This window comes from Equus caballus, chromosome 4 (genome assembly GCF_041296265.1).
Source record: "Equus caballus isolate H_3958 breed thoroughbred chromosome 4, TB-T2T, whole genome shotgun sequence".
NCBI lineage: Eukaryota > Metazoa > Chordata > Mammalia > Perissodactyla > Equidae > Equus > Equus caballus.
In genome coordinates this window covers 88,809,642-88,942,502 of record NC_091687.1, presented here as the reverse complement: position 1 = coordinate 88,942,502, position 132,861 = coordinate 88,809,642, and the positions used below count along the sequence as shown (strand labels likewise).

Sequence of the window (132,861 nt, the reverse complement as noted above, 5' to 3'; positions counted from 1 at the left end):
TTCAGTGCGGGCATCCTCACAGGTCAGGCTGTGGTCCCCTGTGTCACTGTCTGTGCTTTTCCTCACAGATCCCCTTCATTCCGCGGTTTCAGTCATCACCACTCTGCGTTTGATCCCCAAGTTCATCACCAACCGTAATGTCTCTCCTGTGCTCTAGTGTTACATTTACTGTGACCTGTCAGACATTGCCGCTTGGATGTCCTGCAGACTCTCTGTGCCTGGAACTGAATTCCCATTTGCTGAAACCAGCTCCCTCTTCTAACATCCCTTTTTCTGTTCATTGTGCTACCGGTTGCCCACGCTCAAAACTCCGGTGTCATCTTTGATTCCTTGAGCTCCCTGGGTCCCCAATCCAATCAGGCAGCAAACCTCATCCATTCTTTCTTAACAATGTCTCTTGCAGCTGTCCCTTTCCAATTCTGCTGCCACCGTGCTCATTTACACCCTTATCAGCTCACACAGGACTACTACCACAGCCTGATTAATCTCACAGCTTCCTGATGGTTGCGGTGCTTCCAGATTTTCCCGTTCATCCTGCACATTCTCTCCAAATTCATCTTCCTAAAACACCTGTTTGATCATTTCATTGCCCTGATAAATTCCTTAGCCTGACATTTAAAGTCCTCCACAATCTGGCCGCAAGCTAGCCTCTCCACCCAGAGCCCAGCCTCCAGTCGGTGCAGGCTGCTCCTTGCTGGGCTCTCTGCACGCTACCTCCTGCTCACCCTGCTCACACTCTGGGGACGCCCCTCCCCCTCTACAGTCTACCCCTGCCTTAAGACTTCACTCTAATTAAACCTGCTATTTTTTGGAGCTGATCCTGACCACTCCAGCTGGGGTTCTCCCCCAGGGACATTAGCTCGGTGCCCCGTTTTTGGCACTCAGCAACCATATGAATGGATTCAGAAGTGACATTTAGTCTCTCTGACAGTGTGTCCTCATATCTTGTCTCGTCTCATATAAGAACTGTGGTTTCTACTAGTCTGAACTGTGCTGCTGTTGAGGAAGACTTGATGATGGCTACAGCTACCTTTTGGGAAAGGCTTGCATTCTGCTCTTTGAGTGATACCTTTTGAGCAGCCAAGCACCCTGGCTTTCCTTTTGTGGCTAGGCCCAAGGAGGAGGAAGCACTCCCAGAACTGGACAGCCACAGCAGGGGGACTGCCTGAAAAGTCAAGGGGTTAGGAAAATGCTGCAGCCAATTCCATGTGCTCTTGGTCCTGGGGGTCTTAGTGAGCTGGGGTAAGGCTGTTGCACCTGGCGGTACATCGGCCCAGCTGCTCCAGGGTCCACTATGACAGACCAGGAGAGGCCCTGGTCCACCCATCCCTCCAGGTGGCTTCAGTCACAGCTGCCCCCTGGCTGTGGGTAGGAGCAAAAGTGCATGAGGACAAGCAGCAGAGGACTGGGCTCTCTGGCAGGAATGCTTTGGGGGAGGATCTGGGTGGGGTGGGGGCCTTTTCTGCCCAGTTAGAATGAGAGGGGTTTGCACAATCAGCACCTGTGCTTTCTTGGGCCCCAGTGACATTGCCACACCTCACTGGGTACGCCAGTAGCTTTCTGCTCGGTCTTCAGGATCATTAGGCAGTAGCTCTGAGCCACATCTCTAATTTGATCCCTGGACAGTCATCAGTAATTCCATTTCTACACTGAATGAACTGCACTGACCTGGGGGGCAGCTTATGGATTCTACAGAGGGTGCCCCTCAGGCAGGGTTAGGAAGGTCCAGTACAGCAGCTGCGGATGGAGAACAGCCTCCCGTGCACCCAGCACCCTGTCCCCCTCGCACAGCTTAGACCCCAAAGATATTTCGTAGCAAAGCCACATGCAAGCACTCCTAGGCACTGCTGTCGATGAAATTTAAAGCTGTAAGTAAATGCTTTCATGCCCCCATACAAAGTGAATTTTCCAAAGTCAACCTGGCTGGAAGAGCCACTGGCCTGAATGGGCCGAGACTTGGGAGGACTGAGCTCTGTCGCTGATTGGGGCAGGGCAATTAACCTTTTACACTGTGATTTTTGATTATAAGATAAAGATACTCTTCATACCTCAGAGATCATTGAGAAGCTAAAACTGAAAATAACGGGTGACAGTGCTCTTAGGTAAGGAAAATATGGCTTTAAAAAGTCTTTTCAAAATAACATGTTAGTGTAGGGCTGGCCCAGTGGCGCAGTGGTTAAGTCTACACGCTCCACTTCAGCAGCCCAGGGTTCACTGGTTCGGACCCCCAGTGCGGACCTATGCACTGGTTAGCAAGCCATGCTGTGGCAGGCGTCCCACATATAAAATAGAAGAAGATGGACACAGATGTTAGCTCAGGGCCAATCTTTCTCAAAAAAAAAAAAAAGAAAAACCGTGTTAGTGTAAAACTAAGAAATGGCCCCTTGGGCATTGTAAAGCAACTATCCCATTCTTGGATCATGCTGAGATACAGATCTTCATGGCCTTGACACACTCACACCGCACCCCAACCGTCCTAGCCCAGCTGTATCTGCCTTCTGCTCCCTCCTTCCCCAGCCCCAGACCTGGCCATCGCCCAGTCGTAGACAGTACCACCCTTGTATCCTCAAGGCTGGGCTTCCGGTCTACCAAGAAAACACTGTCTCCTTCCTTTCTCATTTCTCAACCAGAAGGAAAAAATAACAGCCCTGAATCAGACTCTGCTTTCATGAACTGTATCCCATAGGAGGAAAGTCAGAAGGTGATGATCTGCTCTGTTGGGGGCAAAACTTGTTTTTTCAGGAGCAGCAGCCAGGCGTGATTCTTCCTCAAACACACGGTGTGTAGACTGGAGTCAGGCAGCTCTGTGGTAGTTTTGGCCCAGAGTACAGGCATTGGCTTACTGGGCTCCAGCTCCAAAGAAAGGCCCCTTGTGCTCCTCAGGGGGAGGAGTGTCGTCCACGGGACACCCTGAGGGGCAGAGGAGGAGTCCAGCTGACTCGTGAAAGTGAGACTTGGCAGAAGGAAGTCTGAACTGAAGCCACCAGCCCCCAAACCTGGTGGTTTGAAAAGGTGTTATATGGCTTCTATCTCAAGTTAGTCAACCACCCTTAAAAACAAATTCAGTACAATGCTCTGCTTCCGGTTAAGTGTCCTGCACGAGTTCTTTCAGGTGTTTTTTATGCCATATTGAAAATTCCTGGAGTTAACTACTATAAAGTGGTGGTTAGACTCCACTTAGACCAAGTGCCTTGGATAGAACTTGGGGGCAAAGTGCACATCCTAGAATACAGCGTCTCTTAAATATGACACCAGATATTTTCTCTGTAGCCAGAGAAATGATCTTTCGTTTAAACTACCGTATCGTCCGAGTAAATTTCTACTTCTTCCCACCTCACACCTCTATTTCCCCACACATACCCTCTCCCCACTCACCCTCCCCCATGGTTTCTGTTGGTGAGGGATCTGCAGCTGCTGTGGGCTTACCCTCCTGACCCTGTCCTGGCAGGTGCAGTGGTGGGGCAATGCTAGAATGAATCCCCAAGGAAGGCTGCAGGTCTCTCAGGGACGGGACTCTGGTAAAGGACGGAGTTCCATTAGACTGTGCTTCCTCCAGGTCCCTGAGGGCAGGTGCATGTTAGGTGCTCAGTAGATATTTGTTGCATTAATAATTAGGGTAAGTAGACACAATTCACTTGAAAGGCAATCCTTTTCTTTTTTGGCCTGGAATTTGGGGTAGGTGTGTGTTCCATGCTGAAGACCATGGAGAGCTCCCTGGCTGGCACGTAGAGGTGTGGCAGAGGAAGAGCAGCAAGGAGCCGGCAGTTGGCAGTTGGATCTAAACTTGTAGAAGTGAAGACCAGAGAGCCCACTCTCCACTTCCATGCATTCCTCTTTGGTGGGCTCTATGAGAATTGATTCAATAGGAAAGAGTACGTATATGCCTGGGGCAGAGAAGCCCTCCAGCTACATCTTTGCCGGTAGTTTCTCAGTAGATACAAAATTGGTCGCATCTTATAAACCCTCAGAGCTGGAGCTGTATTGGGGTGGATGCAAGGTGCGAGGGCTGGGAACACCCTGATACAGTCACGGGATGCCATTATCTTCTTCCCTGAAACACTAGAGTTTTGGGGTGCTCTTCACCCAGCCATTTCTAACAGCTCCTTCCTGTCTTAAGATCTCTGCTCAAATATCACCTCCTCGGACCCGTTCTTGCCACCCTAAAATGGCGCCCCCATCACTCACTACCCCCCTTACCCTGCTCAGCTCTTCTTCTTGCCCATATCTGAGATTTTGCTTACCATCTGCTTCCCACACCAGCATCCTCTCTAGAGATGGGATACTAGTCTCCTCTTCCTGTTTGAAGAACTGAACATTAAAGGGCAACTATGTGCCAAGTGACTCTTCATAAATTTCTGTTGTAAAATGATAACAAATAGCTTGGTTTTCTGACTCCTTCAGATCTTCGTCTAAAGGTTGAAAACTTCTGCTGTGTTACAGATTAAAAATACAACTCAGAAGAAGGGACACACACCAACTGTTTCTTAGGGAAGGCTCCTGGATGGCGGCAGACACTTCCAGGTACATTCCATTAGCCAGCACTTAATCACATGGACACAGCTAGCTGCAAAGGAATCTGGGAAATGTAGTTTTTCTTGGCCATGGCCATGTCAAGCTAGCTAATAATCCTAGCACTATGGAAGAAGGGGAGGATGGGTATTAGACAACAACAGCAGTCCCCTTGAACAACTTAACTCTCACCCAGCACTTCCTTATTAATTGGCTCACTCTCTCTCCTTCCTGAGGTGCTGAAAATGAGGAAATGTTCAACATTTTTGTAGTCCAGATACCAAAATCCTATAGAGCACAATGTTGCAGACACATCCACACGGCTTCTCCTTGACCAACCTTCTAAGTATTTTTAGTCAGCACCGGCTATATAATTTGCAGGACCCAGTGCAAAATGAAAAAGCGGGGCCCCTTGTTGCAAAGTTATTAGGAATTTCAAGACAGCCACAGCGGAGCATTAAACCAAGCACAGGGCCCTTCTAAGCGCAGGCTCCTGTATGACTACCTGGGTCTCTGGCCTGTGACCGCTGTTCTGTGTTTACTCACAAAAGGAAGGAGCTGTTCATATTGTGAAACACCACATGCAAGTAGTGTTGTCTTTTCAGGCTGTTCCAGCTTTTAGGTGAGATTTTTTCCCTTGTCATGGCTCAGACAACTCACAAGTGGTCTTGGGGATCAAACGGCTTGATTGTCTCATTCTACAGACACCCAGAGAGGGCCTACGAGTACCCAGGGTCCTGCTTGGTTCTGGTGTCAGAGCCTGCTCTAGAAGTCCAGTCTCCAGACTCTGCGGCACCTGGAGCCTGGCTGCACTGCAGCCAGGATGGAAGTGATCATTTGTCTCCATCAGGCTGGCACTGTGAGGCCAGGTCAAGGGCATCGTTGACACTCCTGGGACCTCCCATTGCCTGCTTGGGCTAGACTCTTCTTCCGGCCTCTGGTCAAAGCAGAGGCAAAACCAGTAGCTGCCCAGTTCTTGTCTCCCTTTAGGACAGGTAGCACTGGTCATGGAAGGGCTGAATGGTGGCCTGAGAAGGGAGAGCTTGGCCACTACGCTCTGACACTCCCTCTCCACAGACACCTCCAGGCTGGGGGCCTGTGCCTCTCCGTGTGGAGGTGGGCAGAGAGGTTATGGGAGGACTGCTGGACACACAGCCTGCCTGCCAGGTGCCAAGGGCTCACTCTGATGGCGCTGGATGGGGTAGGGGACAGGCACTCGTCCTGGTGGAGGTTGGAGCCGGAGGCGGCAGCTGGGGAGGGCACTGTGGGGGCGCGTGGAGCAGGAGCAGCGGCAGGTTCAGATGAGTGCGTCACGGGGAGCAGGTGGGCCAAGGTGTCAGATGGGCACACTTTTCTCCAGGGAAAGGAAGGCGCTGCAAGATGCGAGGCGGAGGAGAGGAGAGTGATTAGCAAGCCTGGAGTGAGTCACGCATCCAGTCCCCTGGGCAGCCGTGTGCGCAGCGAGCTCTCCTGGGTGCTGACTTGGTGCCAGGCTGCACAGCTGGTGCCGGGAAAGGTGCCAGGTTTCCTGCGGGGGCCTCACGAGGTAGGGCCAGGAGCCTGGAATCTGATGGCCACCTGCTCCTGGCTTGAATCCAGAGTCTGCTGGCATCTCTGCCTCTGAGCCCTGCTCGCCTCAGAACGCTTCTGCGCAGGCCGGCTCCTCCCCAGGGCCCACGCCTCCTAGCCCTCAGTCCTTTGCCCCTCCCAGGCCTCTCCTTGCCTGCCCCCCACCACACTGAAGAGTACGGGGATTCTAAAGAGCTTCGAGCTGTGAGCGAAGTAGAAGCAACCAGGGTATGCCCTCTCTTCCTGTGTCCCTCGCCCTGCCCTGGCCTGGGGGCAGCCCCTAGTGGGAAGACAAAACCTGGGCCCCGGTGGGGACAGAAATCCAGGCAGTAGCACAAGGTCATGCCCCACACCCGGGAGGTGCTCTCAATCACGGCCACACCAACACGGGCTGTCCCTGCTTCTCCATCACTCCTAGGCTGGTGACCACTAGTTTTTGGGTGACATGGGGGATTGTGAGCAAAAGAAACCCAACTGGTTTTCATCCCTTACAGTAGGCTCGAGAGCTGTGAGTAGCTTGTCAAGTCACCAGGCTCCCCATCCTGCAGGCTCCTGGATCCCCCTAGCCTTGGGAATATGCACACTCTGTGGCCCATGTTTCTAGAAGACTCTTCAGTCGACTGCCTCTCTTTCTTCCTGTCCGACGTGGAACCTCAGTCGGCACCTCTCTGCTGAGCTGTGGTTCTTGGTGAAGCATCAGAGGGCCCTGAGAGGGGTGGGGTGGCACCGGGGTGGCTGTTGGCAGAGGGCAGAGGCTGTGGGTGAAAGGGAGCCGGCCTCCAGGAGGGACTGATTAGAAAACACAGGACTCAGCGGCGCTTTTCTGGAGCCCTCGGCGACCCCATTGGGGCCCTGGGAGAAGCTTCTACCTGAGTTCCTGACCTCTGCCCCCCACAGAGGCTGTTGCTGGCACCCACCTGGCCCCGAGCAGGGAGAGCGAGGGAGAGCGAGTAAGGGAAACAATGGCCTCTCCTCCCTCCTGGGCCCTGTTGTTAGCTATTCAAGCACCAGCTCCACTGGCTTTTCTGAACTTCTCTCTGGATCCAGGAGTACTCAGGGTGCCCCGTGCTGGGTGGTAGCCTTTCCACAGCTGTGCCACCGGCTCCTGGAGATGATGGAGTTTTTTACCCTGTGGTGGTCACTTGTGTTTGCCCTTCTGCCAGAAGCTTCTCTGCCTTAGCTGGGGAGGGGCGGGGAGGGGAGGACACCAGCAAGTGTCCAGGAGACTGGAGGCCACTCCTCTGCTTGGCCAGCCCGAGGAGGGGGAAGAGCCAGTCTTGCCCCAGCGTCTGTCCCCTGCCCGGCCACCACATAGGGCCTCAGAAGAAGGAATCTGGCTCCCACACATCAGCGTCATTTCCCTCCTCCTGCGTCAGGCAGTGAATTTACCAAGCAGCTAATATGCTCAGGGCCTAGCTGTTCTCACCTTTGGCTGATCACTTTCCTTCCCTGTATCCATTCTCTCCGTCTGCAAAATGAGATCCATAAATCTCAGCGCCAAGGTAAGAGGCTTTTTCACAGCAGAGCTGGTGAAGGAAGAACAGCCAGGAGGCTTCACTCTCTGCGCAGCCACAGCCAGAGGGAGGCAGTGACGCGGTTGTCTCTAATGGCAAAAACGTGCAGAGTGAGCCCCCGTCCTGAGCCCGCCCTCATCTGCTTGCTGCCTCTCTGCACGGGGGGCTGCCTCAAGTCACGGATTCCAGCCCAGGACAGGGGTGAATGCACCCTGGTATATTTGTAGGGTGCACGTGTGTGTGTGTCGTGGAATGTGTGGTATGTGCGTGTGGTGTGGAGTGCAGCATGGGTTTGTGTGGCTTGTGTGCGTGGTATGGTGTGTGGTGTGTGTGGGTGTGCACTGTGTGTATGGTGTGTGTGTGGGGAGGCACTGGGGGTGGTGGGCGCTGCCCTATACAGGAGTCTGAGACATCAGCGTCCCTCTCCAAGGCTGTAACAGGCAAGGGCCTTGGTTTGAGCTCCTAGAAGAGTGATTCTCCACACGTGGTTCACAGCGGCTCTTAGAACATGAGCATCCGTGGACCTGACTTAAAACGCAGACGGGGCCCACCCCAAGGCACTGAAGCAGAACCTCTAGGGTCTGGGCCTCATAATCTGCATTTTTTTCACAAGACCCTCAGGTAATTCTTCAGCACACTCAAGTCCGAGAGCCGCTGATCCAGCCGGGTGAGCGCATGTGAGCGCCCCACCTGTAGGAGGCAGCGTGCACAGGCGCCTTCATTCTTGCTGAGGACTCTGGATGGTGTGGCCTGTCTTTGGCTTGTTAGCAAACATGGCCACGGGTTACAGTCGTCCCCAGAGCTAGTGTTCTTGAGCTTGTGACGTCACCTCAGCCTCATCTTCTGAATGCACCATAAATATGCACTTGGTTGCTTTTGTTCTCAGGCGATTTTGTGCATAGCTTTGTGTTTCCCGACCATCTTAGAATATCCTTGAGAGCAGACACGTTTCCTGTTTCTTTTGTTTCCTTTTTGCTCCGCAGGGTCTAATGTGGGGGTTCTGTACACAGCTGGTACTGAACTGCTTGCTCAAGAAAATGGTGACAACTTGGAGAGAGACTCTGAGAGGCTGTGGGAGTCCCTGGAGCTGTGGTGGGGCCTTCTCTGCGAAGCCCACATACCTGCGGCTGCCCCCTCAGCACCCACACCTGCTGAAGTGGCCTGCCTGGCCGGACCTGCCCCCCCACCCTCTTCACTAGATGAACCTGAGGATGAGGAACTCCAGGCGGACCTAGAGCAGATGTGGGCGCAGCAAGTGGCCATCCCGTGTCCGGCATCCGCTTAATTGAGAGCTAGGTTGGGTGGGTGCGGGCCTCAGGCCCAGCAGAACTGGGAGCGCCCCACTGCTGTTGGGCCAATCGAAGCTCTTCTGCAGGGAGCAGGGCCTGAAGCTGCACCTCATCGTCAGTCCCCAAGCAGCAGGACCCAGGGCAGGACGTGGCAGTTCCTCAGCGCCCCTCCACACTCACATGCCAAGCAGCACCCGGTGAAGCAGGGGGATTTCGAAGCTTTCTGGGTCCAATGTCCTGACAGGCCTCTTAGCCTCCCCACCCCACAAGCTGAGTCAAATTCTAATTGAAGCCTGTGAAGCACAAAGTCCTACCGAAACCATTACAAGAGTCTTCTGGAAGATAGGGACTGACAACACTCTGCAGAGAAGAGGATGAAAGGTTCCTGGCTCACCAGGCCCTCTGGGCAAGGAGTCCCAGGGCACCCAGCAGACGGCTTCTCCATCTCCGTCCTCTTCAAGTCTTCTCCCACTCCTGATCTCATTAAAAGGAACCAAAAGGGCTATATGATTTGGCTTCCATCTGGCCACTTGAGATTTAAGGACTTTAATCAGTAGCACGGTAAAGAATTAAATAACTACAATAACAAGAAATCCGCCAGCAGGCCTTTCCAGTGACCTTGCCAGAGTGCGTGGGAAATGGATCACACCATCTGGGCTTGACTTCTCTCCCAGGGAAGACTGAGTGATTACACCATTTTAGGATCCAAGTTTACAAAAAATTTGCTTCCTAGATTAAGAAAAGTTGTGCCCTGAAACAGCTTATATCTAAAATATCATCTGCTTCCTGTCTCCAACTGCCCACCCCTTCCCACCCCCCAAAACCAGCCCTCCTCTGTTCCCCATTCCAGGTCAAAAATTCCAACATGGCATCTTCAGGAAGGGCTGACAGTTCAAGGCACCCCAGAGGGCTCCCCATGAAGAAATGTGGAAAAGTCTAAAAGCAGGAAATAAATTATACTGGTTGAAAAGACAAGAAAAGTGGTTGAATTCTTCCCCCATGCCCAAGTCTAGGATTTACCAGTCCTCTTCCTGGAGACATCTTGCTCTCATGGGGGAGAACCTAAACCTAAATCTGTGAAGGAAAGACAGAAGAGAAGAGAGCTGGTGGTTCACGCAGGCCTTCCCTTTGTCAAGGAGCCACTGAGAGGGAGCCTAAGTTTCTAGACCTGGGAGGCAGCCTCTGCATTCCCACACCCCCTCCTCTGGCAATGGCTGACTAGCCCTTGCCCCAACTAGTGTGTCCCTGGGAAAAAGAGGCAAGAGGAAGTGGGAAGACTCCACGGGAGGCAGGACTGAAACAAGCTGGGGCTCAGGCTCTGCTCTCTGAAGCCGTGAGGAAGGCCCTTGAGCTCTTCGTCCCCAAAAGGGAAGTGGAGGAAGAGGCAGTTTGAGGTAAATCTCCCTAGTGAAGGAGACACTCGCAGCCTTGAGCCACTTGTCTGGCTCCCCCTCTCACCTCACTGACCCTCCTCAGACTTTTCCACAGCCTGTGGAAGCCTGTAAAAGCTTCTTCCAGAGCTACGGAAGCTTCGCCCCCTTGCACTGGTCAGGCACCATAGGCAGGCCCTGGAGATAATCAGCATCTTGACCATTGGTGCCCTTTCTGAAGGAACTGGCAGTCATCCTCCTGGGGAGCACCCCAGGCTACAAAGGTTGGGAGGCCAAGCTATGGTGGGCAGAAGCAGTGGTGAGAAGAGCATCTTCCTTGAATCACAAGAGGCAGACTCTGGAGAGAGACCCTTATGAGGTCGGCAAGGGCTTGAGGTGGGAATAGAGCCAGTGGCACCTGGGTGGGTGGTGAGGCTCCCATGGCTAGGACCAGAGCTTCTCCCAGACTGTTCAATGTGGCATCCATTGCCCAGGAAGTATCTAACCAGACAACTACTGACATTCTGGCGCTTTCCAGGTCACCCTGTTTTTCTTCTTGTGCTTGATCCTCATGACCTTTTGAGGGCAGATTTTCTCATTTTTGAGAAGAGGAAGGCAAGGCCCAGAAGATTGCATTGTGAGTAGAATTGCTGAGACCCAAAGCCATGTACTGTTTAAAGGTCACGTAACTAAAGCATCCTGGCCAGCTGGGCCCAGGTGCACACGGCATCAGAAGCCCTCACCTGCAGGCCTGTTCTCTTCAGGGCAGGCTCTCCCAGGGCAGAGGCCTCACGGCCCCGCAGCTCCAGGCTCAGCCTATCCGGTCAGCAACCCCGGGAAAAAGAAGCCAACTCTCTGAAATTCTTTAAGAAAAAGCACAGAGAATCACAGAATATTCTTGTATCTACTACCCGGATTTGTCACATCTTTATACTCTGCCCTGAACTAGTGTTAAAAAAATGGATTTTTTTTTAAAAAGAAAAAAAATACAGGAAATGAATAAACTATGGGACATCCAGACAATGGAATATTATTCACTAAAAAGAAATGAGCTATCAAGCCGTGAGAAGACCTGGAGGAACCTTAAATACATATTTACTAAGTGAAGGAAGCCAGTTTGAAAGGGTGACAGTGTATGAGTCCAACCATATGACATTCTGGAAAGGGCAAAACTACGAAGACTAGAAAGATTAGTAGTGGCCAGGTGTTAGGGAGAGGGGAGGTGAACAGGCAGAGCACAGAGGACATTTAGAGCAGTGAAAATATTCTGAAAAACGCTATAATGGTGGCTACATGTCATTATCTATTTGTCCAAACCCATGGCACATACAACACCAAGAACGTAAACCATGGACTCTGCCTGATAATGACGTCAGTGCGGTTCCATCATTTGTAACAGAGGGGCCACTTCGGTGCCGGCTGTTGATATGAGGGAGCCTATGTGGGGGTAGAGGGTGTATGAGAAATCTCTGTACCTTCCTCTCAGTTTTGCTGTGAACCTTAAACTGCTCTAAAAAAGATCGACTCTTTAAAAAAAAACACAGGAACATTAAAAACAATGACACCCAAGTCTTGATGACACCCAAGTCCCCACAATGCCCCACTGAATTAGTTTCCCAGGTCAGCCATCACAGAGTATCACAAACTAGGTGACTTAAAAAACAGAAATTTGTCACACAGCTCTGGAGGCTAAAAGTTGGAGATGAAGGTGTCGGCAGGGTTGGCTCCTCCTGAGGGCCGTGAGGGAGTCTGTGGTGGTTGGCGGGCAATCTTTGGTGTTCCTTGACTTGTAAATGTATCACCCTGATCTCTGCCTTCACATCCACATGCCGGTTTTGTGTGTGTGTGCGTGTGTGCGTGCAAATTTCCCCTTCTTATAAGGGCACCAGTCATACTGGATTAGGACCCATCCTAATGACCTCATTTTTATTATCTCTGTAAAGACCCTATCTCCCAACAAGGTCACATTCTGGGGTAGCAGGGGTTAGGACTGCAACATAGCTTTGTTAGAGGGTGACAAATGCAGTCCATAACCCCCACCGAGGACACAGCCTTGCCCCGACACATGGTGGTGATTGAGTGCTCTGTTGGTACGGAAGCGTTAAGACTGCGTTTCTAACTAGCCCAGGCCAAGCTGATCTTATCCTGTCTCGGAGCTCTCACAGGTAATTTCACAAGTGGGCTGCAACTCACACCTGGCTCTCCCATCAGAGCCACCTGTCACCGTGCAGTGTGGTAAGACACATTTTCCAGGTGTCACAGGACAATTCAACAGGCAGCAGGTCAGCCTTTCTCAGCAGGTACAGACAAGCCTCCACCAGTCACATCCAAAGGGTCTCTGAGGGGACTTGGGTGCTCCCAGAGCGTTTCACTGTCTTATTCTGACATTGCCATGCCAGACATTCCACTGGGGTAACTCCAACGAGAATTCTCTCGAGATCTATTTCCCAAAACATACATACTGTCTGACACAGCCATTTTTATACCTTTTAAGAGTCCCTTTTTGCATCGCTGACTCCAAGAAAGCTAATTAATTATTTTAGACACCACTATTAAATTGACACAGTGATTAATCTGATAATCCTTTTTATGAAATTACCTCTGAAATGCTAACTTTTCATCTTTTGTAACTCACTGTGTAAATTACTCTGAAGATTACATTGTACCAGCTTTCGGCTCTGTAAATCTTAATGGCAGTTTTTTGCCAAAAGCAATAAAAGCTGTCCTGAATTTATCAGGTCAATCAGGAAAGGAGCAGGCAGGCAGGAAATTGAAGGTGACTCACGCTGCAAGTGGGGGTTTTGACTGACGGATTGTTAGAACCTGCTGTTGCCGGTTAGCTACAGGGGACTTTGTGCCAGTGAGAGGAACAATGGTAGCCTCATGAAGCAGAGGGACACGCGGAGCCCTTGGTTGCAGGTGCCAAGGCTTCCCGTCTGAGAGAAGAGCTAGTGTGGTTCTAAAAGGTGGTCCCTTGCCCTCCCTCTCCCGCTCCCCAACGCCATCCCCGCGTCCCCTTGCAACACACCAGCTGAGTCTCTCAGTGGTGGAGACCTCCCAGCGCGTCCCATGTGGGCTCAGAGCCCACAGAGAGCTGCCTCACGGCCGCCCACGCTGAGCAATCCTCACGTCCTTCACATGGAGTAGGGGCAGGGCGCACAGCTTGGCTGTCACCGTCCACCCTGCTTTACCCAGTGGGCAGGCTCCTGGAGTTCAGGGTGACCTTAGTCACTCCAGTCATGCACTCAACGCTGTTGCGCAGAAGGAAACTTAAAGCCTGCTGGAGCTACCAGGCCTGTGAGAAACAGCAGCGTCCATCTTTGTTCTTTTTTGAAGCTAGTTTGTTTTCTTTTTTTTAACAGTAAGTCCTGTGCATCCCACGTGTGCCAGAATAGCGTTAGATCGCTTTGCCAGCCTCTTCTAAGGCTGCCACACACCTTTCCATTTGTTATGAGAACAAGCAAAGGACAAAACCTGTTGAACCTGTGGCCTCATGTATCCATCCATCCACCCCTCCACCCATCCATCCATCCACGCATCTATCCCTCCAGCAGTGTATATTGAGTAGCTACTACATGCCAGGCTCTGTTCTAGGTTCTGGGTGAAAACAGAGCAAGAACTTGACATAGACGATTCCTGCCCTCAGGGCACTTCCATTCTAATAGAGGAAGTTGGACCATAAACAAGATAAACACTAAGTGAGATGGTGTCCCATCCTTTGGGAAGAGGATAGGGAGTACTTGTGGGAAGGGGCAGTCTCTGATTTGAAACAGAGGAGTCAGGGAAGGCCACATTGCCTCCCTCCCCTCACCCTGGCCCTGGCCCTGCCTCATTGAGAAGATGACACCTGACTGAAGAACCAAAGGAGGTGAGAGCCTGAGGAAGAGCCTTCCAGGCAGAGGGAACAGCTAGTGCCAAAGCCCTGACATGGGAGCGCACCTGACTGGTGAAAGAACAGCAAGGAGGAGTTGTGGCTGGAATAGAGAACAAAGGGATGGTGGTAGGAGGTAAGGTCAGAGAAGTTTGGCAACCATGGGCCATGGATAAGTTAAGTAAACTTGGCACTTCCGGGTGTTTGCAAGAGAAACATGAGTCTGTTTGCCTTGTTCCTGTCCTCCCCTGGCGTTCCCTCCCTCCCCTTGATTCTGTCCTAAGGCAGCTCTCAGGCAGACCACAGCATCTGGGGGCCCCTGCTAAAAGAAGGGTGTGAGCTGGAGAGCCCGTGGGTGAGCCTTTCCTGGGCCCTGAAGGCCCACGGCCAGGAGTCTTTCTGTGGCCTGGGGAAACTGCAGCTAGAGGGCACCTGGCTCCAGCTTCCTGCGGAGCGTTGCTGCTGCTGCTGCTGCTGCTGCTTCTCCAGGCTGAAGCCAGCCAGGTTCTTTCTGCTTTGCTGAGGCAGGAAGCTGACCACCTACAGCCTCCCCGTGTTCCGAATTTGCTCCCATCCCTGCGTACAGAGGTGAGAGTTAAAAGCAAGAAAGGCGCCTCCCAGGAGCTGCTGGGCAGATTCTTGTGGTGGAATGTGTTTCTGATGAATCTAATATGAAGCCTTGAAATGGAAGAGTTTCCTTTTTTTTTTCTTTTTCTTCTCCCCAAAGCCCCCCAGTACATAGTTGTACATTCTAGTTGTAGGTCCCTCTGGTTATGCTATGTGGGACACCGCCTCAGCATGGCCTGAGGAGCAGTGCCATGTCCGCACCCAGGATCCGAACCTGCAAAACCCTGGGCCACTGAAGCGGAGCGTGAACTTAACCACTCGGCCATGGGGCCAGCCCCCCAGTGAGGTTTCTGATGCCCTCAAGTTGCTCCTGAGAGAGGACCCCGGCATGTGAGAAGGCTCTGGTCAGGAGCTGGAGAGCAATACCGTCCTTGTCGTCCAGAGGGGGAGGAGGCCCTCTCTGTGACCCCACCCCCATAACCCCATGCAGGAGTTATTCTGTTACTCCACCAGAGTCACCCCTTTAGCAAAAGAGCCACATTTCTACAGTCATGATCCCACACTGAGGTGTCAGCCTTCCAGGGGTCTGAAGGAGGGTCAGGGGAAGCCCTGAGGCCTCTGAGGGGAGCACAGAAGGGGCAGCAGCGGCCCCCAGCTCACCCCCCAATTGGAGAGCAGCAGGCCTGCCTCTCTGCTTCACAGAACCTGTCCTTGGCCCTGGGGCTCTGGATGCAACCTCTGTGGCTGCCCCTTGGCTAAGCTGCCCCATGGAAGAACTTTTTGGAAAAAGATAGCCAGGTGTGAGTTTTGGGGGGTTCTGAGAGTTCGGGTATCAGTTTTCAGTTCCTTGGGCGTGAGGATTGAGTGACAGGTCAATAGCTGTCACAGTAGCATGTGTGGTTGCATTTCTGGTGTGTCCCCAGCCCTCCCGCTGATCTGCCACTCCACTGAGGGTACCTGACTCTTCTCCCCTCCTCCCTCCATCCAGGCCCATATCGTGTTCCAGAACAAGCCCTCCACCCCGCCATGTGCATGGTGAAGGGGCCTGCCTCCCTGTTGCTTTTCTGGTGAGCCTTTTCTTCCCTCTGAAGTCACACTCACACATCAGAGAGAGCCATATCGCCTGCCCTCTGAGTTGCCATGGAAACAGAGCATTCTTCCCTCCTCTCTCTCCTCTGTTTACTTTGGTCAGGGACTGCGGCAAAAACCAGCCTGTCGCTGAAGGAGAGGGAGGGCGGGGGAGAGGGAGGAGGGCAAGCCAACCGCTCTAAACCAGATCACTCCGGTTCAGAGTGGCTCCCGCTTCAATCCTGGGAGCCGCTCAAGCTAGGCGTGGTGGGCTGCAGTGGGGGTGGTTAATGGGGACGGGCTACTGGCTGTCTGGTCAGCCTCCCCCTTCTCTCCTGCCCTGTCTGCCTCCCCGGGTGGTAGCAAAGCCCTTGTGGCGTGGCCCCAGGTCGCTGGGCCTCTGCTCAGAGGTGGGCAGTTGTTCACTACGTAAGGGTACCCTGCCGAGGGGGGCAGTGATGGGAGCCGAAATTCAGCTCTGCTCTGTGCCCTGGCCACCGCCGTGTCCTCCTAACAAAGGGTCTTGCTTCCTGGGGCACCCTCCCCGCGGCAGCCTGGGAGTGCTGGTTCTGTGTTCTCTCAGGCTTAAAGCTTCCCACTGCTCTCAGAATAAAAGCCGAACTATGCCCAGCTTTTCATGATCTGCCGGCCTGCCTCTCCTTCCTCGCCTCCACACCTCTTCCCCGGCTTCCTCTTGCTCCTGCCACATGGCTTCTTCCCCTTCCAGAAGACACCAGGAGCTGGGTTTCGTCCCTCTCTGGACTGCTTTGGTCCCTGATGTAACAACGTTCTTCCCCGAGCTCTCTCTAGCTCCTCGGTGCACATTCATTGGGTCCTCAGACGAGGCTTTCCGTCACTTTTCTATGTAAAACAGCTCCTAGTTGCTCACATCAGCCTCCTTCGTTTCCTTCTCTGAGCATCACCTCCCCGCTCCCCACCAGGTGGAAGCTCCCTGAAGGCAGGGCCGTGCTCCCCGCCGCGTCCCCAGCACCCGGCCCCGCACTCGGCGCGCACTAAGTGTTCAGTTAGTAACTGGCCCAGGAGGGGTGGGCGCCAGCCCCCAGCTTCCCAGCCCGGCGGTTCCCACTTCTTTCCCCGGCAGGCGCAGCCGGGAACGAGGACCCGGCCGCGGCTGCCCCCTCCCGGCCGAGCTCCGCCGGCGCCCGCTACCCGCTAGGGGGAGGCAGAGAGGCCACCGAGGCGCCTCGCGGCGACGCCTGGATGCAAGCCCCAGGCCGTCTTGCTGCAGTCGTGGAACCTGGGCTCCGACCGCCCAGCCATGTGTGCAGCGGGGGTCCCGCCTCGGGGCAACGGGGCACAGGCCCGGGCGGCGGGCGTCTCACTCCCGGAGAGGAGGCGGCCTTTCGGGGACCCGGCGCCTCCGCGGCCGTCGCCCCAGCGCACCCGCCCGTGGCGGGGCCGCCCGGAGATGCTCCCTGCATGGCTCTCCCCGCCCGCTCGGAGGCCGGGGAGATGCGGTTCTCTAGACGCCCTTCAGTAAGGTCTTGTCGTTACCGACTCCCCGGCCGCAGCCAGGCCCCGCCCGGAGGATGATTTCTTACGAAACAAACCTCTGGGAACTGCATGCAGGGCCGCCCTTTCTGGGCTTTGCGGATCTGGGTAACTCCCTTGGTCAATCCCTTAACTTGGCTTGCCTTGGCCTACCAATCTGTGAAACGGAGGCAAGACCTCCAGGCTTACATTCCACCGCAGGTTTGCTGAGGAGAAAAGGAACAGAAATGCTTTCATGACTCTGCAGTTGTGGTGGGGTAAAGCAGGGCTGGAGTTCCAGTCCTGGGCCCCCTAGTGCACCCCTTGGGCACATGCCACTCAGAGCAACCCCCAAGTTCCTCATTCTTATGGATCACATCTTGGTGGGTGGCAGGTCTGGCCTCTTCCTTTCAAGGGAGTCTGGGCAGTGCGGGGGGTGGTGGGGGAGAAGGGGCAGATGCTGACATCCTGACCCATGATCTGATCCTGGCTGTGTCAGTTCACACTCCAGCTTTTCCTCCAGAGTCAGGCTTCGGTAGTAAACCAGACCCCAGATGCCTTTGCTGTGGGCAGAGCGAGGAAGTTTGCTCTCTTGTAGTGGAGTGGGGGAGATTGGAAAACACCCATGACAATCACAGTGAGAGCCGCCTCAGCTCCAGTAGCCAGACTTCTTTAGGTGAAAGGTTCAAGAAGGATGAACTGACCAGTCTGTCCCCTCTAAGGGGGGTGTTGTGTCCCCTTAGTAAGTGGCCGAAGCTCTCAGCTGTCCCTGTCCTCTCCTCCTTGCCCTGGTATGAGCTGGGCTGCTTACTGCCCTTCCCAACTGAGCAGGGCTTTGCCCCTTCCTTCCTACGTGGGCTACTGAGCCTTCCTGCTCAGCTGACTGCTGGAGAGGAGTTTGGACACACTTTTGGGTCTGAGAATCTGAGAAAAGTGTCTCTCTTTGGCATCTGAGACTTCGAGGCCACACCCTGAGGCCTGTGCAGGCCGGTGGATTTGCTGGGTCTACTTTGTACATCACTCACAAACCCTCCACTTCCTCTCCTCTCCCCATGGAGTAGGTGAAAGGAAAAAAGCCTCTGCCCTAGAATACCCTTCTTGCCTGGTTTCATGAATGGGCAAGATGCTTACGAATAGGCTCTGGGCAGCAGGATAAACCCACACTTAAACCTTGAGAGGTTGTGTACTTTTTAAAAATTCCCTCCCTCCCTTGCATTTTTTCCTTCTACTAGCTTCCAAGATTGGCTTTTAAATCAGAGATTCCCAAATACCAGTCAGGCTACATGTGAATCAATGACGAACTTAAAAATACTAATACTGCAGGCCCACCCGTTGAGTCACACAATCCTTTACAGTCGCTGACTTGGTCAGAAGGGACCCAGATTTACAGTATCCTGAAGAAGAGCTAAACTGAAAGAGCCGTGAAGGGTTCTGCTTTATAAAGGGGAAAAAAAGAAAAAACAAACAAAAACTAGGACCATACTAAAAAAAACATCCCTGCTGGAGCCCTTCTCCCTCCCAACCCGTCTGACTACTGCAGGAGCTTTGGGCTGTCTTTTTGGATACCTACCTTTACATCTCTGATGAATTAATATGCTTTCCCGGTTGTTGCTTTAATCTGAGACATTCTATATAATACCTTCCTGCTATGGCAGATGAGGATTTAGCTCCCTGACATCACCCCACCTCCCCTGCCTCAGCCTCTTATGTTTACTTTCTTTATTGGTTAACTTTGTAATTTTAAGTAAATATTTCACCTCTATTTCTTGTTCCATCAACTACAGAGCACAATAATCGCAAACACCTAATCATGCTGACTGTGTGCACCATTCTAAGCACTTTACACATATCTACTCATTTAAACCACACAAGAACATCAAGACATAGGTTACTATTATTGGTCCATTTTAGGGAGAAGGAAACGAAGGCCATTTTACTATTTTTCTAGTGGTTCTCCAGGAGGGAGAGGAGATAAAGGCGGGTGGCCAGTCTGCCATCTTTACACTGAGTTCTAACAGGGCAAGGATTGGGAAGCATTCATTTTGGCCTTTGCTCTAGTTCCCTGCTGGGCAATTAAGTATGACAGTGACAAAGTAGCGAGGTCTGTCAGTCATCTCGGCCAGCACGGAGCAGTTAGCTCAGCTGTGGGACAGGGATTCCCAAATGCCGTAAACCAGCTAAATCGGAATCAACTGAGGAGTTTGTTAAAATAACTCACCTACTAAAACAAGATCTTTGGAATTTGGGCCGAGGAATCTGTATTTTTAACAAGCACAACTCATGCCTTGGAAACCAGTGGTCACGGGGAGCCTGGCAGCTGGCCTTGTTCTATTCCATACTCCATTTTCTTCCTCTGAGTCTGCACTGTGCCAAGTGGGTATCCTTGACTGTGGCACTCACTAGAGACCACCTGGCTTTGGCAGTAGACCTCCCATCACGATAAATCAATGATCTTCATTAATACCAAGATCAAGGTGAAGAGCTAACTCAAGTCCAATCCTAGTGCCACTGCTCACCTGTGACGCTCACCATTATGCTCTGGGCCTTTGGTCATAATCACAGAATGTTAGATCTGACAGGGACCTTGAAAATTATCTAGCCAACCTCCTCATTTGACAGATAAGTAAACCCAAAAGGCCCAAAGAAAAGTGAATTGCATATAGAACTATTAGGAATTGAGGCAAGAGCCCAGCCCTGGTCTCCCAACTCTCCAGGTCATCTCTTTCTAGGACTGCACTGTCTAATAGATAGTCACTAGCCACCTGTGGCTATTTGTATTTAAATAAATTAAATCAAATTAAAAATTTAGTTTCTTCAGTCACATTAACCACATTTGAAGTGCTCAATCGCCAGTGGCCAGTGGCTACCACATATTAGACAATGCAAATATAGCACATTTCCATCATTGCAGAAAACTATTGGTCTAGTGCTGGTCTGGAACCTGGGTCTTTCATTTGAAAGTAGTATGGAAACTGGATGGTTTTATCATTGTCCTCTCCCCTCAAGCAATTACTGCAGAAGATTAACTGTAAGAAAATATGGTTATACTGTTGAGTGATCATAGCTTAGCAATAGCACTTTGACAAACTGGAATTTTATATATGTAACTGGAAGAACCAAACCACCCAAACCAACTAAGCCCCTGAAACCTCTCCCCCTAAGCTTGGACGGGCTTACCTCAGAACCGAATCAGATACAAAGAAGAGTTCAGTGCAAAGCTCTGCCTGGTCTAAAGTCTGAAAGGTATGGGATCCACTTCTTACTCCTGGTAGGTCTGAGGGGAGTGTTCTTCAGAAGTGGTAGGAGAAATAAACCAAAGGAAACAAGACTGCTCTGCAAATAAATGTAAAGTATTAACTGTAAGATGGGATGGGAAGCCTTATAAATTAATTAAGGGGTAGGAATTGTATCTTTTTTCTCCTTGTAGATTTATTTTATAATATCTTAAGATTATTTGTTCTGGGAAGGTGTATTTGTCAATGGAAAGACTGAAAGACAAGCGGCATGTACACAGTTCTGGACGGGAGACCTTAAACGTGACAGATGTGGAGTGTCCATGCCTCCTCTGGACTTGAGACTTTGGGAGAAGCATTGCTGGGAGAAGGGATCCTATTAGAGGGTGAAGTGACACAAAGCAGACGTTTTCGAGAGGGAAGCATCTGGAAGACCAAGGCCAGAACTGAGGACTGTGGTTTTATCCCCAAGGGACGCCTGTGAACAGCTCGCCTCCTGCTGGGGCTTTTCCCTTGAATCATAAAGACAGTCGTGACTCTGTATGTAAAATGTATTCACGTTTTCCCTGTGAATTCCCTGTAGCTCTTCCAGCCTTTCGGAAAAGCCTTGATCCATCCATCTAAACTTGTCTAGCGGTGGTTTGGGGAATGTATGGATGAGGCAGTAAAAGGGAGAGTGACCTGCCCCAGTCACTCCCTCGCTGATGTCCTGGAGGGAGCAGCGTTCTTTTGAGGAGACTATAGTGTGTCCAGGAGTTCCAGATGGTGAGCAGAGAGGAGCCCACAGCGAGTAGGGTGGAAGGTGGATGTCCCACAGATATTTGAGAGCAAACTGGAGCCTGGTGGGGTGGTGGAGAGGTGGGTGGCGGCGGTCGGACTGATGCTTAGGTCATACAGGTGAGCTCACATACACACGGGTACCGTCAGACAATCAAGGTGGCCTTGACCCAAATAGATCTGGATAAGATTTATTGATCAGATTGTTTTAGAAAACCAACAGCAAAACACTGACAAGGTACATAAATACAGATTGGACATTTTAGGGTAAATTCACTATACTTCCTACTTGCTGGTAGGAAACCAGGTAAGGTGGAAAAGCTGTCCTGATCATATGGCATGCACACCAGACTGCAAAAGGACTTCCACACTATTTAACAGGACTGTGGCAAATAGCTTTAAAGTAAGGCAAGCATCATGTGTGGCCTAAGCACACCCTGTACGAAGAGCCCAAGCCCAGGCTCACCCTCAAAGACTGTGCGTGACCGAGGTTTCCTTTCTTGTCTAGGTTCTTCCGGTAAAATCCTCGCTGGCAGGTGCCTTTACAGGGAGATGCCTGGTGCTGTCCCTGCTCAGACTCTGTACAAGGAAGTGGCTTTAGAGAAAGCAGATGTGTTTCTGATGCCTCCTTTGTATTCTAAATGTGCAACTAGTAAAACAGCAATTACTACAGCTTGGTGAAACTGCCTTGGACTCACCCTGTACACTGACTGAGCAGGGCCTTTAAAAAACCTCTAAAAAGTGGGAAAAAAAACCCCACAAAAATTATACTAAAAAGTGGTATCACTTTTGAAGCACAACTCAGAACTTCTTTTTGTAACACCAGATGAGGGAAGAGGTCACTTTTCACCGAATCTAACCACCTTAGAAGGGAAACACCATTGCCGGACATGATCTGGTGGCGGTGCACGTGGAGGTCACAGAACTCTACCAAGTCTATCTCAGGCCCTGCCATTGCACCTAGAGTCCCGAGGTATTTGGGGAACCAAAGCAATTTAAGCTAATGGTGACCAATTTTTGGAGCTTATGATCATGGGACCATAAACCCTCATCCATCGTGGAGCTTAGAACAATGAAGAATAAGGAAAATGGCTTTTTGTGCTGCATCAGAGTGCTGGCAGGTAGACAATTCAGAAACTGGTGCCACTTTCTAAACATCGGTAAGACCATATGAAAACAAACTGTAAGACCAACATAGTCTTACAGGATAATTCAACCTTTCCTACATGCCAAGCTATATGGCTGGAAAAGGTACTTCCAAAGGAAAAAGTAAGGCTCCTGCAAGAATAGGCAAAAAGCAAGTATTTGTCAAGAGCCAAAGAAATGCGTTCAAATGATGGGACTTCCTCTGCATCATACGCAGCTTTTTGCTCCCATAGGTGCTAAGAGCTCTTTGGTGGTTATAGGAGAGAGAGTCTAGAACTCAGGGCAGGAGACTAGGCCAAGCAGAGGAGTGAAGAGTAACATCTACACTCAGGATTACCACCCGTGGGTCCTAATTTCAGCCTTCAACAATTGTCATCAAATCGACCAATTACAGCTCATCAGGCTGCTTATACGCTTGCTGGTTTCTAGCCCCTCCGTGATTCTTCCTTTCCCATTTCTAACTACTCATTAGTCCCACTCCATTGAAAATGAGGTGCTTGTGGGAAAGGGGTAGGGAGGAAGAAGAAATAGAAATCAATCATTTGATAGAAAAGTTGAAACACTGATTATCTATGGATTTCAATGATCTGTGCTTTACTCTTGCTACGCCTGGTAACCAAAGGTCACTGTTAATATACCTTTTGCTTAGAAATGCTAACGTTTATTATATTTTTAAATCTAGCTATGTAAGGGACATGAATATTTTAGAGCAAATTTCTACATCACGTCATTAGGGCCCTGAAAAAAGATTCTGCCAGTGGAAAGGGTTTCAGTTTGGCCACTGAAGAATAATTAAAATTTCAATCTATTCTATATTGGCTTATAGATTTTTCCAGGAAGTGGAAAATACTTTATTAAATGAAGAAAGCATCATTTTCTTCATTTAATAAAGTATTACATTCACAGATAAATTAGTATATACATAAGAGAAGTGACAGTATTAAATATTAGGTTTTAATTCTCCATTTAGGAAACTCCTTACAGGTAGACTTCCTTGTTCCTGGGCAAGGAAATGTAGGAAGATATGCAAACATGAGATAGTACAAAGATGCCTGGGGGAAGGTCTCCATCCGACAAACCCAAGGAACGAAAGTCTCTAAGAATCCGAGTAAGAAAATATGGACTTGAAAATCCAGCTTTACCAAGAGTTGGCTTAAGCCAGCCGATAACATCTCAAGTTCTTGGTATAATTTAACTCAATTAATGAGCTGGCTTCCCCAAGAGAAATTTAAAAAGTAGTCTACCTGCTTTATAGTCACATCGTATATATAATCTGTATATATTCATATGTGTTTCTACATATTGCACTTAAATTTACAGGACTGCAGTAAAATGGCTGGGAGTACCTCAAAGAGGCAGAGAAGCAGCAGGCATAAACCTTCCTAAATCAAGTAACAGTGTCACGAATTCAGAGTGCTGGGTACAGGTACGAAAAGGCCTGGGGACCCTTATATAAAAATCTAGTCATCTACATTTAGTCATACACCCAGTCTCGTTTGGCATCCAGATCATGTGCATATGTGTGGTTCTACAGCACTCAGAGCTGGTTATACTAGATCATTTTCACTAGTGTTATATTAAAAGAAGACATTTTAGACCAAGGATATGTACTTTTATGAAAACATCACACATAAGGTCTTGGATGTGAGGCCTCCAAAGTCCATCTCAAAGAAGATTGCTCTCAGAAGGCTTAAAAAAGGATGCTGGCAAGTGTGGATTGAACCAGACTCTCTTTCTAGCTCTCTGGTATAGCAGAGCTAGAGACCTGCTTATATCCCAAGGACCATGGGCGGATAAGTACAGAGGCTGAGTGTTCAGTCTTTGGTCCCTATATAAATCCATCACAAAAATCCTTCACCTTCCTAGACAGCATGACTTGTTTAATTCTGGATATTAAATCCCCCAAATATCCATAGACCAGGCTGGAGTCATGCAGCAAAGCTTTGAACTAATGGGGCTGCTCAGACTGACTTGCTCTGGAGAAAGCTTGTTATTGGAACAAGCCTAGCAGTGGGTGGTAAGAGGTTAAATATCAAACAGACTGGTCACAGCAAGATGGGGGTGGGAACTCCCAGAAGTTGCTCCTTTTGCTGCTTCTCCCTCACACCCCTCATTCCCCAAAAGGACCCAAACTCACAGGTAAGTGGTTATTATAAGACCCTGTAGAACACAGGCTCCATGAACTCAACCCAACATGGATGGGATGTTATAATAAGGCCTGGAAGTTACGAGTCCAAGTCTAGAGGCCACTGTTTTGTTTTCCCCAGAACTGAACACTGAATGGCACCTTTTTAGCCATAACTCAAAGGTGATTTTAAATCCACACATGAGCTAAAGAGATTCCCTTCTGGGATGAAGGAAAAAGAAGAATAACTTCAAAAGCTAAGTGAAAAAGAGGCACTTAAAGGAAAAGTGTGTCCCAAATCTCCCGTCTGAGTCTCTTGTTGTGAGGTAACCAACGGGATGATGGGCACTGTGCCCTCTCATGTACCTGCAGCACCTTTCATACACCTAAGGACTTCCAAATGCTCACGTCTCAGCGACTCGCTCAACTACTCCAGCAGCCTGATGGCAAAGCAAGTGAAAATTTAGGTCATTTCTTTTTTAGAATTAAAAAACAACACAAGACAAACCAGAACTAAAATTCCACGCCAAAAATGGAATGATCTTCACTTTCATTCCTTCCTCATGCTGGCTTTAAAATGATATAGTTCTTCAGGAAGGATGGCCTGTGGCTTTTCCCTCAAGATCTTTCATACAGTTACTAGACAATTATTCACAGCACCACGCACATTAAAGCAGACAGAAAAGGAGGCAGTAAGCCAAGGAAAAATCAAGGGCCAACTGGCTTTCCAGAGATAAAACCTACTGCCTGGGAAAATGGCAGCTGCATGGCCCAGAGTTAGAAAAGAAACAAGTTCTGAAAGGAAGTGGCCAATCTGACAGGCAAAGCTCACAGCCCAGAGCAGAAGCCCTCCCTGCCCTGCCCTTCTCTGGCCTCTCACGAGCTTACGTTGATGTCCCATGGCATTTATGCCACATATTTAGGGTCTCCAATTCCCCATGAAGAAATCAAAGAGATACTTGAAACCATTAATAAGTATAGGAGAATTTCAAAACTGCCCAGAACGAAGAACTCTGACCACCGTGTTTCTTGATTTGAAATGTTCTTGGTGCCGTAATTTCTAAGAGCAACAATAAACAGCACAACTATAACACACACATAAGTCTTTGACAAGCCAACTCTAACCACTGCTGGCACCATAAGGAGGAGAAAAGAAATCACTAATCAAGAGCTGCTGAGCTGCTTACCTTTCCTCCAAAGTCAAAGGACAGGTGTGGGTATCTATGCAGCAAGATGTCAATCACTGCTGCCATTAGATCTAGCTACTCCTTTAGATATATCTTTGAAAGCAGGAAGTTAAATATCTAGCTTTACATACAACCTGCAAGATTCTCAAGGTTAGCCTTCTTGTTCTATCCCCAAAACTTCTTGTTGTTGTTGCTGGATTTAAAATTTTTTAATTTTATTTTTGTTTTTATTGATGATGTTGCTTTAATTTGTAGAGCATTGGATGACATGGTCATATATTTAGGGTTCCTTTAAAAAATTCTTTATCTTGATTCATAACATTATTAAGGTACTTTCAGACTTTCCCTCAACTTCATCAAGGAAGAGGGAGTATGTGAGTGTTAGTGTGAGTGTGTGTGTGTGTGTGTGTGTGTGTATTAGGGAAGGAGGGAGAGAAGCAAAGAAAGTAGCATAAGGGAACGTGAGATTCCATAAACTTAAAATGAATTTACAGAAAGGCATCTGATGTATTTTCTGAATAAGGCCTTGATCAGGGTAACCAATCCTCTTTGTAGCACATTCTACACTGCCCATAAATAAAGGAGTCTCTTTAAATTAACATTTCCAGTATCAATGAACAGTCCTGAAATCTTCATTTCAAGCGCTCGATGAGTCCCTGTGTGAGTCCAAGATGCAGAAGCTGTGTTCGGGAGAGGTTTGCTAGGTTAGGGAAGGCCGCAAGCAGCTTCTCCCATGCCAGTTCCAGCAGGCTAGGTACCACCAACCAGATCTTAAACAATGACCCAGTCCGTTTGTTTTCGTGGATGTTCACTACTCCTCCATGAATGTACATGCAACCAGCCTACGAACAAATGGCAGTCAAAAGAGGATAAATTCAAATGGGAGAGAAACAGATACTTAGGCTGAAGATTCAGCAAAAAAATTCATAGTAGGCTGAATTAAGATGAGGTGAAACAAAAAATTTCCACACTGATCCCAACAAAGTTCAGTGATCAAAAAGGGTTTAAATAATGAATGAGTTACTAAGGAAAAAACTATAGATTTTTCTACTTCAACAACTTCAACAAATATTAAACTAAGACTACATTAAGTATCTGTTGTGCCAAATACTGGGAATACAAAGATAAAAGTAAAGGTCTCCATATTCAAGATCCTAGTAGGATCTTCAGCAACATGGCCTCTTGCAGGTAAAACTATTCTGCCCTTCCTGGAAACACCTTTGCTATCACTGTCAGGGCCTGGATGCCATGCATAGCATTTCACATTTATGCTGCTCTTTTAAACTTGTATATGATGTTTTTTCTCCTCTTTTCACAGAGGAAGAACTAGGTTTGGAAGAAAGTTTTAAAAACACATTCCTAATCTCAGGTTTGCTAATGTCAGAATCTTTTTTTTTTCTTGCTAATATCCCTAAAAATATTTCCTTATCATCTGCAATTATGTAAAGAAGATATGAAAATGAAAACTTACTGGTGTAACAGCTGCACAGTGAAAATAAACTGGCTCTGGCATGGTAGCTGGGAGCTTTACCCATTGAAAAGTCTGCAGATTCAACTTCCAGATATCTCCCAGGATCACTTCTCCATTATAGCCCCCACAAATAAACACATCTATCAAAAAAAAGGGAGAGCCAAGATCACACAAAGGAAAAGAACCACGGCTATAGCACGTCTTGCAGTAGATCACACGGCTAGCTGACACAGGACCACTTCAGTGGATTTCCCCACACCATAGAGGACTTCAGCTGGGTGGTCCTCACCTGCTGTTGTCTTGTCCCTCAATAGTTTGGACATTATGTGAGAGTCTTTGCTGGACTAAGGATTTAAGCCTCTCAGGAGGCTTCATGTCCCAGTTCTCAAATTCAAATACCTACAGGTACCAGGTATGGAAAGTGAATGAGCAAGGAGGTCTGAGGAAAAGAAACAAATAGGAGGTCCAGGAAACAAACAGCTCTAACGGGAGAGATGGTGATACAGCTCCAGGTGATCGATACCATGCCAGGCTTAAGGGCAGCAATTGCCAGATCTTCCAGTTTTTCAAGAGAAGCTGGAAATCTGGATTTTTTTAAAAAAATGAAACATTTTGATTTTTAAGTATCAGCTGCTAATTCAAAAAATTTAAATACACATATGAGGCAAACAAAACACATTTACAAGCCACCAGTTTGCAAACTTTCCTTTTAAATGACATCCTAAAAAGGACAGAGATTTATCTATGTAGACACTGAACCTGAGGAGAAACACTGAGTGCGATGTTCAGTTTAGGGGCACAAAGAGGCTCCTCCAAGCTTTCTTCAGCCCCAAGAAGACAGTTTGAAGCCCCATTTGATCTGTACAAGTATTTATGTCAGGAACAAAACCTTCCCAATATCAAAGTTTTTTGTTGTTTTGTTTTTGTAAAATCAGTTAGTTATAACTAATTGGACAACTTGTAACAAAGGCCATGTGAACCTTCAAACTAAATGCCCAAAACTAAGGCTGAATTCCATTTGTATGGTGGCTGGCCTCAAAGAATCAAATGAATAGATGTCTTAATTCAGGACTAGATTAAGTTTAAGACAATACTTGATTAAACTATTAAAAAAATGGAAAGTTTTTTGGCTAGGATTCAAGAAAAGTACAGCTCCATTCTTAGAGAGGCAAAGCTGAACAATGCCACTATCTGTAAATCTTATCCAAAAAGCAGAAGCATAATAAAAAGCACCTCTGTACTACAGATGGCAGCATAATCCTAGTAAAACCCAAGCTAAGCTGCTGAAAGGATACAAGATATCAAACACATTTATACACATCTTCCTCCCAGAAAAAATTTAAGGTGGTGTATCAAACTATAAAATAAGCTGTAAATTAAAAGACAAGAAGGTTATCCCAGAAAGGAGTCACTTGTCACACTTAGATAAAGTAGCCGCAGCTGCTTTCTGAAGCCATACAATGCCTCTATTGTAATACAGCCAAAGAATGAGCTAAGAGTTCTATTTGGCATCAGACGGAGAACAGAATAAACTTTATAAAATAACACTCTGAAGGAGTCATTACAATTTTAATCCACCAAGGTCTCTCTCTCTTTTTTCCCCTCCAAGGGCAGTCTTTTTTTTTTTTTTTAAAGATTGGCCCTGAGCTAACATCTGTTGCCAATCTTCCTCTTTTTTTTCTTTTTTCTCTCCAAAGCCCCAGCACATAGTTGTATATCCTAGTTCCAAGTCATTCTAGTTCTTCTATGTGGGATGCCGCCACAGCTTGGCCTGACGAGTGATGTGTAGGTCTGTGCCCAGGATCCAAACTGACAAACCCTGGGCTGCCAAAGCAGAGCGCACAAACTTAACCACTCAGTCATGGGGCTGGCCCCCCACCAAGGTCTCTTGAATGCAAGATTATTAGTATTACCCACCGTAACCGTAGACATCAGGTGGTATAATAAAAGCTTATTTATCACTGATTTTCCAGTTCTCTGATAACTAAGGGAACCCAAACACTATATTAGTTTACTTTATGAAAATTGTTAAGAGAGACATAACTTTACGGATTGCCCTTTAAGTTTAAACTACAAGAAATAGACTCTTCCCAAAGGTACACCTCTTTTAAGGAGCTATCATTAAAAAATAAGACATTCTTGGCATTTACAATTACAAAAATGGAAACAATGTTATTTAGAATCCTTACCATTTTTTATTTGAACACAACTGTGACATCTTCGGGCTGCAGGAAAACCTGCCAAACACATAAACACAGAAATTCCATTATTCATAGAAAGATTGAGAATAATGTTGCTATGACATAGTGAAAGACATACTATGAGCAACTCACTTAAAACAATCCCTTTGTTGCATTAAGCAAATACTGACTAGTCCTTCCAATCCTTCCTTATTTCACGCTAAAATGAAGCCATCAGAAGTCTCATCATAACAGTAAAATGTTAAGGGGCCAGGGAAATCAAGTGGTGTGGCAGGGGGCAGGGGTTACAAGTGGCTTTCCTAAGCCCCTGTACCCACAAAGAGACAGGTAGATCTTGATTTAAGTGCCTATTTCTTATCCTACCCATATTTCCCTACTTCCACAGAATTCAACAATCCTCATTAAAAGTCTCTGCTCAATTGCTGAGGAAGAACAATAATTGACCTAAGGAGTATAAGTAATTTCTAATACCAGTTCAACAGATATTTTACTTGTCATATAACTCAATAAAATTACTTTTTACCTTCCAAAACAAGTAAAAGTATAAAATACATTTATTAAAGATAAATAAATCAATATTTTAAATTTACCTATTTTTTCATGGGGTTTTGTTGCAATTTCCTCCCATGCATTCGTTTCAAGGTTGTATGCATGGATCTTGGAGAGAGAAAAAAAGAAGATACACACAAAAATAATTTTAGCTAACCTGAAAACTGACTTTTAACAACAGCCTGTATAAACACATATTCTTGGTTGAAAAATCTTCTTTTCCTTTGCTTTTCTCTGAACTTTCCTAATTCTAACATAAGGCAAAACAGTAAATGAAGCAGTTGCAATTAAGCACATATATGATTTCAATTATTAAAAATCACAGGAAAAAATGAAATAAAAAAGTTGGAATTCTGCAACTTCCACATTTTATACAATGAACATGTATCATTTTTATAACAGAAGAAAGCAAGTCTTGGTAAGAAAACATTGGAATGAAGCTTTGACAAAACCTGAAAAAGACCAATAAGGTTCCAAAGCAGACTAGGAGCCCTGTAGCCTAATCTAGATTTCACCTGGGATGTGTGGATTTAGAAACGCCACAGAGATGGATGAATAAAAGCCCTTCAGAGCTCAACTTTCTAAAGTTAGTGACATGTAGCCCTAAACGTGCCTGTTCTTTTTAGATATACAGCATTGATGAGGAGAGGGAAGTGACATTCTGAGAATCCTGGTTCCAATTCTAATTAGTCGCTCCATCCAAGCTACTATATCTTCCTTTTAGTCACTTTCCTCTTCCAGCTTATGCTGGGGATATGAAGTATTTTCAGTGTGTGATAAATGCAGCTGTCAACTAGAAAGCATATCAGGGGCAGAGTTTGGCCTTATACGATAAAGAGCATCTAACACAAAATAGGTGTTGATGAAGAACCTGCTCAAAAATTAAAATATCTACAGTAACAGAATTATTTTGCTTAGTATGACACATGCCTCTCTATATCCTTCTCCTTTTTCTTTTTTTTCCCCCTAAATATACCTTGTTTAAGGAATAAGCTGTCCAGGAAGTACCACCTCCCAAGATGTAAATCCTCTGCCCATCATGTGCAATTTCATGTCTGTATCTGAAAATATACAATGAAATCCGTTTACAATGAAGTGAAAAATGATCTACTTAAAATTTAGTCACAAAGCTTTTTATTACATCATTTTTTATAATAACATATTATTAGAAATAACCTGCATTCAAAAAAAGTGAATTGGTTAAATAAATTTTAGAATATACATAAAATAGATTAGTATGCAACCAATAAGAATGTAGCCATAGAGGATAGTTAACATATTGAGAACTTCTTTTCATGTCATTAACTGGAAAAAAAAAACAGTTATCTAAGAGCAGACAGGCTATAATCCCATTAAAAATTTATAGATACACAAATATGCAAAGAAAATTACTGTAAGGATACATCTAAAATGTTGACCCTGCTTATCTCTGCGTTTAAATTTTGTTTTTTATTTTCTTCATTTTGCTTATTTGTATTTCTTAGATTTCTATAATCTTTTTATGATAACTTTGTATAAGGGAGGAAATTATTACAGAGTTTTAAAAAGTGATCTGCCTACATTTAATTAGAAACTCTAGACTGTGGACTTTCAAATTAAGATACTTATTTAACAGTTACAAAGATATCAAAAAGATTATGCTACATAGAACTGTGAATATAATGTGAAACACCTACCAGAACTTTTATCCAAGCAGTCTAGCTAGAAGCTGAAACAATTTATATGTCCATAAAATGATTCAAAGAAGGCAACCATGTGAAAATGCTTTGAAAACTTAATCTATTTCCTCCCTTCCCTGAAGGCCCTGGTGCTGATAAAATAAATTACATCAAAACTTTTCCAGTAACAGTCCATCTTCCAAGTCCTCTCATGGTAGTTCTGCTATAATCAGCCTCCTAACGCATTACAATGAAGATAAATTCTTCCTTAGCACCTTTATGCCATTTTGTTTAAGGGCAACAAAGAGATATTAGATCAGCCTAAAGAGAGTGAATAAAAAACTGTTTACTGTCTTTGCTTTTAAACTGGAGGGGGGAAAAAACTCTCTTTAAGTTTTTCAGTGAATTTAATTCTAAGAAGAGACACCTGCTATCAGAAAAGTGAAAGATCTAGAATTGCTCCTAGAAGGCAACTAGAGAGAATCATGTGATCTTTGAGTGTCTGACAGAGCAGTTAAAATGAATGACCCTTCCTCCCTTCCTCCTTCCCTCCCTTCCTTTCGTCCATGATCTACCCATCATCCATCCATCCAATCAACCTTCAATGAGTACCACTATGGGAATGGCACTGTGCCCTGTTCGCCCTGTTCTGGGTATAGAGCTGTGAGCAAATGAGCCAGTGAATTCTAATATGCAAGTTAAGAAGGGAAATCAAACAGCAACTAGGAAGTAATTGTTTTGTCAGGAATATATTTAGTTGCAATTGCTACCATTGGTGTCTTCTTCAAAGTGTTACTGTCATCCTAATGCAGAAAAACTGAAGAGGAAATAACAGGAAAAAACTTCTATAGTCCAGGAGAAAATAAAGAAGACCCTTCTTTAATGCTAACTGGGATCTAACAGCCAGGCTAACGGATTTTCTTCAAACCATATTACCAATATTCTGAAAAAAGTCAAATCTTAGCAAGAAAGAATAAATATGCTTGGATCCTATAACCTCACCTCTCTTCTGGCAGATCACAAGATAGGTTGTTTGGTTTCAGTTGTGTCCACTCTCTGGTATTGAGATCTAATTTGTGCAGATCTGTGCTGTAAATATAGCCAGTTGTCCCTCCAAAGACATAAAGGGAGCCATTGATGATCGCCATGGCCTGGATAATAAGAAAAGGTGAACAAGATTGACTCATTAACACTTGATTAAAGAATGTAAACTTATTACATATCCCAAAATCAGGTTTTACAAAATTCTCTTGTACTTTTTAACCTTCTAAAATATCAGACCCTTAACGGATTAAAGATTTTAGAGAACCCAGAGATTATTTTTAAAGGTAAAGCTTTGTTCAACTGGAAAGAAGGTTCTACCTAGATAGGCAAGGGGATTAGATGATCCTTAAGGGTCCTAGCGAACCAAAGAATTTACACATCATGGACATGAGCACTTTCATGGAAAGCTGCTTCTCTTTCTAAGCAGTCGGAACAAAAATGTTCTCAGGAAGAAGAAGCAGATATGAAGAGAAATCACCAGAATCCCTTAGTAAAAAGTCTAGAGTTGGCAGTCCTAAAAACTTGACATTTTCCACCAGATTCTCCTTTAATGTAAGTTCAGTTTTTGTGATGGTCATCTCTTAGAGTTTAAATGCCTCCTGTGATGGGACACAGAGTTCTCCAGTATGCGCCTCTACACATAATTCAGAAGCTACTTATCAGTACTCATGCCAGCCATGTGAGAAAGAAGCCAAAGCTTGGTTGTTTTAAGCTTAGCCCATTACTCTCAAAGGGTCTCTGAGATATGGTGAGTTGCTCCCTATCTTTCTGGATATAACTTTTCAAACCTAAGGTTTGAAACACTTTAGAACTAATCTCTACAACATCTGAGTTTAGCTCAGATCCATCTGTATAAAAGTCTCTTACCAAGTGAGGGATCATCTACTCTACTACTTAGGTCAGAAAACTCGTCAAAGAATTATATCACTCTAAAGATGACAGGATACAGACCATTTGTAGCCCAATCTCTCATTGGGTGGGAGTGGAGGCGGGGTGGGGTCCTGACATTTAAAGAAACTTCCATACAGGTCTAGATCATGATCCTAAATTATACTAGAAACAAAGAGTGAGGGAATAAAAAGAAAGGAGAAGGCAAGCAACCAGATTTGCAAATTATAATTTCATATCAGAACTGAAAAATCAAATATTAACCACAGTGAATATATTCTTCATTAAAAAAATTGGTAGTGATGTAAATATTCTGACATTGTCCCCAGAACTAGAAAAATCTGAACAAATACAATCACCATGACCGGCCACAGATTGGTACCTGTCCATATATACGACTGGGTTTCTTTCCCCGACAGCTGAGTAAAGCCCATCTCTTATACTTCACGTTACAGACATGGACATCATTGCCGTTGCTTTCACCAAATGGGATGCCCGTACCTCCAAACACTAACAAGTTGTTTCCATGCAGCACAACTGGGGAAAGAGATGCACAAATTCCATTTATGTACTGGCTACCTGCAATGTGTTCCCACATAAACTCAGAATAACTGAGAAACTAAAAAAAATCTGCTTTAATGCTCTCAGAAGATAGCTCAGACCATTGACATCTAACTACTTCAAAGTTCTGCAGAAAAATGTCTAATTCACACCATATGGACTATATCATATAGCTCATTGTTAGGTATGTGACATGTATTCAATAGATATTTGCAGAACTCATGAAATAGTGCGTATGAGAATACTGAATGATATGAACTACAGTACACCACTGCCACTCAAGACAGTTAAAGTATGTAGCATAGCAGAAGAAAATGAAGTATCATCTTTGCCTTAGCAAAGACCCAGTGGAACTCAGGATGAAGGGATAAAAGGATCATTCTGGTTTTGCCAGGGGAATGATCTCTACATTTTATTTTATTTTATTTTTTTGAGGAAGATTAGCCCTGAGCTAACATCTGCTGCCGTTCCTCCTCTTTTTGCTGAGGAAGACTGGCCCGAGCTAACATCCGTGCCCACCTTCCTCTATTTTATATGTGGGACGCCTACCACAGCATGGCTTGCCAAGCTGTGCCATGTCCGTACCTGGGATCCGAACCAGCAAACCCCAGGCCGCTGAATCGGAACGTGTGAACTTAACCGCTGTGCCACTAGGCCAGCCCCTGATCTCTACATTTTAAATTATGGCTTCTGTCATCTTAATCCTCCACCAGATAAAAAGTAACACCAATATCCTGCTGGTAATTTTGGTGTTCTTCTATCTCTTCTGTTCCTGCCATGACACACACACAAACACACACGCACACACACAGGCTCGCACAGACTTTCTTGCTCTTTCTAATGGCAAATACTCTCAAAAAGTGCTACTGTATTATTTCAATGGCATTTTTAACCAGTTCTTCAACTGATACAGTGTAAGAGTCAACAGCATGGGTGCTGGAGCCAGCGAGAGCTGGGTTTAAATTCTCATGTGACCTCAGGAAAGTTATTTAATCTCTCTAAATTAATCTTCACAACAACCCTATGAGGCATTATCTGATTATTATTATATTATTATTATATATCATATTATCATTACTATTATTATCTTCTCCATTTGTATAGATAATGAAACAGAAGCGGAAAGTGGTTTAAATAACTTGTTGAGGGTTTCCTAAAAAGAACACTGCCAAGCTAGGATTCAACCCCAGGCAGTCTGGCTCCAGAGCCTGCGCTCTCAGCCATTATCCTGAGGGCCGCTCTAATGCCTCCATTTCCTCATTTGTACAATGGCAATAATGCCAGTACCTGCATCACAGGGATCTTGTAAGGTAAACAGATACCATGTGTAAAGTACTTTGCTCAATAGCTATTATCATCATTATAAACCCCATTTGTTGCTCTTCTACTACATTTTGCCTAGCATATATATGACACTTTATATTGACCCCTCTGAGATTCCCATCTTACAGGTAAGGAAATTGAGGCTAAAAATCATCTGGCAAATAAATGGTAAATAGCTAGATTCAAATTCAGGACTATCCAGCTCCCAAGTGATTCTGCATCACCATGCTATATTATTACCAGAGTAAAAAGTCTATCTATTAACAGGGTTTAATCATATTACAATATTATTATAAATTATTAACAAGGAACATGACCTCTCAGACATTTTGTAAAGTCAAAAGTTCAGAACTGCTTGCACTCACGTGACATAGATGCCAATTCCCGGGGCATGTAGCCATCTGTGCCCATCTGGTGCCATACTCCTGTAGCAAAATGATACCTCCAAAGCTCCCTGAAGAGAGGATAGTCTTCATTATCTGGCCCTCCAGATTCATCATAATCTGGGTTATAACCTCCAAACACATATAGATTGGTATTATCTGCCACACAACGATGTCCACTTCGTGCTGGTGGAGGTCTGTGGCCTAGGAGAGAAGAGGACAGTTTTCCACAGATGGCCCAGCAGATTAAAAGCACAAACAAAATTTGGTAACAATCATTTTAGCTTTAAAAGGGGATCAGGGAAGATTTATAACAGGGATGTATTTTTTATTTGCTTAGGTTATCTTATACATTCACACACACTACTTAAGATTTTAAGGAGCTAGTCTCCATTTCTATTTCCTATGATTACTTTCAGATTTTGATAACTGTAAAAAAGATTTTTTCCAAGGGAGGGAAAACAGCACTATAAACTCAAGAAAATGGCTTGAAATTTTCAAGAAAAGAAGGAGGTGGGGTTTGATAATCTGAAAGCTAACAGGACAAATTTTTTTATTTCCTCAGAGGAGAAAAAAACGAACACAGGCCAACTAAATTAAACCAAAATATTAGAGAACTACATAAATATAATCACAAATGTGAATGAGTCACGTATAAATAAAAATACACACACACAAAACCTATGATTTTTCCACAATATATAATTACACACTTAAAAAGAAAACTGGCTTTCAAAGAGTTATAGCAAAATTTAGAATTTAAATACCACTCCAGACATTATGGCAGTTAAGAAAGAATATCCTTACATTTATCTCAAAGAGCATCTTCCATCCTATTAAGAGCTTTACTAAGAAAAGCTATTTCTACAGTTTCTATTTGAAAGCTTTCTGAAGTTTAAATTACATCAACTAGTTCACTAAAAACTACTTAAAGGTTATTTTAGAGTAAAAAAAACTAAAACTTTACATTATTTCTATTATCCTTACAATTTTCTATACCAGCCTACACAAACCCTTACATAGCTACAGAACCAAAGATGCTTAAACATACATTCTATGGAATAAGAAGCTACTATAGTTGTCTGTTCCCCTAATGACTTATCTACTTTCATATACTAGGAATAGATACTAGTATAACATTAATTAATATTTAGGACAATGTTGGACACTTAATAAACATCTGTTATATAAATAAACATTACCAACCTAACATAGGTCTTATACATATATATATTTCTTAAAATAAAAATCCTACTTCCTAGGGTAGGCTTTTAAACAAGAACTGAAAAGAAACTGCATAGATCTAGAGAAACTAAAAAACAAACAAACCACAAATCACTGAATTACTCAAGTACATCCTATTAGTCCTGTTTGAGTCTTTGATGGTTTCTTACTGCTCATGTACGAAGTCCTCAACCAGCAATTTAGAGCCGTTCGGGACATAGCCTTGTCCTGATCTCTCCCACTGCTGTCTATTGAAATTTGTCTCTCTGGTTGGAAAGCCCAGTCCTCCCTTAGACTTTGGCCCAGGCTAGCTGCCTTCCAATGACAGCTGTGGAAATGCCTCCAAGTCCAGCCCATACAGCTCCTTTTCATCAATACAACCCTACGGCCCTTACAGTTCAGTACCATACTACTCAAATTTAGGATATACATGTATAATTAATAAAATTATTACACCATAACTATGTAAATACATGAATAAATATAATGTTAGGCAAACTATAATCAGTTAGAAAATTTATTCATGAGCTGTGATTTAGCTCAAGTGAAGAACTCAATTCCTCTTTCTAGGAAGCTTGAAACAGAAAGTGTGGTATGGAAGAAAGAGAGGGGCTCCTACAAACCTAGATTTGAATCCAGGTTCTTTCTAACCGCTACCTTGAGCATGTCACTGACCCTCACTAAGTCTCAGCTTCCTCACCTGTCGGTATTATTCTTGTACCTCACAGATTTATTATACTTGTTATTATGTTAAAATCTGTTTATTGGTTTATATATGTATCTTCCAAGGCAGCTGTGAGCTATCTGAGGGTAGAGAAATGCATTTGCTTTCACCTTTCTATATCCAAGCCTAAGACACACAGAAAACATTGAACAAATTTACAAATTTAATTTTTCTCTACTCATTTCGTTGTTTGTTGTTCTTCCCAAATAGGTTATAAAGTCTTCAAGGGCAAAGACCATGTGGAACATCGTCCTGTATCACCCACAACAGCTAAAACAGTTGGAAATATCTAACAGATACTAGACATTTCATTGACTTGAACCTCAGGTCAAAGTAAACAGTGACAGGGACGATCAAAACAGTGTACAGCTCTTAGTGGACTTTGATATTATTGTGCTTAAGAGAGACAGGATTTCGGGGACAGGGGTCGGATTATGCAACGGTCTTCTCCTCAAAACACAGATGCTTCTAAGAATTAGCAAGACAAATTTAAAGAAAAAACATAATAGAGTTACTATGGTCAAAAGATGGGGACTCTTAAGAATTTCTATAATGTAATTTGCTTTAATATCTGGAGCCAACAGATAATTTTTAAAACTGCTTTTTGGAAAATAAGAAAAGACAGACAGTATATTCTAGGATTTTCTCTAAATGCTGTACAGCAGAGAAGGCATTCCATTATAAATTTATTGCCAACTATTTTTGTGACAAATATAACTCACATGGATTAAAGGTTGAGGAGTCAGTGAAAAGGTGGTTTTATATTTATCCACTCATTCATTCATTAAACCAAAAATATTACTGGACACCTGCTATGCACCAGGAACCATGCCAGGTGCTGGGGCTACAATAAGACCATCACTGTTTCTGTCTTCCAGAGCCTATACTCTAGTCCTGCACTGTCTAATGCAGTAGCCACTAGCCACACACGACTACTGAGCACTTGAAATGAAGCTGGTCCAAACTGAGATATGCTTTCAATTTAAAATACTCACTGGATTTCAAGGACTTAGTACTCAAAAACAAATGCAAAATTACTAATTTTTATATTGAATATATGTTGAAATGATATTTTTGACATATTGGGTTAAACAGAAATGTTAAAAGTAACGTCACCTGTCTTTTACTTTTTAAATGTGGCTACTAGAAAATTTTAAATTTTTCAGCTCATATAATATTTCTATCAAACAGCACTGGTCTAGCTCACTTGATGGCTTCTGCAAATAATTTCATTATCTATGCAAATTAAAATGCTGGGTAAAGACCATCTGATCTATGTTTGATAAATATTAAACATTCTGTCAAGGAGTCTTCATAGCTAGGCGTAAAGAGGTAACTTTTCTTTCTTTTTACAGTAGCTACAGATTTCTTTATACATATTTATAGCCCAAGAGTAACTAACATATTAGAAAGTCAAATTTTATTTTTAATAAATCATGGGACTTTCTCAGAGCTAATGCCAAGGACATTCAGCATTACTTTTCATTATGTGAGATATAGTATAGGCTCACGAACCTTGACCAAAATGAAATTGGGCTTTAGATTCTTAAAGTAGTTCTCTGAACCTCCCCCTAAATTCTCCATGTGCAAATCCCACTTTCCTAAAAATCACTTGCTATTAATAAAATCACCCATAAAATCAGGTTACCTGATTCAGGAACTCCCACTAGAAAATGGAGAAATCAAAAATTAAAACTGAACTTGTATGCAGAGGTGAACTCTTAATATCCAGAAGGGAACATCCAGCTAAAGGGGCGAATATCTGTGATGTGAGCCATCTTCTCGTCCATGTGCTCACTGCCTCACAAATACTCACTCTTTACCCCAGGGAGTAAGCAGGAGCTTACCAGAACCAGGGAAATGGGCTTTAGTTTCTAGCCCAAAGAAAAAAGCAGCTAGCTGTCTGAGATAAGGTGACAGATGATTAGGTTGCTGTCAATGTTTTCACTATTACAAATAATATTGTAACAAAGCTTCCTTTACATATATGCATATGCAAGTGTCTGAGTACTTCTAGAAACAGAATTTCTGGGTCAAAGGAATATACACTTAAAATTTTTATAGATGCAATATTGTTAAAGAGCCATATTGCTCTCCAAAAAGACTAATTTATACCCACAGCAATGGGGCATGGAAGTGCCTATTTCTTCATGCCCTCTTCAACCTTTTCCATTTGTGCCAATCTGATGGATGCAAATTGGTGTCAGGTTAATTTGCATTTCCCTGAGTTTTAAGAGTTCACATGTTTATTAGCTCATTTGTATTTCTCCTTTGGGGAATTGCCTGATCATATCCCTTGCCCACTTTTCTATCTATTGGGTTGTCTTCTCACAGATTTGTAGAAATTATTTATTATTTTTCTTTCTTCCAGCCTGCTATTTGTCTTTTAATTTTGTTTATGATATCTTTTAACATATGGAATTTTTTTGTGTAATTGAATCTTTCAATCTTTTAAGTTCCTTTGCAAAAAAAAAAAAGCTGCCTTTGCTTTACATCTTAAGTCTGCATTATAAAATTATAAAAATATTCTTATTTATTTCTAGTAATTTTATAGTTCTGATTTTTATATTCAGAACCTGAATACATCCAAAACTTATTTTTTGTGCATTGTATGAAACAGGGCTCTAATTTTTCCCTCAAAATGGAGAGGCCATTGTCCCCAAACCACTTGTGGAAAGCCATCCTTTCTACACCGAATTAAAATGTCACCTTTATCATATACTAAATTGATATGTTCTAGAGTAGAATTAGGAAAATCTCAATATCCAGGTCTAATCACCTTGGATACAAAATCTATTGCTCTTTAAGAATGCACACAAGTAATATAAAGCAACATCACAGAATATTAAATACATAAGCTCGTAAATAAAGTAGCACCTAACACATTGCTTAACAAGTCTATTACATACAAGGTGTAGCTACCTCTAGATGTGCTATCAAACATTTGTGGTGAGGCCATTTTTTTTTTATTAAGATTATGATAGTTTACAACCTTGTGAAATTTCACTTGTACATCATTGTTAGCCATGTTGTAGGTACACCACTTCACCTTTTGTGCCCTCCCCCGACCCCCCCTTTCCCCTGGTAACCACCGATCAGTTCTCTTTGTCTATATGTTAACTTCCACCTATGAGTGGAGTCATACAGAGTTCATCTTTCTCTGTCTGGCTTATTTCACTTAACATAATACCCTCAAGGTCCATCCATGTTGTTGTGAATGGGACGATTTTGTCCTTTTTTATGGCTGAGTAGTATTCCATTGTGTGTGTGTGTGTGTGTGTGTGTGTGTGTATGTGTGTGTGTGTATACACCATATCTTCTTTATCCAATCATCAGTTGCTGGGCACTTAGGTTGGCTCCATGTCTCGGCTATTATAAATAATGCTGTGATGAACATAGGGGTGCATAGGACTTTTAGAATTGCTGATTTCAGGTTCTTAGGATAGATACCCAGTAATGGGATGGCTGGGTCATAAGGTATTTCTATTTTTAACTTTTTGAGAAATCTCCATACTGTTTTCCATAGTGGCTGCACCAGTTTGCATTCCCACCAACAGTGTATGAGGGTTCCTTTTTCTCCACCACCTCTCCAACATTTGTCACTCTTGGTTTTGGATATTTTTGCCATCTAACAGGTGTAAGGTGATATCTTAGTGTAGTTTTGATTTGCATTTCCCTGATGATTAGTGATGATGAGCATCTTTTTCATGTGTCTATTGGCCATCCTTGTATCTTCTTTGAAGAAATGTCTGTTCATGTCCCCTGCCCATTTTTTGATCGGGTTGAGTTTTTGTTGTTGAGTTGTGTGAGTTCTTTATATACTATGGAGATTAACCCTTTGTTGGATAAATAACTGGTAAATATTTTTTTCCCAATTAGTGGGCTGTTTTTTTGTTTCAATCCTGTTGTCCCTTGCCTTGAAGAAGCTCTTAGTCTGATGAAGTCCCATTTGTTTATTCTTTCTATTGTTTCCCTCATCTGAGGAGTTATGGTGTCTGAAAAGATTCTTTTGAAACTGATGTCAGAGTGTACTGCCTATATTCTCTTCTAGAAGACTTATTGTTTCAGGCCTAATCTTTAGTTCTTTGATCCACTTTGAGTTTATTTTTCGCTGAGGCCATTTTTAAAAAACATGAAAACTTTTATTGTTAAAAGTATTAACTAGGTATAAATATCAAATAGACTAAAGGATAAATTCAGTTTAATTTAACTGGTCACTTCCTTCCAAATATAAAGCCCACTATTACCTCTACCTGAGAAGACAGGTCTTCTGCTGTACACCTGGAAGCCTGGACAGGAAAGCCGAAGAAGACTGAGCCAGCTGGCTCTCGCCATCACCAGCAGGTAGACCTTTTTACTACTCCCAGAGTCCAAGCTACTCAGGCAAAAGCAATCCATTCACATCAGTACGCAATCTTACTTCTTGGTTATATAAGTGTCTCCTACCGCAGGGATCCCATACCCTGTACGAGATGCATATGTAAAGATTTGGCTTCTTAGGACAGAATAATCTTAGGGCCTAAGATAGCAACAATAAAAGAAACTAGCTTTGGCAGACTGGTGTTACCATGAGTTAGTTCCAAGTGCTGAGCAAAGTATACTTGAGATAGCTGCCACACTCTACCTAGTTATATATCATCATGGGCTTCTGGGATCTGTTCAGTTCCACTGTCTATTTATCGATTCCTATACCATTACCACTGTTTAATTATGATAGCTTTGAAGTATCTATCAACATCTAGTAGGACAAATTTCCCTTTGTGTTATTCTTTTTCAAAAACTTCTTAGCTATTTTTCTCCATCTACTCTTGCAATGACTTTTAGAATCAGTTTGTTAAAATCTATAAAAAATCCCCTGGGCAGACACCATCTTATCCAGGCAATCAAAGTTAATATCACCAGTAATTGGACAAAACATTATGTGCAATGAGATGAACAAAATATTACTTTAGTGGTATTCCTGCCAAAAATGCATAAGCTGAATGTAATCATGAAAAAAACATGAGATAAACTCAAAGTAAGGGACATTTTACAATACAACCAGTCTGTACTATTAAAAAATATCAATGTCAAGGCTAAAGATACATGAGAACTGAATGCAACACATGATCCCAGATTTTCTTTTACTATAAAACACATTATTAATTGGCAAAATCTGAAATAAAGTCCACAAATTAGATACTAGTGTTAATTTTATCCATTATTTATAGCGTTAATTTCCTGATTTTGGTACTTGGTCTGCAGTTATATAAGAGAATATCTTTGTTTTTCAGGAACAGACACTAAAGTATTTAGGGGCAAAGGGCATCATGTCTGCAGCTTACTCTCAAATGGTTCAAATAGAAAAACACTATGTATATGCATACGTATGTATTATGTATAGAGAGGGAAGAAAGGGGAGAGGAGAGGAGAGAAAAGAGAAGGAGCAGAATAAAGTAAATGTGATCAAATGTTAACATTTGGGGAATCTGGGCGAAGGATACAGAAAATTTTTTTCACCGTTCTAGTAACTTCTCTGTAAGTCTGAAATTCTGTCAAGATAAAAATTAAATTTTAAAAAAGTCCCTTGAGGATTTTATTTGTGATAACCCATGAAGGAACATAATCTCTAACCATTTTCCTCATCTTTTCTGATATTTATCACTATGGTTTCACTGTTTTCTTGTTGTTTTTTATTTCTGAGTACATTATAATTTTCCATACAATTGTGAATAGACAGCTCTTTTATTTTCTAAGTGCTTGTTAATATACAGAAAAGTAATTTATCTTTGCAAGTTTAAACTTTATCCAATTTTCTGAATTCTATTATTAGTTATTAATTATCTTGAATTTTACAGTAGACAATCATATCATGTTAGTGATAACTTTCAGCTCTTTCTTTCCAATATATGTACCTTTTATTTTTTTCCTCTTCTTCTATTGTATTGGCTAAAACCTCTAGAACATGGTTGAATAGAGATGGTAACAAGTATTTTTGCTTTATTTTTTACTTTAATGAGGATACTGGTAATGTTTCACCATTACATAAGATATTTGATATTGGTGTCTTGTAGATAATCTATCAATAAAATAAATTTTCTCTTATTCTTGGATGTCTATGAATATTTTTCTTTACCAGGAATGGCTATGGTTTTTTAAAATAAAATTTTGATTGAAATGCAACATATAGAAAAGTACACAAGAGTGTAGCTTGATGCATTTTAACAAAATGAACACACTGAGTATCAGATTTTATTAAACTGCTTTTTTTGACATCAAGAAAATCACACTTGTTCCTTTAACTTGCTAAAGTAGTAAACTAAATACATTCCACAGATAAACTCAATTTGATCTTGATTTCTTTTTTTATTAGATTTATCCTTGTCATCTTATATATTGTTTTATTTACTATTCCTTCCTATTTTCTTTTTCTACTTTTCTGATTTTACTAAAATAATCAAGCTTTCTGTTTTTCTTTCCTTTTTTCCTAGGAAGATTTACATTCTGTCACCTCTAATATACTTTTTTAAACCCCCCAAAATCACTTTTCTAACAATATTAAGAATAAACCACATCTGGAAAGAAACTTGGCTATTAATGGTGGTTACCTCTGGAAAGGGGAATTAAGGTAATGAGTGAAGATGTGAAGACCTTTGCTTTTTCAGTTTGACCTCTTTTATTGTGAAATAAACAAATGTATAGGAACATACATAACTATAAATGTATAGCTTAACAATGATCAAAAAGGTAAAATGTAATCATCATCCAAGCAAAAAAAATAGAGTATTGCCAGCGCCCAGATGCCCCGCTTACCTGCCCCTTCTGATCACAACCTCCTCCATCCCACCTCCTTCACTTCTAGAGGAAACCTATTTCCCGATTTTTATGGCAATCATAAAACTTGCTTTCTTTTAACAGCTTTATTAAAGTATACATTCCTAAACAATACTGTTTGTTTTGGCCTAGTTTTAAAGTATATGTGTATAGAATGACATAGTATGTATTCTTCCTGTGCTCCTTCACTCACAATTATGTTTCTGAGATTCGTCCACTTTGCTGGGGGTAGAGGTGGTCTGCTCATTTCCATTGCCAAATAGTATTTCTTTGTATGAATATATACTACAATTTATCCAGTCTATGTTGTGAGAATGGACATTTGGTTTGTTTCAAATTAGTGGCTCGTAATGCTGTTATAAACATTTTGTACATGTTTTCAGGTGCACAGAGGCCTATATTAGTTGGCTATAAATCTAGAAATGGAACTTGAGTCATAATGTATGGAAATCTTTACCTTTACTAGATAAGGCCAAACTGTTTACAAAATACTTGGTATTGGTATTGTCAGGCTTTTTAATTTAGCAATTCCTGTGGGTTTGTAGGCCTATCTCATTGAGGTTTTAACGTGCATTTCTCTCATCACTAGCAAGGTTGAGCACCTTGTCATGTTTATTGGCCAATTAGACTTTTCCTTTGAGAAAAATCAAGCCGTTAATACATTCTTCTACTGAGATGTCTTTTTCTTACTGATGTGTACAAATGTGTTATACATGCTTGATAAGGACCTTCACTTTTCACCCTGTGTATATCCAGATTATTTGACTTTTTTTTTTAAAGATTGGCACTTGAGCTAAGAGCTGTTGCCAATATTCTATTCTTTTCTTCTTCTTCCTCCTCCTCCTCCTCTCTCCCCCCTCCCCTCTCCCCCTCCCCTTCCCCTTCTTCTTCTCCTCCTCCTCCTGCTGCTCCTCATCCTCCCCAAATCCCCCCAGTACATAGTTGTATATTGTAGTTATGGGTCCTTCTAGTTGTGGCTTGTGGGACGCCGCCTCAGCATGGCCTGATGAGCGGTGCCATGTCCGCACCCAGGATCTGAACCGGCAAAACCCTGGACCGCTGAAGCAGAACACACAAACTTAACCACTTGGCCAAGGGGCCGGCCCCTATTTGAATTTTAATTAGCACATATTATACCTGTAAATTCTAAAACAAAAAATTATATGATCTTTAGCAAAGTTTTACTTCTCCCTATCCCCAATTTGTTTAAATGTTAGTTACAGAATGCTATATACATACATACACACATACATACACACATATATATATTTATATTATTATTTTATATTTTTATAAATCTTTTCTTAAGAGTTATACTGGGCTTCACAGTCCCTTTATTTAGATGCAACTCTAAGTTGTAGTGGTGTCTCTGCACACTACTGCTTCTTATATCCAAATCTTCCTCTTTTTTGGATTCATTTTTCATCTTACTGGGAGTATCTCTTCATACTATTTTCTCAAAAAGGGTGTGTGTCATAAACTCTCAGGTTTCTTATTTATTTTGACCCCCACTTAAACATCAGTGAGGCTGGGTACAGTTCTGTGTTCAAGATAATTTTCCCTCAGAACACCGAGGCACTTATCTTCTAACAAATCATTTACCAGTAGGACATCCAACACCAGTCTGATTCTTAGTCTTGAGTCCTTCTATGTGACCTGTTTTCTACCTCTGGAATCATAAGTGGTTCAGTAATGTAGAGAGAGATGCTTTTTGTCTGTTTTTGCATTTTTCCTGCTTGTTCCTTGGTGGACCCTTTATACTTGAAAACAAAGTTTTTAGTCAGCATACGGAAATATTCTTTATTTTCTCCCTTCCACTGTCTGATCTTTCCTTCTGTAACTCTATAAAATGGATTCTGGATCACTTAGATCTTTCCTCAAAGCATGAATTTTCCTCATGTATTTTCTCTTTTGGCGTCTTGATTTATGGTCTGTATATTTCCTCTACCTTATATTCATAAAAATTGGTTTAAGCCTATTATTTAACCCTCCAACTTCATTTTTATTTCGGCAATCAAGTCTTCAATATTGAACTAAGTAATTCTTTAATCATTCCTTTTTCTCCACAGGAGTTAGTTTGTAATTTATGGATCCAGTTCACTCTTGACTGTGAGGAAACCTGTGATCAGAACTTCCTAAAGTTCCACTCTGCTTCCTCATTATCTCCACCATGGCCAGGTGTTTGATTTGTTCATCTTAGTTATATGCCTTCAAGTCTAGTTTCCCTCAAATATGTAGTGAGCTGATCACCTATTCATACTAATAAACGAAGGACTACATTGGTTAGTAATTGTAAGAGGCATGGATTTCTTCAACAGTTGTATTAGTCTGTCTCCAAACCTCCAAATGTGGGTCTCTGCAGCTAAGTGGTACACTGACAGACAGGTTTCCCTTTAGAAGTGGAGAAAAGGAGAGCAGTTTTGCCTTACTATTGCCAAATAAGGAAGTCTGCATTTTGAAAGTAATGTCCTTTAATGTACATCAATCCTTGATGGAGCTCCCTTTCTTTTCTTGTCCCCATTCCACCCTCCTCACCCAATCTATTGCAGAGGTCCATTAGCTAAAGCTCTGCTTTGTGCTTGCACTCTCTCCAATCCCAGCCTATTACAGCACTGCCTGCTCAACCCTCCCCAAAGCAAATCCCCTACTTTGCTTGAAGAGCTGTTCTCATAGCTTTATCCTGGGAACTAATGCCACTGTCAGAGCTCTTTATATGAAGGGAGGGAGAGAAGGAGTAGGGGAAATAACTGTTTTGTAGGTAGTCCCTTAATTATTTGCCCTGCTGTTCCATCTTTCCTCAGCCTGCTCCCTCCTCCTACACTTGCTAACTCTAGGGTTAGAGTTTCAGGAAAGAGGCCCATCTAAGAATTCTCTGACTTCCAGCATGCAGCAGGAGCATCTATTTGGGGTTGCATTTTATTCTGTTCTGGTTTCTCAATCAGTATAATTCCAACTACTTTCTATTATCCTGAAATCCCTCAGATTTTCTGGTAGTATTATAAAATAACAAGAATGATAGCAGTTAACATTAATTCAACATTAGCTAAATGTAAAAATTCTAAGTGCTTTGCATATATTCTCTCTCTTGATCCTCACAATAACCCTAAGAGATAGGTACTAGTATCATCATCCTAATTTTACAGATGAGGAAATTGAGGCAAAAAAAAAGGAACTTGCTCAAAGTCACACAGTTGGTAAATGGCAGAGCCTGGATTCAGACATAGGTAATCTGGCTTCAAAGTCTCCCTTTTCTGTTTTGTAAAACAATTATGATTTATTCTTTTTCTTATGTCTGTTTTGTCTTTTTCAATGATATCTGAGAAGTATGGGAGGGTAAATGGGGGTGTTTGGTTCATCATTTTATAATGGAAACCCACTGTCTTCCTTACACCAGTATTGTTTTTATACTGCACTTTTAATTGGTAGAAATATCTTTTAGAAAAGATGCAAGATCTAGTGAAGGAATCTAGTGATGAAAACGAGCCCTTGGAAACTGTGTTCAATCAGAATCAAGAAAGGTAATGTATAGGATTCCCAGAATGAGAAGCCTGAAAGTGGCAATTTCAAAAGTATAGCTAAGTTTTAAAAAAAATCTAAGGAAACACTACACAGCATTTTCACGTTCTCAGCAACTCATTAATTTATTATAACCACCACCAGAGAGAAGTTGAGAATGTCCTAAAATTTCAGTCCCATCCTATTACCTGACGGTGGCCTGTTTAATAATTCAATTCAACTCAAATACATATATCTACTACACGCACTACACTACAAACCGGAGGTAAAGAAATGAAAGGCACTGTCCCACTGTCCCTGCCCTTACGGAGCTTACAGTCTATGGGAGAAACAGATAAGTAAACAAACAACTATAATTCGGTGAGATAAGTGCTATGAAACAGGCACGTACACAGAGGGTGCCATCAGAACAGACACACAGGCCTTCCAAGGACACTTCCCTGGAATAACCCTTAGACTGAGTGCTCAAGGATATCCTATTATTGGTTTGGGGAGGTTAAACTGAATTTATCATTCTTTCTCTCAAATCTGCCCCTCTATCCACCTATCTAACACTGGTAATGAGCACAATGGTCCACAAAGAAAGCTTGAACTTTTCTTGACTTTTCCTTCTTCCCCTTCAATTAGTCGTCAAGTCTCATCTAATTCCACTTGCTTATATTTCAAATCAATTCCCTACTCTCTATTCCTACTACAATTACCTTAGTTGCAGCCTCCATCATTTCTTACCTTGGTAACTGTAATAACCTCATAACTGGTCTTTGAATTAAATCTCTTTACCAGTTAAAAAAACAAACTGATGCTGAAAACTCCCTTTGGGTGGTGTCCCACTTGATCTGGGCCCTCTTTAGCTTCTTCTCTCCACACTCTTTCCCACTATGTTGAACTCCCTACAGTTTTCTAAAAGACCACGCTCTATCTTGCCTAATTGCCTTTACTTGAGCTGCTTGGTTTCCATGGTTTGAGATGTTCCAACCCTCTCTTGCTAACACCTACTCAACCAAGCACATCCCTTCTGAAAAGTCATCCTGATGACCACTCCTCTTTCTCCATCCTCCCCACAGGCGGGTCAGGTACCTCTCCTGTGTGCTCCCACACCACACCACCTCATTGGGACACTTACCACAAAGAATTACACTCAAATTATTCTGTATTTGTCTCTTTACCTGATTCTCTACTACCTAGATCACTGAGCTAGCACAGTGCTGTTACATGAGAGGCAATCAAGAAGTACTGAGAGAGTGAAAGAATGAACGAACGAAGATAGTTAAGTCTGTGAAAGCTAATGAGATAACCAAAGGAGATAATGGAGAGAAGAACAGAACATTGGAGCAATACCCACCTTTAGTGGGTAAGAAGAAAGAAGCTAGTGAAGGAAACAGAATGAACAATCAAAGAGGTAGGAAGAAAACATCTAGGGTTATACAGTGAAGTAACCCAAAAGAAGAGAAAAATTTAAGAAGGTACAGGTGGTCAACAGCATCAAACACTACAAACAAGTCAAAAAAGGTGAGAACTAAGACAAGGCCACTGATTGAGAGGCGGTTACTGGTGGTCTCGATACTGCTAATGCTGAGTTTACTCCTACCTCACTCTTCACGGCACTCAGAGACGATATTGCTCAGCCACTGAGGCAATTTAGGGCTTACACAATAACCAAAGGTATGAAACTTACCTGTCCTAATCTCTTTTTTCCATGATTAAAAAATCGAAAAACAGAATATACAAAAGAAAATAAAATCCCACTATCCAGATATAATTGTCACTATTTCCTGTTTTTTTTAATGTTTATATTTGTACAAAATTGATATTATATTGAATTCTATATCCTAATTAAACAATTTCTTAATTATACTTAAGTTTAGTCAGCCCAAGTTAGCTTTCTCATTGTAAATCACTAAATTAGCATTCTAATTTATAAAAAGAAAAAAAGGTTATAGACTTAAATGTGCCTGCTTGGCCATGTGTGCACAATGGTTTTTCTGTCACATAACTCTAAAATTACCTCTTAATCTGTATCAATAAAATTATTTATGTTAAAAGATAGCACACCACCCTAAGTATCTTATCTTGACAGATTTGGGCTGGATTTTATTCTTCTCATGCTCTGGAGCTTGGCTGCTAAAAATAGGTTAGGCACTAAATATAGAAACATCTATAGCAGCTGCAGGATTTTTTCCTAGTTGATTTTTTTAATAATCTCTTCAGTCAAAATTAAATACACCAGCTTATAAATAATTTAATAAGTGTAAATTACACCATTAAGCATGCTTATCTGATAATTTGTTATATCTAGAAAAATAGCGTGAACCAGGGTTTTCAACACTCTTCTGAGATTTTCTTTTTTCAATATGGACTATGTTTTAGTGGAAAAAATAAAAAATAGAAGGAATGCAATATTTCTAAAAGTAAGAATTACTAGGTCAAAGGATGTGAACATTTTTAAGGCTTTTGATACACACTACCAAACTGAATCCAGAAAGGCTTGTGTTAAATTTATGCTTCCTTCAACATATGAGCTTCATTTCCCTATACTCTTGCCAACACTGGGTATTCTTAGTCTTTGCCCCCCTAATAGGTGAAAATAATATCTTATTATTTTAATTATAATGTTTATAACAACAGTGGAAAATAAATATTTGTTCATATTTACTGATTTTTCTTTTTTATGAATGAATTGGCTATTCATGTTCTTTTACCTATTTTTCTAGTGGGCATTCACTTTTAAACTATTGATTTATAACAGCTCTTTATATATTCATGATATTAATCATTTGTTACAAACATTTCCTCCTTTTATCTTTTCATTTATGGTTTTTGACATGAGAGGTTTTCAATTTTATAGTCATAAATTAATCTTTATTTCTTCTTTGAAATTATATTTACAAAATTCTTCCCACATTCATGTTTTATAAATTATTCAAAGTTCTTCCTAATATGGTTACAGTGGAATAATACTGACAGTAGTGAGATGATTTATTTCTACCATCTAGTACACATTAAGTGATTCTGACTCCCTAAAACTTATAATCACAATTCCAGTAGTGGTCAGTACGAAACACAAGTTTAAAAACTAAGTTCTAGACCTTTCTTACTCCAATTTTAGCTGTTTAGATAATTTTTAAAAGGCAGAGTTTTGAGTTTAGAAAATTCATTCAAAGTTCCCTTTAACCCATATGAAACACAGATCTCTTGCTAGTTATCACCCACCTCTCAAAAACCTGTTAGGGATCCTTATGATGGGACAGGACTGAATGAAGCGCCTCCTAACTGGGTCCCATCGTATTTTCTTCTTACCTGTTACCACAATTATCAGCAATAAGTCAGACACATACAACACATGGCAAATAATACATAGTTACTGTAGTTAAAAAGACAGAAAAACAGGAAACAAAACAATACTTGAATACAGAAAGAAGTGATGTAAAGTAGCATTTAACCCTGTTTTGAAGGTCAAAACAAAATTAAATTAATATATAAGCAGTGATGAAGGTTTTCAACTCATCCCCAAAAGAATCCAGACAATTATGTACACCATTTTCCAAAAATGCATTCAATAATCACCAATGCCATCTTGTGGCAAAAATTCACCAGGAGTTTTACAAACAGATTAAAAACTATGACATTTTTAAAAGTCAGTGAGTGTCAAAAAAGGACTAAAATTAATTTGGCATAATGTAGGCTCCTGTTCTCTTCCAGGTTTGGTATTCTCTTATCAGTTATATGGTTAAGAGGATAAAGCAATGGGCACCATTCTTTAAATACGAAAATAAGCTGATCTTGGTATAATTAAAATTTTATGGTAGCAGCCAAATAAAACAAACATTTAATATCTTGGCACCTCCACTGGGGGGAGGGAGAAAGGCGGGGAGGAAATTCATCTACCTTCCCAGGAAGCAAATCAGCTCCACATTAATCCAAATTAAAACTTTTCTTACAAAATAGAAGAAAAATGCAAGGCATTATAGAACTGTTAAATGGGATAATTTTGTCTCTTCCCAAAGTTTTGATAGCTCCCAAAGACAGCAATTAATATTTGTACATAGTTTAAAGTTTACAAAGAGCGTCCACACATTTTACCTCGTTTGATCCTCACAGCAATCCTGTGTGGATCCCACAGTCATTTCATTAAGCCCCTGCTACGCCCTGAGACCCAGGCCAGACTCTAGGGTAGTGAGGGGAGGATGTGACTCCACCCTCAGGAGCTCACGGTCTTGTGAGGAAGGGCAGATGTCTAAACAAATAATTACATTACAGGGAAGTAACTGTTATAACAGGGCCTATAAAAACACTTTGAGGAAGATATTACCATCTTAATTTTACAAGCAAGGAAGCTAAAGGAAAATTAAGTGACTTATTGCCAGAGCCAGGATTCAAGCCCAGGCCGTTTGACTCTAAAACCTGCCTTCTTTCCACTACATCACACTTACTCTGTCTCAAAATCCTTAGAAAGCATACAGTTTTTGGTTTTGGCAATTGGAAATATATTTCGATGCTCATCAGCAAGGTCTGGTTTGTTTACATAGAGATACGCAAATTCTGTGTAATGAAATGACATTACCTGCACATAAGTACTTAACATTGTGAAGACAACAGACTCATGGGCAACGGGAAAAATTATCTTGTAAAAGGGTTTATTTTTTAATCCTCTAAGTCTTTTAAATCACTAGTTTCCAAATGTTAGTCTATGCTAGGCTAAGGTGAAGCCTCATCAGTCCAACACAAAATGAGAAAAATATGGACAAGGCAGTGAGTTTTTTAAAAAGGTAAGATGTTCCATTTAAAGGCCTGTCCTTTTTTCAGAGATTAGAAACTTTTTGTTATTAAGTATTCTTTATTTAATGAGATGAAGGTGATAGGAAATGATAGTTGGTTTTGTTTTTTATTATTCTTGCTTGGAAAAATAGAAAATTTGCAAGTCTATGTGTATCCCTCAAATATATATATATTTAAATTTAAGGTTTACGACATCCAAAAGTCTGGAGAACCACAGCTTTAAATCAATACAATATTGTTCATGACTCGTTAAGTCCAACATGGTAAACCACACTGTCAAAGGATACATAAAATGTATAAGAAACTTCCCTTGCCCTCAAGAAGCTTACGTTCTAATTAGGGAGACAAGACAGACACATAAAACAATTAGATAGCAATACAAGACAGAATATAACAAGTGATTAGCTTAAAATGACATTTTTATGTATCAAAAGCATTAAATTGTACATACCCTTTGACCCAGTTATTCCACTTCTAGGAATTTATTCCTAAAGAAACAATCATATACGCATGGAAAGATGTATGGACAAAGATCCTCACTATGATATTCTTTAATTTGGCAAAAAATTAGAAACACTTTTAATGTCCAATGATAGGTAGATTAAGTATGCTAAATAAACATACTTAAATACATTCATATTCTACGCACCACTAAAAAGTACATACAGTCATGCGTCGCTTAACGACGGGGATATATTGTGAGAAATACATTGTTAGGCAATTTCGTCATTGTGTGAACATCACAGAGAGTACTGAAGGGGAACAAAATTTGCCACCCCAAAATGTGTCTCTTTAACATGAGGATTATTTTAGGCCAATTTTTTTTTTTTTTTTAAAGATTTTATTTTTTCCTTTTTCTCCCCAAAGCCCCCTGGTACATAGTTGTGTATTCTTCGTTGTGGGTTCTTCTAGTTGTGGCATGTGGGACGCTGCCTCAGCGTGGTCTGACGAGCAGTGCCATGTCCGCGCCCAGGATTCGAACCAACGAAACACTGGGCCGCCTGCAGCGGAGAGCGTGAACTTAACCACTTGGCCATGGGGCCAGCCCCTTTAGGCCAATTATTTTTAAAAGACAAAGTTTTTCTGCTACCTCCCCCTTAACTGCCTAAAAGAATTCAGACCAAAAAACCTGTCTCAGGAAACAAGCTACCACCTTAGCATCACATGAACTAGGTGGTTGACAGGGAGGCACCTGGAAAAGCCTGTGTGTTGGGCTCCCCTCTGTGTTCTTCTGTTTCTGCGTGGCCAAACACGTGTTTTCCAAACATTTTCTCCTTATCACCTACCTGTGAGCTGCCTTCCTTCCCTTTGAAGTCCCTGACTCTCCTCACTCCCAACATCTTCTTTTGTCTTTAGCTGAGCATGGTATTTAAGGTGAGGGCTTCAGCCATTTTGGTGAGTTACTCAGTTTTTCTGGGTTTCTCCCATGTATACATGTTATTAAATTTTTGTTTGTTTTTCTTGTTAATCTGTGTCTTGTCAATTTAATTCTTAGACTAGCCAGAAGAACCTCGAAGGGTAGAGGAAAATTTCTTCCTCCCCTATACTACTTGCACAAAACTAGATGGTACAGCTTACTACACACCTAGGTTATTTGATACTAATCTCTATGGGACCATCATCGCATATGTGGTCCGTCATTGACCGAAACGTCATTATGCGGTGCATGACTGTACAAGAATATTTACTAATGTGAGAAAACATTCACAGTATATTGCAAATAGAAAATGCAAGGCAAAAATAGTACTAGAGTATGAGACCACATTAATTTAAAAAAGTATATATATTCATGAAAAATACAAGAAAGATATACATCAAATTTTAATTGTGGTTATCTTTGGGTGGTTATCATGATTGATTTTTGTTTTTTTCTCCTTAGTGCTGGTCTTTATTTTCCAAGCTTTCTCATTAAGTATGCATTACTTTTGGACTGGAAGAAAAACAATACCATATTACTTTAATTTCTTCTAAAGTTATAAAAACAATACTGTAAAGAAACATACCAAAGTGTCAACAGTGGTTATGATTGGGGTTCAGTGTTATTACCCCTTTTATTTTATCCAAAAATTCCAAGACATATATTATTTTATTATGGAAAAATATACAGCAAATTTAGAATAACACTGAGGGAATAACATTGAAAATTATTGAATCAAAGTTGTAATCAAAAATCCTTTCTGATGTCTTCTCAGAGCTCTGTCAAACATCTTCAGCCTGTTTCTCTCTCAGCAACCGACATAAGTCTGTCATCCGCACAGGCTAATGTTGACTCTATGGAGGTTATTCATGCAAGATCAGAACTGACTTCAGAACCCATGTTTTCTTTCTTCACCCAAAGAGCCGGAAAAAAAGAGAAACCAGCAACATAGCAAATATATGTCTTTCCAATTTCATGTAAATATATTTTTGGTCTAAAGTTTTGTTCACTGAAGCATAATTTTTATACATTTGAACTGCCAATCTTCACGGGATTGCTTCTACTCTCCAAAACAAAAACAAAAAACAATCTTTTCAACTATTTCCTCAATATTTTATTTTTTGCTGGCTTTCAAAATTTTTTCTCCTTTTTATTAATTTCACTATAAATATGACATAGCCATTGACTGAATCAAGATGATTGACTGAGCAGACTGCAAGCAAGCTCCCCTTCTCCTAATGCCCCATAAATAACACAAAAGCCATTTTTCAAAAATCCATAATCAAAACACCGCAAGAAATGTCCTTAGTGGACTAAAACTATGAGGAATCACTGAAAGATGAAAAGCTGATAAATCAGCTTAAAGAAAGAAATCACAGTCCTATAGGCCCAGAGTAGAGGGCTATTGCACATGGTTAGAGCAGCCCTCAGAGGAAACTAAGCATTATAGAATAATGATATTCTGTAATGATCAAGCATTATGGAATAGAGGGATTTGCTCCCAGATGGGAGCAGTGGCATCAAACAAAAAAGGTGTGACTCCCCAGGTAGGAACAATGAGTATAAACACTTGGATCAGGGAGACAAGACAGGGCCCTGGCTGGATTTAACCCCCAGGCAGAAGAGGGGACACTCACACTAAAGAAGACTGGCAATTGGTACACTTCATCTCATTGCACATTCCATCTCTACCCACCGGCAGTGGAGACTTGCTGCAATACAGACGTAACACTCATAGGAAGGCCAACAAGGACTCTCAAGTAAAGATGAATGAGCACAAAACCAAGACTCAAACATGAAAAAGAGGCACTAGTGTGATAAACAGAAGAACCTACATCCAAAGAAAGAGAGTTAACAAATAAGGCCTTAGATTAAGTACAATTAATATCCTCAGAGATATCCAAGATAATAATACATTTATCAAAAAAATCAACTGGAACTCTTAGAAATTAAATTTTGATCACTGAACTAAAAAACCTAAGAACTGAAAAAATAAAAAGCAAATTAAATTAAATTAAAGTAATCTGAAAGACAGAGCTAAGAAATTCACCAGAATACAATACATAAGGAAAAAGAAGTAGAAAGCATTATAAAAAATTAAGATAAAAAAGATAATTGAGCAATCTCTATCACAATTCCAAGTGTCTTTTTTGCAGAAATGGACAAGCTAATCCTAAACTTCATATGGAAATGCAAGGAACCCAGAAAACCAAAACAACTTTAAAAAGAACTAAATTGGAAGACTCACACTTCCTGATTTCAAAACTTACTACAAAGGTACAGACTTCAAAACAGTGTAGTACTGGCAAAAAGATGGACATATATATCAACGGAATAGAAGAGAGTCCACAAGTAAACCCAAATATCTGTGGTCAATTGACTTTTGACAAGGGTGACAACAGTACCCGGTGGGAAAGAACAGTCTTTTCAACAGACTGGGAAAACTGGATATACTTTTAAACTTAGAATTCTATACCTAGGGGCCAGCCCTGAGGCCAAGTGGTTAAGTTTGTGCGCTCCGCTTCAGTGGTCCACGGTTTCGCGGGTCCGGATCCTGGGTGCCGACGTGGCACCACTCATCAAGCCATGCTGAGGTGGTATCCCACACAGCACAACCAGAAAGACCTACAACTAGAATATACAACTATGCACTGGGGGGCTTTAGAGAGAAGAAGAAAAAAAAACATTGGCAACAAATGTTAGCTCAGGTGCCAATCTTTAAAAAAACAAACAAACAAGAATTCTACACCTAGTCAAACTCTCACTCGGGTGGGGAGTAAAATTAAGACATTTTTGAATGCACAAGGACACAAAAATTTTGCTTCCCTCAGACTTCTGGTGAAAGAATTACTCAAAGATATGTATCTGGAATAAAAAAAAATTAACGTAACAGAAAACAAGGTACAAGAAAAGAGTAAGCAGAGAAGCCAGTAAAGCCTTTAAGTTTAAATAAGAGCTGATTAGAAAAAAACAAAACAAAACAAAATACAAAAGCTTATGAACATTCAGAACTACAATCTCAGATGATATCAACAGGAGTAACTGTGAGGATAAAAAGAGGGGATGGGAGAAGGGAAAGCAGATGAATGGCAAAGTCCTTGTCTTGTTCAGAAGGAAGACACAGAAAGTGATTAATATAGGTATTGATAGAAAATATAAATTTAAGTACTGTATAAAAAATTTAAGGGGGCCAACCTGGTGTAGTGGTTAAGTTCATGCACTCTGCTTCAGTGGCCCAGGGTTCGCCAGTTTGGATCCCGGGCACAGACCTACACACTGCTCATCAAGCCATGCCATGGCAGCATCCCACATACAAAATAGAGGAAGACTGGCACAGATGTTAGCTCGGGGACAATCTTCCTCAAGCAAAAAGAGGAAAATTGGCAACAGATGTTAGCTCAGGGACAATCTTCCTCAGCAAAAAATAAATAAATAAAAAACTTAAGAATACTACATGGCTTCACTCCAAACATTTAAGGAAGATATAATACCTATGCTACGTAAATGCTTTCAGGGAATAGAGAAACTCATTTATGATACTAGTAGAACTCTGCTATCAAAATCTGATAAAGACATTAAAAATAACTACAGGTCAATATCCCTTATAAATATAGGCATAAAAGTTCTAAACAAAATATTACCAAATCAAATGAAAGTTACATAAAAAGGATAATACATCGTGACCAATTGAAATTTATTCCAAGAATGTAAGACTGATTTCACATTCAAAAATCAGTATAATTCACCACTTTAACAGAATAAGGAGAAAAACCATATGATCACCTCAGTAAGTGCAGAAAAAGCATTTGATAAAATTCAACAGCAAGCAAACTGGGAAAAAAAGAAATTTATGCTCACACAAAACCTTGTACACAAATGTTCATAGGAGCTTCCTTCACAATAGCCCAAATCTGGAAACTACATTCCAACAAACGAATGGTGAAACAAACTGATACATCCACACCATGGCACACTGCTCACTATCAACGAGCTGCTGGAATGTGCAACAACCTGGACGGCTCTCAAGGGAATTTATGCTGAATAAAGCAAGCCAACGTCAGAAGGTTACATATTACATGACTCAATTTACATGACATTCTTGAAATGACAAAATTATGGAGCTTGAGAACAGATTAGTGGTTGCAGGAGGTTGCCAGGGGAAGGGGCTGTGGCTATGAAAGGGTAACATGAGGAAGCCTTGTGATGGATCTGTTCTATATCTTGACTAGGTGGTCACACAAATCTACACGTGAGATAAAACTACACAGAATTCAATACAAATACACACACACAGACACAAATGAGTGCATGTAAAACTAATGAAATCTGAGGAAGGTCAATGGATGGTGTCAACGTCCATTTCCTGGTTGTATTATTGTACAATAGTAACAAGAAGTTATTCGGGGAAACTGAATAAAGAGCATATGGAGCTCTCTGTATTATTTCTTACAACTGAATGTGAATCTACAATACCTCAAAGTAAAAAGTATGAAAATTAAGTAGATAAAAAGCAAAATGAAGAAAAAGCTGATTATACTGATATGAGGCAGACTGTATTTAAAATGATATATCTGAAACAATTTTTAATATTTTAATAGTTAGAACTACTGACAGAGAACACAATATAAGAATTCTGATTCACGTGGCTAAGCCGTGTGGTAAGGTCCTACTGCTTTATACAATGCAGTATCTATAATTTCAGGGGCTGGCCTTGTGGCATAGTAATTAAGTTCGGCGTCCTCCACTTCAGCTGCCCAAGTTCGGGCATTTGGATCCCAGGCGCAGACCTATACCACTCGTCAGCAGGGCTGTGGCAGTAACCCACATATAAAGTGGAGGGAGACTGGCACAGATGTTAGCTCAGGACTAATCTTCCTCACCAAAAAAAAAACCAAACAAACAAACAACCCAGAATTTCAAAAGAGAAGCAAATTAATACTACATTCAGAATCACTGAACAGTTGTGAAGACTGTTTACTGCACAAGAGCTCCAGGCCAAGTGGGGGCTAAAACACAGCCTGCACTCTACTCCCCAACGCACCCATGGGACTATGTCTACTTGAAAGAGGCATTTTTTAAAAATTTGCACAATGGCACACTTTGGGCCAGCAGTAACCCACTTGTTAAGTAAATGATTTCTTTTACACATAGGAGAAATAACATTTGCTGAGTATCTACTCTATTCCCAGCACTTAGCTATACTCATTTTTAAATTCTGCCTTTTGCCTTTCAAAACAAGAAAACCTAAATCCATATTTTAGTTCTGTTGTGCTGCTTGGGTATAGAGTATTCCTTAGAAAGCTTCAGTTCTGTTTCAAATCCTTTTGGAAACAAAGTGACATATAAATTAATACAAACTAAAACATGAATTGCAGTGCTATATTGTACTGTGTTATGGTTTAGTCATGGCATTACATACACGTGTTTGTGCCTGTGTATGAGTGTGTATGAAAACAACTGCACTCTTTAATATCAACAGTTCCAAGAACTCATTTAATCCTCACCACAACTCTATGAGATAGATACTATTATTATTCCCAATTTATATATGAGGAAATTAAGACACAGAGAGAGTAAGTAACTTCCCCAAGGTCATTTAACTGAGCAAGTGAAAAATCTGGGATTCAAATCCACGCAGTTGGGATCCAAATCACGCTTAACCACTCCACAATAATGTTCTGAGTCACAATTGAATTTGGCACCTGAAAAAGCATGTCTAATAGAGTCACTTGATAAATACTTGTTGAACGAATGAATGAAAGAACGAATGAATACTAAGGCAGTGATTCTCAACCAGAGGTGTACTCTCCCAACTACCCCCCCTCCCCCAAAGAAGCTGCTCTCCTCTCTCAAGATTCTGGTTTTATCCCCTATTATACCATCATATTGCTACTTTACTAAAAATAAAAACCATAATAAGTCCTTGTAACTAGTGGAATAACTGTAACATTTCCCATCCCTTAGATTTTTAGGAGTCAAAAAAAGAACAACTGTGCTGGCAACTGGAACAAGCACTCTGATTCTTTTAAGGGCCTTCAAGCTAGGGTGTGAGCAGCTGTTGACTACTTACTGGCTTCTACTGTACTTCCCTGATATACACACAGGAAGCGTATCTTTAGGGAGTTACAACATTGAGGCAAAAGCAGTTATCCGCCTCTGAGACATCAGATACGTTATAGCTTCTGTTTTTAACTACACCTCATATTTTATTTATTTATTTATTTCAAACATTCTATTTTCATATATATATCTCTGTTTATAACCCAACTCAAATATTTTTGGCACTAAGAGAGGAATAAATGGTAAATGAATGACATTTGCTGGTTCTTGCTTTCTCTGTTGCTTGCCATTTCTGTTGTTCATTAAAACATGCTCATTTCCCCTGCCATGCTTTATTTTTCTGTTTTCTTTCACTTTAGTCTCGTCTCTATTCTGACATTACTCTTCTGACGTTTGTGGCAAAAAACAGGCCTACTATAGACTTCTTCTAAATCTTAAGCTGCTCTTTGTCATTTGGTTTATATTATTCGTTATTCAAGTATTACTTTACTGAAAAGTAGCCTTGTTGGTTGAGGAGTTTTGTCTTTCGGGGAGAGGGGGGCATAGGAGGAGTTGTATCTGGCTCAAACTGTTCCAAAAGGTAGAGCTGATATTGAAACCAGTGTTCGTAAATTACTGAATTCTAAGCTATACCCTCCTTCCTTAGAAATACTAAAACCAAAATAGGCTGAAGATTTTACAGATTAAAAATTAATCAAAAAGCATTATAATTCATAAACCTGTTAGATTAAAATATTAAATCTGAATCTAACAAACAAAGTTCCTGAGAAGACTTCTGATTTAAAACAGCATCATCACATTCTCAATGTTTAAGAATGGCTGCCGAGACTTTAAAAGTTTTAAATAAAAACTACACCCTTTTGGAACAGTTTAATCTTTTAACAGGAAGAATTAACTATAAACTATATGTATACTTGATGGTCTCTAAAGCTTTAAAAATTCTACAGTTCTCAATGTAATCAGAAATGCTCCAAAAATCTTAGAATTTACCTGGTACAGTGGTTCCTGAGATGCTGGACTAGCTGGCTTGCTGCAAGCGTATTAAAAATAACAATAAACACAAAATCAAAAAGATTACCAGGTCCATCCCAGTAGGTTTGGCATATTAACTTTGATGGGGAATCAGGTTCCACTGAGACTAATAAAATTCTTGGCTCTCTTCCCAGAAAAATGTACATATACTCACAATTTTACATATGATATAATCCCCTGAAGACCATCCACAGACTCATGAATTGATGGACTCCAGGTTAAAAAAAAAAAAGGATTTAGAGACAGAATGTTATCATTGTTTTCAAAAGGGTGGCTAAATGGAAGGAGGAAGAGATTTATTCCTAATTCTACTAGAAGACACAACTGGGAGAAACTTACAAAAGTTGCAGCTGAATCTAAGGCAACTCTGTAATAATTAGAGTCAACAAGTACTCTGACAGCTCTCTCCACAAAGTAATAGGCAGCTCGTTAATCTAAGAGGTTGAAATAAACAGACCTCTTTAAAATAGAGGTTAAAAAAAGAGCTACTGCAGAAAGGATTCCCACATTGGGTGGAAGATAGGGCAAGATGACTGCCAAGGTCTTTTTCAATTTTAACATTTTACGATTCTAAGAAGTTTTAGAAGAGGGGGGAAAAAGGAAAAGAATAAAAAGTTAATTAAAATTTTTTTTCACTGCTCATAGGTTGTCTTCTGTGTTTAAGACTAAAAAAAATAAAATAATCTTCATTTGTGCTCTATGTGTGTCTGTGTCAATGTGCCTGCCCTGAAATGTAAACTATAGCCAGAGGATCTCTTTTTCTTGATTCAGCATTGCCTTCTTCCTTTTTATCTCCAACAAAACTCCATTCTTAAAAAAACAATGAGTACAGAACACATCCAACAACCCTAGAAAATAATCCAATCAGTTTCTTTACAAACAACTAAATATTTGAATCCTAACTCTACTGAAATAAAAATTTCCAGTAATAACCCAGTCGAGAGTCAGACTACCTTATTTGGTCTTTTCTTGCTTCTGGATTTCTTTCACTCTAACTTGAGTATCCAGAGAATAACCTCTCTCCCCAAAAATATCCTTGAGAGGAAAAAAAGATTAAGTACTAGGTGCAAGTAGATGTATGAGACTAAATATGAAACACCGACTTTTGAATCAATACATTTTGGGAATGCCTGACGCACTTAAATTTTGCAAAGCCCCTCCTTTAAGGAGCATCAAAGATGCTTAGCTCTTTAGAGACACAGAGCCCTCCCCATTTCTGCAAGTGAAACTGAGGAACTAAGCAGAAAGAAATCTACAAATTCTGATAGTTAAATGATTGTATCCAGAAATGTCATTTGTTTCTTTTGCTACTCATTCTGTTCCTTAATTAAAACTAGAAAAGTAATCAATTTTGAAAGTAAAGATACAATTGCTCTTTATGAATTCACTTTTCCTTCTCTCAGGTCACCATTTTCTGTTGGCAAATGAAAGGTCTTCTAAGAAAATACCTAGACTTGACCAAAGGCAATAAAAATTTGGTCAGACTAAATCTGGCAAAAAGTAATAAAATATTTACAAAGTAACAAATGTTTAGCATCTGATATTTTGAAAACTGCTTTTAAGTCTAATACTTAAAGACAAGCTATTCCGACAAACCAATAACAATCCTGTTACGCAATAAGCAGAGAGTCAATAAAAATATCCTACATACAAAACTAGAAACTGTCAGATAGGAATACTGCCAAAGTAGGCATGATTTCTTGGAAGACATCTGCATGAAGCATTATACTCAGAAATAACAGCTATTCTTTACTCAGAAATACAAATTTCAAAAGATAACATTTCACAAGAAGATTTGCATTGAAGCCTTTTTTCTATAAATGCACAGATAAGTTTTGGACTTAAAATCATAATTGAGCAGAAAAAAATTCTGATGTAGCTTTAAGAAGTTACTTCTCTCTGAATGGTTTTCTCAAAGCTTTGTTTTGCATGTGCATGCATATTTAAAGCTAAATATACTACCTCTCTCTAAAGTACCCAGTTTGAAGTGCCCATTATAAAATTCTGATGTAGCTTTAAGAAGTTACTTCTCTCTGAATGGTTTTCTCAAAGCTTTGTTTTGCATGTGCATGCATATTTAAAGCTAAATATACTACCTCTCTCTAAAGTACCCAGTTTGAAGTGCCCATTATAAATTTCATATTCCTGAATCAAGTGTGTGTGTGTGTGTGTGTGTGTGTGTGTGTGTGTGTTTTAATGAGGAGTCCCCAGGAACTGCTTGTTTTTTTTTTAAGTATGCTTTTTGGTGAGGAAGAGTGGCCCTGAGGTAACATCTGTTGCCAATCTTCCTCTTTTTTTTCCTCCTCAAAGCCCCAGTACATAGTTGTATATCCTAATTCTAAGTCTAGTTCTTCTGTGTGAGATGATGCCACAGCATGGCTTGATGAGCAGTATGTAGGTCCAAACCCAGGATCAACTGGCAAACCCTGGGCCACCGAAGTGGAGTGCCACAGACTTAACGACTACAGGGCCAGGCCCTGTTTGTGTGTGTTTTAAGGAATTTGTTTTATGTGACACCAAGATGTTTGTGGTTAGTGTTTGTTTGATCAATTACACATCTGATTCAAATTAACTGAGCTGACAGCTTGTTGATAAAACCATATGGCAAGAGCTACCGAGGATAAAAACAGAAACAACTCAAAAAAAACACCATTCAACTCCAAAACTCTCTCATTTTTTTGGCTAGTCATCATCCTTCAAATTTCACTATCTAGTCTTACAGACAATTCAATGATTGCATATTAGATAAAGCTTGGAGCAAATTCACTGACAGTATAGCAAATATAAAAGGGAAGAGCATGAGATCAGGCTAAATTCCAAATGCAGCAGGAAGCCACAGAAGGATTTTGATCTGGGAAGCAATAATCATAGATGTACTTTAGGAAGATTAATCTTGTCTCAGTATATAGGAAAAGACTAAAAAAGAAAAGTAGGAGGCCTTAAAAATAGTTTAGGGAGGGACCGGCCCCATGGCCGAGTGGTTAAGTTCGTGTGCTCTGCTTTGGCGGCCCAGGGTTTCGGCAGTTCGGATCCTGGGCATGTACGTGGCACCGCTCATCAAACCATGCTGAGGAGGCATCCCACATGCCACAACTAGAAGGACCCACAACTAAAAATGCACAACCATGTACTGGGCGGTTTTGGGAGAAAAAAGAAAAAATTTTTTAAAAAATTAAAAAAAAAAAGTTCAGGGAGAACAACAAAGTGAGCCTTACAAATTATACAGGCTACTAAAAATCAGGCTGCATTTCAAAATTCTAAATTTATATGTCAGTTTGTGATGTGAAGTTCGGAATATATTTGCCCCCATTATAAACTGTTACCAGGTCGGTGGGCCAGCTCACAAAAGTCTGCTCTACCCACAGTGATACCTCTAGTACTGGAGTAATAGTAGTACAGTCTACCATTTTAGAACCTTATCTCACTCAGTTCTCAGGCACATTTGACAAGGTGACCTCTCCCTCCTTGAAAGACTTTCTTCTCTTGGCCTCTTGAAAACCAAGCAGTGCTGGTTTACCTTGTATTTTACTGACCTTCTTTGCTTGCTTTTCCTTTCCTTCTCACCTTCAGGAGTCATAGTCTTCTCCTTATTTCTATTTAAACTTCCTTGGGGATATCATCCAGTCCAGTGGTTTTAAATATCATCTGTAATGCTAATAATTCCAAAATTTATATCTTGAGCCTCCATCTCTCCCTGGAGTTTGATCTATATTTGAAGACTGCCTACCCTATCTCCTCTACTTGGAGGTCAAATAGGCATCTCAAGTCTAAGATAGCTAAAACAGAACTCTTGATTGATCCCCCAATCCTGCTTCTTCCAGTCTGTCCCATCCCATTTAATGACACCATCACCCATCCAGTTGCTCAAGACTAAAACTTAGGAGTTGTCCAGATTCCTCTTTCCTTCATACTTCACAGTAAATCCCGTTAACGCTATTTTCAAATACATCTCATTTTCAATCACTTCTCACCACCTCCACCTCGTACCCTAGTTCAAGCCACCACCATCTTTTTAGGAGACTACTACGAGAGTCTTCTAAATGGCCTTTATCCTTCACGTCTACCTTTTCCCTCAACCCATTCTCCATCCAGCAGCTAGAGGGAACTTTTAAAAACGTAAATCATAGCACATCACTCCCCCGCTTAAAATTGTCCAATCGCTCCCCCTAGAATAAAGAAAGCTCACAAATTCAGCTTTAGACATGCCAAACTTGAGGGGCAGGAGGCATGTAAGTGGAGACATGGAGAAAGCAAGTATATGGTCCTCAAGAGAGATTTGGGCAGAAGTTACAAAGTGCCCTTACTTATTGGCACATGCATGAAAACCGAAAACCACAGATTTGAAAGAGAATACCTAAAATAAGTTGACAAAGAAGGGCAGAGGCATATGATTAAGACTTGAGGACTCCAACACATTAAGGCCTGGTAGAAGAGGAAGAGTTGACAAAAACGACTAAGTATGAGAGAAAACCAGAAAACATAAAAAGAAAACCAGACTTGATGCCAGGGAAGCCAAGAAAAAAGGATGTTTCAAAATGAAGAGAGACTGGGGCCGGCCTGGTGGCACAGCAGTTAAGTTTGCACATTCCGCTTCAGTGGCCCAGGGTTCGCTGGTTCGGATCCCAGGTGTGGACATGGCACCGCTTGGCAAGCCATGCTGTGGTAGGTGTCCCACATATAAAGTAGAGGAAGAGGGGCATGGATATTAGCTCAGGGCCAGTCTTCCTCTGCAAAAAGAGGAGGATTGGCAGCCGATGTTAGCTCAGGGCTAATCTTCCTCAAAAAGAAAAAGAAAAAGAAAAAAACGAAGAGAGATCAAATAAGATGGAGATTGAAAAATGTCCACTTTGATTTGACAACACATATGCCATTTGTGACTTTAGCAAGAGCTACTTCAAAAACATGATGGCAAGCTATGGCAGTGAAGACAGCAACTCTAGTCAATGCTTTCACAAACTCGGCTATAAAAGAAAAGGGAGAGACAAAAGAGATAAAACTTGAGCAAGCTCAAATGGTAAAGAAATGACTCAATGGAGAGAAAGAGATTGAAGACACAGGACAGAGAAATGATAATAATGTAAACTTTCTGAAAAGGCAGGAGGGGATGGAATCAAGGCACAGATGGAAGGATGCTACAATTATTTCTGATAATATTCAACATAAAATTGTACTTGAAAAAAAAGTATTTGGAAAGCCATAGAAAAACTGTCTGTGCTAAATTCCTAGGTAAAAAAAAAATAATGTATTTAGACCTATAAAATGTAAAATAACCTCAACTCAACTCTCTTGCATGAGTAACTATAGACACTGACAATACTAACTCATTCAGTAAACGTGTACTAAAAGCCAGCTATAAGCTTGGCAGTGTTCTTATCTCTGTGGAAGATGATAGAGAATAAAACATTATTTTTACCCTTAGGGGCCCACAATTAGTAAGCAGATAAGTTCTGAAACAAATCATTGCAATGCAGCGTGATAAGTACTGTGGTCCTGTGTATATACAAAGGAAGGTGGTGACACAAAGAAGAGGCACCAAGCATGGGCTTTGAAGTCAAACAGACCAGGTCTGAATCCTAACTCTGACATTTATTAGTTATATAAACTCTAAGCAGGTTATGTAGCTTCTCTCTAAGCCTCAGCTCCCCATCACAGAATGGGATGAAAAAGTTACTTACCTCACAAGATTATGAGGATTAAATAAATTAATGCTCGTAAAATACCCTGAACAGGGTCAGACACACAGTAACTACTCAGTACAAGTAAGCCATCTGTATTAAAAGTGAGAATAGAAAAAAGCGGTATAAAGTCTACTTGGGTGGGTCTTAGAAGACAATTGGGAGAACGGCACTCCGGGAAGAAGATACAGTACATAGAGAATCATGACACAGGTAGTACTGCAGGAAACTGCATGTTTTTTTTTAAATCTCTCCCTCCTAACCTACCTTGTTCCAAGAATTTAAGGCAACAAACTGCAAATGCTTCTAAACAGTAGTCCCCCTTTATCCATGGTTTCAGTTACCCCCAGTCAACCACATTCTGAAAATATTAAATGGAAAATGTCAGAAATAAACAATTCCTAAGTTTTCAATTGCATGCCCTTCTGAGTAGTGTGATGAAATCCGGCACTGTCCCACTCAGTCCAGCTTGGCATGTGAATCATTCCTTTGTTGGATCTCCAACCATCATCACGGCTCAATAATCTTCTTCCTGACTTACTGTCAGAAGGTCAACAGTAGCCTAATGCTACGTCACAATGCCTACGTCATTCACCTCACTTCTTCTCATCATGTAGGCACTGTATCATCTCATATCACAAGAAAAATGGTGAGTACAGTAAAATAAGATATTTTGAGAGACCGAGAGAGAGACCACATTCACATAACTTTTATTAAGCATACTGTTATAACTTTTCTATTTTATTACTAGTTATTGTTGTTAATTTCTTACTGTGCCTAATTTATAAATTAAATTTTATCATAGGTATGTATATATAGGAAAAACATAGTATATATAGGGTTTGGTACTATTCATGGTTTCAGGCATCCACTGGGGGTTTTGGGATGTATCCCCCTGTGGATAAAGGAGGACTACTGTATAGCTGAAATATAAAATGAAAGACATTAATGGTGAGGTTGGAGAGGTAAAAAGGGAGAAAGAGTAAAGTTAGCGTAAGGAGGAAAAATTGACAAGACTTTGTGACCAACTGGATAAGGGGTGAGCCAAAAGGAAGGAATCTAATGTGATTCCCAGGTTTCTGGCTTGAGTCACTAAATTGATGAGGTAGCCATTAAATTAGTCAGGATAAGGAGCACAGAAGGAAGAACAGGTTTGGCAGGAAAGACGATAAAATTGTTTTTGGATACGTTGAAGTTAAGGTACTCATCAGTCACCTGTGTGGCGATGTGTAGTAGCAAACAAGGCAGGAAAAAAGGTCTGGGCTGGAGACAGACTTGGGCGTTGTCAGGATATTAATGCTAACACCCAGGGAAAATATAAGAGTAAGCAGGGAAAAACAGAGACACTCTTGCACACCAATATTAAGGGGCAGATAAAGGAAAACTAGTGAGAAGTTCAAGAGATAAAAAGATAACTAAGAGCTCTTTAGGAACTGAGACTTCGTCTAATTATTATCTATTCCTCAGCTCTAGCACAGAAGGTAGTCAATATCAAAATCTAGAGAAGTTGGGTAGGAGGAAAACTAAGAGATATCTAATGGATTTAGCAATTAGGAAGTTATTACCTTAGCAAGAGCACTTGAGTAGAACAACGGAGGCAGAAGTGAGACTGCAACAGATTGAAGAGAAAAAAAAGAAGTTGAAATAAACAACAGAGTCTATTTCTTGTGAAAGCTTGCCTTTGAAGGAAAAAAGTAAAGGACATCAGCTAGGAAAAAAACCTCAAAGGTTATTCATATGAGAAATTGAGGAGAAATAAATTCTACCTGATAAAATAACAGAAAACATAAACAAGTGTCTATAAGTAAAACATTTCAATATAGAACAGTGTTAAGAGAATCTCAAGTTGCTATTAGTGATATGTAATTATTTATATAGCATTAAATAAAATATTGTTCACTGATAAAGAACTAAAAGGAAAGCAAAATATCAAAATATTGATATAGTTGTCTTTAAGCGGAATTACTATGGATGATTTTCCCCGGTTTCAAGTTTTCAGTATTTTCCAAATTTTAATAAGAGCTTGTATTCCTTTTATGGTGGTGGTGGTAGGAGGTGGAAGACAATAAGCTTTACCAAAGTTAATGATGCTTCAAGGACAGAAAAGATGTAACAGATTCTAATTCAAGGGAGATAGACAACAGAAAGAGATGAGGGCTGGCCTTGTGGCCTATGGTTAAGTTTGGCACACTCCACTTTGGCAGCCCAGATTTGCAGGTTCAGATCCCGGGCACGGATGTACACCATTTGTCAGCCATGCTGTGGCAGCAACCTACATACAAAAAAAAGAGGAAGATTGGTAAGATGTTATCTCAGGGGTAATCTTCCTCAAGCGAAAAAAGAGGAAGATTGGTAATGGATGTTAGCTCAGGGCAAATCTTCTTCCACCAAAAAAAAAAAGAAACAAATGAAATATAAGTAGGCAGAGAACAAAAAAGAAATGGAAGGAGCCAGCCTAGTGGCCATATACAAAACAGAGGAAGACTGGCACAGATGTTAGCTCAGGGACAATCTTCCTCAAGCAAAAAGAGGAAGATTGGCAACAGATGTTAGCTCAGAGCCAAGCTTCCTCACCAAAAAAAAAAAAAAAAAAAAAAGGAAAGAAAGAGAAGGAAAAAATAAACCAACACATAACAAATCTTCATTGGAAGTAGCACAAAGGAGTACAAACACTGCTGAAAACACAGTAAGGAACATGGATGACAGGACTGGGAAAGGCAAGCACGATGTAAATGAACTCTGAAAACCATAAAACTTCATTGAAAGAACTAAAAAAGATCTAAATAAATGGAAAAACATCCCATGTTCAGGGATTGGAAGATTTAACATTATTAAGGGGGTAATACTCCCCAAACTGATGTACAGATCCAACACAGTCCCTACAAGAAGCCCAGCTGAATTCTAGGTACAAACTGACAAGCTGATTCTCAAATTCATATGGAACTGCAAGAGACTCAGAATAGCCAAAACAATCCTGAGAAAGAATGAAGTAGGAAGACTTACACTTTCTGACTTCAAAACTTGCTACAAAGCAATGGTAATTGCGATAGTGTATTGGCACATGGACAGATAAATAGACGAATAGAATAGAATTGACAGTACAGAAATAAACCTATATGTTTATGGTTAATTGATTTTCAACAAGGATGCCAAGACTATTCAATGAGGAAAAAACAGTCTTTTCAACAAATGGTGCTGGGACAACAGAACAGCCAGTTGAGATAACCCTATCTCACACCAAACATAAAAACTAACTTAAAATGAATCAAAGACATAAAGGTAAGAGGAAAACTATAAAACTCTTAGGAAAAAGCACGGGAGTAAGTCTTCATGACCTTGGATTTGGCAAAGGATTCTTAGACATGACACCAAAAGCAACAAAAGAAGAAAACAGATAAATTGGACTTCATAAAAATTAAAACTTTTGTGCTTCAAAGGACACATTTAAGAAAGTGAAAAGACAAGCAGAGAACAGGAAAAATATTTGCAAATCATACATCTGACAAGGGACTTGTATCTACAATATATAAAGAGCTCTTATAATTCAATAATAAAAAGACAAGTAATCCAATTAAAAATCGGGCAAAGGATCTAATGGACATTTCTCCAAAAAAGACATACAATTAGTCAACAAGCACATGAAAAGATGTTCAATGACAATTATACCTCAAAACAGCTGAAAAATACAGAAAAATAAATATAAAATTGTATATAATTATTAATTATATATAATTTAATTATATATAAATATAAAATATAAAAATGAAAGAAAGGATGCTTCACATCATTAGTCATCAGGGAAAGGTAAATCAAAAACCATGACGAGATGCCACTTCATACGCACTAGGATGGTTAGAATCAAAAAGTCAGATAAAAACAAATGTTGACAAAGACATGGAGAAAGTGGAACTTTCATACACAGCCTGTAGGAATGTAAAATTCTGGCTGCTCTGGAAAAGTATGGCAGTTCTTCAAATGATTAAACCCAGAACACAGAGTTACCATATGGCCCAACAATTCTACTCCTAGATATATACCTAAGAGAAATGAAAACATACGTCCACACAGAAATCTATACACAAATGTTTATAGCAACATTATTCATAACAGCTAAAAAATGGAAACAATCTAAATGTCCATCGATTGATAATGGATAAACAAAATGTGGTATATCCATACAATGGATTATTATTTAGCCATAAAAAAGGAATGAAGTACTGAAACTTGCTTCAACACCGACGAACTTTGAAAACATTATGCAAAGTGAAAGAAGGCAGTCACAAAAGACGACATACTATATGATTCCATTCATATGAGAAAGTCCATAATAGGGAAATCTATAGAGACAGGAAGTAGGTTAGCAGCTGCTTAGGGGGTAGAGGAGATGGGAGCAGGAGGATAAAGGAGTGACAACTAAAAGATATGGGCTTTCTTCTTGAGGTGATGAAAATGTTCTAAAATTGACTGTGATAATAATTGCACATACTCGAATACACTAAAAACCACTGAACTGTATACTACTTTTTTTTGGGAGGGGGGGAGGAAGATTGGCCCTGAACTAACATCTGTTACCAATCTTCCTCTTTTCACTTGAGTAAGATTTTCCCTGTGCTAATAACTGTGCTAATATTTCTCTATTTTGTATGTGGGACGCCTGCCACAGCATGGCTTGATGAGTAGTGTGTAGGTCCGCACCTGGGATCCAAACCTGTGAACCCAGGGCCACCGAAGTGGAGCACACAAACTTAACCACTACGTCACCAGGACAGCCTCTGAATTGTATATTTTAAATGGTGAATTGTATGGTATGTGAACTATATCTCAATAAAGCTTTTAAAAACATATAAATGGAAATGTTAAGAGATAAAGTTTAAAAGGATTAACTACTCTTGTGCAAAAGAAAATAGATAGACAATTGCAAGATATTTAGAAAATAACTACAAGAAGCCTACAACCTACAGGACACAACTAAAGCAGTATTCAGAAGAAATCTTATAATTTAAACACTTGGAAAGAATGAAAGGAACACTAAACATCCAACATGAGAAGATAGAAAAACAACCACAAAATAAATCTAAGGAAAGCTAAAGGAAGAATTTAAAACAATGACAAAAATAATAAATAAAAAAAGAGAGGCCGGCCAAGTGGTTGAGTTGGCGCGCTCTGCTTCAGCAGCCCAGGGTTTCACTGGTTCAGATCCTGGGTGTAGACATGGCACTGCTCGTCAAGCCACACTGAGATGGCGTCCCACATAGCACAACCAGAGACACTCACAACTAGCATATACAACTATGTACTGGGGGGGCTTTCGGGAGTAGAAGAAGGAAAAAAAAATAAAACAAAGAAGATTGGCAACAGTTGTTAGCTCAGGTGCCAATCTTGAAAAAAAAAAAGAAAAGATAAAATAGTAGACCTAATCTTAAAAAATCCAAGAGCTGGTTCTAAACAAGAAAAAAGGGCAAGCCCTCGCATGTACAAAATAAGAAGCAACAGAGTTAGTGATAATGTAATCACAGTCACAGACACAGGAAAATTTTTTTTTTTTTTTTTGCTGGGAAAGATTCATCCTGAGCTAACATCTGTTGCCAATCTTCCTCTTTTTTCCTTCTCTCCCCAAAGCCCCCAGTACATAGTTGTATATTCTAGCTGTAAGTCCTTGTAATCCTTCTATGTGAGCCACCACCACAGTATGGCTACTGACAGATGAGTGGTTTGGTTTCACGCCCAGGAATCAAACCCAGGCTGCCTAAGCAGAGCGCACCAGGCTCAGGAAATTTTTTAAAAGTCGTAAAAGAATATCTTGCTCAACTTCACACAAATAATTTTGAAAACTTAGATGAAATGGATTATTTTTTAGGATAATATCAGTTATCAAAGCTTCCCCCAAAAGACATAAATTGTAAGCAGCCAAATTATCACAGAACTAGAGATATCTGTCAAAGGGCTACTCTCCCCACAAAATACTCAAAGTCCAAACGATTTCATGGGCAATTTAATCAAATCTTGAGAGTGACGCAAAATTTCTTAAAAAAAAAGCTTAGCAAACAGAACCCAGCAGCATATTTAAAATAATAATACACAATGACAAAGTGAGTTGATTCAGGAATGTAAAGATGGTTCAGTAATAGCAAATCTATTCGTACAATTCACCACAATAACAGATCAAAGGAGAAAAATTACATATTTCCCAGGGAAGCTGAAAAGGCATTTGACAAAATTTACTTCCATATTAAAAAATCTTAATAAAGTGGTAACAGCTGACTACTTTAACATGCTAAAATATGGACACTTCAATCTAAGGTCAGGTCTAATCTTAATAGGAAAGCTCTAAAAACATCCCATTGAAGTTAGGAATAAGACAAAGATCCACTACTATCTTACTGTTTAATATTTTTGTAAAGTACTAGTCAAATCAACTTGACAAAAGAAGGAAATAAGCATAAAAATTGGAAAAGAGGACACAAAATTATCTTTATTTGGTATTGATATAATTATTTAACTGCTACCCTAGAAAAACAACTGGGAAAGTATTACAGATAGCATTATAATTCCAAAGGTGGCTAGGGACAAAATTATTACTCAGAAATCAATAGCATTTCCATAGTCAAAGAACAAGGTAAAAGACAGAAGTAGAAACCCCACTTGCAATAGCAACAAAAAGATAAAATACCAAGGAATAAACATAACAAGAAATGTGAAAGGTCTATATGAAAAAACTTTGAAATGTTATTGAGGGATGCAAAAGAAGACAAACAACAAGAAATGACTATATACTCCATTCTTGAAAGGAAGACTGAACCTCAATAAAGTCAACTATCTCTACATCAATTGATAAATTTAATGCAGTACCAACAAAAATACCAACAGGATAGGGGAGGGGAGCTTGATAAATGAATTCTAGTTTTATGGAAAAATAAGCAAAAAAGAATATTCAGGAAAACTCTGGAAAATAGAATGAAAAAGGACTATAATCAATGAATGGGATCATTACGTATAAACAGGTAAACTGATCAATGAAACAGGATAAAAGTCCAGCAAGAACCCCAAAGTTTACGTCGGAACTAAGTATACCTATAGACAGAACGTCAATACTGCGATAACTGGGTAGCCACCTGGAAGAAAAGTAAAGTTGGCTTCCTACCTCAATACATCATGCAACTTTTATTTTGTATGGATAAGTGCACTTAACTTAAAATTATAAAGTACTAGGAAAAAACACTAGAATTTTTGTTTGTATTTTAATTAGAAACAATATCAAAATAGGGAAGGCCTTTCTTACGACACAAAACCCAAAACCCAAAAATGATGGTAATCGCAACTACAAAAAACTTTTACATTTGTGCTGAAAAAATATACCATAAACAAGGTCAAAAGCCAAGTAACAAACTGAAAAATATCTGCAACACATATCAAAGACAAAGAACTAATTTCCTTAAAACATAGAGTTCCTACAAACAGTATTAAACATCCTAATAGAATAATGAACAGAAAATACAACCAGATGAATAAAAAATACAAGTAGATGTTATAAATAAAGGAAACAAATATGGCTCTTATACCTATTGAAAAGATGAAGAAAAATATACCTATTAAATTGGTTAATTTAAAAAAAGTGTGAGAACCCACTTTGTTCCCAAGGGTATAGGAGGCCAGCACTCCAACATCCATAGTGGAACATATACTGGTACAACCTCTAGAGAGGGCAATTTGACAATGATCGATCAAAACTTAAATAGTACATATCCTTTGACCCAGCAATTGTACTTCTAGGAATTTATTCTAAAGACAGACTCACTCGTGCAAAAGGATATAGGTACAGGGATATTCACTGTATCATTCGTATTAGCAAGACTGTAAACATTTTGAATACCCATCCAAACAAAGAAAAGCTACCATACCCCTCCTCACACACACACACACATCTTTCTGGAAATGATACACAAGAAATTTATCATTGGTGGCTTCTGAGGAAGGAAGACAATTAGCTGGGGTCAAAGGTAGAAGGAAAATTTGCCTTTTATCATATGCTCTTTTGTACCATTTGGATTTTATATCATGAAAATATATCACATTTTAAATTTTTAAGTTAAGATTTCAGTATTATTTTTACCCAGCTTTACCAATTGTTAAATTTTCCTCCTCTTTCTTTTTCAGTTTTCCAGTTCCTATGTTAGCAACAACGTTTAATTGTTTTCCTAGCTAACACATGGTATTTAATCAAACTCACATAGTTAAATCACAATAGTAACTCGGGTTCCATTATCCCAAGACCTTGCCCACGAGCTCTACTGTGCATACCTATTCTACAAAAAGCACCGTTCCCTCTTCTTTACTGGGTGTATAGATTATCAGCTAGTAGAAATCCAGGACGAAGATGCTGTGAATTTCTTGGCCTATGGGGCAAACACATAATCACTATCGTATTTTAGGAGACAGCAAAAAGGCAAGAAGTTGCTCAAACAAGGTTTCACAAAATAGCATTTGTGCTGTCACCATGGATGCTGAGTCTAGTCATTTTTATGTTTAAGAACTTGATCTTACCCATTTGTCCAGAGTCAACAGGGCCATAGGGGATTGAACCAAATTAATCAATCAAATTCACAAGAAACTACCTGCTTACACATAATGCCAATGTATTAATTTAGAATTTAAGAATACATATTAACATGTGTGTATATTATAACGTGCATATTCTTATATACTTGATGTGTGTGTGTGTGTATCTCTCTCTCAAGAGTATCAAATCATGCATATCAAGGAATTACACACAAATGATAAGTATGACCAAGGAGAACCACATGGTGCCATGAGTGTGTGTAGGTAGAAGAGAACAAATCAGAAGGTCAGAGAAGACTCCCCTAAAAAACACAGTGTGATCAAGCTGAGATCCAGTGTAAGAGAATTTAAGAAAAGAGAACAGAATGAGGAATTAGAAGGTTCCTGGATGATGGGATAGCATGTGCAACGGCCCTATGGCTGAAGGGAGCATGACATGTGTAAGGATACAGAGAAAGATCAAAGAGCAAGATCATATGATGTAGGATTAAATAGAGAGTTAAAGAGGGGCCAGACCATGCAGTGCCTTTTAGGCCATGTTAAGGATTTTTGCCTTATCCTAAGAGCAATGAAAAGCTACTAAAGGGTTGTAAACAGAGATGAGAACCGATTTGTGCTTGCAGGAGAATAGTGTGCTGTACAAACTGGAGGGCAAGAGCAGAAGCAAGAAAACTGCTTAGAAAGCTACTGCAGGAGACCTCAATGAGGGATGACAGCAGCATGGACTAGACTTATGACAGAAATAAAAGAAACAGGACTTGGTGATTGATTACACCTGAAATGCAATGGAGAGGAAAATGTTAAGGAGGATGCCCAAGTTTCAGGTTTGCATAACTGCATGGAAAAAGACGCTGTCACTGAAAGAGAGAGAAACACTCCAGGAAGACCAGGTTGTTTTGTTTTGCTTTATTGGGGGCTGGATAGAGAGTAGGTATGCAAAAAGTAAGAAAGGGTTCTAGGTGCTCAGTATCTGACAGTCTTGGTAGAGGAGGATAAAAAACGAGAAATGCAATTAGAGTTCGAGAGAGAAAGTTAGCTACAAAAACAATGTTTTTTTTTACCTCCAGGGTCAGCCATAAAACAGCCTAGACATTTCCATCCCTCTCCATCACCTAGACTCTTTTTAAACATCTCAAAATAAAACCTTTCAATCAAGTGGGGAGGGGAGGCTTACGACGCAATACTTGGGAAAATAATGAATTCGTGTGAAAGAATTTCAAAGTATCTATTGAGATATCAGATGTTCCCAATTTTAAGAATGAAGAAAAGACGGAGGCTGCGTACTTAGGTAAGGAAGAGTGAAGTACCAGTCAAAGGGAAAAGAAAGCAGGGAGAACAGGCTGATGACCCCACTGCATGAATTTTCACAGTTTAAACACGTTTATCTTCACCTTTGGACAAATGGCTGTTCTTGGCCTTGTACGCTAGGGGAATGCAGAAACAGTTCCACACCTAAGCCCTTTATCAGAAATCATGGCTTCCACTGCCATCAGGTGGTGGCAGTGAGGAAGTCCATCAACCAGACTCTTGGAGCCTGGGAATGCCTACATGAAGCCCATGGTATAATTCATTCAAGATCAAAAACCTAAAAATTGCGGTAGTGGAGGGAAAACTGGTGACAGTCTTTGGCAAGAGAGTTATCTTCTGATCTGTCAATACACAAAAATGTAAATTTTTGCTATTAATTTGGGGTAAGAAAAAAGACTTCTCCTTTCTTCTTTTTCACGTTAAACATCACATATTTAGCAATTCTGGAATACCCAGTCTGATCATCTCAAACCCAACTCCGGGTACATTATATATTTTATGATTTAAAGCTGTCTCAAAGTTAATTTTAATAGTGCATATAAATGGATTAATGTGCATTTTTAGCACACATCAGTAACTTTATCACAAACATAAGCAGTTGTCTCGTTGAATGTGCATAACACCCTTTGTTATCTTCAAATTAATCAAATAATTTTTGACTACTTAGAAATACAAGGCATGGTAGCAAATAGAATTTGGGAAACCATCATGTTCTCAAAACTCATCAGGTAAACAAATATATCACTGATAAAATCAACATTATTCACAAAAAACATGGTAAATGATTAACACATCGTTCCTGAGAGTTCTCTTCATGGAAAAATAAGCTTGCACAATATAATATTTGACATTCTCTGCCGTATTTACTTTCTTACCTTCCTTCTACTATAGGAATAACCACTTACAAATGTATCTCTTTAAAACTGTCTGCACACACATATGGATTTGGTTTGTCTTTTTACAGCAGCAGAACTCAAGGATAGGGAATTGTACGCCAAAACGTGAAATAATCACATTGGGTACATTTTTCCAATTCTCAATCAGCTGTTTTTAATATAGTAGACACAGCATAATTTTGTCACTAAGTATATTCTTGATCTTCGTTTTCTCCCATTACAATCCAAACACACTATCCATTCTGACTCTGGACATTCCAAAATATTAATAATCCGACTAGTTTTCCCTAATTCCCTTGGTTCTGTTTCCCACCCACCTTCCAACAACCCTCCCCCTCTCGCTCCTCCTCTCGTTTCAGAATGCCTCTTACACACTGATTTTGACAAAACCACTCTTTGACATGCTCTTCTTCTTCTCTCCTCAATTTAGCGCCCTTTTAAAAATAGTTTTCCACAGGTAAGCGCTAATGTCTTTCATTAACAAGATCACTCTGCGGAAGAGGACGAGACTGGGAACCGAGTAAGCGAAACATTTGGGAATGTCAATGAGACGGCGGCCTCTCCTTTGCAAACAAAACACAACTCTCAGCACAGAGCTTTCAAGAGAGCAAAACTACTTTTTTCCGCTGTGTTCCTGTTCTCTCCCCGACCTCAAAGACATCTTTCCTTTTCCCTAAGCCCCAGTCCTTCTGATACGCGTGGGGCCTGCCTTTTCTACTCCCAAGGAAAACATAGCCGGGGAGAAAAGAAAAGGAAGCCGTCACCTTCCCGCCGCGCCCGCAAGCTGACAGGACCACGTCTCGCGACTCACCTGGCAGGTGCGGCCGCCCGGAGAGTTGCACGAACCGGTTGAGCTGGCCAGTCCCCCGACCCCCGCTGCCCCCACTGCCCCCGCCGGCCCCGCTACCTCCGCCGCCGCCACCACTGCCTGCGGCGCCTCCTCCCCTCCGGCGGTTCCTGTCCCAGCCCTGGGCGGCCGACATGACCCGCCAACGAGCGCCGCAGCCGGGTCCGGCAGCCCCTGGCCCGGCGGCACTAGCGGAGCCTCCTTCCTGGGCTCCTCAAGAGACCCGGGAGACAGGGGAAGGGGGAGCGCCCGGTCCTCCGCAGTGGCCAATGACTGCCTGCCTTCGTGACAGACAGCCAATGGCCAGTCGTCTTCTTGGATAGGTGGAGGGAGGCGGGGAGAGACGTGGTAACCATAGATATGGCCAAAAAAAAAAAGTGGGGGGAGAAAGGCAGAAGCAGCCGCTCATCACTCGCATCCACCGCGCTAAACCAGCTCCCGTCGCCTGCGGGATCAGGCGGGCCAATCGAAGGCCGAGTGGGAGAGGCCACGCCTGCGGAGAGAGTGCCGGCGACTGCCCGTACTCCAGGCGTGTTCAGGATTCGGGATCTCTTTCCCGTAAACACTGAAATCGGAAATAGGATAGGCACATAAATACACATATCTGGGGCAATACAGTGTTCCGCCAGCGTCACGGGCTGAGATCCTTTTCCCAGACCGTTGAGACACACAAAGGGCTCTCTTGGAGGGGGAAAAAAACAGGCGGAGTCAAAGCTTAAAGGTAAAAATGAGGTATTCCTGGGATTCATTTGTTTTGTCTTTCAGTCGACTGGCTGAACTCCTCCCTAGTTCAATATAAGCCACCTCCCAAGCAATTTTAGACCTGGTTAACAAACGTGAGAAAATGTTCAAGGTTGCCAGTAATCATAGAAATACAAATTAAGACCCCAGTGAGAAACTATTTCTGGCTTATTACGTTAGTAAAGATTTTTTAAATAACACCCAGCAGTGAGTAGAGTGCCAAGAAAAAGGTACTTTTATAGATGACTGATGACTACGTGAATGTTTTTGTTCAGTCAAACCCCTTTTTGCTCGTAGAAAATTTGAGTCAGCTTAAAGACAGGAACAGGTAGGGAAGATCAAGATGGAAGGAAAATGTAGATGTACAGATCAGAAATTCTTGTTTTCCAAAACTAAACAGAAAATTTGGCTTCGAACTTACTGGGCACAGTGCGAAGTGGTAAAATATAGATTGTTCACCGATGTTAATGAATGATTAGGGAAAAGCATATAAATTGCTCAAGGGAAACAAAATTTTTCTTAGATCTGGTGGCTTTTTCTCTTTTTCTCTTTTTTTTTGCTTGATGCTTCATATAGGAGAACCTTACGTGATACGGAGAAGAAAAAGAATCTGCTGGAACTGAGAACACATCCTCTTGGTGCAAATTTCATGTCGACACTGGCCCCACCTCTTTATTTTCCTACTGTCAGTCCAGGTGGGCAGGTGTTTTACCCATAAAGCATTAAGTCGTACTGCCCCCACCTCCTTATTTTCCTACTGTCAGTCCCGGTGGGCAGGTGTTTTACCCATAAAGCATAATGTCGTACTGCTCATGAAAATGTTTGAGACATGAAAAAAAGTCTTTGGCTCTAAAATATGAAAATCAAAATGCATAAATGTTAATTTTTCTAAAGAAACTGTACCACTGAGTAACCAAACAGTAGGTGATGGAAATTTTCTTTTTATAGGATTATTTCAAGTAATAAATAATGAATGATAAAATATCACCATTTTGCAACCTTTAGTGAATTCAGAGATCAACCCATTGAGCATCAACCTCTGCTAGAATCACAAAAGGAAAGATGAGATACATGTGCCTCTAGAACATAAACATGAATATGAAGTAGTCTTGTAGAAAAAATTGAACCTGAATCTTATCAGACATGTATATGTAACTACCAATTTATAGGAAATACAGAGGACGGAGGAACATAAAAAAATACTACGGAGATACAAACAGCAAAATCCAGATAATGGAAATTCTACAAGATAAACAAGCAAGTTTCTTAACAAATAAATTGCAAAGGAAGAAGAGATTTGGAAGGAAAAATTTATAGATTAAAAAGAGACTTGTGCGGGCCGGCCCATGGCCGAGTGGTTAAGTTCGCAGGCTCCACTTCAGTGGCCCAGGGTTTCGCTGGTTTGGATCCTAGGCGCGGACATGGCACCACTCATCAGGCCACGCTGAGGCAGCGTCCCACATGCCACAACTAGAAGGACCCACAACTAAAGTATATAACTATGTACGGGGGGGATTTGGGGAGAAAAAGCAGAAAGGAAAAAAAAAAAGAAGATTGGCAACAGTGGTTAGCTCAGGTGCCAATCTGTAAAAAAATTAACAAGAGACGTGATGGTTGTATATATAACTCTGTGAATACACTGAAAATTATTGAATAGTAATGGTTGCAAAACTTTGTTAATATATTAAAAAATCACTGTATTGTGTACTTGAAAAGGGTGAATTTTAGGGTATGTGAATTATATCTCAATAAAAAAATTAAAATGGGAAGAAAGAAATGTATGGGGGATAGACGAAAAACCACCAGCTTCACTTTAAATCAGTAAACTATATGATATGTGAATTATATCTCAATAAAGCTGTTAAAGACATACCAATCAATTGCAATAAAATTAATCCTTTAGTAGGGTGCAGTAGTAGGCCTTGTGTAAATCCTGATTGATACAAACTGAAACAAAGAGCATTAATGAGACTCTTAGAAATTTGAATATTGAATATTTCATGACATCAAAGAATTATTGTCAATTTTTAGGTGGAGTAATATTTTTGTGGTTATGTTAACAAGAGTCCTTATTGTTTAGAGATACGTACTGAAGTATGTATGGATAAAATTATATGAGTTGGTTATTTGCTTCAAAATAATATAGGACCCAGCAATTCCACTCGTAGCTATATACCCAAGAGAAATAAAAACCTATGTCCACATAAAAATGTGTACATTAGTGCTTATAATAGCATTATTCATAACAGCCCCAAAGTAGAAAAACCCCAAATGTCCATCAACTAATGAATGGAAAACCAAGTGTGTTATATCCATACAAAGTAATATTATTCAGCAATTAAAAAATGAAGTACGCTGCGGGGGGGCTGGCCCCGTGGCTGAGTGGTTGGGTTCACGCGCTGCGCTGCAGGCGGCCCAGTGTTTCGTTGGTTCAAATCCTGGGTGCAGACATGGCACTGCTCATCAAACCACGCTGAGGCAGCGTCCCGCATGCCACAACTAGAAGGACCCACAACTAAGAATTTACAACTATGTACCCGGGGACTTTGGGGAGAAAAAGGAAAAAAATAAAATCTTAAAAAAAAAAAATGAAGTGCAATCATGTACCGCGTAACAACATTCACGTCAATAATGGACCACGCATACGACAGTGGTCCCATAAGATTAGTACCATACAGCCTAGGGGTGTATAGTAGGCTATACTATCTAGGTTTGTGTAAGTATGCTCTATGGTGTTTGCACAATGACAGAAGCCACTAACAAAGCATTTCTCAGAACGTAAGCCCATTGTTAAGCACTGCATGACTGTACCGGTACATGGGTAAACCTTGAAAACATTATGCAAAGTTAACAAAGCCAGTCACAAAAGACCACATATTGTATAATACCATTTATACAAAAATGTCCAGAATAGGCAGATCTATGTAGAGAGAAGTAGATTAGTGGTTGCCAGGAGCTGGGGGAGGAGAGGAATGGGTACAGGGTTTCTTTTGGGGTGATGAAAATGTTCTGAAATTAGATAGTGATGATGGTTGCACAATTTCGTGAATATATTAAAAGCTACTGAAGTGTACACTTGAAAAGGGTGAATTTTATCTCATAAAAATTTTTTTAAATAATACAGAAAGGGAGAAATGGATAGGGAGCTAGATGAAACAACATTGACCATATAAGCTGAAGCTGGGTGACGAAAATAGGAGAACTGTTCGTTATACTGTTTTGCCTACCTTTGTATATGTTAGGAATTCTTCATAATAAAAAGGAAAAAAATCTACAAAAATAAGCTTATATTAACCAATCAACTGAAAACCATCTCATATAGATATAGATATAGATATAGATATATAATCAATTTTAAATTCCAGAAACAAAATGAAAGATTTAGTCTTAACTAAATTTAAAATTATTAAATTATTTTAAAAGCCTTTAAAAAGGTTACAGCCAAATTCTTTTAACGTGGAATGCGGGTACATTTTGATGGGTATCAACGTGATTTGGAGAGGGAGCTTCAAAATAAGTGCATGCAGGCAATATGCATCTGCTAACATGGTGTAACATGAAGTACACAATACCACTTATGAAGTAATCATGCCAAAAACATTAACTTGAATCTAATCAAGATTTAAGCTGTGGGGCTGGCACCGTGGTGTAGTGGTTAAGTTCGTGCACTCCACTTTGGCAGCCCACAGTTTGTGGGTTCACATCCCAGGTATGGTCCTACACACTGCTCATCAAGCCATGCTGTGGCGGCATCCCAAATACAAAATAGAGGAAGACTGGCACAGATGTTAGCTCAGGGACACTCTTCCTCACCAAAAAAACAAAAAAGAAAAGAAAAGATTTAAGCTGTAACATCCAGTTTACAGGAACTCTGAGGGGACAAAGGAACAAGTTAAATGACATGTGAAACAATCAAACAAATCCAGGGGGACAATCTCTACAATATTCAGCCTGGTCTTGTCAAAAGGACAAAAGGGAATAACACAAAAACAAAATGGGAGGGTGGTAATGCCTAATGAAATAATAGATCTAGGCAATGATAATCAATGGCTGCTAGCAAAGCAAGCATAACACAATCCTCAATGAAACATTCTTACCAGAAAAGCAATAAAGTCAACCTTTAGCTCTAACTACCAGTTTACAGGACTCAAAAGGACAGAGAATATGTTAAATGATGATTTGGGGATGTAATCTGCAAAATATGTAATGTGGAAAACTCTATAGAATACACAGCCTGTGTTCTTCAACACTGTATTTCAAGGAGAAGAAAGAGGAAAAGGGAACCTACAGATTTGTAGAGTTTTAAGAGACAGATCAACCAAAGGCAGTGCTTGGGACTTGTTTGCACTTTGATTAGAACAATCAACTATTTTTTTAGTGGGAAAATTTGATTGAATATTGGATTATATTTGGGAATCATTGTTAATTTTTTTTAGCTATTGTGGATATGTTTTTTTTTTTTAAAGATTTTTTAATTTTTCCTTTTTCTCCCAAAGCCCCCCGGTACATAGTTGTGTATTTTTGCTTGTGGGTCCTTCCAGTTGTGGCACATGGGACACGGCCTCAGCATGGCCTGACGAGCAGTGCCACGTCTGCACCCAGGGTTCCAACCGGCGCAACCCTGGGCAGCTGAAGCAGAGCGCGCGACCTTAACCACTGGGCAACGGGCCCGGCCCCGTGGATATGTTTTTTTAAAAAAGGTCTCATCTTTTAGAGAAGCATACTAAAATATTTACAGGTAAAATCATATGATGTCTAGGATTTGCTTCAAAATAATCCACGAAGGGGGCATGAGAGATAGGATGAGAATGCAGATGAAACAAAGATGGCCATGGGTTGATGCTTGATGTAGCTAGGTGACAGGTACTTGGAGTTCATTGCACTGTTCTCTCTCTTCTTTTGTGTCTATTTAAATTTTTCCCTCATAAAAATTTTTTTAAAATAGTTCTTAAAAGAATAATTATAGATTAAAAGGAACTTACAACAAAATGTATGTGGTCCTCTTGAACAAATCAACCTTAAAAGATAATTTGGGGACAATTGGGAAAATTTGAATTTGTAGAGGTTATTAGATGATATTATGGAATTAATGTTATTTTTGTTAGGTGTGATAATGATACAAAGATTATATAAGAAGATCTCTCTGTTTTTTAGAGATTTATAAAATAATTAAGAAGGGACTATCATAACACTTATATTTTTTGTTTGTTTATTTTTTTTTAAAGATCTTATTTTTTTCCTTTTTCTCCCCAAAGCCCCCCGGTACATAGTTGTATGTTCTTCGTTGTGGGTCCTTCTAGTTGCGGCATGTGGGACGCTGCCTCAGCGTGGTTTGATGAGCAGTGCCATGTCCGCGCCCAGGATTCGAACCAACGAAACACTGGGCCACCTGCAGTGGAGCACGCGGACTTAACCACTCAGCCACGGGGCCAGCCCCAACACTTATATTTTAATTTAAAAGACGTTAAGCCAAAATGAAAGAGAGGAAATAAATTGTTACTGTTAAATATAGGTGATGGTTATAAGATGCTCATAATATTATATTTATTTGAAAGCTTAAAAGTTTCATTATTAAAAGTTTTTTAATGTTTCTTTTTTTTTAATTTAAAAAAAGGGACTTTATTTAATTTAAAAAAAAGGGACATGGTGGATTAGCAGTCCACCAAGTAAGGAGCTTAGAAGTCACCACTCTATCATAACAACAAGCAAAAAGCTGAATAATCTAAACAATCAACATTTCTTTTTTGTTTAAATCATTGATTTGAATGCTTTATTTTATTTTATTTTTTGGTAAGGAAAATTGGCCCTGAGCTAACATCTGTTGCCAGTTTTCCTCTTTTTGCTTGAGGAAGATTGTTGCTGAGCTACTATCTGTGCCAATATTCCTCTATTTTGTATGTGGGATGCTGCCACAGTATGGCTTCATGAGGGGTGTATAGCTCCACGCCCGGGATCCAAACCCTTGAACCCCAGGCTGCCAAAGTGGAGCACACAAACTTAACCACTATGCCACCAGGCTGGTCCCACAACAACATTTCTTAGATCCATCAGAGAAGGAAATTCACGGGGCAAATTGCTGCCCCCAAAATTGATGAGACAGACAAGCAGATGGAGAGAATCACAACTTACCAAAGCAGAAACACAATGAGCAAAATCCTCCATGGGAACCAATACTGGGGTAGAAAAACCTGAACTGTGACTGGTGAACTGCTGGAGATTTGGTATGGACAAGTTAAAAACTCCATGGGGACCTAGTCATAGGGGAGGCCTCACATTTTTGTGTCTTACCTCCAGGAGCTCACAGTGAAGATCAGAGAAACATCCTCTTGTGCTTCAGTCAAGAGGAGGAGAAAAGTAATCTTTTCTTTTTCTTTTATCTTTTTCCTGAGGAAGATTAGCCCTGAGCTAACATCTGTGCCTATCTTCCTCCACCTTATATGTGGGTTGCCACCAGAGCCTGGCTGACAAGTGGTGTAGGTCTGTGCCCAGGATCTAAACCTGCAAACCTGGGTCGCTGAAGCAGAGCATACGGAACTTAACCACTATGCCACGGGGCCAGCCCCAGAAAGTAATCACTTTTGTTCTTAAGAAGGCCTGCCCTCAGGATAAACTATTTTACCAGAGCCTAACCTGCTGGGTTATCAGAGCCTACAGACTTGAAGGAAGGGAAATACCCAAGTACAGCCCCTCTAGTCATCCTGTCCCACCTACATGGGTAAAAAAAACAACAACTGAGAAGCACTAATGATGTTCACAGTCCAGGGGTCCAGGATCACCATAAGACTGAGACCTAATCATAGTACTAAAGAATACTTCCCCTCCCCCTACATCTTACCTCTGTATTACTAAAGGCCTATTTACTGCAGTTCCTTTTACCAACCACATCATGTCCACCTTTCAAAAAAATATTACAAGGCATACTAGAAGGCAAAAAACACAGTTTGAAGAGACAGAGCAAGCATCAGAACCAGACCTAGATATAGCAGGAATGCTGTAATTATCAACCATGAATTTAAAATACCTATGATTGGGGCAGCCACGTGGCCAAGTGGTTGGGTTTGCATGCTCCACTTCGGCAGCCCAGGGTTTCGCCAGTTTGGATCCTGGGCACAGACATGGCACCGTTCAACAAGCCATCCTGAGGTGGCATCCCACACACCACAGCTAGAAGGACCCACAAGTAAAAATATACAACTATGTACCACGGGGCTTTAAATGTTTACTTTTTGGATTGTTGGTTAACTTGCTGTAGATTAAGTGTGACTCAGAATCATATAATTTCCTTAGTGACTAGTCAAAGGTGACTAACTGCTTGTCATCAGCCCAGATCAAATCAGCATTGATATTGAGAAGTTCAAAGTAATGAGTCTTTAGTTTACTTAATTACGACAATTATAAGCACTTACACATATAAGCATTACACACATAAACATTACACATACAGATGTCATAGGAATGCAAAGTTCAAATTGTAGCTAAGGTTAAATCTGGCTGCCCAAGGAAAAGAAGGAAGAGGGCTCGCATTTATTGACCACCTTTTGCGAACTAGGCACTTTTATGTATATTATCTTTTTTAATGGCCAGATTAACCTAACATAGTATTTTTGAAACCTTAAGTCATGAAATCAGTTTAGTGGATCAAGACCAGTATTTCTTAGATGAAATACAGTGGAAAAAGAAGAATGAAAATATACCAGTGCAAGAAAAAAAAAAAGAAGGGGTGCACAAAGGGACCAGGAAGGTCTTGAAACCCCTTGTCTGTAGGTATTTAAGCTGGAAGGGCCTGCTCTGGAGGACGGAGTGGACTACAGAGCCTTTAAGCTCCCCTCTCACAATTCTCAGGCAGGCATTTGATTAACATTAGGGCAGGCAACAAATGTGTTTGACAAAGTTTTAGGTTCCTAGAAGCCTGATAACTTGAGCCGTGTCTAAGAAATGGATCTGGAAATTTTGAAGGCAACTCTTTGCCCCTCTCCTACTTGCACTTAAAAAAAAAAACCAAAAAACTAATTCAAAGCTCCCATGTTTCTTTCTGTAGCTCTGGACAAAAAGAGCTGAATTTGCCATTGATGTTTGGAAAAAAAGACCTTGGGCTTTACAGAGGTAAAATCAACATTTCATTCTGGAGTGGGCAAGGGACTTAATTCTGCTTGAGATGACATTGGAAAGGTAAGTCCATCAAGGAGCTTAGACTGAATCCTAATGGAGCAAGGAGCCATTGAAGGCTTTAAGCAGAGAGGTGACATGATCAGATTTATGTTTTCAAAGATCAGTCCAGTGAATTGGGTTGAGGATTTATCCTGGAGTCTGTGCACTGCCATGGGTACACCTGCCTATCGGCAGCAGCATCAGAGAAAAGACCTCTGCTCCCAAATATCTTCAACCTGCTCCATTAAAGATCCAGCATGTCAAGTGATGTGTGTTTGAGATCAATATAACTAACGATTGGAATTCTTGTTTAGGCTATGATTTGAAGGCAATACTGTTCTAGCACTAAGCCACACGGCCTTGTAACCATCAATTATAAAGACAATGCTCTCGTAGTGGTGTTTTGTAACTGAAAGACTAAACAGAATTAAACTTTAGTTTATCATTATTTAATAAGTTTAGTTTTTTACTTGACATAGGAAAATGACATAATGTGATGCAGTAATATATTACTTTAGTTGTTGCAGGCTAATGAGAAGAGGACAAAGGCTGCCATATACATGTATGCACTCATACCAAATAAAGCCTGCATGACGTCACAGCAGGCAGCCCCAAAGCAAGTCTCACAGTGGTTCTAATGTTCCAAACCCAATAAAAAGTGGAAGTTTATAAAGAAAACTGACTAATAGTCAATCATTTTTTTCAACAATTTTTTTCAACATCTGCAATATTGAACTGGAAGTCTAGATAATTTTTCCTGTTCCAATTCCAGTGATAATTAGCTTATACACTCTTTTAATGAAGATTTAAGAAACACTAACTTAACTGCAAGGGAACACTAACTTAACTAACAAATAACTCAACTCTCAAGTGACATCTCATTAAACTGACCTTAGAGGAATGCTCGCTGGCAAAGGTTTGTGAAGTATTAAGCCCGATTATCCTGGACAAGTAAACAAAGCCTTGAAATTATTAATACCATTTTGTATTTTTCGTATGGCAAGCTTATATGAACTTGCATGTGTTAATACTGTTGAAACCAAATTACACAAGCAGATTAAACAGATAAGCTAAACTGGGATGTATTTTTCTTCTTTTCTCCAACATTGGTGATTGTAGTTCAGTGAAGCATGATTCATCAGAGTAAATTAATGCCGTTAATGTGAACTGTTTTGAGTTTATGGTTCTTCAATTTATAAGTTTATTCTGAATTTGTTTTATAAGGATTATAAGTATAAGGAGCTTATAAATAATTTATGCATTTAAGTAACATTTTGATAAAAATAACTTGCCAACATTGAGGAGGCGGCTTTTTTCTATTTAAAACAGGATGAACAAAATTAAAAGGTGTAATCAACATTATTCAATTTTAAGAAATACCATTCTACCAAATTCTCCTTCTTGCTTAAGTTAAATTGGGTTTGTCACTTGAAGCCAATAAAATCCTAACGAACATACTACCTCTAGAGTGGTAAGACATAGATGGAAACCACAAAGTACAACACAAATGTGAGATATTTACTACACAAAGTAGATTCTTCAAAAATGCTTTTTAAGGTGCCGGCGCAGTGGTTAAGTGTGCACGTTCTGCTTTGGCAGCCTGGGGTTCGCTGCTTCAGATCCTGGGTGCAGACCTATGCACCACTTGTCAAGCCATGCTGTGGCAGGCATCCCACATATAAAGTGGAGGAAGATGGGCATGGGTGTTAACTCAGGGCCAGTCTTCCTCAGTAAAAAGATGAGGATTGACAGCAGATGTTAGTCAGGGCTAATCTTCCTCAAAAAAAGAATTAGTTTTATGTTACAGTAATTCATACAACTCTTGTATTAACACATTAAATAACAAGGTCAGGTGGGAGTCTCAAAACTACTAAAACAGGGTATAAACAATATTTCAAGATATTTGCAGCAACTATAATGGGATATGAAAATACCTGGACTTCTATTGGTGACAACGTCACAGTACAATTAACACCACTGTGGTTTATTGTCTGCATTTATAATTGATGGAAACGGGAAATTTCAATTAGAGGATTGTGAAAATAATGGCGTTTTTTTCCTCCTAATCTATATTAGTTTCCTTGCTGTATTAGTTTGCTAAGGCTGACATAACAAAATACCACATACTAGTGGCTTAAAGAACAGAAATTTATTTTCTCACACTTCTGGAGGCTAGAAGTCCGAGATCAAGGTACCAGCAGGAGTGGTTCCTTCTGGAGGCTCTGAGGAGAATCTGTTCCATGTCCCGTTCCTAGCTTCTGGTGGTGGCTGGCAATTCCTGGCATTCCTTGGCTTGCAGCTGCATCACTCCAGTCTCATCACATGATGATCTCCCTGTGCACCTCTGTGTCCAAATTTCCCTCTTCTTATAGGGACACTAGTCATGTTGGATTTAGGGCCCACCCAAATCCTGGATGACCTCATCTTAACTTAATGACATCTGCAGAGACCCCATTTCCAAATAAGGTCACATGCATAGGTTCTAGGTGGACATAAATTTGGGAGACACTATTCAACCCAGTACACCATCCAAGTTCAACAGACTCCCTGGTTTAAGTGGAATCAGTAGGAAGTCTGAAAGACAGAAATGATGAAAGATGCTAATGGTTACTGGATTGGAGAGTGAAATTATGAATTTTTTTCCCTTCTTATCTCTATTTTCAGAATGTTCTAGAATGCGGTTATATTACTTTCAGAACAAAAAATTAATAAAGAAATGATGATATGCTATTGATTTTAAGTGTTGGCAACTTTTTAGATAAAAATTTCCTTTGAATTTAGCCTTGGATAATTTCATCAGCATAAAGACAAAGGGAGCTGGGCAGGTAAAAGGGTCAGTCTTCTGATTTTATACAGCTGTAAAGTTGCAGATTAACGTGAAAAATCTCTTTCAAGGGAAAAACATAGAGTCATGTTTAATTCTTTTAGTATAAGAGAAACATGACCATGGGGCTGGCCCTGTGGCCTAATGGTTAAGTTTGGCATGCCCCACTTCAGCAGCCCAACATCACTCATCAGCAGCCATGTTGTGGCAGTGACCTACATACAAAATAGAGGACGGTTGGCACAGATGTTAGCTCAGGGCAGATCTTCCTCAAGCAAAAAGAGGAAGATAGCAACAGATGTTAGCTCAGGGCGAATCTTCCTCAGCAAAAAAAAAAGAGAGAAACATGATCAAAGTATCATAGGCTTAAGGCATCCTTGGATAAATACAAACTATAAATATAGGGGCTGGCCCTGTGGCCGAGTGGTTAGGTTCATGTGCTCTGCTTTGGTGGCCCAGGGTTTCACTGGTTCAGATCCTGGGCACAGACATGGCACCGCTCATCAAGCCATGTTGAAGCAGCATCCCATATGCCACAACTAGAAGGACCCACAACTAAAAAAATATACAACTATTTACTAGGGGTATTTGGGGAGAAAAAGCAGAAAATAAATAAATGTATAACAATGAAACTAAAAAACAGTATTCAATAAACTTCATTAAAAAGAGGTAAGGACCCATACTTTTATGGCCAATGAATTTTTGACAAGTAGATTCAATAGGGAAATAACAATCTCTTCAACAAATGGTGCTGGGACAACTGGATTTCACATGCAAAAGAATCAAGCTGGACCCTTACCTCACACCATATATAAAAACCGAATGGATCAATGACCTAAATGTCAGTGCTAAAACCATATATCTATTAGAGGAAACCTAGAGGTGAATCTTCATGATCTTGGATTTGGCAATAGATTCTTACATATGACACCAAAAGTATGAACAACAAAAGAAAAAATAGATAAACTGATTTCATCAAAATTAAAAACTTTTACGCATCAAAGGACATTATCAAAAAGTGAAAAGACAACCCACTGAATAGGAGAAAATATTTTCAAATCATATATCTGATAAGGGTTTAATATCAAGAATATATAAGGAACTCCCAAAACTCAACAACAAAAAAGACAACCCAATTAAAAGATGGGCAAAGGATTTGAAGACATTTCTCCAAAGAAGAATGGCCAATAAGCAAACAAAAAGATGCTCAACATTATTAGCCATTAGGGAAATTCAATTCAAAACCACATGAGGTACCACTTCACATTCCCTAGGATAGCTAAAATCAAAAAGATAGACAATAATAAGTATTGACAAGAATGTGGAGAGATTAGAACCCTCATACATTGCTAGTAAAAGGTACAGTCACTTCAGAAAACAGTTTGAGAGTTTCTCAAAATGTTAAACATGGAGTTACCAGATGACTCAGAAGTTCTACTCCTTGATATATACCCAAAATAACTGAAAACGTATGTCCACATAAAAAACTTGTACACAAATATTAATAACAGCACTATTCATAACAGCCAAAAAAGTGTAAACAACCCAAATGTCCATCAATGGATAAACGGAAAAACAAAATATGGTGTATCCATACAATAGAACATTATTCAGCCATTAAAAAGAATGCAGTACTGATACATGCTACAACATGGATGAACCTTGAAAACATTATGCTAAGTGAAAGAAACCAGACACAAAAAGCCAAATAGTGTATGACTCCATTTATAGGAAATGTACAGAACAGGCAAATCCATAGTGACCAAAAATAGATTACTGGTTGCCAGGGGCTGAGGGAAGGGAGGAAAGGGGAGTAACTGCTAATTGGTACAGGGTTTCTTTATGGAGTGGTGAAATGTTCTGGAATGAGATAGTGGTGATGGTTGTACAACGCTGTGAAACCACTTTATTAAAGGGTGGAATTTGATGTTATGTAAGTTACATACCAATAAAAAGTAGCCCATAAGAAATCAAAATGTTCGATAAATGTGTACCCAACTTAAAAACCTACTGTCATGTTTTACAAAAATTAAATTTTCACTAAAAATATAAATTTGGCTGTTTGACACATTTTTCTACTTCATGAAAGAATTACACCAGCAAACATAGTACATTTGACTCATTTTTAAGAGGAGAGGTCCTACATAGCAGAAAAAGCTTATCTACATAAATTTTTAAAAATATTTTCACGTTAAAAAACCACACACAGGGGCCAGCCCTGTGGCGGAGTGATTAAGTTTGTGCTCCGCTTCAGCAGCCCAGGGTTTTGCTGGTTCAGATCCTGGGCGTGGACGTGGTACCGCTGGCCAGACCACGTTGAGGTGGCGTCCCACATGCCACAACTAGAAGGACCCACAACTAAAAATATACAACTATATGCTGGGGGGATTTGGGGAGAAAAAAGCAGAGAAAAAAAAAGAAGATTGTCAACAGATGTTAGCTCAGGCGCTAATCTTTAAAAAAAACAAAAAACCACACACACAATAAAGACAGTCTGACAGCTGGAGCTATCAGCAGGGCTGTCTGCTTCTCTAGGACAAACCAAATGGATAAGCTGACCCTGAGAAGGAGATTAGCATGCCAAGGAGGGCACTTGGGATCTACACCCTGGAGAGGGGAGGAAGGAAGCAGGATGGGGCAGGGGAGGAAGCTGGACTGTGAGGAAGTCTCAAGGTTGGCCCCAAGCGATCCTACAGGAAACTTTGAAACTGGATAGCCCTTCAGCAGTGTCCTGAGTTGGGGCAGGGGGCTGGACCTTTTACATTTCCATCTTGATTAGTCTCTGGATGCAGGATGCCCTGGGGAAGGCAAATGGCTCTCTTCAGTGCCGTAACTCCTAAAGGAACTGACAGCTGAGGGCTTCCTGCTGGTGATACTCCCAGAGGCTGTGGGAATTAGTTCTTCATTCCTGAAGGGGAACCTGGGGGGTGCCTCACTGCCTCCACCTACCTATACTAAAATGCTTAGGAAGAAAACCAGCACTTACCAAGAACCCACTATGCGCCAACCACTTTCATCGACACGATCCTATTTAATCTCATAACCGGAGATTATTAGACCCCGAGGCAACATGGCTAGTGATGGGAGCGGGAGGAGGGGCCATCTCTGACTCCAAAACTCTTCCCTCCACACCACATTTGCCAAGCGATTCTTTGAAAACTGGAAATCTCAGAAGTATCTATTGACTCATGTCTTAAAACTGACATCTTCTGAGTAGCTACTATGTGCCAGGCACTGGGGACTTATAGAAAAAAGACAAAATGTCTACCACACACAACCATGCACAGAAATATACATATCTTGGAGTCCCTGAAACTGATTCTCTCACCTGCTATGTATAACCTATCACTATGTCCTGTTGTTTCTAGCTCCAAAATATATTCCTGAATCTTCCTCCTTCTGGCTATCTCCAGCCCAGTCTTAGCCCATCATCATCTTCTGTGGGGCCTTCTTTAGCAACCTCCTAATGGTCACTCCACATCCTCTCTGGGCTCCAATCCACTCTTCATGAAGTCTTCAGAGTGATTTTTCCCAAAATGCACAACTATTCATACTACTGTGCTGCTTGGAATCGTTCAATGGCTATCTTTGGCTTTTAGGGTGAAGTCTAAACCCTTTAGAAGGATAACACACATTCATTGAACAACTATTAATTGAGTGTCTACTCTGCTCCAGGCATTGTTGTAAACACTGGGGATACAGCAATGAAGAAAAGAGACAAAACTCCTGATCTTGTGAAGATTATAAAGATTATACTCTAATGGGGCCAAGGAGAGGCAGAAATAAATGTAATAAGAGAATTATATGTTATAAGAAAATAAGCACTATAGAGAACAACAAAGCAGGGTAAGTCGAAGAGGAAGGTGTCTGTGTGGGGAGAGGGGGAGTGGCAAGTTTATAGAGAGTGGTCAGGGCAGGTCTCATTGAAAAGGTGACATTTCAAAAAAGAAGTCACAAAGAATTGAAGGAGGTGAGGGAGTGAGCCACGTGGGTGTGTGGAAGAGCCTTCCAGGCAGAGGGAACAAAGAATGCAAATGTCTCAAGGCAGGACTACATCTGTCCTGTTCAAGGACTAGTAAGGAGGCCACAGTAGCTGCAGCAAAGCGAATGAGGGGGAAAATGGAAGATATTACAATCAGTGGAGATAGGTCATTTTTTTGAGCAGTTTTGCTGTAAAGAAGAGCAGAAAATGGAGTGGTAGCTGGAGGAGGAACTAGAATCAGAGAAGGTTTTTGTTTTGTTTTGTTTTTAAGATGGGAGAAATAATATCTTGATGCTGACAGGAACGTTCAGTAGAGCGGAGAATTGCTGGGCAATATCCTTGAGTAGGCAAGAGGCGATTATCAAGTGGTCAGGTGTATAAAGTTGGCCTTGGGCGTGCAGACTACAGCAGAGTTTCTCAGTCTCTGTACTTTTGCTATTTCAGGTGAGATAATTCTTTGTCATGGAGGGCTGTCCTGTGCATCGTAAGATGTTGAGCAGAATCACCAGCCCAGTTGTGACAACGAAAAATGTCTCCAGAAATTACCAAATGTCCCTGGGAGGCAAAATTGCACCAGTCTGAGAACCAATGATCTATAGTAGTAGGAGATAAGGTGAAATAATATCAGAGGATGATAAGACAACCACTCGATATACGAAATGAAAAGACAAAGCTGAATTTATCGCATACTAGAGACAGTGAGAGCCATGCTGGTCAGGCACTGGCTTTGAGAAAACCAGACTGCTAATCTTCTACTGGGTTTTGAGAAAGTGAGGAGTTCAAGGATTGGTAAACTTTCAGAGGTCAAGGTGTGTTGACAACATCTGTAGAAGTGACAACTTGGGTAAGTCTACTATTGATTGGTTGGTACTCACAGGCACAAAGTGTGTTTATTGAAGTGAGTCTCTTTGTGATTGGCTGATTTTCAGAATCAAGGGGTTGTCTTTGATTGGGCTTGCAAAATCATGTTCACTCAGGTGAGTTATTGATCGACTGAACCTAAAACTGGCTCTGATTTCTGGCTGTTAACCATTGGAATGTGGGAACTTAAAAAATTCTCAGTATTCTATATGCTAGTGGGCAGATGTGGTGGTAGAAATTTATGGAAGTTCTCTTCTGATTACTTTAATCTTTTAAGTGAAATAGGCAACAAGTCATCAGCAGATAGGGAGGATGGCTAGGTAAAGGTGTGGAAGGTTTGAGAAGAGAGATATAAAATACTCATCTATGCAAGTGGGAGAGGAAGTGGACTAGGGAAACATAGTATGATTACTGGGCAGAATTGAGGGCCCACATAACGTCAAGAATAGAGAGACAAATCAGCATGTCTGTACACTTTCCTTTAACCATATTCAGCTGACAGAGTGGGTACAGAAGCAGAGTGGAGGAGAGTTGAACTCAACTGTGATTGAGGTTTTGCCAAATGAATACTAGAAAAGCAAGAAAGGTTCAAGGAAACTGAGAGGATATTCAAGAGAATGTATTATTTTTAGCTTACTTATTTTGCTTTTTATTATGACACTGTCAATCATACTCAACAATAGAAAGAATATAATGAATCCCTACGAGTCTTTCACCCAAATCCAACAATTAAAAAGATTTTGCAATCTTCTTTCATCTATTCCTTCACACATTTTCTTTTCCTCCAGAATTTTAAAGCAAATCCCAGACATCATACTAGTTCACCCATAAATACCTCAAGATGTATCTCTTATAAGAAATTTTAAAAACCATAATGTCATTATTACATATAACAAAACTAGAAATAATTCTTTAATATTAACTAATTCTCAGTCCATGTTCAAATTTTGCAAAGGAACGATGATAATGATTGGCAGTGAACTTAAGCTGGCTAAGGAGAGAAGAAATAAGGGAGGCGTAGTTAGGGACAATGGACAGGGGGTTAGATCAGTAGGTGGAAGGTCCTAGTGGGTGAGAACATTATTGGAATTAGGAGCCCACAAAGAGTGAGCTGGAAGGGTCTGGGGTGGTCCCACTTTCATCTTTACCCATTGCTCAGTCACAACAGTCTTCTTTTTCAGTTGATTGTATGAGACAAACTCCTTCCAATCTGGGATGTTGGAAGATTTTGTGTAGATGTCTTTCCCACAATCTCACCTATTTTAGCTCCAACACCTGTGTCAGGAGACTCTGCAGACTAAATTAGGTCCTCCTTTATATCCTTGGTACTTCTCTTTGGAGCACTTATAATCCTACTTTCAAAACCATAGGAAAACGTTTTTGTCTGATGTCTAACTACAGCAAGAACTACGTCTCCTTCGTTCACTGCTGTCCTTGCCAGCGCCTACAACAGCGTCAGTAGGACACACCCAATACATATTTGTTGGACAAAGCAAGGAGAGTTCAGTAAGGTCAAAAGCCACAGACTTCTAAACCCACCCATAACGCGGTTTCGATAAAAGATTCTAAATTATTTACTCTCAACTGACGGTCGCCATTTCCTCACTTGTAAAAAGATGAACTTTACGAGAGCCATATGATTTAATTACTTTAAGACTAAACTGGGCCCCTCATCCCTCCTGAATTTGGAGAGATAGCTCTAAAAATCTCTTATCACTCAAATATGCTCGTGCATAAAGGAAACGATTAATCTAGGTTTAATCTTAAACATCAGAGTCCTCCCATGATGGTTTACCTCGTCCTAAAATGAGGGTTTACCTCGTTCTACGATGGCCAGGAAAGGGTGGGCCCCGCGGTCAGACTCTGCGGATCGCGCGCAAGAAACGGGCGGGAGGCCGCCTACAGAGGAGGATCTTAACCGCCCAGAACGGAAGTTCCGAGCCTACAAACCCGCTGGGAAGCAACTCGGCAACGGACCAACATGGCGGCGCCCAGTGAGGAATCTGCGATAGCCGCCGGAGTTGAAAAGAATTGGGGTCCGGTTGTTCGCTCCCCAGAAGGGACCCCCCAAAAAATCCGGCAGCTGATAGATGAGGGGATTGCCCCCGAAGAGGGAGGCGCCGAAGCGTGAGTTCGCGAGTCCAGCCCGGGTCCGGCGTTGGCGGGTTGGAGAGGGTTTGGGGAACGCAGGCCTGGGGGGGGGGGGGGGGAGATCCCCTGGGTCGGCGACTGTGGCGGTGGGGCGGCTTCGTCCTGGGCTTTGAAAGAGACGGATTACCACGCTTAGTCGCCTTTAATCAGCTCCTCGGGAACTACTGGATTCCGCACCACGGGCAGAATTTTGCCATAAGACGGGTTTTAGGGGGAAGGAAAAAAGGATTGCGCACCTGACTTCTCTTAGTTGGGCTTCTTAACCTTTTTTGAGCCGTTTAGGTGTCTTTGGCAGCCTCGCAAAGCTTATGAACCCCTGCTCAGAATAATATTTTAAGTGCATAAAGTAAATTACATAGGATTATAAAGGAAACCAATTACATTGGAATACAGTTATCAGGGTAGTAAAAGGAAAAAAGGGATGCAGTAACATGTTTCGTTATTAAAGAGTTAAGGACTTTCTAGTAATAAGCTTATTATCTACCATAATTTTGAAGTAGTGATGAGCATAAACGGTATTACAAAACATGTGAAGCAACCATAATGTGATGACAAAATATATGTGATTTCCGTTGGTGACAAATTCACAGGTACTGCAGATGCTACTATTTTTTTTTATTACCTTCATTTATAATTGAAGAAAATGCTAACTTTCAGTTAGAGGTTAGTAAAATAAATGTCATTTTTTTCCCATTCAAGTTTATAGGTCCTCTGAATTTTTTCCAAAGACCATCCCTGAGACTCTCTGTGACTCTGAGGATTCTTAGAATAAACTTATTTGAGTTATGATAGTTGGTGTAATCCTACTTTTATTAAAATGACTTTTGTCTTCAGCAATTCCTCCCTCCACCCCTCCCCAGGCAATGCTGAAATGCCTTTCACTGAAAATAAGAGAAAATTGTTTTGTTGGGTTTTTTCTCCCTGAATTTTTTTCGTGAAATCGCCTAAAGATCTTTACTTTCAATTGAATTTTCAAATTATTTTCTAGGAGGAGTGGGTATCAAGGGTCGATCCAGGTAGAAATATCAAAATTGCTTTTTTGTGCTGTTAAAAGAGTTAAATTTCTAAGGTTCAAGTGGAGTCTTATTTTCTGTTTACCAAAGTTATGAGCAATACTGTTGGAGAGCAGTGAGTGAGCTAGAAGAACAGTTTGCCAATATAGGACTAGTGGAGCACTGTGGAGGTAGAAGTTGCTTGAAACTTAGGTATGGCCAAGCTGTAAAGAGATTTGAATGCCAGACTGAAGAATTTGGATTCTATTTAGTAAGTATTGTGAAACCACTGAAAATGTTAAGCAGAGGAATAATCATGACTGACATGATTTTTGGAAAGGTTAAAATCCAGTGTGGAGTGACTGATGATATGATGTGCTGAGTTTCGGCAAAGTGATGCCATGAAAGGATTACCAACAGTTCTGCCACTTTATTTTAGGAAGGACGATGCGGCGGCCACATTCCAGTCAGTTAATGGATCACCCCAAGCAGAACAACCTCCATTGGAATCTACAAGCAAAGAAGCGTTCTTTAGCAGAGTGGAAACATTTTCTATATCCTTTTTTTGGTTCGTGTGAGTTGCACTTTCTGCTTGCTCCAGGAATTGTTTTTCCTCCGGGAATAACACCACTTACTCTGATGTTTTGAATTTAAGAATCACACTTGGTAAGAAATTTTATAGAAAAATTTAGCATCATAAAATGTTATCCCTCAAGGAGGCATTTGAGATGATCTAACCTTTTCTTTCTACCAAAGAAAAAACTAAGAGTCTAAGAGGAGAAGAAATAATAACTAATTTTAATAATAAATAACTTTGTATAGAGTGTGTTTTCACATATATTAACACTTTTGATCTTCACCTTAAACCTATGAAAACAGGTATTATTTATAAACCTATAAAATAGGTATGATTCTTATACTCATTTTACAGAAGAGGAAACAATTTCAGGTATGTTATGTGACTTGCCCAAGGTCAACCTGCTAGCAAATGGCAGAGCCAGGATTATAGCATAAGGCTCTTGGCACCCAAACCTAATGTTTTTTGAGACTATGCTATGCTTCTGTCTCTTTCCAGATTTTCCTCTGTATATTAGTTATCTATTGTTGCATAACAAATTACCCTAAAACTTAGTGGCTTAAAAACACCAAATACCTATTATCTCATAGTTTCTGTGGATCAGGAATCCAGGCACAGCTTAGTGTAGTCGTCTGGCTCAAGGTCTTTCACAGACTACAGTCAAGATGTCACCCAGGGCTGCAGTCATCTCAGAGCTCAGCTAGGAAAGGATCCCCTTCCAAGCTCACTCACATGTTTGTTGGCAGGATTCATTTCCTTGTGGCTATTCAATGAAGGCTTCAGTGCTATACTAGCTGTTGGCTAGAGACCTCCCTATGTTTCTTGCTACATGGGCCACTCCACAGGGACCGTTCACAACATGGCAGCTGGCTTCCGTCAGAGTGAGAAAGTGAGAGAGAGCAAGACAGAAGCTAGACTCTTTTTGTAACCTAATCTCGGAAGTGGCATCCCATCACTTTTGCCATTTTCTCCTCCCTGGAGTGATTTTTTTAAGAAATTTAAAACGATTATAGACTTATAGAAAGGTTGCACAGGCTATAAAGAACTTTCTTTCTCAGCTACTTGAAAGTAAGTTGCCAGAGTGATGTCTCATTACCCCCCAATATTTCCTATAAACAAGGACTTTCTCATACATAACCACAAGGCCACCATCAAAATCAGGAAATTCACGTAAATTGCAGCTATCTAATCCTCAGGCCCCAATCATTTCATCAGTTGTCCTAATAATGTTTTTTGTAGCAAAAGGATCCAGTTGAGAATCTCAGTTTTTCCTTGAATTTTGTGATCTTGATACTTTTGCAGATTACAGGCCAGTGATTTTGTAGAGTGTACCTCAGTTTGCATTTGTCTGATGTTTCCTTATGCTTGGATTCAGGTAATGAAGGAGTATCGCAGAAGCGATACTGTGTTCTCTTTACATCCTGTCAGGTGGCACGTGATTTATCCCTTTACTGGTGATGATCACTTTGATCACTTGGTAAAGGGAGCATCTGTCAGTCTTTCCATTGTAAAGTAACTTTCCTCCTTTGTAATTAAAAACTGTTCTGTGGGGAGGTGCTTTCAAACTGTGTAACTATCGTATCCCTCATCAAACTTTATGTAATTTATGTATCCGTAGCAGCATGGGCTCATGATTTCCTTTTGTTTTTCAGTGAGTTATAATCTATTACTATTGTCATATATTTTGATGCTCCACTTGTCCCTGATTTGGTGAGTGGGAGCCCCACGTAGATGCCTTTTACACCCCACTTGGCTCCAGCACAGCAAGGTGGGCCATCCCTGTGTGGACTCCCTCTTTACCTGACTTAGGTTCTGATGCCCTGCACTGAGCGGCCTCCGCCCACACTCCTGGCTGTCCTCTTCCCTGCTCGCCGCCTAATGGCTTTAGGACTAGACTGCTCAGGAAGGGGGAAGCATTTTAACCATCTTACTGCTGTCCCATGGACTGATTCCTGATTTTGAAACAGTATTTAGAACCATTTTCTTTTGTTCTCATTGGATATAAATTGATCACCACTTTGGATATGATAATCATTTAACTTAATCTAGTTAAGTGATTCTGTTATTTTATCCTAGATAATCCCACCTCCTTTAACATTTATATCTAAATTCTGTTTTCTAGCCTTCAGTCCTTCTTTTGCTGATATTGGGATGTTTTCAAATTCCCATATCCCTTATAAAAATATCAAACTTTCTTGCGTCTTGTTTCATGTTTATCCTTTTTTTTTTTCTGTGCTCTGTAAAATAAGAGCTCTTTAGGTAAGATATCAAAAACTTTAATGTTGACTATTAAAGATCAATAAATGTTTTAGGACATTTTCCCAAGCGTGTACTTATAGATGCTCTCGATGCCTTCGGCCTGTTTAAAGCCATAGTCTACATACACACATTGCTACGTAACAATCACATTTTGGGCAAGGGGAATAATGAAGAATATTATTAATTCTACTGACAGATCTTTGGAAGGTAAAAGTGGATGTGGTACATAGGAGAGCATCAGTGAGTGGCAGAAAATACTTCTCCTTGTTTGATTTTCACCATTCCTTACTGCTTAGACATATGCCAGTGTTTTCACTCATGTTTTTAAATCCCTAGTATTTCATATTAAGTGAAAGTGAAAGGCTTCTACATTCTACCCCACAACCAATAGTAAAATAAACACTTAAACATATAAAATACATAGGGCTTCCTAGAAAAAAGTTCGTAACTTTTTTCTCTGCTTATTACTCAGATGACCTTCATCATTCTGTGAGGTATGTGCCTGTGCTTTAAAAATAGCTCTTTAAACTTTTCTTATTGCTTTTCCCCTTAATTTAATGTGTTTATGCTTATATATATAAAGACTTGAGGTAAAGTTTTAATCTCTGACTTATTTTAATATACCTGCAGTGTTGTTTTTCTTAACATGAATACTCTTTGAAATGGGCAGGTAAGCCCCCTGAGCTGTCTCCACTCGTCTGTGCAAAATATGGCTGGGTCACAGTTGAATGTGACATACTCAGGTGCTCCAGCTGTCAAGCTTTTCTCTGTGCCAGTTTACAACCAGCTTTTGATTTTGACAGATGTAAGTATACAGTACAAATTGCATTTTTCTTCATATTCAAAGATATAGTCTACTAGTTTTTCTGAACAGACCAGCCACTTGTATTTGATCAAAGAAGGTGTACTATTACATATGACAAGATGAATTTGTGATTGTCTTCACCCTAATTATTAGCTTCAGTCATTGCTTTCTTTAAAAACTAAGCTACTTTAGGATGAACCTGACTTTAAGTATTCTGGGAAACTAACAGCAGTATGTTTACTCTGTGGTTCCAAAATTTATACTTAGGCAAAGAGACACAGGACTTCCATCAAGGCTCACACTTGGGAATGCCCTGCCTTATAAAATACATGATACTCCCTTTGTTATTGATCTTAGGATCTTGATTTAGAACTTTTTTTGTAGAAAATGATGCAGCTGCTAATATTTTCAAATATTTTTAAATTCTCTTAGTTATTTTTATTTGTAGTTGTATCTGTCCTCTTAAAGGCTCTTGGCCACTGGACTTCGAATCTATGTAGTATTTTTTAAGGCGTTGCTACTTATGGGGTTTCAGATAAGGAACGATGTGCTGAGTTGAAGAAAGCCTTGTGTACTGCCCATGAGAAGTTCTGTTTCTGGCCAGACAGCCCCTCTCCAGGTACTTATTTCTGAGATTTCTCATTTACCATCTCTTCTTGGTCATTGCATTTCTAATATTGTCTATTTCTTTGTGAAAATCTAGTGTTTGAAGTACTTTTTCTTCCTTTCTGTTTGTGCTTTTCCAGAAGAACTAACTTACATTCATTCAATTATTATGTTATTATTTAACTTTGTTAAGTGCATTTGACGTGCCAAAGGCTTAGCTGTGCATACATTACACCATTTAATCCTCACAAGAGTGCTGGGAGGGAGACGTTATCAATCCAATTTTTTTAGGCAAGGAAACTGAGAATCAGAAATCTTAAAACCAACTAGTGAGGAACCCTAACTATCGTTTTATCTGATTTCAAAGCCTCTGCTTTTCCCAAGCAGCCCCGTATCCTACCCAGGCTTCCTGTGGTGCACTAACGGCACTAACGGCGGCTGTTCAACAGGGTTTGGTTGCTAAAGAAGACTCAGAGAACCCCAAAGAAGAGTGATGACAAATCTGCAGTTTGTTATAGTAAAATGTCACAATATAACAATAGCATTGAAGTAAGGATGTCACAGCCAAAGACTGCCCCACAGCAAGGGGTCTAGGTGGGCCAGGTGCCAGCGCCTGTCGTCGTCCTTGAAAAAGGGCCGTGGCAGGACACACACTCTCTTGAGTCAGGAACCACTGATGTGTGCACAAAACACTTCAGAACAGGGTCGGCCCTGTGGCCAAGTGTTAAGTTCACGTGCTCTGCTTTGGCGGCCCGGGGTTTCACCTGGTTCGGATTCTGGGTGCAGACCTGGCACCGCTCATCAAACCATGCTGAGGCAGCGTCCCACACAGCAGAGCCAGAAGGACCAACAAGTAGAATATGCAACTGTGTACTGGGGGGCTTTGGGAGAAGAAGGGGAAAAAAACCCACTTCAGAACAAGGGAGCCCAAAATGCAGTCTGACGTGGGATTTTTTAAAATATTTTGCTGGTCACGTAGGCATATTCCTGCAGAGTAACCAGCTTCAACAGCAGAGCCCTCTGGTGGGCTCACCAAGACCAGGACCCATGGTTACAAAGCAGTGTTAATAATCCATATATTTTATGCTTGACCAGAGATCAGTGCCATGCAGGTATATTTTTTATTTCAGTGGGACAGCTCAGGCTAATTCCAGGGTCACTGGTGCCCAGGAATATTCCATGAATAACCACTAAGAGGAAAAAATAGATTGAAAGTGACCATAGAGTGCCATCTACTGCTAAATGAGGAGGTGATAGAAAAGGGATTATTAAGAAATAAAATTTTGAAAGTGAAAATGACTGTATAACAAAGATTTTCTGCTGTTGGCCTAGCTGTTTCACCATATAGTACAATAAAATTCAGTCCTCTGAGGATTTGAATCTCTCTCTGTCCAGTGTGCTCAGTCTAAGTTTTTAGGGTCTGCCTAGTGCTCTGTCAGTGGTTCCCAACTCTTATTTCTGTACACTCTACCTTCTTGATCCCATTCTTGTTTTTTTTTTTTCTTTTTGAGGAAGATTAGCCCTGAGCTAAATCCACTGCCAATCCTCCTCTTTTTCCTGAGGAAGACTGGCCCTGAGCTAACATCCGTGACCATCTTTCCACTTTATATGTGGGACGCCTACCACAGCATGACTTGCCAAGCAGTGCCATGTCCGCACCCAAGATCTGAACCGGCAAACCCCCGGCCACTGAAGCGGAACGTGCCCGCTTAACCACTGCGCCACTGGGTCGGCCCCTTGATCCCATTCTTAACTTCAGCTACCACCAACTTGCAGACCTCTAACTTCTATCCAGACCTTTCTTTTGAGCTTGACTCATGTTTTCAACTACCTTCTAAACATTTCCACGTAATATCTTGCAGTACCTGGAACTCATCATATACAAAACTGAATTCAGCTTGTACCTAAAACTTGCTTCTCTTCTTATGTTTTCTACTTCTTGATAAATGGTACTGACCTTCCTGTCCAGTTCTCCTAGCCAAAACCCTGGAAATCATTTAGATCCCCTTCATATCATCACCATTCTACCTCCTAAATAGGTCTCAAATATACCTTCCAATTATACCATCCCTTGGTTTATTCTTTAACATTCGAGAGGCTTCTATTTGGAGAAAGGAATACCCACAACTATTTATACTTTTTTTTTTAGGAAGATTAGCCCTGAGCTAAATACTGCCAATCCTCCTCTTTTTCCTGAGGAAGACTGGCCCTGAGCTAACATCCATGCCCCTCTTCCTCTACTTTAATGACATTTGTTTTGGCATATTTGGTTACTTGCAACTGCTTTAAATAATTTGATAAACTCTTAAGGAGTATTTTGTTGTGCCTGAATATACAAAGTGTCCCCTTTGTTTTATTTTTAACTTTTTAAGTAATTTCTAAAATTTTGGAATGTTTCAAGTATAGAAAAAGGTGTAGATATTAAGAAACATCTCTGTATCTACCACCCAACCGCACCTAATCCTAACATTTTGCTGTCCTTGCTTCAGAATCACCCCACCCTGCTTGCTTTCTGTTCATCAGGAAGAATTACAGATAACGGCTGGAACCTTCCCCATCTCGTTTCCCTGCCTCCCTGTAACTGCTACCCTGAATTTGGGGTTTATGGTTTGTTTACATGGTTTCTATTTCTACAACATTTACATGTATCTGTAAGTAATATATATAGCACTATTTCCTTGTTTGAAAATTTTCTATAAATGTTATCACTCTGTATGTATCTACAACCTGCCTTTTGTGGGGGGAGGTGTCAGCTTTTCTGAAATGAATACGTGCTGTCGCATGTAGCCTGTTTGAAGCTTCATAATTAGTAAGGCCGTCTAAAATTTTAATCTAGGAGACGAGGGATAGTGTGTATCTAGTTCACTCTCCCTTTGGGAAAGCTGGCTTACTTTAGAGCACACTGTCAAACTCTCTTTCTACATACTCGTTGTGTGTGACTATAACTTGAACACCATTTTCACCTAGTTATGTGTCCTCATGGGTGCTAGTCCAGCCCTACTATTCTTGGTACAAGTTCCTACTTATTCTCCTTCTATTTAGCATATTCACTCTTCCCTTCTGTGCTTACACAGATTTTAAACTTTTAGATGTATGGATTAATGTTTTTCACCAAATTTGGGAGGTTTTTCAGCCAGTGTTTCTTCAAATATTCTTTCTGTCCCTTTCCCTATATTTCTTCTGGGACTCCCACTGTGCAAATGTTGGTGTGCTTGATGATATCCCACAGGTCTCGGTTCATTTTCCTTCATTCAACATTGATGCTTCTTCTCTCCGTGCCTATGCCACCAGTATCTACAGGGATTATTACTTTAAATCACTTCAGTGTCTGCTAAGCTTATTTCTTTGCATCCCAACTGACCCCTTAGTCTCTACTCTAAACTAATGCATGTTATCTCTAACGTCATTTCCTCCTTTGAAAAAATCTTTCAGTAGTTTCTCACCACAAACGTTAATAAAATCATAGTCTGGCTGCTGTCTACACTTTAACCTTATCTCCTCTACAGGCATACTGTGTTCTAGCCCTGTGAAACTATTTAGAATTTCCCAAATGTGCCATCCTTTGGGCCTTTACTTTTACACACTGTTGTTAGTCTTTCAAATTCAGCTTGGACCTGACTGCTTCTGAGAAACCTTTTTTGAGACTCCACTTTTTTTTTTTTCAGGGAAAGAGTTGCCCTGAGCTAACATCTGTTGCCAATCTTCCTCTTTTTTTTCCTTTCCTCCCCAAAGCCCCAGTACGTAGTTGTATATCCTAGTTGTAAGTTGTTCTAGTTCTTCTATGTGAGCCACCACTGCAGCCTGGCAGCTGACAGACAGGTGGTGCGGTTCCATGACCGGGAAGTGAACCTGCGTCAGCAAAGCAGTAAGTGCCAAACTTTAACCACTAGGCCATCAGGGCTGGCTCAAGACTCTGCTTTTTAAACATAATCACAAAAGTATCATCTCAGCCCCATCAAAAAAAATCAGTAATTTCTTTTGTTTTTTTAAGATTTTTTATTTTTTTCCTTTTTCTCCCCAAAGCCCCCCAGTACATAGTTGTATATTCTTCGATGTGGGTCCCTCTAGTTGCGGCATGTGGGACGCTGCCTCAGCGTGGTTTGATGAGCAGTGCCATGTCCGCGCCCAGGATTTGAACCAATGAAACACTGGGCCACCTGCAGCGGAGTGCCCAAACCTAACCACTCGGCCACAGGGCCAGCCCCAGTAATTTCTTAATATCAAAAAGTATCTTATCAATTTTATGTTTCCCCTGTTGTTCAGTACAGATTTTTTATTTTTACGATTTATACCAGTGTAGTCTTCCGGTTTACCTTTTCCGCAGATCGATTTGGGATGCTGCCGTTGGATGAGCCTGCTGTTCTTGTTAGTGAGTTCCTAGATCGTTTTCAAAGCCTGTGTCACCTGGACCTCCAGCTTCCTTCCCTGAGGCCAGAAGACTTGAAGACTATGGTGAGTTTTTCTTGGCCAGCCTACGGTGGACTTTGTTTGTCACCAGCATTTGTACATGAAGCATTTCTTTTAATGACAAGACAGTGCAGATTGCTATAAAAAGAACTAGGATTCTCTGTCTCTCAGCTGACCTTTTTCAGTCTCCACCAGAAAGGCGATATTGAGGGTTCAAGTAAATGGGTTCCATTTAAACTTTTAGATACGGTTCTTTAAATGACATAAATTTAATTTTATCTTGATTTGTTACTTAAAACTATTTAACAGAAGACGCTGAAATGTGACTTCATATGGTTTATTGCATACCATTTTCCAAAGAAAGTGCTGGAGGAGAAGTTATAACCTCCCTTTTCACTTGTGAATAGAAGTTTTGAAATGCTGTGGCTCATCTGTTCGTTGAGTATTTACTGTCCCATTTCATCACCCTGTGCTTGCTCTGTGAAGACAGACGTTTGCTGTACAGAATAGAAGCTGTTATTTTCCTTCTTCAGGATGAGAGGCTGTTAGGGATTTTGGCACCAAACCGTGAACCTCTGATGCCTGTTATAAATGTTCCCCTGTTCCTGGCCAAAGGCAATTTTTTTTTTCACCCTGTCATAGTTCTTTATTATTCTTAGAACAAAAGTAAAGACTGTGGCAAGCTCTGTTGTTCTGTCAAAAAGTCAATTCAGTGTCAGGCCAAGATATAAATAGTAATCTGTTTCCATTATTTGAGTTTAAAGTTTACAGGTTTCAGAAAATCTGCAATTGGTAAATTGAAAACAAGTTAATACTAAGAAAAAGTTCGGTAGTTCCAGGAAAGCTGCTCTCTTTCTCAATCAGCAGATGCAGGGCAATTCAGAAAGCCTCTGTGTGGTACCTTAGCCCTGTCGTAGAAGCAAGTCTTCTCTAATGAAGAGAGTTTTCATGTTTGTTATTTCTTTCATGATTTTTTTTTTCCTTTATCTCCCCAAACCCCCCCGGTATGTAGTTGTGTATTTTTAGTTGTGGGTCCTTCTAGTTGTGGCATGTGGGATGCTGCCTCAGCATGGCCTGATGAGTGGTGCCATGTCCGCGCCCAGGATTCGAACTGGGGAAACCCTGGGCGGCCGAAGCAGAGCACACGAACCCAACCACTGGGCCATGGGGCCAGCCCCTCTTTCATGATTTTTGCCTTGTACTTCATGATCTATAATTTTTCTTTTCGTGGTGGTTGAAACCTTTATGTTTTTTACCTTGGTTCCTTTGTAGTGCTTGACAGAAGACAAGATCAGTCTTCTCCTACACCTGCTTGAAGATGAACTTGATCACCGAACTGATGAGAGAAAAACTGCAACCAAATTAGGTTCAGACATGCAAGTCCACGTCACTGCCTGTATTCTCTCTCTCTGTGGCTGGGCATGTAGGTTAGTCAGCGAATGTGCCTGGGGACATGAACTGTGACAACATTGTGCACCCGTCTACATCAGTCACCAGTAGTATTTGGAGAGCACATGGTGTTTCCTGTGAGAAAAACAGACGAAGAAAAGCTGAGGGAGGAGAGGAGGGTAACAGTAAGAATTAGTAACAAAACCAGAATTAGAACTCAGAAGTTCTTGAACACTCCTGAACTTTAATTTTTTTTTTTGCTGTTACTTTCTAGCTGGGAATTTGTGTTCCTATAAACAGTGAAGCTCCTTCCATTTTTAGAAAGGAAGAAAAATCAGTTTAATTGATAAAAACTACCAAGGAAACACCAGCTGGAGTCCTCTCGGCCCCATGTTGAAGTTTCCATTCCAGCTGCTCAGTTTGGTATAGACTCCCTCTGAGGTAGAAGGCTGTCAGAACCTATTTTGATTTACTTTAAATATGCTTTCTTTGCTAGATTAAGGGATATTTTTCATTTACAAGGAAAAAGTTTTAAGAGGGACAGGAGAAATTTATAAAACATCCCTTTAAAATAGTCTTGCCATAGAGAACACACCAAGACCCCTAGATATTTCTCTAGGAAATATGTGAGAGATGATGAAGTTGGGGTCCTGAGATCAGAGGACAGGGGTCCTGAGAGGACGTGGTTCCCAGTCCACTGGCCTGTTCCAGAGATTTGTTTGATGAGATAAAAAGCATACTCACAAATCATTACACTTAGACCCTTGGAAATGTTACCCTTTGAGAAAACTCACTCTCTTTTCTATTCTTACCTAGTTCTTCTCTGGAACCCATGCAGCTCTCCCTGATAACATGTTCACAGTGTATGAGGAAGGTAGGGCTCTGGGGCTTCCAGCAGATTGAGTCATCCATGACTGACCTGGATGTGTCCTTTGGCCTGACCGCCTCCCTGATCCCAGGCCCTGAGGGGCGACCAGAGCGCTTCCCTCTGGTGCCTGAGTCTCCTCGCAGGATGATGACTCGGAGCCAGGATGCCACATTTTCCCCAGGCTCGGAACAGGTATAGACTTGATTGGCTTCTTTAGGGTCGACTTTTTAAAAACAATATCCCTGACAAAAGCGTTGTTGGTGGGAAAGTTGGAAATTAACTTAGGTTTGTAGGTTCACTTCTGACCACGTTGATCAGAAAACCACATAGTGGTTGTATTCACCAGTTGCAGTGGAGAAGCTGAAATCATTTTGTACAGAAATCTAATGTTCTTTTTTTTTCAACATTTTATTTTATTTTATTTTAAAGATTGGCACCTGAGCTAACATCTGTTGCCAGTCTTTTTTCCTTCTTCTCCCCCAAGCCTCCTAGTATATAGTTGTATATTCTAGTTGTGAGTGCCTCTGGTTGTGCTATGTGGGATGCTGCCTCAGCCTAGCCTGATGAGCAGTGCCATGTCCACGCCCAGGATCTGAACCGGTGAAACCCTGGGCCGCGGCCATGGAGCTGGCCCCAGAAATCTAATATTCTTTGAAGAGTTTAGTTATGTAAATAGTTCAGAAACTAAATCCTTATAGTTTAAACTATAAAATGTTAGGTTTCATATGCTTCTAGAGATATTTCTCCTAACCATAGTCGTTAATATGATTTGTGTACTTCTGTTATCTCCCCTTTCCTACAGGCTGAAAGGAGCCCAGGTCCCATTGTCTCCCGAACTCGGAGCTGGGACTCTTCCAGTCCTGTTGACCGTCCTGAGCCAGAGGCCGCTAGCCCCACCACCAGAACCCGCCCAGTGACCCGAAGCATGGGCACAGGAGACACCACTGGCCTGGAAGTGCCATCTAGTCCTCTCCGGAAAGCCAAACGAGCTCGCCTCTGCTCTTCCAGCAGCTCGGTGAGTCCACCGGCATGTGCTGAAGTCACTGAGCACAAACAGCAGACCAAGCCCTCACCATGCAGTACAGAGAAGCAGGCATGAGCCTGTCCCTGGTCCTGTGACTATAAGTAGGCCATGTGAATAAGTTTAAAGATGGGACAATTGAGTGACTAAAGGGAAAAAAATTTAAAGATTTTGTTATTTGTTTCTTTGGAATGGATTCTGGAGAGGTAATAAATATGTCAGGCATATGGGCGGCAATGAGATGGGGGGACAGACTTGATAAGATATGGTTTGTTTAACACAAAGGGAGTGAAAGAATTTTAAAAGTGAGAGGGAAATACATAGGCAAAGTTTAAAGGAGAAGGTAAACCTAGAAACATGGCAAATTGTGAGATTCTGGACTTAACAACTGATAGCAGTGCCTCCCTGAATTTACATAGCATCCACCCTTCATTGACACTATTTTTCCTCCTCCTCCCTCAGGACACATCTTCCAGAAGCTTCTTTGATCCCACCTCTCAGCATAGAGACTGGTGCCCTTGGGTGAATATCACACTTGACAAGGAAACCAGGGAGAATGGTGAAACCCAGGTAGAAGCCAGCGCCCCCACAGAGCCAGGCTGGAAGGCAGTGCTGAACATCCTCACGGCCCACAAGCAGTCGAACCAGCCAGCTGAAACAGACTCCTTGGTGAGATGAGCCGTTGCCCTGATTGTTTGCAACACTTGCTGTTTACGGGATGGGGAGCAGAGGCCGATCCTATAATTAGCACCCTGCCTGCCCTCAGCTTTCCTAAGTCAAGTTAGACTCAGTCTGGTTTCATCCTAGGGAACAGGCATGGAACTGGTTCCATCTTTCTGCAGTTTAGCTTATGGTGTTCCACCAAATTCTGATAAACTCTTTATCTTCTCAGCTAAAATAACTCAAAGTAGAGAAGGAGTACAGAAACAGAGGAAGAGGCAGCTGCTCTGGCCTCATGTTGCAGAACAGCTGCTTTTTCCGTCAGTTGCTGTCACTTGTATTTGGAGCCTGGACAGTTAACTTAGCTGTCTGGAGCACTGTACAGTGACACCGAGATTACAGTTTCATTCCTCACGGTGGGCACATTACTTTGCTCTGTTCCATGACTCCAGACCTGTGCACTGAACCTCAGCTAGTCATCGCAGTAATGACTGCTGCTGGTTACAAATGTGGGCAAATGCAGAGCCATCAGGACAGCTGAGAAAACAAGTGTTTGCTCTGTGTAAAGGATGGAAGTGATCGGGTGGGCATTAAGGAATCATGAAAACTTGGTTCTCTTTTCTTTGCTGGCTCATTCCCTAATTTGCCTTGTAGCCTGCCTAATATAAATATAATTTCTGACTTCTATCCCCTCCAAGGACAAAGTAAGATGATGCTTGCCAGCAGTTGTTTACAAGAAGCATTCCCAGATTCATGGTTTTGTAGGGTCACCAGATTCCACTGGAGAGAACTGTAGTGATGCTAAAAGCCCAGGAGTACACATTCGTACCCTTAGTAAATATGTAGATGAAGGTTTTCCAAGTGTTTTGCAGAAAAAATCTGCATTTTTCCAATTTAAAGACTTGAAAATATATAAAGCTATCTGAAGACAGATGTTTTACCCACCCCTCAAACTGGAAAGATTAAATCTGTCTTTTCACATAAATTCTCTCTTCCTAGATCCTCATGAAATCGTGTGCTGGCAGTTTTTATTGACTCCCCTCCGTCACTGTCATAGTAACAAGAAACCCCACAGGGCTTTTGTTTGTAGTGGGAAAAGTTGGCCTCATAATTGGCCCTGGGTTCCAGGACTTTTAAGATCCTTTTTGGCAGCTTATCTTTTAACCTTCCCACAGCTGCTATGACTGGGAGATACACAACTTAATGAGGCTGTGGTAAAGGAGCTTGATGTTAGGAAAAAGTTGATACTATTTTTCAACTTAAGTTTCTTTCACCTTTGTCACTATGTTAACTAAATTCCCCTCAGTCACTAGTAAGAGCTCAAACTTTTCCCTCCTGGGACTTTATTTTATTGAGACACTTATCCACAAAGACAGTAAGAAAAACAGTGCAAATGTCATCTTATGTCAGAAACTGGAGGTAACTTTCTGGATTATCGTGATGGCTATTGTTTGTGCTCTCACTGAGACTCTGCTCTTTATTGTAACTCTCAGGCAGAGAGAACCAAGTGTTCTGATCACTGAGAACTTTTATCTTTTAGTGAATTGTTTTGTCTCCCTGTAACACCATTTCTCAGAATCTCAGATCACTTCATAGGCATGATCAAGTGGCAGTGAGATTCTTCCTATTATTAGCTCTGCTGGCTAAAACATGAAGCTGAGAAGGCCAAGGTCATAGTTTAAACTTTTAAAGGTCACTTAACTTTGTTTGATTCCTTGGCCTTGGATTATACCGTTAACCCCAGCTAGGCATCACGTAAACGTGAATCTGTGCTCACAAGAAATAATGAACTAGGGCCAATTTAGCATCACAGATGAGAAACCAGTGCAAAATGTGTGCTGCACTAATGCCGGGTCAGAAGTGTCCCTCACATACAAAGATTAGGATACTTGGAAGGAGGACATGAGCTGTGTTTTAGAGGCCCAGCGTGGTTAGCAATAGTCTAACAGGAGAATGCAAGCTTCTTGGTTTTTAGTCAGGCTTTTAGTATATATTATCTATAGCACAATATGAAATTAACTTGTTTTACTCAATCCTAGACATATCTAAGTCATTGTGGGAGAAATGTACAGACCAAGACTTAAAGCTGTTACTCATCCTTTGTCTCTATAAAATAATTTAATCTCTAATAATGAGCTTTTCTACCTATAGAGTCTCTCTGAGAAATCAAGGAAGGTATTCCGAATATTCCGGCAGTGGGAATCTTTATGCTCGTCCTGAAGATATTCTGCCCTTCCTGAGAGAAGTGGAATGAGTGACTTTGAAAAATAAAGTCTGAATTCCCTTTTGATCAGCCGATGCTAAGTTTTTCTCCGTTCTGGGTTAATCATAAGAAGTCCCTGCGCCTGCAGAGGCAGTAAGTGTCACTGGCTGCGTCTGACCGAGGGGAAACCGGTGTCCACACGGGGATGTGGACAGGGTGAGGCACAGCAAGCCTGGTTCTGTTAAAGGAATGTGGGATTGTGAAACTAGACAGAGGACCAAGGCCTTGAGCACTTTTGCCCTCTTTAGTGTGGGGCAGTTTTGAGGGCTCTTATATCCCAAGAATATGACAGTATGTGTTAATAAAATATTTGTTAAGATTCTTACTACTGGAGAACTGTTTTCCTTCTTGTCTTCTGGGCTGATATAAAGGAGGCAGAGACTGAGAAACCTTAAGTAGAGCAATAAACAAAGTCAAAATTTTGATTTTCAGATTGGCTGCAAAGCCTAAAATTTATTTGTGCATCTATTCAAAGAGGTATTCCTAATCCAGAGACAAGACAGTGTTCATGTTGTCACCAGGAGAGCTCCTGATGTGTTATAGTGAATGGTAAGCTGATGATTGTCTCTTTCACTTAGATAACCAAATAAGTGACTATAACAAGGGGAGGAAGGCCATTCAGAAGAGACCCCTCTCCGTGTGCCTCCTAATGTACGGCTCCCCTGAGCTGGGCTCCCCAAGCCTCTTTCACTGCTGGTGGGGAGCGTCAGTCTCTGGTGGAGAAGATTGACCCTGACCTGCCCTATCTAAATAAGACTGATCCCCACTGATAAAGTGACCATGAAGGCTAGAAAGTAGTTATTCTCTGAAATGTCATATTTTCTTTTAGTAACTGTGGTTTGTTTTATAACACTTCTTTTCTACTGAAATATTTTAAAGAAAATAATAGCATAATATTCCACCCATGCTAAACTTTAGTTTGTATCTCTAAAAAAATAGAACATTTTTTCTATATACTACACCCAATGAAAATTAATAATCTCTTAATATCATCTAATACCCAGTCCATATTAAAATTTCTGATTGTTCCAAAAATCTTCTTTTCATTTGATTTGTCCAAACCAGGATCCAATTCAAGATTGTGGGTTGCATAAATCTGTTTAGTCGGAAGAACAGTCCCTTTTTTTTTTTCATGCATATCAGATCTTAAATTTGTCGTTTTTCAATCCTGATTTTTCAAAGGGTAAATGCAGTTGATAACTCCTCTAGATCAAGCCTCTGTCAGTGGATGAGGCCAGTAGAGGCTGCTTCCAGGTTATTTTTCTAGGGTTGCTCCTCTCTTAGTCAGTGGTAAATGGCTTAACTGTTCATTGTTGGTCTCAGTGGTCCTCTTAGAGGTTGACTAATGGCAACTCTCTGATGTTTTCAGAAATGACATTTGTTGCCCAGGATGGGAAGCCATTTGCTAACTGGTAACTGAGTTTGAAGTCTGCCCTCTAGAAGTGCATAGCCTCCAGGTCACAATTTCTTAAGGCGTGGTGTAGAATCACTAACACAAGGTATTCCAATGGACTACAAGCCTGAGTTCCAGGTTATAATAATGTGGGTATTTTTTTTTTAAGTCTTTCCACTACAATTTTTAATCTATATCTCCCTCCAAAGAAAGTATTTACATTTCTTTAACATAGGCAAAGCTGGGGCTGGCCTGGTGGTGCAGCAGTTAAGTGCACACATTCCGCTTCTCGGCGGCCAGGGGTTCACTGGTTTGGATCCCGGGTGCGGACATGGCACTGCTTGGCATGCCATGCTGTGGTAGGTGTCCCACTATAAAGTAGAGGAAGATGGGCACGGATGTTAGCTCAGGGCCAGTCTTCCTCAGCAAAAAGAGGAGGATTGGCAGTAGTTAGCTCGGGGCTAATCTTCCTCAAAAATAAAAATAAATAAATAAAATAAAATAGGCAAAGCTCCACAAGTTTTTTAGTTTGTTTTTGTCTTTTTAAAACTATAAATGGAAGCAGATTGGGATAGACTTGGAGTAGTTCAAAAAATGTGGTCTCTTCCATGTGTGAGGCCCTGTGCAAACCTTTATATAATGCAAAGATAGAAGACCTCCTGGTTTCTGCCCTCAGAAAGTTTCTATTCCAGGCTGGAAGACGTGTTTATATACAAATGTTGCACAAGACAGAGACTGCTAAATACTGTAGAAGTATAAAGGAAAAAGAACTTAGTTCTCGTGTGTGGAATTGGAAAGTTTTTCGAGGAAGGCATAGGTTAGAGCTGGACCTTGGAGATGAGTGGGAGATGTAGGTTCTGTGAGAACAGGGACCTTGTCTGTCTTGTTGATAATCTCAACACTTAAAACTGCCCAGCACATGGTAGATACTTAGTAAAAGAAGGACGCTTAAGGTTGAAGGAACACTGTGAGCAGATGAGCAGAATTTCATGTGTTCCTGAAAGAGCAGGTGTTGTGCTGTGGGGAGACCTTTGCACTGAGGAGTAGAAGAGAGAGAAGAGAAGAAAAGGTGGGCCAGATTGGAGTCTTGTATGTTATACTGAGGAGTTTGCTTTTGATTCTGTGGGAAAAGGGAAACTATTGAAGAATTTTTGAGCGGGGAAGTGACATTTGTGCATAGGAAGATAAATCTGGTGTCTGTGTACAGCATGCATTAGGGGGCGCGGGAAGGCTCCAGGGGAGGTGTGAGGGCAGGGAAAATGGATGATTTGATAGAATGTCAGTGGTGACGTCAACACCATCAGTTTGGGCATGAGGAAGAGGGGAGGAATCAAGGACGACCTTGACGTTTGTGGCCTAACCAGTCAAGATAGAGAACTCCAGTGGGGAGAGAAGACAATAGTTATATTTTTAACATTTTGAGTTCAGTGTCTTATCTAGAAATGGTGTTTCTAGAGGTCAGGAGAGGAGGATTCAGTATGTTGAAGTCTGAGGTTCATGGTTTCAAATGCTCAGAATCTATAAAGCCACATAGAGTGAAGCTGTCGATCTTATCATCTTCTCACAAGGATCTTAATGCCAGCCTGTTTATCAGCATACCCGAGGGCTCAAGGCTACCCTCCAGTTTCTGGTGAATATGCTACTAGGCCGGACTGCGGATACTTTCAAACAGTACTGGGTGTTCTCAGATGGGGTGATGGTTAATTTTATGTGTCAACTTAACTGGGCTAAGGGATGCCCAGAGAGCTGGCAAAACAATATTTCTAGATGTGTCTGTGAGGACTTTTCAGGAAGAGATTAGCATTTGAATCAGTAAACTGAGTAAAGGAGATGCCCTCACCAATGCAAGTGGGCATCAACAATCCATTGAGGGCCTGAATAGAACAAAAAGACAGAGGAAGGGCAAATTTGCTTTTTGCTTGAGCTGGGACATCCATCTTCTGCCCTTGGACATCAGAGCTCCTGGTTCGTACGCCTTCAGACTCAGACCAGGAGTTACCCTTGAGCTCTCCTGGTTCATAAGCCTTCAGGCTTGGACTAGAATTATACCTCCAGCTTTCCTTGGCCTCCACCTTGCATAAGGCAAATAATGGGACTTCTCAGCCTGTATAATCGTGTGAGCCAATTCTCATAGTGAATCTGTTTCTGTATGTCTTTACGTAGCCTATTGGTTCTATTTCTGCACAGAATCCTGACTAATACAGATGGGACTGGGCTCATGAACGTCCTTCCCAAAGCATCTATTTTCTTCCACACACTAGGACATCACTTCAACCCCAGGCTGTTATTCCTTCTTCTTGTGGGTTTTTCCTGTAAGTTTTTGGTTTGGCCTTTCTAGGAACCCACTTTTCTTGATTTGATTCTATATTTGAAAAGAATGTTTTTTCTTTTGGCAGATCCTTTTAAAGAAGATAATTGCCTAAAATTTCGATTGTGCTACTTTGTTATCCACAAAGGTAGCATTTAAGTCATCATTCTAAGGAATTTTCCCACTTGCATTAGCCACGCTAGGTAGCTTATGGGGATACTATATGATTCCTGTGTTAATTTTCTCCTGCTGGTTGATAGAACTTCCAATGCCTTCCTCTCTGGCTCCCAGGTCAGAACCCTTTGCAGTCTTGGTCCCAGCATCAGGACAGGTGGTGGTATATTGAAGACCCCTTGCTATTCAAGGCTATTCCGACTCCCTAGTGTGGCCAGTCCTTCCAGCCTTCAGATTCTCCTTTACTGTTTTTCTCCTCTAGGTTCTGTGTTTTGTTTTAACAAACATTGCATTTCCCATCCAAGTAGATTTGTTTAACAGAGGGAAAGACTGAAGCTCAAGGACATTTAATAATGAGCCCCGTCATACAGTTAGAATGTGGCATAGCTGCACTTGAATCTATGTTCCCAGCCTTCTGTTCTTTCCATTGTGATACAGCTGGGAATGTCTTTCAGCATGGTGATTCTGTGATCTTCCTTCCCCAAGCACAAAGTGGAGATCTGCTTCTCGCAGCAGAAAGGAATGTCTTGCAACTGCTTGTGGGACGCTAGTATCCAGACATGAGTCTTCTGCCTGGCTCTTTTTAAATTGTAGCCAACTTTAATAGACTTAGCAGGTGGAACATTCTCTCTGGCAGCTTTCCTCATTTTCTTATCAAACTCTTAGACCAGTCGTGGCTGCCTCAGAGCCAGCCTTTAAATCCCTTCCACCCAATTTCATCTTAGCAACAAAAACAGCTGCGTGTACAGCTTGACCAGCAGCAAAAGCACAAACACTTCCTTCTCCTCAGTTTTCCTTGCTATTTTTAGTTTTATTCCTATTCTGGGTTTTCTTTGGCTTTATGTCGCTGTTATCTGGGTTAGTTGACCCATGCCCTCAGAAATAAATGCTGCATCTGAGCCCTTTAATTAGAGACCATTCATTCCATCTTTATCCCATGCTCTCTTTTCTCTCCTTGCTCCTTGGCTAAAGTGTTGGTGGTGGCTGTTTTTCTTTCCACAGTGCCTCTCTGGTCAAATGAACTGTCGTCTAACTGAAGCCAGTTAGGAAGAGAGGGAAGGGGGAACAAAGTTTGTATGAAGGTCTCTGGGGAGGACTGGTAGGCCACGGAGACTTGGTTTATCCAAAGATTATCCAAAGATTCAGACCATTTTAATAATATATTTTTCGGCTTCCTGTCCTCCTTTCTGTCAGGTGCCTGTCAGTATCCCAGTAGGCAGATATGGACTGTTTCCCACAGTAGGTCAGTAATAGCCCTCAAGAGGGTGGAAGTAGGAACATAAAACGTCAGACTTGGAAGGGATTCCAGATTCACCTCTAAGGCCCTCACAGTTCTTGTGAGGAAACCAAGGTCACAGAGGCAAGAAAGTCATTTTCAGCCTCCATGTCCATTTCCTTGCCAGTCATGTCCAGCCCGACAAGAGCCAAAGGAGAAGAAACACACATGAGAGTACTTGGGTGGCAGGGTGGGTTAGAGCCATTTTGCAGTGATAGTGAGGCAAGGATTACGGCAGGAATCTGCCTCTTTGGTGAGACCTGAGAGAGGAGAGGAACAGTGTTGAACAGGAGAACCTGTGAAAATTGATTTACTACCACCATAGCTGGCATTGCAAGTACTCACTATTGGCCAAGTGCCATCCTGCATATTTTACCTCCTTAAGCCTCGTAACTATCCTGTGAGGTAGATACAATTACTGTCTCTATTTTACAAACAAGGAAACTAAGGCAGAACAATTGCTTTGCTCAAGGTCACACAGCTGGTAAGTAACATTCAAACTCAGGCCCTCTGCCTCCCGGCCTGTGTTCCTAACACGATACTGTCTGCCTCCAAATGGAGAAGATAGTTCAGAAGAGGGAAAGTTGTATACATGAAGATGTCCAATACATAGTTACTTTTAATAAGTTAAAAATAACCTTAAAAAGAAGTTGAAAATAACCTAAACATCCAACAGTTGGAGAGTGATGAGCTACATAGACAATAAATCAGTGGAATATGAGTCAAACTATTAAAACGATAATTGTAATGATTCTGTTGGCAGTGTGGAAAGTTGTGACTTATGTGAAAAACAATGCGAGGGCATTCATCTCCAGTGTGATTTAACCATGACTAGAAGAAGACTTCAGAAAATGAAATCAGTGTATTAAAACGGGGATATATGATTTTCTTCAGGTTTTTTTTTTTATTGTCACACTACTGTTTGCGCAATGAATAAAAAAAATTGTGTCCTTAATCTTTATAATTCTATAACTAGTAGTCTGTGGCCAGCAAAGATTTCTGGTAACCTTATGTTCCCTCCATCCTCAGTATCTAATAAAAGTTTTTATACTGTTTCTCCCCTTTTTTTATGCCTTGGACATAAGGTAGGTGAGAAACAATAGAAGGAATAGCAGTAAACGACAGTGTTAAGATAGAATAATAAAGTTTCACCTTGAAAGTTGCCAAATAATATATTCCCTAGTTTTGGTAAATATTTTATATGCAAACAAATATACAAAAAGCATTCTTTGTAGCTTACTAGCTCATCTTAGGTATCATTTTTCACAGTTTATGGACTGGGCAGGAAGGTTACTTGCTCTAAATCAGAGTAAGAATAGAGGGAGCTCTACCCTCCTTCCTTCTTCCATTCACCTTCAATCTACCTTCACTCCAGTGTGGAATTTTTTTTTTTTAAGATTTTATTTTTCCTTTTTCTCCCCAAAGCCCCCCAGTACATAGTTGTATATTTTTAGTTGTGGGTCCTCCTAGTTGTGGCATGTGGGATGCCACCTCAGCATGGCCTGCCGAGCGGTGCCAGGTCCGTTCCCAGGATCCAAACTGGTGAAACCCTGGGCCACTGAAGTGGAGCACGCAAACTTAACTACTCAGCCATGCGGCTGGACCCCTGGAATCTTCTTAATCCTTTTCTGAGCTGAGTCTTCATAGCTGTTAAAAAAGAAATGGCTGCACACCCATGTTCATTGCAGCATTATTCACAATAGCCAAGTGGTAGAAGCAACCTAAATGTCCATCAACAGATGAATGGATAAAGAAATATACATACAATGGAATGTTATTGAGCCATAAAAAAGAAGGAAATCCTGTCACATGCTAGAGCATGGATAAACCTTGAGGACATTATGCTAAGTGAAATATGCCAGTCACAAAAAGATAAATAGAGTCATGCACTGCATAATGACATTTCAGTCAATGACAGACCACGTGGGACAGTGGTCCCATAAGATTAGTAGCATATAGCCTAGGTGTGTATTAGGCTACACAATATACATTTGTGTAAGTACACTCTAATGTTCACACAACAACAAAATCACCTAACGCATTTCTCAGAATGTATCCCCATTGTGAAGCAATGCAAGACTGTGCGTGTGATTCCACTTATATCTAAAGGCGGTATCTAAAGGAGTAAGACTCATAGAAAGTAGAATGTGTTGCCAGGTGCTGGGAGGGAGGGGGAAATGGGGAGATGTTCAGTGCGTATAGTGTTTCAGTTTTATAAGATGAAAAAATTGTAGAGATCTGTGCACAACAACATGCATATAGTTAACGCTACTTATTTATCTCCTTGCTCAAGATTTTGTAAACCTTTGCTTTTTAGTTTCGATGGGAGGGCTCCTTTCAATGTTTTTTGTAAGACAGGCCTAGTGGCAATGAACTCCCTTGGCTTTTGTTTATCTGGGAAAGCTTTTATTTCTCCATCACATTTGGAGGATAGTTTCACTGAGTAGAGTATTCTTGGCTGAAAGTTTTTGTCTTTCAGTATTTTGGACATATCATTCCATTCTCTCCTAGTCTGTAAGGCTTTTGCTGAGAAATCCACTGAAGGCCTGATAGGGGTTCCTTTGTAGGTTATTTTCTTTTGCCTTGCTGCCCTTAATATTTTTTCTTTATCATTGGCTTTTGCCAGTTTTAATAGTATATGCCTTGGAGAAGGTCTTTTTGCATTAATGTAATTAGGAGTTCTAGATGCTTTATGTACTCGTAAGTCCGGTTTCTTCCCCAGGTTTGGGAAGTTCTCAGCTATTATTTCTTTGAACAAGTTCTCTGCTCCTTTCTCCCGCTCTTCTCCCTCTGGAACACCTATAGTCCTTATGTTGCTTTTCCTAGTTGAGTCAGATATTTCTTGAAGAATTTCTTCATTTTTTGAAAATCTTAGTTCTCCTCCATCCTGAAGCGTTTCTATACTTCTTTCCTCCGAATCATTAATTCTGTCCTCCATAGTGTCAGCTCTATTTTTTATGGATTCTAGATTATTTTTTATCTCATTGTGTTCTTCATATCCAGAATTTCTGTTTGGTTGTTGTTTTAGAGTTTCAGTCTCTTTGGTGAAGTATGCCTTCTGCTCATTAATTTTATTCCTGAGCTCACTGAACTGCCTTTCTGAGTTTTCTTGTAACTTGTTGAGTTTCTTTATAACTATTTTGAATTCTCTGTCATTTAGATTGTAAATTTCTGTGAGTTCAGGATTGGTTTCTGGAGACTTGTCATTTTCTTTCTGTTCTGAAGTGTTAATGTATTTCTTCACGGTGTTTGATGAATTGATCCTTTGCTGGCGCATTTGTGGTAGTATCAGGTCACAGGTTCTACCTGCCACCATGGCAGGGGGGAGTAGGGGGGCAGCAGGAGCTGTTTTCTGATCCCACCCTGTCTGCTGGAAGTTGTGCTGGTAGGGCTGCTCTGAGTTTGTGCACTGGCTGCAGCCACTTGGCAGGTCATGCACATATGCACAGGCTGGGCCTCTGTGCTCCACTGGTAGGTCACTCTGGTACAGGATCACTGCACTTGGCAGGGGACCAGCCAAGGTGATGTGCTAGGTGGGAGGGAAGGGGTGCCTTCTTTTGGGTGTATGTGCCAGCTCTGCACTTATGGGCAGTTCAGCTGAGCTGCTGCACTTGGTGGGGGCTCTTTTGTAGGGCCTAAACTGCACCACTCAGTAGGGAGCATTCCCATGGGTGGGGCCACTGTGGCATGGTGGGTGCTCCCACAGGCCAGGCTACCACTCAGAAAGCATACATGCACAGGCCAGGCTGCCCCCGCCTCCTCTTACAGTTTTGCTGGCCACTGTATAAGGACCCACAATCTAGATCACTGCTGCCAGGGAGGGGGAGGGGTCTACTCACCCAGTTCCACTGCTTGCTGGGGATCCAGTCCCCCCACCTGCAGATGTATGACTGTGGATCTCTCAGATGTCCTATCGTGCTGTGTAGGGAATCCTCTGTTGGTTAGTGAATGTCCATCCAATTGTAATTTATGGGAGAGACAAAAGGAACAACTCACTGTGCCATGATGCTATTGCTCCCTTAACACTGCATATTGTGCTCTCAAAAATGGTTACAATGGTAAATTTTATGTTTTTTTTTACCACATTGAAAAGAAAAGAAATGACCACTTCTACTAGCACCAGCCTTTATATGTGCAGAATAAGACCACCACTTGAATTCTGTCCCCTTAATCCTTCCCGTATGGGTTTGAGCAGTGTAATTCATCATCTCTTTGCCTTCTTGACATGTCTGGGAACGTCTTTGCTCTGAGGCCCTCCAGCTATGCCATGGTCTTAGTCTTCCATGAGCTTAAGTTCCTCCTTCCCTAATAAGGAAGAAAATGGATGTGAAACCAGCAGTGAGATCATTCTTCACTAGATCCAAAGAAATCAGATAAGTGAAAGGCAACTTATCAGCTATTAAGTGGCTAAATCTCCACTCCTTAACCAGCATGCCATGTCCGGAAGAGCTGCAGTCAGTCACTGTAGCCCACGCGAGAGTCAAGATCAGGTGTGTGGCCTTAGTGCCCAGCAGTAATGCAGCAGTACCTTTCAGAGCCACTAGATGGCCCCCATGCTCCACACCTGACTTCCTTACCTCGCTGGAATTGCAGACAAGCCAAACCTCACCTCCCCACTTTGTGCTAATCACTAGCAGATCAACAGTGGTGGAGAGTACAGCATTTACTTTTTCAAATGGCTTATTCTCATTTTCAGCATCATTCTTACTTTGTCCTTATTTTGTTACAGGTGTTCTCTCCTAACCAAACTTAGGTTCCTTCAGGCTGAAGCTGCATTGTATCTACAGTGATGGGAAAAGAAACTGAAAGCACTGAGACAGTTGGTAGGAAGAGAGAGAAAGGGAGAGAATGGATGTTTATTGAGGAGCCAGACAAGGGAAAAAAATTTAAGGTCAGGGCTAGGACCCTGTGCCCAGGATTAGAGGCACAAGTAGTAAGGACAAGAAGCAGATTGAATAGGAATTCAGTTGGAAGAGGAAACTCAGGGGATGATAAGCCATTGGCAGCCACATTGACACACATGTGGCAGCCCCCCTGAGGTGTCATCCTCGTGCCCTGTCTCAGCACCAGCACTCAGACCTGGGTCACTTCAGGGCCAAGCCACAAAATTCAGCAAGCCACTAATGAAGCTTTGAGGACATGTTCGTAGGGGCACAGGCCAGAGTGATGTGTCATCATGGCCACAGTGCAGCCTGGACCCGGCAGATGACCCTTGTGAGGATTCCAAAGTCTGTGACTAATGCTAATTAACCCTGATTCATTGTAGCACTGAGCACAAAGAGGTCATTGTCTCCGCTGAATCAAGTGGGGAAACTGAGGTGTGGAGTGGGGAAGCAGCTTGGCTCCATTAGTCAGTGGCACCAGGCCACGAGTTTATCACTGTCTTGCCCAAATGCCCGTGAAGCTGCCCTTGATAACCAGGAGTAAACACTTCCAACAGGGCTGCCCTGGGAGGAGAGGGACCTTGCCTCAGTGCCGTTTCCACAGGAGGTAGAGCCACAGAACTAGAAACTCCCAGGTGCAAAGACTACTTGGCTTAACCCTCTCCCCTTCCCCCGCTTCTACAATGAGGAATCTGAAGGCTAGAGTCAGGGAGTGACAGCCGGGATCACACAGAGGATGTCGTGCCTGGGCCGGGCCTAGAATCCTGAGGTTCCGTGCACGGTCCTCTTGCGCTACAGCCCTGATGACAGTGCAAGAGAGGCAGTATCCTGTGAGAGTTACGAGTGCTGGCTCCAGATCCAGTACTCTGGGTTCACATCCTGGCTTCACTGGTTACAAGCTGTGTGCTTCTGAGGCAGCTACCCCATGCCTCAGTTTTTCCATCTCTAAAATGAGGATAATGATAGTAGCTATGACATAGGGATGTTTTGAGAAGTAAATGAGGTATGTGAGTGCTTAGAACAGTGTCTGGCACATAGTACTCAGTAAATAATAGCTATTTTTTTAGTATTATTTAAATAAGTCAGGTATGACAATCCTTAGCTGCACACCTGGCCACTCAGCTACCCTCTTGGCTTCAGCCCAATCATCTCTCTGGTCAAGTTTCTCCTGTCTGCCTCGTCTTTTGGGTCTCCTGCGGGAAGGGAGCACTGAAACAATAGGTTGGGATCAGGAGCGAGGGCTGTACCAGAGTTTCTTCACCATATTGCCCCTGCTCTGAGTAGGGCTCTTTTAGCCCAGCAGCCTCCGTAACATCATCAGACTGTTGGTTCAGCTCCAAGCCCAGCTCTGGAAGCATCAGGAAACATCTTGGGCAACAAGACACAGACCAAGACAACCACATTCCTGCCGGTCTCCTTGGGCCCTGGCTCCGGGCCTGGCAAGCCCACCCTCAGAAGATGGTGGTACAATGACGACAGGAAAGCTAATTACCGTCATCACCCTGCTGGGTTGAGATCACTGGTTTGTTTGTCCAGCACAGCTCACCTGAGTCATCCATCCTGTAACGTGTAGCCACCTGGGCCTGGAGGTGGATGAGCAGGCTGCCAGGAGGTCGTGCCGAGCCTGGCACGTGCCGGCACTTCCTGCTTATCCTCCCCTCAGAAAGCAAGTCGAGGCATTTTGGCTCCAGAGACACAGCTCCAAACCGACTGGAGCTTGGCTGGGGCTTGACAACAGGCCAGGGGCCATTCCAGGGCGAGCAGAACCAGAGTAGAGGCCTCAGAACCTTTGGAAAATCACTTCCCTGGATCAGAGACGAAACCAAGAGGTAGAGAATGGACAGGGCAACAGCTTCCTCCCCCTCCACGCCACCTACCACACTATTAAGCACTCCCTTTGCCCACTCAGGGGCCCTCCCCAGGCCAACCCTGCAGGACAGCAGTGATCTGGGCTCAACTGCCACTAGCTCACCCTGGGGTTTTTCCAAAGTAAAATGAGGAAGAAAATACGTGTGATATTTCACCAAAAAAAATTCTAAAATTACAATAGAATTAGAAAATACTTTTTCAAACAGGTGGAAAAAATGAGAATGAAAGTCCCCTACTCTCTCTCTGACTCCCTGGGTGAGGGAAAAAAGAAGAATGTGCCAGAGGAGAAAAGACGGGGGTCCCTTCGGCGAGACTGGGAGGGAGAAGTTGACAGCGGTGAGGTGATTTCCACTGTAGGGACTGTCTGTGGCACAGCTGGTAAAGGGGAACTGGAGAAGGCCAAGTGGGGACCCCTGTGGGTGGGACTGAAGACACTGGAAGCAGTGTTTTAAAACAATCCCCTAGGCCTGGGAATGTGGCTCTCTCCTCCTCCAAGAAAGAGAGCTAAGGAGCCCCATCGAATGAAGCACTGGCCGGGAGGCCAGCTTCCCCCGCGCCTGGGGACCTGGGAGAAGGATTGCGTCAGGCCTCGCCTCCCCACAGCTGCGCTGTTGCTTGTCTCCCTCTCCCCCTGTAGCTTCCCAAGTAATTGGAGGCTTGGCGGTGGCACCCTCTGCTTTACAATGTGTGCCCCATTAAAGCCTCAGCATTCCTGTGGCCACTCGTGGCCCCTCGTGCTTCCTAGTTTGGCAGGAAGTGAGGCTGACTACAGACTATCTCCTGAGGGAAGGGAGAGGCAAGAGGGTGGAGGAAGACCTAGTTCTGGCCTTGCTCTCTGGAACGTGACCTCAGTGTCATGGTGACGGGCTTTCTGGTTAACCTGCCGACCTAGGGTGACTCTCAGCTCCGACCCTTTGTAAAGGGTATTGTGGGTCCTGGTGGGCAGGGCGCAGTCCAGGCCTTCACATAACAGAGGTCAGCCAGGGTGGTCCCAGCACTCTTCATCCATTAAACAAGGCCTGGTGGCTTGACTCTCCCAGGACGGGCCCTGAACCCTGTGACTCCAGAAGACTTCTTCCTCACCACATATGCTGAGGGAAAAATTGGGGCATGTGGTCTAACAAGTAGGACTGAGTTCGTGAAAACAATATGACCATTTAAAGATGGGACCTGTCCTAGAAAACTCGGGACCCAGAATCTGTGCATGCCCAGTGCTCTGCACACAGAAGGCAGTGTGGTGCAGGGGGCACCAGAGCTGGAATAGGGAGCCTGGCTGTCCCAGTGCCCCCACTGTGGCTCAGTGACACTGGTGACCTTCGGCAAGTCAGTCTCCATTTTAGTCTGTCTAGTGGAGTAGTAATAAATATCTGACTTCTTTAGAACAACTCACTGATGAGGCCAAAAAAAAGTTAGAAAGTCTATTGTAAGCACACACACACTCACACCATATGAGATGTGACAGATTATGTAAGGACTTGATTTGGGGATGGGAGGTGCTACCACGGGGGTGGAGGGGTGGGAACAGTGGCTGGTATCTGAGTCAAGAACAGGGAAAGAGCAGAAGTGAGAGATGGGGGTGGAAAGTCAAGGACCAAGGAAAAAGCCCTAACAAATCAGGCAGAGATGCTCCGGGGCTGTGGTTTGGAGGAAAGAGGGGAATCAGGTGGTGACGGGGAAGAGAACGTTCTTTCCCTCAGTGGCTGACGTCTCCCGCCCCTTCTGGGATGCCTGCCGGCCTGCAGTCAGTACCTGGCCTGCCAACTGAGGAACAGGATGTTTGGGCTCTGGGGCTGTGCCCTGCCTCTGAACCGCTGCCCATGGGGCCAGAAGCAAGCCACAGAGGCCTACAGACTGTCGTGAATGCCAGAACTGGCACTAAGTCTGGGAAATGGGTCGCCACGTCAAGGTTTTTGGCCCATCCTAGGCAAGTACAGCAAACTTTTGAGAACTCTATCTGATTTTTCCCCCTGGACTGCCCAAGCAGGAAATTAGTGGCACTCAGGGTCCCCAGATCTTTTGGGAAGTCCCAAAGGGTGCTTCACACGTGTCCACAAGCAAGTGTGTCATGGGGCATCTTACATCAGGTTCTCTGTCTCCGGCTTCGGCTCCCACTGGTTGGCCTCACACACCCCTAAGCCACTTGAGGGAGCCACAGCTGCCATGCTTTTAGGTGTCCTGAGGAGTTGGGTTCCCAGTCTATGTGAGGATGATAACCTCCTCGTCAATTCAGTGCCAGATGTTGTCATTTGCACCCCAAAGCTGGAGTGCACAGTCGAAGTCTCCCAAAGCCGTCTGTGAACAGTTTGGTTAACTCTGGCCCTTACCCTCAGACCACGGGGGCCTGACCTGAGACCAAGGACCTGAGCCGGAGGGGATGCCTGCCTGGTCAGCCATCCTCCACTGAGGTCCTCCTGCAGCCCTTTTCCTTTGGCACCCTACAGCTGCCATAGCTTCTTGGAACCAGGAGGCATCCAACGTCTCCATTTCAGAAGAAGCTGTTCCTTTATGTTTCCGTATCTCCAAGATCAAGTTTAGTGCTTTTTCCTGAAACAAAGGAACTGGGAGCTCTCAGGGTCCGTGGAAGCTTTATACAGGAAGAGCTTCCCAATGAGACATCGGTTTTGATTGTCCCCTTGGGCTCTGAAAATCTTAGCACTAGTTTCAGCACGGCACAACATTACATAAGGGTATGAGGAATAAAGAAGAAGACATAGGCAATGAGGTGTTGAAAAATGTGAACTCTTCTGTAAGATAACCTTTGATCTCTCAGAACTTCGGAAATGCTTCATCTACCCTCTGCCACGCAGCTCTTCCCCAGCGCTGGATCCCCTGGCACAGAGAAGGTGCCCAGGAAAGGCTCGTTACATAAATGAACACATAGATCTTCATAGCTGGAGCGGGGGTTTGGAGGCAGGGCTAGCTTTGCCTTGTAACCCTCGGGTGGGGACCAGGGCTTCCATTCTGGTCCCCTGAGGAACCTGCTTTGATAGGGGTCTGGAAGACATGATTTGCCCCGCTCTTGATGAGAAGAGGGCAGACCAGTGTAGGAGCTGGAGGCGGAAATTACCAAGGGCTGGAAAGGGGAAATTGGGGGCTATGTTTAGGCTGAGAAATGAAGAGGGAGACCATGTGCCTCAGCAAGTATATGGCCTGACACCGATAACATTTAAAAAAAATTGACGTAACACACACTCCTGTAGGTCCTCTGCATCTCCTTTGATATTCTCAACACGGGACAGGTGGATGAGAAAATTTAGATGCAAGTGCTTGGGTTTATTTTTTATTAAAATAAGGGTAACTAACCTTGTAAGGAGTTTATCCTTCACAAAGCCTTACATGTGCATCATCTCATCTGACCCTATAACAACTCCATAGAATTAGGTAGACAGACATTAGTCTCAACTTCCTTTTACAGATGAGGAAAGTGAGAATTGCAGAGTCAGCAATTAGAGTGAAGACTCTAACCTGGGTCTATCCAACTCAGGGCCCTGGACTCTTTCTACTATATTTTACTTTTCATTGATTGCATTAAAACACTACAACAGGAAATTAAAGAAATAGTTTTGAAAGCACTAGTAAAACATAAAGCTTTATGTATACAAAAAGTATTTTTTTAATTGTGGTACAGCATATGATCAGGGCTACACCTGATCCATAGGAAGTCTTTCTAGCAGAGCATGAGCTGTTTGTATGGTGAACAGCCTGCCCAACTGTACATGGTGAATCTTTAGGGAAGGTAGCAATAGATTTGAAGTCACAAAATCTGAGGTTTAGTTCCAGTTCTGCCCCTGTCAGCTTTGTAACACTAAGCATGCCTCTCTGAACTTTAGTTTCCACATCTATAAAACGTAGATATTGGGCCAGCCCCGGTGGCCTACTGCTTAATTTTGGCATGCTCCGCTTTGGAGGCCCAGGTTTGGTTCCTGGGCATGGACGTACACCACTTGTCTGTCAGTGGCCATGCTGTGGCGGTGGCTCACATATAAAAAAATAGGAAGATTGGCAACAGATGTTAGCTCAGGGTGAATTTTCCTCAGCAAAAACAAAACAAAACAAACTTAGACATTACTTATGCTATTACCTTTATCACAGCATTATGAGATTTAAGTAAGGTAAGATACTATATGAATGTTGTTTTACAGATGAGGAAAAACTTGTCCCAGTATTTAAGTAAACATATATATATATATATATATATATAGTGATCCATAAACTATAACTGTTTTGTTTTTGGTTTTTTTGCCTTTTGTTCTTATTTTGGTTTACAGTGAGGGGAATGTTGGTGATGGGCATATTTCCTTTAGTTTTCTAGGATAGCAGGCTAGGCATCATCCACTCAGCACCCATTTCCCCTTCTTCCTTCCTAAAAGGACTCAGCTTTTCTTGGATGTGGGAGTAGGCTTGTGTCTCTAACCCCCAGCATTGGGAGGTGTGGGCTGTACAGTCTCAGATCTGTTGAGGGTGTGTGTTTCCCCTGTGGGCAGAGATGAATGGGTGGCCCTCACCCACTTCAGGGCTGGGATTGTGCAGGGTGGGTGTCTGAGGGCCCGCATGGTCTGGGCCTCGCTTCCCCTTCATTCATCAAAGGATGACAATCAGGGTTTGGGTCTGAGCTCATAGAGAGGAGAAGACTGAGAGAGGAGCATTTTGGAGGGGGAGTCAAGTTTGAATTCAATCATAGATAACTTTGAGATACTCATTAGAAATCCTTGGCAAGACATCACGAAAGCACTGAGGACCATGGGCTTCACCATTCTGTTCTCTTTACTTTTCTATACACTTGAATTTTTTAGTAAAAATTTAAAAGAAAAAGAAAAGGGAGAAAGCAGCTCAGCCTCTGAGTCTGGAACTCCAGGAAGAGTTTGGGTTACAGCTGTAAACTAGGAGGTCGTCTGAGTACACCTGGTATTAATGTCCTGGCCTGGAGAAGGTCACCCAGGAGAATCAAGGAATCAAGCCCTGGGAACCCTGGTATGTAAAAGTCAAGAAGAGGTGCTGGCCCCATGGCCGAGTGGTTAAGTTCCCGCGCTCCGCTGCAGGATTCGTTGGTTCGAATCCTGGGCACAGACATGGCACCGCTCATCAAACCACGCTGAGGCAGCGTCCCACATGCCACAACTAGAAGGACCCACAATGAAGAATATACAACTATGTACCGGGGGACTTTGGGGAGAAAAGGAAAAAAATAAAATCTTTAAAAAATAAATAAATAAATAAAAATAAAAGTCAAGAAGATAACAGGTGGAGGGACATGGGACATGAAGCGGGCTTGTTCTGAAAGACAGGTGATGAAGGAGTTTTAAGAAGGGAGTAACCTACATTGTCAGGAGCTCCTGACCGCTTGAATAAGATGAGAACTGAGGGGCTGGCCCGGTGGCCAAATGGTTAAGTTTGCGCGCTCCGCTGCAGCAGCCCTGGGTTTCGCTGGTTTGGATCCTGGGCACAGGCATGGCACCTCTTGTCAGGCCATGTTGAGGCGGCATCCCATATGCCACAACTAGAAGGACCCACAACTAAAATATACAACTATGTACCAGGGGGATTTGGGGAGATAAAGCAGAAACAAAAAAAAGATGAGAACTGAGAATTGACTATGGCCCTGGCAAGCTGGAGATTGTGGTTTCAGTGGCGTGATGGGGGCAAAGTCCTGATTGGAAGGGATTAGAAAGACCAGTGAGGAGTGGTGAGAAATGGAGACTTGTATAGGTGACACTATTGATGGGTTTTTGCTGTAAAGAGAAGCAGATTGGTAGCTGGAAGAGGACTTTGCCTGTATTTGTTGCAAGACAAAAGATACTACCAAATGTCTTTATAGTCAGTAGTTTCAACGATGTCCTTTAAAGTTTTTGTTTCCTTAGCGAAGGATCTAATTCAGGAGGACATATTACAGTTAATTGTCATATCTATTTAGTCTCATTTAACCTGTAACCATTTCTTAGCCTTTTTTTGTTTTTGCCTGCTTTTTCCTCCCTAAATCCCCTCAGTACGTAGTCGTATATTTTAGTTGTGGGTCCTTCTAGTTGTGGCATGTGGGATGCTGCCTCATTGTGGCCTGATGAGTGGTGCCATGTCCGTGCCCAGGATCCGAACCGGTGATACCCTGGGCCTCCGAAGTGGAGGGTGCAAACTTAACCACTTGGCCACGGGACCGGCCCTCAGCCTTTTTTTCTTTTGTGTTTCATGATTTCATGACCCTTTTTAACAGTCCAGTTATTTTATAGAAAGTCCCTCATTTTGGTTTGTCTGATGTTTCCTCATGATTAGATTCAGGTTGCATATTTATGACTGGAATATTACATTAGTGACGTGCTGTCCTTCTCAGGGTACCATAATTGGAGACACATGGCGTCTGTTTGCCTCACAGTGAGACGTTAGTTTTGCTCACTTAGTTAATGTGTTGACTGGTTCCTCTACTGTATGGTTCTTAAAATCCTTTTGTAATTAGTAAGTAACTTGTGGGGAGATAGTTTGAGACTATACACAAATATCCTCTTGCTCATCAAACCCCCCTCCCCCATTTAGCATCGACTGACCACTCTTGCTTGAACCAATTTTTACTATGATGGGGTTTTTTTGTTTTTGTTTTTTGGTTACTTGTGGCCCAAAGCTTTCTAACCAACACATCTTATAAAATGTTTGGTATGAAAAATGCAACCTTGTCCTTTGGAACTAAAGAGAAAAGGAAATTTTTGCCTTCTAAGCCAGGCTAGGAAGGGGCTCGGCTCTCCAACTGGGTGGCTGCATGACAGTGTCAGTTTCTGTCTGGCTGAAGGCCTGGGACCCTCTGGTAAATAAGGGCCAGAGAGCATTGCAGCTGTGAGTGGGACTCAGTCTCGGGTGTTGCCCCCCAAGCTCTCAGTTTTCTTTATAAGAAGGTTTCTTCCAATTTTTCCTTCCCTAGCCCAGAATTTTTGCCCAAGTCTTTGCCTGCATTTCCAACAGCCTCCTAGATGTCCTGTTGTCACCTCAGACTCAATATGACCAAAAGTCACTTCTATCAGTGTCTCATAATTATCTCTGTCTTTCAGGCTGGAAGCCTCAGGGTCATCTTTGGTGTTTGAGGTCTCTTCCTCTCTCGCCACCATCAGTCAGTCCCCAAATCCTGTTGCCTCATCCCTCCTGCATCTCTCGCAGCCTCATGTGTTTCCTTCCCCACCTGGACTGCACTCCCCTAGCCCCTGCCCTCTTGACATCCTGTCTAGACTGCTGTCCGGGATGGTGCTGCCTCCAGACTGCACCTGCTCTAACCCATCTTGCACACACTCCTGCCGGATGAAGAACTTCAAAATGCTGCTTTTACCAAGCCACCGTCGTTCTCAGAATCCTTCAACGACTCCCCATTACCTGTGTAACTGGGGCTTTTTCAGTCTGATTTCAACAGCCTTTGTAAGTTTAAATTCCTTGAGAAGAGTCTGCTCTGGCCAGGCTGGTCCACATATAAACTTCCTGAACTAACCATACTCCATCTGGCCTCCATGCCTGTGCCTTCCTTTCTCCCAGGAGTGGACTGCCTTTCCCTGTGTCTCTCTCCCTGTCTAGATTGTGTCCACTCTTTAAGACTTAGCTCTAGAGGCCGGCCCCATGGCCAAGTGGTTAAGCTTGTGTTCTTCACTTTGGCGGCCCAGAGTTTCACCGGTTCGGGTCCTAGGAGCGGACGTGGCACAACTCCTCAGGCCATGCTGAGGTAGCATCCCACATGGCACAACCAGAAGGACCTGCAACTAGCGTATACAACTACGTACTGGGGGGCTTTGGGGAGAAGAAGA

At 41.6% G+C, this 132,861-nt stretch overlaps 2 protein-coding genes across 6 annotated transcripts; one reads left to right on the top strand and one right to left on the bottom strand.

Moving 5' to 3' along the window:
- Window positions 1-21,429: 21,429 nt before the first annotated feature.
- Window positions 21,430-79,014, bottom strand: KLHDC10 (kelch domain containing 10). 4 transcript variants are annotated; one of them, NM_001309228.1, is given in 10 exon segments: window positions 21,430-26,558; window positions 27,188-27,327; window positions 29,377-29,424; window positions 29,979-30,045; window positions 30,914-30,998; window positions 32,598-32,746; window positions 33,910-34,064; window positions 35,777-35,998; window positions 51,282-51,368; window positions 78,603-79,014. In NM_001309228.1, coding segments are annotated over 10 exon segments (1,335 nt in total). In that variant the 5' UTR covers window positions 78,775-79,014; the 3' UTR covers window positions 21,430-26,348.
- A 15,971-nt stretch (window positions 79,015-94,985) lies between these two features.
- ZC3HC1 (zinc finger C3HC-type containing 1) lies at window positions 94,986-113,517 on the top strand. 2 transcript variants are annotated; one of them, XM_001502933.6, is made up of 11 exons: window positions 94,986-95,177; window positions 96,596-97,321; window positions 98,777-98,891; window positions 101,828-101,978; window positions 102,514-102,597; window positions 106,909-107,036; window positions 108,264-108,418; window positions 109,197-109,440; window positions 110,051-110,263; window positions 110,732-110,938; window positions 113,081-113,517. In XM_001502933.6, the coding sequence occupies exons 2-11, from the start codon at window positions 97,176-97,178 to the stop codon at window positions 113,147-113,149; spliced, it is 1,512 nt and encodes a 503-aa protein (XP_001502983.2). In that variant the 5' UTR covers window positions 94,986-95,177; window positions 96,596-97,175; the 3' UTR covers window positions 113,150-113,517. The 2 variants fall into 2 exon arrangements, with proteins under 2 accessions (XP_001502983.2, XP_005609421.2); XM_005609364.4 differs by lacking the exons at window positions 94,986-95,177; window positions 102,514-102,597 and having other exon boundaries at window positions 96,788-97,321.
- Window positions 113,518-132,861: the final 19,344 nt, after the last annotated feature.

Excerpts from the sequence above, each read along its gene's own strand:
- KLHDC10 (XM_005609366.4), bottom strand. The coding sequence starts at position 78,774 with ATGTCGGCCGCCCAGGGCTGGGACAGGAACCGCCGGAGGGGAGGAGGC. Across the intron at positions 34,065-35,776 it reads GGAATTGGCATCTATGTCAC|TTGTGCTGCATGGAAACAAC; the intron begins GTGAGTGCAAGC and ends CTCTTTCCCCAG. Across the intron at positions 27,328-29,376 it reads TTGTGTTCAAATAAAAAATG|ATGTGTTTATTTGTGGGGGC; the intron begins GTAAGGATTCTA and ends TTTTTTTGATAG.
- ZC3HC1 (XM_001502933.6), top strand. The coding sequence starts at position 97,176 with ATGGCGGCGCCCAGTGAGGAATCTGCGATAGCCGCCGGAGTTGAAAAG. Across the intron at positions 98,892-101,827 it reads GCAGAGTGGAAACATTTTCT|TCTTTGAAATGGGCAGGTAA; the intron begins ATATCCTTTTTT and ends TAACATGAATAC. Across the intron at positions 101,979-102,513 it reads AGCTTTTGATTTTGACAGAT|ATAAGGAACGATGTGCTGAG; the intron begins GTAAGTATACAG and ends ATGGGGTTTCAG.